Source organism: Manacus candei, unplaced genomic scaffold (assembly GCF_025592945.1).
Source record: "Manacus candei isolate 608988 ecotype Guabito, Panama unplaced genomic scaffold, ASM2559294v1 h1tg000007l, whole genome shotgun sequence".
Taxonomy (NCBI): Eukaryota; Metazoa; Chordata; class Aves; order Passeriformes; family Pipridae; genus Manacus; species Manacus candei.
Window position 1 is genome coordinate 808938 of NW_026138055.1, and position 122469 is coordinate 931406.

The 122469-nt window shown below is 43.8% G+C and overlaps 1 protein-coding gene and 1 non-coding gene across 4 annotated transcripts; both read right to left on the reverse strand.

Moving 5' to 3' along the window:
- Positions 1 to 59902: 59902 nt before the first annotated feature.
- Positions 59903 to 111213, reverse strand: HS1BP3 (HCLS1 binding protein 3). Of its 3 annotated transcripts, XR_007908204.1 has the most exons (9): positions 110829 to 111213; positions 105843 to 106008; positions 96445 to 96652; positions 94057 to 94273; positions 72113 to 72264; positions 71477 to 71612; positions 70599 to 70863; positions 69905 to 70050; positions 61600 to 61673 (listed from the first exon to the last, which is right to left on the reverse strand). XR_007908204.1 is itself a non-coding variant. In XM_051810523.1 (7 exons), exons 1-7 carry the CDS (start codon positions 110870 to 110872, stop codon positions 61451 to 61453), a joined length of 1146 nt encoding a protein of 381 aa, XP_051666483.1. In that variant the 5' UTR covers positions 110873 to 111206; the 3' UTR covers positions 59903 to 61450. The 3 variants fall into 3 exon arrangements, 1 of the variants encoding a protein (XP_051666483.1); XR_007908198.1 differs by having other exon boundaries at positions 69905 to 70863; XM_051810523.1 differs by lacking the exons at positions 69905 to 70050; positions 70599 to 70863 and having other exon boundaries at positions 59903 to 61673; positions 110829 to 111206.
- On the reverse strand, positions 111013 to 111094 carry TRNAS-AGA (transfer RNA serine (anticodon AGA)). The gene has a single exon. It is a non-coding gene; the product is annotated as a tRNA-Ser (tRNA).
- Positions 111214 to 122469: the final 11256 nt, after the last annotated feature.

Sequence of the window (122469 nt, forward strand, 5' to 3'; positions counted from 1 at the left end):
CTGAGGAAATATGTGTGGTTTTAAGGTGTCAGCAAAACCTATCATTGTGTTAGCAGGTGTTGCCTACAACTCCCTTCTCCCTCACAGGCTTCCCCTAAGCTGATTAACTATTTTAAACCAATGTTGCCTATCCCAGGATTTTATTATTTCATCATAACAGCTGGAGTATCCCTGGAAATCGAAATATCTCCCAGTCAGAAAGAGATGCTCTCCTGACCCTAGCCTCAGAGGGGATGGAGGGACAGGTGGCAGTGTGAGGTGGTTGAAGACACTCCACGGGAGTGCTGCAGAGTGGACTTAAATCCTTGGAGCACAGTGTCTGGGTCTACAAGTGCTCCTCATGTGCTCTCACCTGAGCTGCTCCCAAGCTGAGCTCTTTATGGAGAGAGTGCAATTGCACTTGGGTTTGGCTACTGAATACTCAGGGTTCTTGTGAAATCCCATGGCACCCAGGTCTTGACAGAGTCAAGAAGATGGATGTGTAACTCTTGCCTTAGCCCCAGGACCTGGAGCCTCCATGAGGGCTCCCAGACTCTGGAAAAAAGGCAGGAGTTAAAAATCCACTTGACTCTATCAATACCAGAGCATTGAGTCAGCTCCCATTTAGATACTGCAGAAACTCAGAAGCTAAAACACAAGTGGAGTTTAAATGACCCAGGTTGAGGCAGGATAAGAGGCTGAAGTTCTGGATCTAAAAATTCCCCACTTCTAGTGAACTTTGGATTGGATCTGCCCTTGTTAGAGTTGGTGCACTGCAGAGTATCCTTCAGCTAATGCCACAGCACCTCATCATGCCAAAGACCACACATGAGCCCTGTGGCTGAGTATTCTTCCTTTGCCTTGTGATGATGGGAGGGCTGCTGTCTGGATCCTGCCCAGCTAAGGATAAAGGTCCTGGCTGGGGCACATGCCCAAGCACTGGGAGGAGAAGCATCTCTCATAGGCTCTCATCCAACCTTTCAAAGCAGCAGGGCCAAGGGACTCATGTGAAACCTAAGCACTGAGTCAGCATTTAAAGGGCTTCAGTACTTAAATCATTGGCAGCCATTGTTTAAAGTAAAAAATTAATTGACCCTGCTAGCAGCTACCTGATGCACTCCACCAAAAATGTGCTGCTTGCCTTTTTTTGTTTTTGGTGGGTTATGTTACCTTCTTAGGTAAAAATTTAGGAAGAAAATGTCCACAAACAGCCTAATCCAGTAGAATGAAATGACAATTAGTGTATAGTCAGACAGCATGGGGCCTGTGCTTTTAATACAATTAATTTTCTCATGGTTTAATAAATTCATTACACTGGTGTAGTGGAGACTGAAGAAGCACAATAACGAAGTTTCTTTTGTTTTTAAATATATAACCATTCAGATCTTTAAAGGGAAATTTTGCCTCCTCTGAGGCCTTGCCTGCTGCATTATTGAAGTAAGGCACCTACCAAAATATGTTTCTTTTCTAACATGATATTTTTGGTTTTTTGTTTCACATATGCCTCACAAAACTAGACTGATTTGTAAAAAATGTAAATGAAATTACCTGGACCTTTAGATCCTGAAGTTCTCTGAAAACAAAAAGGAAATCTGCTTTACTGTGCCTCTGTGTGTCAGAAGAGCAGGGCTTTTGCAGGTGTTCACCACACCTTAAAGGAGTGAGGGAGACACTTGTATCCCTTGTACAAATGTGCTCCCCATTTTTCAGTACAGGATGATATGTCGAAGGGTTCAGAGGAGAGAGCAGGCAGTTTGGGCCAGAAACAACCAAATCACAAAAAATTTAGTCAGCATTAAGTTACAGTCATTATGAAAGAGAGGCAGGCAATTCTCACCTTCCCTCCCCTGGCTCTGGCTACTTGTTCCCATTAGGTTACGTGTGACACTTCAGGGCCCATGCAGTTGTACCATCAGGGAAAAGATCTGATCTCAGGGGAAAAGAAAAAAAAAGTTTCCTGCTGGTGGATTAGTTCCCTGAACTGACTTAGTGCACACTTTTTCTCTTTTGAATTCTTCTAGCATGAATCATTTTTTGGTGGCATGGATTTCTCTTCATTAGTCAATACTACATGGGCTTCTCTTCAGTAGTCAGTGCTGGCATGTCCAGCAAATAGCTCTTCCTTTTGTTTTGGAGCAGAATGGGAGTACCAAGGCAGAGAGGCAGAGTGACATTCCAGGGTCCCTGAGGACCAGTCTGTGCTTCTCAGCCTTGCACTGGGTATGAGAGATTGGCTCATTCTTAAGGGACTTGTAAAGACTTTGCAGAGTGAGCTGTTTAGAATATTCCTTGCCCACACAGTCCAAGTCCAATGTAACATCTGCAAAATTGATAAAAGCCTCTTTAAACCCAGCTTCTTGTGGCTGAGGCACAACCTCAGATGCCTCAGTGCTCATTTTAACTTGTTAACTCTGAACAGCTAATGAGCAAGGTGAGGGATGTGCCAGCAGCGGCAGCCAATGGATCCACACAACAACTGTATTTGTGACTCTCATGCTGAGGGTATTTATTCACACCTGCAGTGCTGGTGAGCGTGCAGGCTGCATGTTCCTTCTTTATGATGGTGACAACTTTGAACAGTGTCATCCCTTGACCACCTTGTTCTTCAAGGACTGATCTCAATGACAACTGGAGCACTGGTATTTATCTGGACTTGGCTGGGGCCTCATACGCAGTTTGGTCACTGCACTTGCAGAAGGAGAAGCTGGAGGTGCTTCAGAAGGGAGCAGCACAAATGATTTAAGGTCTAGAAGACAAGGTTTGTGGATTCAAAGGACTTCGGGAACATCAGTCTGGGGGACAGGTGACTGCCAGGGAAAGACAAGTGTTTGAAACAAGGCAAAAATGCCCTCAGAAAGGAAGGGAATAATCTGCCTCTGGGCCTGGAAGAGGGTTAGAGATTGTGAACATGAACTGCAGCAAAAGAATTTCTGTTAGAAATTATGAAAAACTTTCTCAGCCTAAAATAACGAAGCACAGAGTTGGATACCCAAGGCAAGCTGTGAAGTCTTCACACCACAGTCTTGTTTTTTTTAACCACAGAGTAGAGAAGCACCTATCAGGATTAGTTTCAATGCTGTCAAACCTGTCTTGGGGCAAGAGATCTACACAGTGACCTCTTGAATTCCCTTTCAGGCTGATTTTCTCTGATGCTATTAACCCATGGAACTTTGTCACAGAAAGCCATTTCTCTATGTCAAGTGAGATGCAGCCACAGGGTATTTCTGGGTGTGATGTGGCACCTTTGCAGTGGACAGCCGTGCTGCGGAGCTGCTCAAAGCAGGAATGCAGAGCTCACAGACACAGCATAAAAACACAAAGCTGGAATGTGAACAAGAGCCTTTAATTAATGGTGCAGCTCTTGAGAGGGATGTCCTGCAATTCCTAAGGACGGCAAATGGTCAAGACCTCAGTTTAAGTGCCTGATCTGAAAGGGGGAGGGAGGCTGTGTATTGATTTCTTCAGGGAAACAAGTTACGTGTGAGTTGTGCATTTCCCCTAAAGCTCAAAGCCATTGCAGACTCCCAAAGGACCATAAACTGTGTGCCTTGATGATTCATTTCTGTACAAAGAAGACTTGCTCCCTAACAAGACAGTGGAAACTTGTCCACCTCAAATGTGTACCCGAGCAGTCACCAGCAAATGCAGTTTTGCTCAGTAAACCTTGATCCATGATGCTTGTAACAGTTTTGTAACTCTAAAACCAAATGCATTATCTGCTATATGGCTTTTCTTATTTGGATTCCATGGAAATGCATACTCTTTATTGGGGTCCTGCACTTCATTTGCCATCTCTAGAGGGATAGATCCTGTCTAGGTAATTTGAAAAGAGCATGCCAGGAGTTTTCTCATTGTAAACGCATTAGGAGCTGAGATAAATCTTGGACAAGCCAAGCTCACAGCAAATGAAACATAGTAGGAACAATGCAAAGTTTTCGAGTCCCACAGAGGCAGTAGAGCTGACTCTTCTATTCAAATACACATGGAAAGACTCCCATCTCTACAGGTATACACAGAAAATGGGACCATTTTAGTTTGGTATCAGAAGACTCCCCAGCACAAAAATGATCTGGGTTTATATGCACATTTTTCAAGGGGCGCTAACCTGGCAGACAAAAAAGGGACATATGACAACCCTGAACTCTCAAAATCACACCAACTGCTTTCCCTCTGTGCTCAGTGATGCGCTGCCAATCTTCCTTCATTCTCACCTTGAGAGCCACAGCTGGTCCTGCACGTACAGCTGCTGCTACAGGCTCCGTGTTTCAATGAGCCCCTGCTTCACAGAGCAGCTTTAAAGAGGCCTTGGGTGAGCCTGGGTGTTTTGGGGTACCTCTGAGAATCAAAAGTAATAAAACTTCCCTTTATATCATCTGTCACACCATTTGATGTTAGCAATTGGTAGGAGAACTAGCCAAGCCCCAGTGGCATTTTCACCAAATAATTTTCACTAATATTTCTCTGGTTTTGAGGCAGTAAACAAAGCTGTTATATGGCAAAAAGTTGTGGGAAGAAAGGCCATATTTCCAACCAGCCAAGACCGACATCATCATTTCCAGGAATTTCTTCTATGCAGGGAACACAGAGCAGCCACTCTTTGGAAAGTCAACAGGGTTAAACTTGGTAGTTTTACACTACCATCTGGGTAAATGAATCTGGCAAAACCAAGGTGGCAGAAATCTCTGTCATTGAGACTAGAAGGGATGAGAGGTCAGAATAACTGTCTGGAGCTACAAACCACTGCTAACAGACTGTTCCCAGTTGAAATAGCTGGTCTGATGCTGTCTTTTCCAATGAAGATGTCTGTCATTCATTACTCACTTTGAGTGGGAGTATATACCTGACCAAAAGGCTACCCAAACCCAGTGCCTCCTATCTGTACCATACACTGCGGAATAAGACCGGGAAAGCCTTAGGAGCCATTCCTGAACTGCAGCATGCCATGGGAGCTCTTCCAGTTAGCAAAGGTGATATCAGAGTGCTCATCCTGAAAGGAAATCGCTGGATGCCGGGCAGGGAGCGGGTGCCGTGGGAGGATTGTGCCCACTGCAGGAGCAGGGTCTGGTTGCACATTCCTGAGCCCTGAGTCACGAGGGGCTGCCTGCTGACCCCTAACCCCACTCCAGCTCCAGGCACAATTTTCCTGCCCTGCTTCTGTGGGAGAGTGCCTTCTCAAAGAGGAGTGATGAAAAGCAACCACTGAAGTCTATAAAACACTACTTCTCTGAGGCGACACTGTGCTGGGAGGATTTGGTTGGAGGGGGCTCACAAAGGGGCTTTTCTCCTTTCTCCTCTGGTGTGGAGGGGTGGAGAGTGGCCCAAAAAGCTTGTTAATTTTGCAGGACATATGAATGGCATGATGCAGCGATGGCAGACATCTGCAGAGCATGCAATGAGAGGTTTCAATCCTCATAGTTTATCAGGGGCTAATGAATGATCAATAGATGATCACTAGCCAGATGCTCCACTAGCTGCTGGTCCTAGACAGGCAGCTTGGTATTTTGGAGGCTGCTACAAGCCCAAGAATGCCTCACTGAAATGTTTCTAGCAAAAGTTTCTGTGGGTAGAAAATGAGATGCAATGTTGACAGTAGCTTCATGCCAGCTCAATCCATATGTCTGATGTGACTGCTGGTTGCAGAGAGAATGCACACATGAAAGGAGTTTCCAGCCTCAACAAGGTGATGAAGGAAAGGCCAAGACCCAACTCCTGGCTGCAAATCCTGGGGCTATTTTTGTATCTTCCACCTAAGTTAAATGTTGTGACCTCCCCTGCAAAGTGAAATCCATCAGGAGGGGCTGGTCTAAAAAGTTGTGTACACTGAGCTGTGTGGGGTTTGCTTAATAGTCAGCAGACAGACCCAGACTTCCCAGGGATGATATAGTGTTTAGAGCACCCAGAGCTAGAGCACCCAGAGCCTTATCCCACAACCTCACTGATCACAGCAGATGCTACGGCACAGCAACACATAAGGCCAGGAGGGGAGGGATGCATTTCACCTAAATCTTGATGCCTACTCCATCTGAACTAGGAACCATAAATTCCCTTTCTGGTTCTTACACAGAAAAAGATACTTTTAAGATTCGGTTCATTTTCCAATAGAAGTGCAAAATGAGAGAAACAAATTGCTCTTGCAGAGCCCTGCAGCTGACCCCTGGGAGCAGAACAGGCCCATAAAAACATTGTCTATTTTCCTAGCTCTCATCTGAAAAACTTCTTGTTTTGGATATTCTTATTAAAATTAAAAAACAAACAAACAAACAAAACAAAACAAAACAAAACAAACAAAAAGGAAAAACACTCTTTTGCATTCTTGTTCAAACAAGTAGTAACGGAAGTAAAGAGAGCTGAAAATTACCAGATTAGCTGTCCTGCTTCAGGTATATGAGTAGTTAGTCTTGTATAAAAGGAGCAGATGTTGCTTATTTCTAAGCGACTCTGTCTGGGCTCAGGTGCAAATATAACATTGTGCAGTGATGGTGACAGGGAAGTGATAGCAGCAGGGCTGTATATGTGCAGGACGGTTAGATACCTGCTTAAAATGCTCCAGCAGCCTGCAATCCCAACTGACAGGTGAGTGAATTGGAGTAAAAAAGAAGAAAATTTAGATCGTGTTCTTCCAGAGAACGGGAGCTTTAGTCTTCATCCTTCCCTTACTGGCCTAAAAGGATGTAATTGTCTCAGAAGACAAGTAAACCATATTCCAGATGTCCAAAGTATTTTAGAAAGGATGTTTATGAACGACCTGGGAACTGAAGATAAACAGGCTGCAAAAAAATAAGCCCCAAGACACAATGGTGGAATTAACCTCTGCATACCAGAGGTCTGGGTATCCTGGGGAGCAGGCAAACAGGGGTGCACAGGCTTTGGAGTCAGCTTTAGATGCCTGTGAGTAGAGGTTCTACTTATAGGTAGTAACAAATTGCAGTGCTGCAGAGGATGAATGCAGATCTGCTGGAGAAGTGTCTTCTGCTATTGTCTGCTTACATGATCAATTATAACGAGAGAAAATTCTGTCCTCATCGCTCATGTCAAAAGGGGCAGCCAATCCATCTTGGTGTAGCAAACACTGCCACTAGAACAAAGGGAGGTTTTACTAGTCCTTCCTTTTGGACACACATAATTTATAAACCCGCATCAATATTTTTGCTGGAACAACACCCATGTGAAAGCAGCAATCACAATAAAAGAAATCCTCTTTACTCAGCTTCATATCCCCCCATCTAGCACATAAAACCTCTCTGCTCAAGATCAATAATACATGTTCTGAGCAGGCTGAGATCCAGCTTCCCCCTTCCGCAGACACATATTCCCGCAGGGAAAGGCCCAAAGACTCGAATTCCACTTCTGAACTATATTGCACACTCTGAAACTCGGTGAGTCTGGGCTCCGTGATAACCACAGAGGAGAGATACTCATGTCAAGGACACACTGCTAAATGTCCTTCCTGCCAGCCCGGATTAAGCAGTGTCAGCCCCAGCTGACTACACATATCACAGGTCTGTGCAGGAAAAGCCCAGAAACATCCACCTGCCCTTTTGGGGTGGATTTACTCCATCTGTTCAATGGCTCAGTTGGTGCCCAGTGTCCAGGGACAGAGCAGTAAATTGCGTCTACTTAAAAAATTGTCTCTGTCTCAAGAAGGTTTATGTAAATAAATAAATAAACTTATATAATATAATCTATTAAAAATATATAATATTAGAAATATGTCATTAAAAATAAAAACATTTATGTAACATAAATAAAGCTTAAATGAACTCACAACCATAAGGCAGTGTGTTTAAAACACACTGATAGCCAGGTGTCCTTCACTGGGACGCTACAGCTGAGTGATTGCTGAGACTTGGGGCAATTAGCCAGGCATGGATGAGGCTTCCATTTGGCTTTAGTCAAAATCTGCACTGCTATGGGTTATGTGCAAGGCACTCTGATGTGTGAGGGCTGAGGACTGGAAACAAACCCCTTCTATCACCTCTGGGGACCTCCCATCCTAGCCAAGCTCCCTGCATCAACCTGATCCCACCCTATTTCTCCTGCCAACCTCAGTCCCAACAGCTAATCTCCTCATTTGTTCTATTCTCCTACACTGGCCTTTGACATCTCCCTTCCTTATCCATTACTCACACTCAGCAACTGATATTTTGGATATGTGGATCAGGACTGGAGAGACTTCTTGCTTGACCTTGCCTAAGCCACCGAATTTCTTTGTATCAGTTTGTAAACTGCAAAATTGAGTCATAATCCCTGTACCAAATGGTGCATCATCTATTTAGGCTTCAGGGCAGGTCCTTAAATCTCTCTAGTATACAACTCGAGAACACAGTTTCCAAGTAACATGGAAGACCTGGGCCAAAGCTCTTTTCTTACTACATGTGGATGTACAAATCTCTGGGGTATGTACAAAACTTTGTGAACCTTGGTCTTAGCTGAGACCTATGCCAAGCAGTAATAATGATTGTACAAACCAGGAATCCCATGGAGATGTGTCAAAACATTCATCCTGCCCACCCATAAGCAACTTCTCTGGCTTATTCCCATGTTCTCCTGTTAGAAAAGGGTTAATATGACCTTTGTGTTCCAGACATGCTGATAGTAAGATCTAGTACATTTCAATATATATAAAAAAAATAAAGGTCAGGTAAAAATAAACTGGTGGAAATGCTTGGCACATGGCAAAGTACAATGGAATGACCCACTTGGGAAAACTGCATATTTGACCTCTTCAAAAACATATGAAAAATACTTCCCTGACTCATCAACTCTGTCTCATTTACCTGCTGTGTGCAGTTCTTCCCAGGCTAACAGGAGTCAGCTGGAATTTGGCTGCATTTGCAAAGCTGCTGCTGACAACTAACCTAATAACTCATCATTTCTGCCAGTGCCTTTATCTCATCCAGGAGAAACAATTTCACATTTAGCTGGAGTAAGGGCCTGTTGATTCAGAAAAGCCCAGTGTACCCAGTCTGTTTGTGCATTGCCAGTGGAAGGTCCCCTCAGTAAACATGCCACAGTGTCTGCAGTCTGCTCAGTGTTTACCCAGCCCATTTCTAGGGCTGTCCCCAGAGGAAGCACCGGGCATTATCATCAGTTGACACTAGTTAACTCTTCTGCTCAGTGCATCCCCACAAGAGATATTGCAAACACACACATATCAGCTGGCATTAAGCTGGAAAATAACTCAGGCCCCCATTACAAACCATGTCCAGCTGCATTCATGGTTTACTGTGGTTGCTACCTTGAGGTCAAAAGTTGAAATAAAAAAGTCTTCTTAGTACTGTATTTATAATGTTCTTATTGGCAATGAGCTAAGCTGGCTGGATCATTGAACTAATCCTTGTATTCACTGAGTGGAAACTCCAAAATGTTGACAAAGTGCTGCTATTTAATCTCCAGGAATGCTTTTTGTTCTAAACCAGAGGCGCCTAAGACATTACAAATGATACCAAGAGGCTTTGAGCTTATCACAGCATCCTGATGTTTGGAAGAGAGAAGATCCAAAGTGGAGCTGTTTGAAAATTTTTCACCTCCTGGTTTTTAACCATTGCATATCACCTTTTTGAAATAGAAGCTTTAATGGAAGTATTAGTTTTGGTGAAATACAGATTTGTAGCTCCACAGTAGGCTCAGTAGTCAGTCAACCCTGAATGAATACACTGTTCAGTCAGAAAACTAGCTATTGGGATCAGATCTCTATTTCTGTTATTCAGAGCAAAGATTAAGCTAGTTCAAGCAAGTGTTTCACTAACTACTAGCACAGGCTGTTTTGATCTGCCTTTCTCTTTTAAAATCTCAAAAAATATCACCAAACTGCAAATGATCCTCTTCTCCATACACTTGGCCTTCATCCGGATACCAGACAAGCCAAAGGATTCCCCTTTCCATCCAGGATGTCACTCAAGAGCAAGTTCCCACTGCCCAGGAAGGTGGCTTGGCAGGCTCCTCTCACAGGGCTGTCTTCTCCTCCTGCCTGGGTAGTGCTGAAGAGGATGGATGAAGAGGAAGGCCTAAGTACTGAAGCAGCAGAGGAGCAGCCTGGAGTGAGTCCATCCTGTCTGCAGGGAAATAATTTGCTTGGTTCATCAGTGGCTACCAACATCATCCCCCAGTTCAGGTCGCCAAGCAATCTGCCAAGTGATAGTTACCATTTCCTTGTGCTCAGAACCCAGGTGAGGCACCACTGCACAGTGCAGCAACCACCATCCTTTCCAGATTCATGAGCAACGTGCTTCTGATGGGATACACCATCCTAATAGCCATAGAATCATAGAATCAGCCGTGTTGGAAAGGACCTCGGAGATCATCGAGTCCAATCCTTGATCCACTACGCTATGGCAAACAGTGTTTTTGGGGATTCTGATCAAGGGCTGAGGTATCAAGAGGGAGCAGTGCTCAGACAGACTCACTGTGCTATCACCCAAGGAAGTACTCAAGCACCTGGCCAAGAGCACAAACTCACTTGTACGAAGGAAGCCCCAGCTGCATGTCTGCTCTGTCCCTGGCTTTGCTGAAACCAGCCAGAACAATTCAAATTTGGGGATTTCAGGTTCCTTGTGGGCTTCCATTTTCCTTCTCGTACTCAGTGTTGTGTGAAAACGAGTATCATTGTTTTGAGGAGCCTGTAAAACTGCCACTGGGGACCTGGTTGTCCTTGGAAACAGATTGTGATCTCTACATGTTTCCAAATGAACAAGAAATATCTGGAGACTGAACTGAATTTGTGGGACAGAAAGAAAAGCCACTGGCCCTGTGCTTTAAAGCTGCCAAGGAAGATTCAGTTCCATGAGAAAGTTAAGGAAAAAGCCTTTCTGATGAAACAAAGAAACCCAGCCAAGAACATTTGCAACCTCCCCAAAAGGATATGAGCTGCTTTGTAATTAAGTCCTTTCTGGATGCTTAAAGATGTGCAAAGTAAGAGGGTCCCTGGCATGACAGTAGCAATGCATTTTGTTTGGCAAAATGCCACCTTCAGCGTATTTCAGCTCATAAGTGATTATTTTCCCTGCAGGCGTCTTTGAGGCTCGATACAGCAGCCTTCAGCACACAGCAAAGGGGGCACCTTTCCTCTGAGCAGATTAGCAGCAGTTAGGAAGGAAACACAATGAGTTTGTTGAACAAATATTTTCAGCTCATGGCTGGTTTCTGGAACCTAAACAGTCCTCTGGAAGGGGAGCACAGCAAGGCTGGCTGTGTTTACAATCCAGATTTAAATATACTGACATACTGCCAGGTTTGCAGCCGCGTATCAGGCGAAGGTCAGCGAAAGCTCAAACTCCTTCTGACAGGTTATTTTGAGCTTAAATAAATTCAGATAAATCGTACAATGAGTTTATCTGTAGCTTTCAAAAGACTGACGTGCACCATAACAAGGCTGCAGGCTGTCAGCCAGCTGGTATAGGTGGTGGTCAGCACAGCTCACGACAGAGCTCTCTTATCAGAGTACAAGTACCTGTAATGAGTATCTTTCCCAAAGAGAGGAAGGTTCACAATAAGGAAAAGTGCTGGAATATTGATGATATTATTTACACTTGCAACATAAGGCCTGCGAGTGCTTCCAAGTTCTGTCCGAAGGAGCCCAAATATGGCCATATTTTCTCAAATTATTTTCTGTCAGTGGCTGGCAGAGCCTGCAGAGGAAATGGTGCTCTGCTCAGCCTCTGCATATGGTGATCAGACCCATTCAGCCCCACAACCCCATGTCTGCTCCTGCAGAGCACCAAGGTACTCTGCCTCTTCAAAGCCCATGCACAGAGCATGGCTGCACAGCTCAGCCATTTGCATGCTTTTCACTCAAAAAATGAAAGGACTCAATGCACCAAACCTACTTCCTGATAGTGGTGTGCAGTTTCAGTGGCATCAAAGAGGCCAGTGTTCAGTTTAGAGCTGTTTATGCTTCGGCCAACAACCACCTAGAGCCCCCCCTCCACCAAATTTACACACGCATGCAAGGAGCAAATCAGGTTTACAAGGAATTTGTTAAATTATAGTTCTGCATTATCGGGTTTATTAACTGAGATGACTACTCTAGTGTAGCAAATGATAACATTAATTATTCATCTTTTCACTCCCTCCTCTCTGCTTCTTCCATTTCGACCTGTGTCTTTCTTTGTCTCCTCGATTGCTTCAATATCAGCAACATAATCTTCCCCCTGTTTTGCAATCCTTTGTAATTAAAGTTTTACCATCATGACCTCATGAAAATCCTTCCACTGTGAGCAAAAGGAGTCAGTGATAACAGGGTTATATATTAAGCAGAGAGAAAATCTTCATTTACTTGTGTCTTAAGAATAACACTCATCAGAAGATAGGCAGACATCAGAACTGTTATTTATCAGAACTTCCCTTCTATTTAAGGGAAGCAACGATGAAGCAGTAGGAGTAAACTGGAGAAAAACCCAGCAAGGATCACACAACATCTGTTGCAGTAGAAGGCAGTGATGTTCAGCTCACTCATTTTTAATTTCTACTCGTTGATTTACAGACTTAATTTATACTGCCATTAATCAGGAGTAAGCTGTTGCTCTACAATTACATGACAGGATTACTATTTCTCCTGGGAATCAAAGGCTGCCTCCGCCTGCCCTGCAGAATAGACCTTGGTAAAATACCTGGGAACTTGGGCTGGAAGAGCAGGTGCAATGTCCAGCAGCACTGGTGCAGCACTTTGAATCATAGAACACTAGAATCTAAGTTTGGTAAAAGTCTCCTAAGACCGTTGAGTTCAACCATTAATCCAGCACCACCACGTTCACCACTGAGCCATATCCCCAAGTGCCACATCCACGCACATGCCTTTTGAACACTTCACCGCTTCCCTGGGCAGCGTGTTTCAAGGCTTAACCACTTCTCCAGTAATGAAATTTTTCAAAATATCTAATCTAAACCTCTCCTGGTCCAACTTGAGGACATTTCCTCTCATCCTGTCAAACTTGTGCCCTTGGTTTGGACACAAATCTTCCCATACAGAGAGGGAGTCCCGTTGGGATAGGAAATGAACTCCCACACCTCCTTGGACATTGCTTCCCCTCAGGAGGTGCGTCCTGCTTTTCCCCAAACCCCAACACTGGCATAGCAACAGCAATTCTCAAACCCATCTGCTTTTCTAGGCACTGACAGTGTTAGCTGCAATGAAGGCTGTCTCTCTTTGGAAGACATGCTTTGGTGTGGATTTTATAGTGTGGATTTTCACCATCCCTGGTACCTCTCATCAGATTAAGCCATGTTAAAGCATGTGCTTCTCAACACCAGAAAATTACCTGGAGAAAGCCCAACCTGCTGAGAAAGGTGTGAAAAAATTAATCCTTTTCCTCTAATGGGTTCAGAAAATGTCCTGAAGCTGTGGGATTAAAGAGGGGTGACCAAACAGTCCTGGCCTTGCCCATGAACAGCTGGGGTCACTCAGAGGCAACCAGCCTTTCAGAGGGGAAAACAGGCATCTTTTACAATGGCTGCCTTGGGCACTTAAATCTGATATCCATGTTCAGTCACATTTCCCACTGGGACAAAGAAACCACCCCAGAATGGTTCTAAAAATTACAGCTTTTTTCACATGTTGACATTTTGAAACAATAGAGTCAGAAAGCTGGGAGGGAATGTTCTTCTGAAGGTGAAATGTAAGACTGGCTAATCCAAACACCAGGCCCTATCATGAGGCTTTTTTAATGACTTAGCACTGTTCCTTTAAGTCAAACATGTTTCAGTTCACAGCACTAATAACAAATTGCATTGATGTTTAAAACTGTACCAGTCAGTGTAATTACTCCGTCATCCCTTGTGGCTAAGTCCTCCTCCTGACTCTTTATGAGCCATCCATAAATACAAAATGATTTATCCAAGTACCACCATGTTGTAAACTTGGTCACGTGGAACTGTTGATGAGGGACATCCGTAAAGTTTAATTATGCCATTGATCCTTGCTAAAATATTAACTTGAAGCTGGCAAAGGGTACTCCAATCACTTGAAATCAAATGAAAGTATAAAATGTCCTGTACTTTAAAGATGTGCAGCATGTACTTTTCAGGCGGTGATCTACAGGGAAAATCTTTCATTGCCTGCTATAAAGATAACCTCTTGTATTAGGATTTAATGTGAAGAGTTATAAAAATCAGGGCCAGAAAGGATCTATTAATTCACATCCTGTTTCTCTGCCAACATAAGTTTGTTCCAAAAAAATGTATTATTGAGTGTTATTGGTAGAGCAAAGCTTTCAAAAGGGCCGACTAATGGGAATTCCGTAACTCTCTTTGGACAATGTCCCTCAGGCTAATAGACCTCGGCTTTGGAAAAAGCAGATCTGGCATTTAATCTGCAGCTTCTCTTTTTCAGTTTCACCTCACTGCTTCCAGCTGTACCTGCTTGAATCAGCTTGAATTTTGGTTCTCCAATGCTGGTGTTACACAACCTCCAACACAGAGCCTTTCTCTGAACAGCCTAGATGCTTGGATCAGTTTTTCAAAGCAGGCTCAGAAATTCAGCCACAGCCATAATGGAGAAAAACAGGAACAGACTAGAAGATTCAGCCTTACAATTTTTCACTTATTTTTGTGGGAGTTATATAGTTGCCACCCAAAATTATCTTTGAAAACCTCAGCCTCTCAGGTTCTTCCTGTCATTCCACAGAGTGGCCATCCCTCCCAGCCTCTAACTTGATTTTCCTAAGTTTTTTTGACTCCCCTCCAGTGTTTAAGTATTTCTTTAACGTTACTGTCAATTCAATGACTAGGCCAGCTTCCAAATGACTTAATTTTGACTCTTAATGTATTGTGTAGTGTGCATAAGTACTTGTATGCACAGACATATATGTAGACAAATCCATACATCTACCAGCACAAACCCATGGGAGTGGTCTTGTTTGTGTCTACAAGCATGTTAAATTTCTTTGAACTGACATTTTATGGGGGGATCTCTTCAATTCCACAAAATGACTGGATTTTTTTTTCAACTGCAGAGTGTAGCAGACACTCAACAGGCTATGATGAAGTATCAAAATAGTAAGCCAACAACCCTGAAATGGTGATATTTCTGCCTGTTTTGCTTATGAAAAAGCCCCACAAAGTCAGACTGGCTCCTTGAAGCAGATCAGCTTTGCTTATGGTTAGTTGCTTTCCTTTAATATCAGTCTGTCTTCATTTGTAGGCTGTCTTGGAAGAGCCATGACTGTCTTAACAGTGAAAGAAACAGATTGGTTGGAGGAACACACAGAAATGATGAGCAGCACCCAAATGCTGACTCAGGTCTCACCTGATCCTGGGGGATAAGCTTTGTCTTTCAGTACAGATGACTCTATTACTTTGGAAAGCAGCAGAATAGTCAAAAAATCTCTAACAAATCAGGATTTTTTTTCTTTGGCTCAGGAGTTCACATCCCTACATAAAAACAGTAACACTTTAAATTGCAGATTTGTGTTCCTTTACCAACTACGAGAGGAGTGTCTGGATTCAAGGCAGCAAATCGTGTGGAGTGAAGTAACCTCCAGAGGTAGTTCAAAGCAACTTGAACTCAGAGTTGAGCTTGTCCATCTGAATACACAATTAATTTATCAGGTAGTCACAAACAAGGTCATAAGCTGTCATTTCTAATTCCTCTCTCATAGCACCATCAAATTTGATGACGTGTTCAGTGATGAACTTGATGCATCCCAGGCAGCTGGACAGCCAGCCAGCTGTGGTTCAGAGCTGAAAAGCACCTCTTCTCTCTGATGCAGCAACATGATCAACAGAGGTAAGTGCCACAGAAAACAACAAGACAAAAAATGGGAATTTGGTGCTCCTGAAGATTTATTGGGTGTGACGTGTATATGAAACTCAGCTGTAATAATTTTGCTATAGACTGCAACAGCACATCTGTGCTGTTGGGAGATTCCAATACTGCAGTAAAACATCACAGACATAATTCTGATCTATTTAGACTTGTATTCTTGAGTTTCACCTCAAGAGTTGCAATGATTTCCAGCAACCAGGGAGGATGCACTGCAAACATGAGCTGTTTGAATAAGTCCTCAGCAACTCCTGTTTTAATGACTTATTCATGAAAATAAATTGGCAGATGACAGGCCCCCCTCTCTGGAACAGAAAGGTTGCAACATTAATTAAACTTTTTAATTGCCATGGCCATCTCCTCCCACCCAGAGCAGACACTGAACAAACATAGAATGCCACTGCATCCTTCTTATGTAGAGACATGAAGCCATTTCAGAAAATCAATGACAATGATTAAGAGAACTCTCATCTCTTGCTCCTACCTACATTTTACTTTCCACACGAAGTGTATTGACTAAATGTCTCCTCCCAGAAGGTTATGTATACAGGCTTTCAACAGAGAGCACCAGCAAAGTTTCTTGTTAGAGGCAGGCAATATTGCTCAAATTCCTAGCAAGCACCTTCTTCTGCTTTTGCAGTACAAGTTCTGTGAGGTCTGGGCACTGTAGGAGCCTAGCAAGAGATATTCTGTCCACAGAGATCCTCTGTCAGACAAAAAGTGGTCAGGGATGAAGAAGTGATGGAAACTTCCTGCACAGAGAGCCAGGCAGTAGGAGGGGGCATATGACTCCTGGATGGAAACCCCGTGGTAGAGTCTCCCTTCATTATCCTGTAAGCAGAAAACTTCCTTCTCTGGGAGGTCAGGCCAGCCACTGTACCATCCCACAGCTCAGCCATTTCGGTGTTTGGGAGGCTGTGGCTGCGGTGTCTGAAAAGCAGCCATAAGAAAACCCCATCCAAATGTGTCAAACTCTTAAGAATTGTTGAAGGCTTGTTGGCCCAGCCTTCCCTGTCTACTCCAGCTGCTCTGCATTGTCCTGGTGATGTTCAGATCTGGTCTTGAGTCTCAGCATGATACAAAGCAGATGGAGCTCAGTGGTGAGTCTGGTTCCCAATACCCCACTGCTACAGAGCAACCTTCTTGAAGAGCTTTTTCCTTTTTTGCTTTAAATCACTAGTTGACACAGACTAGGAGCTTTTACCACCAGCAACAGTGCTGCCATATTACTCAAACATATTCTTTTAATATCTTAAAGAAGTTTTATTTATTCATGAAAGTTTTAGGCCCCCAAAGGCCTAGGGAGAGGTGTCACAAGAACTGCTGGTGAAATATGCTCCAGCAAGTGGCAGAACATGCCTATATCTTGTTTTCTTACATGGGTTTGAATCTATGTCAGGTCAAGTTAACCAGACCTTCACCTCCTCTCTTCATCACTCCAGTGAACACAGACCACTGTAGCTGTGCCTACTTACATGCAAGGCTCAGAAACCTGATCAGCTTATGACAGCTCCAGAGTTGCTGTGTACCAGCTGAGGCACAGTGACTGTGTTACTGTAATCCAAGTGTGCCTTTCCAGCCCATTCAGGGCCATCTTCAGTTCTGGTTTAGAATGTCTCCAAAGACTGAGGCTCCACAACTTCTCTGGACAACAAATTGTGGCAGCAAAGCAAAACTTGCTTTAATACAAGGTGTGTGCCACTTCAATCCCTTCCACCCCTGTGGACAGGGCAATGACTGCCACTCTGCTGCCCTCAGTGGAGGGGACAACTACTTCTGTGATGTAGACACACTGCTGAAGTAATCCGCTCAACAAATATGAAAGCTCTCACCCCCAGAGCCACCAAAGGATTTAGGAGCCTTTATACTTTTGAAATCCATCACGCCTAAAAGACCTTCACAGTTGTGGAGCCTGTTTGTAAAGCTCCAATCATTGTAGCCTGAACCTCCTATGTTCTTAAGTACATTTTTCCTTACAGTGGCCCAGGATATAGGAAAAAAAGACCAAATTGTCTGTCCCTGTCTGAGACACAGCAGGGACAGGGACAACAACTTGCTTCACCTGAGCCCCAGACCTGAAACATTGTCTCGTTTCCCTCTCTATTCCAGTATCATGTGGAACAAATTGGCAGCTTTAATGAAAGGGAAGTTAGGACATGCACATGGCTTCAAACTACAAATATTAGAAATGGATTCAAGCTCTTAGGTCCAAATATGCAAACTCTGCAGCTGGTGCCTAAGAGATGAGAGGGATTTGTAAATTGTGTCTCAAGAGACATCTCAGAGCTACTGACACTCCTACTGGAGGATTTGAATGGTGCTGCTGATTTTATCATCAGGTCATGACTAAATAACAGATAAAAACTAAACTATTCAATGTTTTGACTGTTGCATACGGGGGCTGAATGACTTGGCCAAAAGGCAAGTGTCTGAAAAAGCCCTGAAACAGAGCAGCTGCTGTACTTTTCTGCCTTTCCTCCTTCTCTTCCTCCTCCACAACAGTTGGGGCTTCTCAACTGCTCCCCAAATCCCTGAGACACATCTCCCACTGTGAGAGCACAGGAGGTACTGCAGGGCAAAATAATTCACTTTTGCTGCCTTTTGACATGTAAATACCCTTCTCCCACTTCTCTCATCACATGGATATATGTTTCCTATCCAACTGCAGGCTTCGTGTGCTGTATATAAACGGAATCATAGAATCAGAGAACAGTTTGGGTTGAAAGGGACTTTTTAACTCCTTTGTAATGAACAGGGACATCTTATGTCATGGAAACAGTGAGGGTGGGGTACAACACCTCTGGGCTACTTTAGAGAGAGGATATGTCCATGGAGGCATCCATAGAGGCTGGATGAGTTAGAGTTTGATTGTGCTGGACAACATATAGATGCAGTCCTGTTCAGACAAGGTCTGGGGACAGTTGATGGATAGGAATTGGATTACTCTGCAACAGAGACTTCTGTCTAGCAAAGGTAGGGCTCCTACCACAGATTTCTTAATTAGTTTTTGCATAACTGCTTACAAGTAGCCCAGAAACCTTCCACGATCTGTAGACCACAGTTTGAAAAGCAGTGGTTTAATGAACAAAACACTACTAGTAGTTGAGACAAGCAAGCATGGAAAAAGCAAAAAGAAGTAAATTAGCTGCTCAGAGTTATTAACCAGAGCAATTACCACAATTTCTTGCTTTCTCAGCTGTCCTCAGGTGGTATTTTATTACACAGGCTAGGAAACCTCTTTTTTTTAATTTACATTTCTTGATTTTTTACATCCTTTCGTTTCTAATAAAGTGTGTGAGGCCAAGTCTCTCAGGAAGCAACATGCTAATGCAGCAGTACAGGGGCAAGCACAGTGTTTGGCACTTGTGCCTATTGTAAGGCTGGTTTCCATTAGAGCCCTGCCTCATCTGATGTACACAGGGGTGTGGTCAATGAAAGAGCTTGATAAGGGTGGTAACAATTAGGCTAAACATCACTTCTGGTGGCCATTATTGTCAGACTTTCCTATAAATTACTTAGAGAGAGAAGAAGCTGGAATGGGGGCCCTTGTGGATCAGGGGGGTTAGTCTCTGCTGTCACAAGCCACCGTGTCACACGTATTTCCAGGTGTGTAACCATCACCTCCCAAACAAAGTTTCACTCTTTCCTCCAGTCTTCCTCCTGCACGGTTGCATCTGAAGCACTCTCCTCCAGAGATTAAAAAACTACTTTTTATTTCAAGCCCAAAGTTGTCTGTGGCTGGCTGGCATACATTTGCACTGGTGCTAACAGTCACCTATAGTTTACATGAGGGTTTTTTTTCTTTCTCTGGTGTTTATCTCCTTCATGTATTAATAGACAGCACAAGTAAAGCACAAGTGAATTGCTTCTTAGCTTTTGTTTTGTCAGACTAAACTGGCCAAATTAATTCAATTCCTTCTCACAGGACTGAAATGCTGTTCCCTTCAACATTTCTTTGCATGTCAAACAGTTGGGACTCTGGGCTTAGGGGAGGCCACGTTTAAACATTTTTTTATTTTCAGAAAAGGTTGTAAAGGAGCAACGGGATGCCTTCAGAAGCCTCTCTCCTTATGCGAGCTGTGGCTGTGTTTGCTGTCTCGTCCAAGAGTGCCGCAGAGATGCTCACATTTTGTGTTTGATCAGCACACTCTACAGCAAAACACTTCAATTTCTTAGGCCACATTTATGCCAAGCCAGTACAGTGAGCCAGGGCCTGGCAGCATGGCATGGCTCGAATCCATGACTCTCCTAATCTCCAAACCAGAGTGACCTCATCCCAACAGCATGTTGGAAGCAGTCCCTGGCCAGCGCTAATCCCCAAACCATGCCTGGGCATTGTCTAGCAGGGAGTTGGTTGGCCCCACTCAAACAGTGCCAGGAAGCACATAAACATTTATCCTCCATGATGGTCACAGGACAGTTCATAAACCTGCCCTGGCTCGATTTAATTAATTAGTGCAGAGGGAGCCTCAATGAATGACAGGGACTTTGAACTCTTTGCTCCAGGTCAGTTGTTCCAGCTCCCAAACCCAGCATGTTTTTCCTTTATGTTATTCCCAAATCACCAATGCCTCCCAACTGTGTATTGTCTGCAAATATCATTAGTTTTTCTTATTTTTGTTCCAGAAGAAAACTATCTAAAACTGGCTCCAAGGAATTTCACCCATTATGTCCCTCTGCTCCTATCATTTTCCTTTCAGAAGAACCTGTTGTGTTTGTTCTTGGCTGTTTCCTGACAGACCTTCAGCTCAAATACCAGTCCTTGCTTCTTCCAACACAAACAATAATTTCCCATGTGGCTCTTTTATCAAAAGTGTTGCTGAAGTCCAGACAGATTAGATCTAAACCATTTCCCTTGTCTAAAAAAGCCCATGGAGAACTTTGTTTGCTCTTTTTTTTTTTTTCTTTTCTTAACAAGTTAGTCTGACTCAAGTGACCTTGGTAAATCCTGGATTTATTTTTATCATATTTTTTCCTTTACTTCCATGTCTTCAGTCCTTCCTTCAAAATTAGTTTACATGTTATCCTAACATTCAAACAACATATCCATCCCTTTTCTCTGAATTCATGTGAATTCAGTCCCCAATCAGTCTATGTCAGTTATAAATTCCAGCCTCAGGAAGTCTGAAATTCTCCCTGCTACAAGAGCACCCTCAAGAAATGGGTTTATTTTAGGAAGTCTGTGGTAGGCAGAAAGAAAAGTCAAAGGTGGAGCTAAATCAGGCCTATTGGTGCTGAAGCTGCTCATTACCTCTGTGGAAAAGCCCCAAATTTCAGTGGGAGCAAATGAGCTGTGGAACATGTGCTCATGTGGCGTGGCAGTGCACATGCAAAACAGCAAGCACATGGCACAAGTGTTGCTCACTCACCGTGACTTTACCCTGCCCGTGTCAGTCTACAGCACTACAGTGCAGTGTGGGAACACTCAGCCCCATTTGTATTGAGCTAAAAGGTCCAGTTGAGGCAGAAAAAAATCACTTGTGGGCTAATCCCCTTTGTATTTAACATTTAGGCAAATGCTTCCTTGTTTCGCCCTGGGAGGTTTGCATCACATCCTGAGTCCTCAGCTGCTGTTCCTGCTTTGCTGACCAGTCTGGCCATGCTTTGCAGTCCCAATCCACACGCATCCCCCCCCATGCCAGACACCAACGGGTTTGCAAACATGGATGTGTGAGCACATGCAGGGCCAGCACTGACACTGCTTAGCAAAAAGCAGGAAAAAGGACAGTGCCAGACAATTCGATGTGAGTTTTCTGGGAGAGTCGTCTGGAAATAGTCTATTTGGTCAGGACCTGTGGTCCCTTTTCAAGGGATTTGGTTGCTGTACCTGGGGGTTCTGTGAAGTGCTGCAAAGGCTCCTGCTTGTTTTATTTCAAGTTCTCTTTACTCAGGTTTCACCTCCTTTGCTGGTAAACGTGTGTTACGACCCGCCCCAGGAAAAGAGAGGGGGGGGGGGGTAACTCAGGTTTTATCAAAAATTCCTTTGGGGTGGATTAAAGCGAAGCGACGCTAAATAATCGGTGTATGAAAATATATAAGATTTATTTCAACAGTTTTGTATCAACAGGTAAGTTAATAAGATTTATTTTAACAGTTTTGTATCAACAGATAGGTGAACATTCTTTTTGGGTGCTGTCATAATCAATAGGTAAACTAACACCTTTGGGTGCTGTCATAAGCTTTCTGGGGAGGAGAAAAATGCATAGGGGAGAGAAAGGCAGGATAAGAGCCAGGGAGAGTAAGGAAAAGAAAAGCTGAAAGTAGATAGATGTCCATAGTCACCGCCCACGGGGTCCAGCGATGCTTGATGGTCTTGATTCGCAGGCGGTGGGGGAGAAGAACTCCCGAATTCCCAAAGTCACCAGTAAGTTTATATGCTCTGGCGCCTCCCTGGCATGAGGGGTTGCCTCCCTTTTTTGGACTTAGTCCTCCAGAGGCACATTGTCTTTTCAGTTGTTGTTTGCCCAGCAGAGGTGTCAATAGGCAAGAGCCTGCAAGGTTGACTCCTCATGGGCTATCAGAGGTAACTAATCGCCCAGCAGGTGTGTCAAAAACCCAAGGTCAGTTGTTGTTTTCAGGACAGCGTAACTAATCGCCCAGCAGAGGTGTCAAAGCCCGAGGTCCGTTGTTGTTTTTTAGGAGGACTCCCCAGCAGGTGTGTCAAAGCCCGAGGTCAATTGTTGTTTTTTAGGAGGAACAGTCAAGAGCCCGCAAGCTCGGCTACTCCCCAGCAGGTGTGTCAAAAGCCCGAGAATGCATAAAACATCAACTATTTCAGTCTCTGACAACGTGTCCCTTAACCACCACCATTCCACAGCCTTTTTCTCTGTATATATATAAAAAAATATATATAATACGTGTACATATGCATACATACATATATATGTATACAAAATCAATTTATTTCAAGCAATCTCCTGTCTCCCTTTCTGCCCAGCCCAACACACACACACAACAGCAATGCAAAAATCCCAGCAGCTGCAGACAAGCTCCTTCCCCACAGTCTCCATCAGGCTCGGATCCAAAAGTCTGCTGGTCTTAATCTGGGACAAAGGAGCTCTTTCCCTATTTAGCTGGAGGGTAGCTATGGCAACATGGCACAAAGACATCTCAATAGCTGGCTAAGGCCAGACCAGCCCCCTGTCTAGCAGACAGACACTGTTTGCTGGTACTTTAACTCTGCTTTTCTTTGACAAAGGGGATGTTTATTACCAAAAACTGGGCCCCTGGCTCAGAATGTCCAGTAGCTAGAAGTGAAAGCAAGTGCTGCAACCCCCTCGACAAATGGGACATTTCAGGGGATGTCCATGAATAGGTCTTGCAGTGGATAATGAAAGAAGCAGCAGAGAGGGAGGGGAGGAAATGAATGAACCGAGATTGCAGCAGCTAAAGGGAAGCTCGATGCAGGAGATGAGGAAAGGGCATTCTGAGTTATGGTTTGTCTGTCTGGGAAAGTTGCACTGATACAGCTTTCCTTTTTGTCCCAAATGAGCTGCCTTGTGGCCACACACAAACTGTTTCACATGCTTTCATCCTGTCTTTCAATGGAAATGCTGCATTTTTTTTTCTGTGCAAGGGCTGTTTTCCTCCTTTGTATTGTAAAGACGAGGGTGCAGGTACAGCAAATCACTCTGTCTGGTACCTACCAGACTGCACATGTGGCCGTCGCTGTCTTTGGGGCTTATCAGAGGCACATTTAGTAAATCTTTTGGGACAAAATGCCTATGAACACCTCACATGTAGCACTGCACAAGGAAGGTCTTCTAAGGAACACCAGCACTGTCACAAAGGAGCTGCATTTTTGTGTCCCCACATAAAGCTCCACTTCTGCACTATCACCCCATGACATTTCATCTTCTCTCCTATTTTTAACTTCTGCAGCATTTTGGGGGATGTTCCTGGCAAAATTAGACACTGTTTTGACCTCTAGGCAGTGGTAGCACAAAATGCACTTGACCACTCTCTGCTCTTACCATAGCTCTAGCTGGAGTGATCCCAAACACACCAGTCCAGAAGACTAAAGGCAAAGGGTGGTGCAGATGCCTGCCTTCCTAGCCATATGGTATCAGATGCAGATGCCTAAACCAGTAAGCAATTCTTTCTTCTCCTTCTAGCCACTGGCAGCTTTTCTCCCTCCAAAATCCTACTGTGCCCTGGACTACAAAGCTGCCTTGGCTTCTACATGTGGGCTTGGTCATGCAGTGTGGGGACATGGCCATGACATGTGCCCTGTGGGGCCCTGTTGCCCTGACCTCATCCAGCATGTGCCTCAGGCAATCCCACACATTTATTTAGGAAAGCTTGGGGAATCTTCTGCTCCATCCTGCTCCAAAGTGTTGGCAGTGGTGGCAGAGGCACAGGCAGGCTTATTTCAGCAGCCATCGTTGCTGGCAGGTGGCATTAGGCTTGTGCTATCACTGCCAGTACACACAGACACTTTCCTCACCAATTAGTTTCCTTAAAAGCACCACGGAGGCTGCAGAGCCACCAGCCCCTGCACAGGGCCATCTGTCTGGCATTTCTGGCCCTGTCACCTCCTGATGACAAGTACCTCAAGAGTGGAAGGACAGCTGGTGCACAGCGGTCACTGCACTGACAGCGGGGATGTCCTTGGGCACTCTGCATGCTCCCTGCCTCCACCTGCTCTCCCTGGTCACACATGTTAATCATAAGCCCTGAAGGTGGGAGTTGGCTATGCTGCAGGATGAGCCTCACCTCCAGCTCAGCTGGAGGCTGGAAGCATCAGGCAGAGAGTCAGGGAGCTGCCACATGGCCCTCATGCCATGCCAAGGTGGGCAGATCAGCTGGCAACCAGCCTTTGCTGGTTATGTCTATGCACCAAGCAGCACATCCATGGCACGCAGAACCCTCTCTGCTCACTTGAAGGGGAGCTGGAGGCTTCAGAAGATGGCCATCACCTCACTAGGCCAGCAGTTCAACTCAGCCTCTTGCGGGTGTGAAGGTGATACACAGCTTGCTCCACACCACTGGGGAACCACACAGGGGTGCAGGAGGCACAAAACAGCCTGAACATGGTGTCAGCAAATAGCTCATGTATGTTTACTGCTGCAGAAGGCTGATGTAGCAGCAAGATGTTTGCAAGGGTATGACCATTCATCACTCAAAAATATGCTAATGTATTGGATTGGGTTGTTTATATTTCATCTATGCTCCTCTGTATTTCCATGTGTAGCATCTCGCTTTGAGCCCAGCAGACTGCAGCCTTATCTGAAGTAAGGAATCAAATTAACTCACTTAAAGTGGAAAGTTGGCTGCTGCAAAATGTCTAACACCTTGTTTGGTTCCACTTGGCTAGCAGCACTGGTTTTGGGACCAGTGAGGATGCTTGTATACACCCATGTGAAAGCTGCTGGCTCTCCTGCATCTCACAGTTGCTGTGCTGGTTCCCCAACTCTTTAATTACTGGTTCTCTGGGCCTGTCCTCTGCTGTACCCCAATAACTCAGGACGATCTGCTCCCATAGACCCATGCTTCAGCTTTCACCACAGCCTGCTTGAGCCATTTCGGAGTGCTAATGCCATTGCAAGCTATTCATTTGCTTTGCTGGATGAGGGTTGAGCATCCTGATGTGCCTCAGAGCTGGGGTGAAGTCAGGGAGAGGAAAGGGAGAAGGACACCTATGAGACCCACTGAGGCTGCCATGAACCAGTCTGTGGTTGTATGAGAGGCTGAAGTTCAGCATTGACTTCACCTCTTCTGTCTCCTAAACTTTCTGCTTTGCCCCAGGCATATTCCTGCCTGTCATATAGGTGAGGATATTTTTTTTCTGGACAGGGGCAACATACCTGTTATGTTTTTTCTCTTGCTCCATATGGGATCAGGACCTACATTTTTTGAGACCTTTGCCCAGCACCTTCAGCCACATTTGGTGCAGAGGCACCGAAGGTGCTAACTTCCAACAAACTCCATGATTGCAAAGCAGCATAAGTGAGGGAGAGCAACCTTCTGGAGAGAAAGACCATGGGAGTTTAAGGTTGAAGGCATACCAGAGGGCAGGATGGGGTCCAGGCTGCTGACTCACAGCACAGGTGTGTATGTGTGTGTTTGGGGTGTCTGGCATCCAGTGAGATCCTACAGCCATGCTGCATGAAGGAGGATGTGTACCCTTGCTGCAGGTGTCTGGTCTCTCGGGATGCCAGCACCTATGTCCACAATAATTATCCCAGGTGCCTGATGGGATGGCAAAGAGACACCTACATGCTGCTTTTTGAACGACCAAATGTGTTTCCCACCCCTTCCTGGCAGATAGGATTTCCAGCCTCCTGGAACCCCTCAGCTGAGCCTCCCAGGGTGCCCAGGGTGCCCAGGGACCGTGGACACTCACATTTTTAGCTTTATGCATCAGATACTCAAGTGATGACATCAGTGTGACTTTGTGCACTTGGGATGGGGGCTCACTCCCACCCTCCACATCCCTGCTGCTGAAGAAGCCCAGCACACTGGGGAAGTGAAGCCTTAAGCTGCAGCTCGCTCCCAGCTCAGGCACGTCTGGAGCACAGACCTTTTCCTTTCTGGTGGCCAGAAGAGGGGAAGGCTGCTCTTATCTAAAGGTCAGCAAGGAGACAGCTGACAAATACCGCTGTCTCCGGTCTGTCACTGTGCACATCACACAGATGCTGAAATAAGGCTGACTGGGGGTTGGCTGGGAGGGGTTGGAGGGGCTCTGATTTGTTCTAGAGAGAGATGCATTAGCTTGTGCTAAATCCTGAAGTTACAGCTTTTTCCTCTGCTGTTTAGATGAAAGAAGAGGGGAGAAGGAGGTCTGGAACTCGTAGCCCCAAATAACTTAATGGTCATGATCTGTATTTTGAAGCAAGATAATAAAAGACATCTTTTTATGATATTCATTTCAGAAGCCTTTACTCTTCAGCCAGGATTTTTCTGCCTGCTGGGAATGGCCTGATGGAAAAAGTTTTAAAACTTTCAGAAATCCTGTCTGAGACTTTTACTTTGTTCTCTACCTCTGAGGTTTATGTAGCATTTCAATGGCCTTATCTGTCAGACAGGACAATAAACATCAAGAAACTTCAGGTCACACAGGGACCCAGTTGCCAACTCAGAGCTCAGATGATCTCTCATAAGCCCCAGATGTTGCACCAGAGCAGTTTTAACACCAGAGTGTTCTGGAACGCCATGGAAAACTTATCTTTCAGATTTTGCCTTACTCCTGAAGGTGCCAAAACCCGATAGGAAGGACCAAATTGAGCATCCAACAGCAGGCCTTATGTTGGGCTGCTCATCACTGCTGCCACCTGCTGCAACATCTGATGGTGAGTTCTGGAAGAGATCTAGGGACCTTACACATATTTGGGAGAGCTGAGTCCTAAATTGGGATTTGAAGTAGCCTGCATGCCCAAGAAACACTAAAATGAGACATTGTCAGGAATTGTCTTTTAGGTATCAAAGATGGGCAGCATGATCACAAGGTAACTGTCAGCTATGCCAGCAACCCCCAGCACCCTGAGACAGCCAGGGAGGGCGGGGTCACACAAACAGGTTTGGGCATAAGGTGGACTGAGCCCAGCTAAATTCACATATCTAGGCACTTCATGAAGAAGTTCTGGTTCTTCAGGAAATCTGAGGTAAAATCCTGAGTTGCCCACACAGTGAAGGAACCTCCAAGACAGGCAGCATCTGTGGATATGTCTGCAGATCTGCAGGTCTAAGCTTGACTAAGACTGAACCCCCACGTCTGGACTTCTACACCTTTTACTGGGTTTTTCTCTCATCTCATTAGTCAGTTGGAGGCTAAATGCAGACCCTCTCAGCTCTCTTCCAGACATACCACTATAATAAGCTGTTCAGTTTTTAATGAAGCCAAGAGACTGCTTTTCTAAAGACCTTCTGAAAATCAATAGTGCTCTTTACAACGACACGACTTTACAATAGTAGGTCAATAAGGAAGGAAAATGCAAAGCCTCTAGGGGCAAGGCTGCCTTCTAGGGGCAAGGCTGCCTTCTTACCTGAACTGATGAATTTTACATGACAAATTTCAGTTACATGTATGAATGATTTGAGGAACATCACTTGTTCCTTAGAATTATTAAGTTGGTTGTTGTTAACAATTCATTATTCAGAGGTCAGAGACGGTTTAGTATTTTAGAATTTTACCACAAGAGTATTACTGGTCTGAATTTCTTATAACACTTCCTAAACTGTTGGGGTTTATTATTATTATTGTTATTATTATTATTATGCTTAAGAGTAAAAAACAATTACTGAATAGGAACCCTAAGGCATCCTTTAGGTAATGTGTTATTTAACCTGACTATCAATATTCAGACTTGTCATGTCTGAATAAGTAATCATCTGGAAAAAAAAAGTGAAACTGTCTGGTAAATTCATAGTAGTAATTAATCTTTTGGTTGATTGATTCAGAAATGCTTTTTTTGGGAATTCATATAAAAGTCTTACCACATATGTCTGCTTCCTTTGAAAGAAATGCCCAGGGTTTTTTGTAAATTTGGATACTTTCCCGAGCTGAAGTATGTATGTGTGAGGTGTCGTTCACTCTGGCCACCCTCTGCCAGGTGTAGGTAGGAAAAGCCAAGAGGAGAAGCACATTCGTGCTGCCAGTGTTTGGACACCTCTGCTAGAAGTGATTTCCTGCTGTTCCCCACACCTTTAACAGGGAGAGCTGGGAGCTGCTGATCAAGGATGCAGAAAGTCTGGATCTGCCTTCTGGTACCAGTGAGCCTCCCTTCTCCAGCCCTTCCCAATGTATCTCTGCAAGCTTTGGGATTTTCTCCACTGCTGCTATTGAACAGCCTTGGCAGCTCTTGGTGCCTTTGAGTCATCTGTGTTTACTTGGTCTGTCCCCAGTGTGGGGGGATGTGTGACCTTGGAAAAATAATCTGCTGGACCTCTCCCCATCCCACCCCCACTTCCCTTTGCACTCTTGGACAGATGCTGTCTGTACTTAATGCCTTGTCAATAACAAGAGGCTTGGAGTCTTCACAACCTATTTTTAGATTTATCTTGCAGACTTCCTTATTTTCCTGCATTTCTCTCTCTAGATATCTTATCATCAATTTAGGTAAAAGTCTGTCCTTCTGAGATATAAAAACAGAAAAACAATGGCCCAATAACTCTGTTATAACATTATTTTCAGTTTATATTTTCCCCTATATCATTCCTGAGAGGAAAAATCACTTCTCTGTTAGTGACATTAATCATAAGCTTTCATATCTTTTTGGTTAATCCTACTGTCCTGGGACACTGGCTCTTATTTTGTCATTTTTCTTTGTCTTCATTTTGTAACTTTATTCTAGTTTTATTCCCCTTTCACCTTTCTCCAAAGTTTTTAGGTAAAAATAGGTCTCACACACTCGTGGGTTACCCTGGAAACTGAAATGACAAGGCATTAGAAGCTGAATTGAAGGATAACACTGGATTTGGGTGCTTTGGATTTTTACCCAGTTGTAGCAGAGTGGGATCGATAGCCAGGAGCAAATCACTCAACAAATCCATCTTATTTCAGCTGTCTTTGAAATGGGAAGAATTTTTGCCAATTTCTTATTGCAGCTTGTTTCAAATACGACACTTTGGTCAGCCTTGGGTGAAGGGCACTGGAGAGGTCTCAACTGAAAATGTAGCCAGGCCCAGGTAAAACACTGTGCAGAGAAGAGACAGTGAGATGGGCGATGAGCAGGACCACGGGACCTCTCAGCAGAATGCCCAAAGGAAATCTATGTTAGCACAGCTCATGGGCACAGATGTGGCAGATACATCACAAGTCTTCACAGAGGCAATAATGAGATGAACAAAAGTAAAGTAAATTGGACCTTCTGGGGTACATTTGCTTTACACTGAAATAATCAGGTCCTCTTTTGATGACATTAATACGGAATTTTCTTACCTTAACACAAAACCCACAAAACAATTTAAAATTCAGCTGGTATCTTCATCTACTCCAAACTTTTAAAAAAGCAATGTTTTCTTTAAAAAGATCCCTGTTTGGGCCTTTGTTTTTTTTTTTTTACTGAACTTGAGACCAGGTTCCTAGAGATAAAATACTCACCATGGATGTGCAGCCACATCTGAGACAGGGATTAAGCATTGCAAGCCTTTCCACAGCACTACAGTAGGGCATAAAGAGGGAAGATAAAGGATTCTATATCCAGGAGAAATCACATTTATCTTGAAGTGACTAGCAAGAGTGAGAACAATACTCTGTATTTTATCCAGCAGCCATCCTTTCTCATCTCCTTTGCAAAATACTTTCAGTGACCAACTAGGCTGTGTTCCTGGAAAACCATATTAGAGATTAATTAGTGATGGATTTTTAGCAATAGTGTAGAAGATAGGCACAGGAGAAAAAGATCAGAGAGTTGAATTGAATTATTATACTTCCATAGGTTTTCAGATTGACTACTTTATGCTTTTGATTAAATTATTATAATTTATGTGCTTTACAAGTAGCAATCTTCTCCCAGAGATTATTGTCTCTTGACCCATCTCCATATCAAATTATTTCCATGGCAACAGTTTGAGTAATTTGAGAAACAAAATTATGAACTTCCATTACTATTGGGTTAAAAAACTAGCAGTACTTAAAAAAAAAATACAGCAGATTTTGGCTTTATAAAAGATAAAGTGTAGCATTTGAAGGAGTCACAGTTATATAAAGAGGAAATTCAAAGCTGATCTTTCATTATTTCTTTGTAGCAAAAATGTTATCTTCAAACAGGGTTATAAACATACCATTATCATTAGACCAAATAAATCTAATGTTTATCTGCATTTGAAAGTGTCTTTGAAGTAACAGGACATAAAAGATCCATTGCTTCTCCTGAGTCAGCAGACCAATAAATCAATGCATAATAACCATTATTTGGTATTTCCCTGCTATTTTCTCAGTGTTGAAATGTTGAAATTGGCTAAATGTTTTAAATGTAAGGCAGAAATTTATGAGATTAGATAAGCCATAAGGGACAGATGGCAATCACCTAAGGGTAAGTGAGGGATCAACTGAAGCATTGCTTGAAACATTAGCAATTGTCTTTGAGTGCCCAACAAGGGTGGAAGACAAGATCCTAACAGACTGGAGAATAGCAAACAATAGAAGGAAAGGAAGAAAGTTGTGAATGGAGAGAAAAAAGACCAGTCAGACTTGCTTTGGTACCTGGAAGATTCTGTATGAATTATTTACAGCTTTATAAGCACCAGCAGGATAAAAAGCAAATATATCAGAAGTAGATTTTTGAGAAACAAGTTACATGAGTCCAGCCTGACTCCTTTCTTTGACAGGATAAGTTGTCCCAAGAATCGGGAGAAAGCAGCTGATGTGTTGCATCTTGACTTCAGAAATGCTTTTGTTCTGGACAGATGACGTTTTTACACACAATCTAAGAGAGTGTGAAAGAGATTAAATCATGACAAGGTGGGTGCTGAACTGCTTGACATTTGATACCCAAAGGCGAGAAGTCAATAGTTCACTCCCTAGTGAATTTGCAGACTTTTTCTTTTTCACTTCGAGTTCAGATGATGGACTAAAGGATGCACTTTCATCTGTGGAGGGATAAAGCCTCTCAAGGGAAGTTTTCAAACCTACTTGAGGGATGCAGAAGGGCTCAGAGCAATCTGCAAGTCTGGGGAAAAGAACAACCAGCAAAGTTGAATGAAATAAATCATTATTGATCAAGCATGAACTCCTAGGCAATTGCACCAGCCAGCTGTGCTACAGCCTGAGGTGTCACATGTCCATCCCCAGCATCAGAGAGGGCTCCAGGCAGCTGGCCTAAGTGCCACCACCTCCATGAGGCCCAGGAACAGGCCCAGCCATGTCCTGGAGATGAGGAGCTGGAAGCTCAGATGTCCATCTCAAACTGGTCTTGATCTGTCATGGCCTCCTCTTCACTCTCATTCTGCTCCTTGAGCTCCTCCAGCTTGATCAGGAGATGAAGAGGAAATAAAATGTTGAATTTGGTAAGGGGAGTTCAAATGTGCAAATACAAAGGAGGCAGAAAAACAACACCCACTCTCCCCCCCCCCCCCCCCCGAAAACCCCAAACAAACCCACGAGTTTGTATTAGAAGAAGAAATGTTAAAAAAAGGGAAAATGCATTCTGGGTTGTATTGGTAATAACGTCACAGGCTGTGAGTTTGTGCTGCTCTTTGTTGATGAATCTTGGCCTTGTACACTAAATCTAGTTTAAAAAAGGTTGGCAACCACCCAGGATGGGTAGCTGTGACAGAGGTTTAAGAAATGTGAGTCTGGAGGATTGGCAGACAAGTTCCTCTGGAAGAGAGGACAGAGGGGAGTGTGCAATGGTCTCTCTGAAAGTGGCAGGCAGGACAGCAAGCAGCTTTTTCTGTCTCGCTGGTAGCACTAGGCAAAACATGTTTGATGGAAGCTGCCACAAACCACATTTGTATGAGATAGAAGGAATATATTTCTAACTGTAAAGTGGTGAAGCTGTGGAATGAGTGGCCTGGAGAGTTCCTGAACACCTTGCTCTGGGGATCATACAGAGCAGGTCAGACAAGTCTTCACTAGGGATGGTCTAGATATGCTTGTTCCTGCCTTGAAACTGGCTGAGAGGTAAGTGCTGTTACTGTCACCTGTGTTGGATGGTGCCTGCATGGGAGATCACCATGGGAAGGTACAGTTCTCCACTTCTGTTTGAAAGTTTTCTTCATACTCAGTGGAGGCTTTTCTATCCAACACTCAGATGACAGCAGAAGGGATCTGGAAGCAGAAGAGGTAGCAGGAGCATGTTTTAAACCCCAGGTTCACAGGCTTGCCCTGGTGAAGTCGTCTTAATGCAAACTCCCCGACTACACCATCAAAGAGCATCTGTGCCTCTCACAGCTCTTTAGAGCTCAACTCCTACACCCACAGTACATCATCCATCCTGGGCACCAGCCAGACTGATACCTCAAAAAACATAAAAAGGCCCTTTTAATTTTCCGAGCCGTTATTACCTACCTGCTTTGAGTGTATATTTATGTACTCATATGCTTTGATGTGCAGAGCCCAGAGGAAGAAAAGTAATGCCAGGAGCAGAGTTAAATTTACTTGAAGACTTCCTGGGGCATTTTTCAGGATTTGCCTGGGGTTTCATTAGCAAAAACACCTCCTTCACCCAGGCAGGCTCTAAGCCTCTAATCTGATCCCATCAATAAACTACAGACTCAGCTATCAAGAATCCTGTATCATGATGCTGTAATTGCTTATTCTTATGCATTTTTACACTTCCACTGTGCCCCTCGGGCAGAGCTACTGCTGAGGTGAGCAGACTTTCCTGCTGTAAGGTAATCAAGGCTTATGCAAAGGGATCTGCTGGGAACATGTGCCCTGTGTAATCCCTGATGTTAAGCGACAGAAAACAGGACTTCCTGCAGAGCCCATTTAATCCAGGCAGATGATATTCATTTTGGATGGTTTCTGTTTCTCAAATAAAAATGAGTCAAGGAGGAAATGTTTTATCAGGTTGTGGAGAAATCACTCTCTTCTACAACTTTTAGAAACAGGCACTGCCATATTCACAATGGATCTTTTCCTTCTAACATGTTTCTTCCTTTTTGTAAATTTTCAGGCTTGTCTAGGAACTCTTTTTAAATTCTAATCCTTTAATCTCAGTGTGATAGAGTCTTTCCTAAAAGCTAGCATTGGAAGTGCTCTTAAAAGTTGTTTGGAACGCACATAGGCTTTCAGAATTAAAGACTCATGCTTATGTCTTCTTCTCACTAATTTAGATCATGTTGTCTATGCAACGAGGCTACAGCCAGGACAGTTATACATGAATCAGGGAAGCTTATTCTAACCTAAAGTTATGTTAAACTTTCCTGTTTTGTGATAATAGGAAACTGAGGTCTAAATGCTTTTTTAGAGGAAAAAAAAAAATGAGTATGTGGCAGAAATGTGGACCAGATTGGTTTTAATAACAAGACCTTGAATTCATACATTATTTTGCACTCTTCAAGGTGCAGGAAATCCATTAATAGGCTACTTCCCATCGATAGCAGGATGCAGTTCTGGTTTCATCAAAGTTTGGTACTGGCTGAGTTCAACCAAAGCTCAATGGCTTTGAAAACTAAAATAACATTCTCCGGGGATGTGGCTGTCCTGGCTGCTGCCTGCTCTGGGTCAGCGTGTGCTTCTCTTTCCCACAGGGAGTTATTAGGGACAGTGTTCAGTGCCAGAATCTTGGGGAACAGGACACCTCCCACTCTGGGCTGCTCAGACACATAACTTCTTACCCAGCTGTTTCCTTGGCTAAGGAGATTAGGCACTTCAAAAAGGGCCTCTGGGAAGTAGTGGGTGCCTCTCACTGGGATGCACAAGCACCAGGATGTTTGCTGGTGGGAGTTCAGGCATTGCTCACAGGCCAACAGCATCAGTGGGCTTTGGTGCCCAGGCATGCACCTGCTGGTGGGACATTTGCCACTCCAGCCTGCTGCTGGAGGCTGATCATCTCATGAAAAGCCCATTTTCATTAAATAAAAAGAGCCTACTTCAGCCCAGGATCATTTTTTGATTCTCAGCAATGATTTTACCTTCATTGGATTAACTTCACAGCACAAAGCCTTGGATCTAGTCTTGACAGATGGACACTTTCACTGGACAGAAAACCAAGTTCAAGATGAATCAGCCTCTCCTGAGCTTGCAACTGAAGGACCAGCATGAAAACGAGAGAGCACCTGCCTCTCTCTTCCCTTCCACACTATTTTTAAAAGTCAACTGGCTGCCGAGGCATCAGCTACCACTGCAGACGTGGATATGTGGCACTCCCTAACATCAACCTCCGAGGCCATTACTGGGACTTGCTCCTGCCCAGTGCTGCAGTGCAAAGAAGGGTGACAGCCTGTTTCTCTCCCTGTCCCAGCTATCCCTTGTGTCCCTGTCCCTGCAGGCATGGCCACCTTGATGAGACTGTAAATCCCTGCTGCTCCCAGCATCAGCAGCAGGAATACCCCTGCCTCTCTACTCCAACCATGCTCAGCAAGGTTTGTCCAGTTCCTCCTGACCTTTAATTTTGTTCTCTCTTGCTACGAGGCTTGATCTCTTTAAGGGACGAAAGATTTCCAGGCCTTTCATATTTGTAGGCTTTAAAGTTCAGTGGTGATCCTTCCTTCCTCCTCATGTCTGAGTTCTGCCCTACTGGGATAAGAGGGAAAGCCTGTGCTTCGTTTGACTTTGGTCATCACCTCCTCATTTTTGAGGATAACAGTCTCATAAACAACATTAGATTCTTGTGTTTCAATTTTACAGGGAAGATTAGTTTTTGTGCTGCAACAGCTGAAGGCTGAAGGTAGAAGGTGTTCACAATCAATTCACCAATTTGAAATTGCTTTTACCCATCTTCCCTTTGTTTGCAATACTTACTTAGGTATATTAATAACTGAATAGAAATCAAACTGCTCTCAGACAGACTGGGACAGCAGTTCAATAACAACAAACTATTTAATTAAAAAGAGCTTAGTAAGATGAAAACACTTCAAAAACAGCTTAGAAGAAAAAGGGCAACAAAACTTTATCCACACCAATTGCAAACCGGAAATAATCAGCGTTTGCAGAGATAGTCATTTAATCACTTATTGAAAGGATTATTGTTCTACAAACCTCCGGGCAGGAGCTGTGTTGCTGTTGTGGGATCCAATCCCACCACAAGGGCTGATGCTGTAACTTCCCAGCACCACAAGCTCCACTCCCAGCGTGTGGTCTGCAAGCAAGGGGGACACGGGGGTCCTTCTTGGCATGAGAGGTGTCACACCTTCCTCCTGTGCCTCCCTGAGTCCAGAAAGTAAGATACCCAGGCCATTTAGCAGGGTGAGAGGCAGCCCTGCCACCTGCATTCATAAGCACTGTGTCTGGCACACCTAGTTCTGGGGATGAGTGGATTTCTGTCCACTGGGTTTTGGGACGATGCTTTGAGTTGAGAGGCCTTTCCCATAAATAGTCATGGTCAATTCAACCCTTCCAGACCATTTTTGGTAAATGGGATGCCAGGTTTCACATATTCTGAGGGGGTAACCGGAGCGTCACATGGGAAAATGCCAGGCACCCCTGTGTCTTTGTGCCACTTGTGCTGGTTTCAGCAGTGTCCATCTGGATTTAAATGGGAGCCTTTCAAAGGCAGAGTTTAAATGGAACATTTATGGCTGCTTTGTCCTGGAATGGTAAATGTCAGGGACTGTAAGTTCATTGCAGCAGCCTGGCTCAGCTGACGGGTTTTCTTTGTGCAGCCCAGATTTATGTGACCTCGTGTCCTGAGATCTTCTATCCGTGGCCAATGTTTGTGTGTCCCCTGGGACACGGAAAGGCAATACTGCAATGAGACTGTGCATCCGGAGGTGGCAGCTGGCTCTTTGAGGACTCTGACAGTGGGATTTTGGTCACTGATTTAGCTTCAGTGCTACCTAAAACTGCCTGTTGGGTGTTCTGTAAAGCTGCCTGAAGTAGAATCCTTCACAGTAATTAAATAAGTAGGTAAGGCACATTTTGGGACACATTTTATTTTCACACGAGATAACTGAGGTTAAACTGCAAATTGCCTTACCAGGAGAGACATCCCTGCTGTTGGCCAGTCTGCCCTTATCCCCACAGATCACAGAGAGACAGCACAACTCATTAAGGCAACAGGAAAAGGCTCTCAACCCCCAGCATTGACAAGGCAGGTGTTTTCTCATTCTTCTCTCTCCAAACTCAGGGAGTTGAAGGTCTCTATCATTCACAAGCCTAGAGCCTTGTCTCCCAACCTTATATCCCCATGGGAGTCATGGGGAGGTTTTTCACCTGAAATATCATCATACTGTTAGGGGTTAAAGCATTCCTGCATACAGGAGCTGTGGGTGCAGGTTTTGTGGAGTAGGGGCCAAAGGAAGAAAAGAAACAGGATTTTTTTCCCAAGTGAAAACTCTGACTGCTCTCATGCAGAAGATGAACAGTAGCTTTGCTGGTATGCTCCTGAACACAGACATTGCACTACAAACACTGCTGACAGCAACACACTTGTTTTGTGCCAAGCACGCACAGGTGGCTGCTGCTGAGGCCTTGGATGCAGGAGGACATGGAGCAGTGTCAGCAGCCAGGGTATTATGTGTCACCTGGACAAGTAGTCTGGTACCTACAACTCATTATTCTATGAATTTAAGCCCAAAACTCAGTGTAAATTGCACTTTAGTTTCATTAATGACATTCTACTTACACCTCTTCCCAGAGTTCTCACTTTTCCAAACTGGAAATTGTATTTCCAGTTATTAAAGCACCCATTTATATGCTTTCCCTTAGTGTAAATTACCTGTGAAATGAAGTTATTTAGCCAGTCTGGAATAATGCCGGCTGTTTGCTTACATCTCGGAGACTACAAGCAAGGATAACAGTGGTCTGTTCATCAGGTGCTGGCACTTCTGAAAATGGTTGGCAGTGTTTGCTCAGAAATTGGGAAGGGATCTAACGATCCAGAACTAATCTAATTTGCAAGGATATTTTACCTTAAATGCCACCTTGAACAAAATTACAATTCTGCAGAAGTATTTAGGAAGGTAGATGAGACTGAGAAAATGGAGACAAACAGAAAACAATATATATCTTAAGAAGGTCGAATTATGCTCTGGAAGTTATGGGCTCTGCCTTTGGATTCTATAGAGAGTCTGATAGTGTTCAGGTAACCAGCTATGACTGTATAACTATTTTTAGAACCCGATGTGTCAAGAGTGCTTCTTTCTGAGCATGAGTGTCAATTGCTCTTGAACCCAGTGTCTAATGGTGATGTGCTGAGAGCAAGGCCATCCTTTAGTTCTGCTGCTGTGTGATGTCAAAAAAGACTTGGTTTAACAGGTCCCTACTCAAAGTTTGAACAGTTCAAGATGTGGCAATGAGGCCCATTTGAAGGCAGCAGCATACTGGAAAAGTCACAGCAACAGCAGAAACTTATAGAAGGTAAAAAGGAATCAAAATAGAGGATAAAGCGTGTTGAAGTAGGGGGTTAGGCAAGGTGAAGCCACTGAAACTGCAGCCTGCCTGCTGAAAAGAGATTCAGTACTCTTAGAGAAGAAGGATTAGAGGAGTTATTTCTGTCACCGCTTTTTGAATTGGTTGCAAAGTAAGCTGTTACTTGCTTTCAGAAAGAAATGGGACTTGGCTGAACTCCTGTGGAGAATCAGGAGGGATGGAGCATAATAGAGGGGATATTGCAGCTTTGCTGAGACTCTCAGGCTACCAGGCACTGGGGTGACTGCAGATGCATGTCTGCTAACAGGTCTGCTTCACGTTGTCTTCAGAGAGGTGATACCCCAGTGTTGCAGCAGCACTGTGCTTCAGAAAGGGCTGTGTGACCAGACTGCTCCTTCAGCTCCTGGGCCCAGCTCTGCACAGTTCTTCCACAGATGTTGGGGAAGCCTAGTTCCCTCTCTGGCCTCAGCAATTCCCTGAGTGGGGTGTGATGATGCAGAGGAGGAAGGCTTCAGTACTCTCCTCCTACCTGACCTCTGCCAGGCGTGATGGCCCGGTCAGACTGTGTGTTGAGGTGGTGGTAATGATGGGGAGATCTCTGAGACAACTTTGACATCTCTCCAATCCCGGCTGGTGAGTCCAGTCACAGCAAGCAGCAGTACTTGGTGGTATCAGGACCTACCTCATATACCTAATTTTCTTTTTGTGGGGAGGAGTTAAAGGGGTTAGATGTTGAGTGTCATCAGAGTCACCAGTATCAGACCTCATCGCTGTGGGTCCAGGAACGGAGGAGGAAAATAGCAGGCAAAGGCCGAGAGGCAGCAATAATCAAAGAACCAAAGAATGGATATTCCAATGCCCATGCTATGGACAGGGACAACTTTCACTAGACCAGATTGCTCCGAGCTCCATCCAACCTTGAACACTTCCAGTGGCTGTGTCCTCACAGCTGCTTCTCTGATGGTCAGCAGAAGTCCTTGCTGATGTTCTGAGTGACAGCAGCCTCGTTGGGTTTCCATAAACTTCTGTCTAACTCTTAATTTCTGGATCTTTCACCAACCTATGTTTAATTCTTCATTGCCAGAGTAAGTGGAATGAGGGCTGACTTCTTTACATAGAACAGAGTTTCCTTATCTCTGGGACTCTTCTGATGATCAGGTTTTGATATTTCCCATAAGGGAGATATCATGGTCTGAGGGACACGCAGTTGCAGTGTAGGTGGGATGCCAAAGAGGTAGGCTGGGGGATTGAAAGCAGCTCTCTAGACAAGGGTGTGGGGGTACTGGTGGATGAAAAACTGGACATGAGCTGGTAATGTGCACTCAAAGCCTAGAAAGCCAACTGTATCCTGGGCTTCTCCAAAAGCAGTGTGGCCAGCAGGTCGAGGTTGCTGAGTCTCCCCATTCACTCTGCCCTCATGAGACCCCACTTGCAACACTACTTCCAATTCTGGGATCCCCAGCACCAGAAGGATGTGGACCTGTTGGAATGAGTTCAGAGGGGGTCATGAAGATGATCAAGGGGCTGGAGCACCTCTCCTATGAAGATAGGCCTGAGAGAGCTGTGGGTGTTCAGCCTGGAGAAGAAGAGGTTCTGGGGAGACCTTAAAGCAACCCTTCAGTACTTAAAGGGGTCTTATAAGAAAGATGGAGACATATTTTAGCAGACCCTATGTAGTCTGGAACAGGTTGCCCAGAGTGGTGATGTATGCCCCATCCTTGGAAACATTCAAGGTCGGGTTGGATGGGGCTCTGAGAAACCTGATCTAGTTGAAGATGTCCCCGGTCATTGCAGGAGGGTTGGCCTTCAGAGGTCCCTTCCATCCCAAACTATTCTACAGTTCTATGATTCTCTAGTCCTTCCTTTCCTCTTCTTGACTATATGCCTACAACATTTGAAGCGTGATTTGTCCTCCCAGTTTTGGATGGACAAGGTGGGAGTAAGACCAGTCTATGGTGTTATAAAGGCAATTTAACAAAGGTGGCCTATAAATCTCAAGTGCCCATGTGTGTCACTCAGGAAGGACCTGATGGCCATTTTACCTGCCCAGTATTGACTGCATCATGTTGGTGCAAGAACAGATAAGAAAGTAGGTGGTACTGTGGGTGAGAGTAGCACAGTTATCCCAAACCAGTTGCAAGTGAGGATCAACAAGGACTGGCAGTCCTGGGTGGCCTGGGTTCAGGTTTTCCTCATTTACACAGAATCAAATGTCACCTCTAGCTCACAGCTGAGTCTGGGCTGATTTTCATGTAATGTAGGCACAATACTGGGAGCCAGAGGAGGGTTGTGTGTTTGCTCAAACGACAGTGTGGACTCTGCTGCTGAGGAACAGTTAGCATTTAAACTCTTTGTCTCAGTATTTCAGAAAGAATCCGTTGTTGTGTTTCTTCCTCTTCCTAATTTAGATGGCTGGAGGGTGCTTAAGAACAGCTTATTGGTGTCCCTGCAGCTCACCAGCTCCAGTCTGCCCAGCATCCTGAGCTTTTGAGCTTCAGGCACTGGCATGAGTGTAAGATCTATCAATCACCACAGTTCTGCAGAAAACAAAGGAGATCTCAGCAGAGCAGGAGCCAAAGATGCCGGAAAAACAGTTGTTCCTTGTTGAAACATGTAGACTGCATCCATGCAAGGAGTCAAGACAGCCAAGAATAAAGCCTTGAGAAAGAGGAAGGATCTGCATTAATCTTCTTCTGATAAAGAGAGTGCCTGCTTTCTTACGAGCTGAAATTCAGCATTAATTAAATTACTCATCTTCCTCCAGAGAAAATAAATACACGGATACACAGTGTGGGATTTGAATGCAAGTTGTCAGACCATGGTGGCTTAAGCAAAGAGGTCTGTGATAACAGGCAGCCTCTCAATCCAGAATGAAGCTGTGGGTAACACAAACAGTGGAGAGCCACAGTGACCAAAACTATGTGAAAACCCCAGCTTTTCTCCTGCCCCTGGTCCTCTTGACTCCACAGAAATGCTGGGGGAGCTGGCAGGGTGCTGTTATAGTTGCTGCAAGGAGGGGTAGCTGCGAGGGAGACTCTCCAGCACGCGGGAGAGGGTGAAGCCAGTGAGCTGGGCTGCAGCATCAAGAGAAGGCTGACCACAGGGTCTGGTGGGCACTGAGTCTTCTGGGAATTCATCACTCTTGTTCTGGCTCTGAAGCTGGATTGATAAGATATTACCTTCACCAGAGGTCATCAAAATACCTCAATATGTGACTATCCTGCTGCTGTGGGTTAAGGATGGAGACACCATAACCCCCTGGGCAACCCGTGCCAGTCAATCTCACAGTGAAAAAGTGTTTCTTAATATTCAGAGAGAATCTTCTGTGTTTCAGTTTGTACCCATTGCCTCTTGTCCTGTCACTGGGCACCACCAAAAAGAACCTGGTTCTTACTTCTTTGCAGCCTACCTTAAGGTATTTATGTGCATTGACAAGATTCCCCTTGAACCTTCTCTACACACTGAAAAGTCCCAGCTCTCTTAGCATTTTCTCATAGGAGAGATACTCCAGACCTTTAATCTTTTTCATGAGCTTTTGTTGGAGTTTCTCCAGTATGTTCATGACTCTCTTGTACTGGGGAGCCTACAACTGGACCCAACACTTCAGTCGTGACCTCACAAGTTCTGAGTAGAGTGGAAGGATCTTGACCTGCTGGCAATACATTGCCTAATGCAGCCCATGGCTCCTGCTCAACTTAGTGTCAACTGGGACCCCCAGATCCTTTTCTGCCAAGCTGATTTCCAATGGAGTGGCCCCCAGCATATCTTGGTGCATGGGGCTGCCCCTCCCCAGGTGCAGGACTTCACAATTCTCCTTGTTGAACTTCATGAGGTTCCTGTTGGCCATTTCTCCAGCCTGTTGAGGTCTCTGGATGGCAGCATGACCCTCTGGCACATCAGCCTCTCCTCACAGCTTTGTGTCATCTGCAAACTTGATGAAGATACACACTTCCCCTTCATCCAGACCATTAATGAAGATGTCAAACGGGACTGGACCCAGTATAGACCCCGCAATGCCAGTCACTATCTTCCAACTAAACTTTGTGTCACCCACCCACAACCCTCTGGGTCCAGCCATTCAGCCAGTTCTCAATCCCCTTCACTGTCTGCTCAACTAACCCACACATCAATGGGGATCTAATGTAAGACAGTGCTGAAGTCCTCACAGATATCCAGGTAGAAACTATCCACTTCTCTTCACTCATCTCCAGGCCAGTCACTTCTTCATATGAGTTTGTCAAGTTGGTCAAGGATGGCTTCCCCTTAGTGAAACTGTGCTGACTGCTCCTGGTGACTTTCCTGTCATGCACGCACCTGGAAATGGTTTCCAGGGATAAAGTTGTGGCTGGACAGCCTGTTGTTCCTTGGGTCCCACTTCTTGTCCTTCCTGAAGGTAGGAGCAACATTTGGTTTTCTCCAGGCTTTGAGCACTTGCTCCTCCTATTTTATCAGAAAATATGTCAGTCCTTAAAATCTGCAGTAAAACAGCATCATCTCTGAAAAGACTGCACGTGAGAGAGGGTTTTTCTGGCCTGGTTGTACTGGCAAACACTTCAGAGATAAAGAGTGCCTCGAAAACCGGAGGATTAGTTTGACTCTAACCTTCTGTGTTTCAATTCCATCTATGGATTCACAAATAACATCTGGCATGCCTCTGCTTAGGCAATCTTGTGGGCTATAAAAAAGTTGTGAGTGCAAAGACAGGGAAACAGAAGTTCAAGTCCCTGTGGGCATCTCTCCCTAGCGATTCACTCCTGGCATGACATGGAGCTTGCAGCACTCTCAATGACTGGTCTGTGCTCAAGGGTCCCAGCTCTGCAGTGAACTGTGTCAACCATTCCCCACTTGGCAGAGGAAGTGCCTTAATACTCATCCACACAGCAAAGGAAGTAAGAACATCAACAACAAAAAGATAATTAGGGAAAGATATCCAATAGAGATGCAAATTAACCTCCCTCCACAAAGCCCTTTATAGATCCTGGGATTTTGTGTACTTATTACTTCTATTAAGTGTGACATATTTAAAGCTTTGCCAAAAGTGCTTTTTCACTCTTTCTCTCTGACCTCACTTAGCTAGTTCACGAACAACAAAGCAGATTAAAGGAGAGATAAAAACAATCTATTAAACACTTGGGACCACTGGAAAAAATGCCATGTATAAAATCTTCATGAAACACACAATATTTTAAGACATTTTATTTTGCTGAAGGTTTTGAACTATTAATTACCAGTAACATTCCAAAATTCAGTGTTTCTCCATCAACCACTCCCTTGCTTGCTAGGAGCTTAACCAGCTCCCTCCACACCACCCCTGCTGCTTCTCCTGTTTCCTCTTTGCATCCAAGCTTGTAGAAACCACTGTTTGACCTAGGTGGAAAAAAAATCCCTCATTTAAATGTACCTGGGCTCTAGGTCATGGCTCAGCAAAGTAGGGCTGTTTCTTGAAAGAGGACAGTGTGCTTGCCTAACGTGGAAGGTTCCTGGCAGGCCATCTCAGAGCCAGTGCAGTTTTTTGGTCTGCAATCCCAACATGCAAGGTGAGGCTCTGGGTTGTTAGGAGCTGGGTCAGTTACTGGGAAGCAGGTTTTGCAGAGTTGAAATGATGGGTTAAGCCCACAGGACAGCAGCTGATTTCTGACTGATTTCAAACAGGTAGCTGCAACCACTTCCCTCCACAGCCCATCTGTGGCTTTGGTCTCATCTCCAAAAATTGTCGTTTGTTGCTACAGGGCCCCTGGGTTTCAGCTGGAACACTTTGTCCTTATACACACCTGGCATCGGATGATGATTCTGGTGGTGCAGATCTCTGAGGAGGCAGTGCCACCACACGGTGCACCACCAGAGGGTGCACAGCAATCCCACGTGCCATCCCATGTGTCAGCTAGCTCTTTCCAGCTGCAATGGCTGGAGACCAACATCCTCAGAGGGCATGGAGTTACTGACACAGCTAAATGGCACAAGACCTTGGTGAGAACTTGGCCAGTGTAAGGCTCCAGGTGTATCCATGGCAGGACGTGGAGCTTGGCTGGATCCAGCATTGCTGGATGAGAGCAGAGACAACATCCTAAAATAGCCAGGGGCAATGATGAGAGCATGGGGAGCATCTTGAGGCATGGAAGGCATATTCTGCATGGTAGACGGTCAGACATGTTTGTTCCCATGTGTAGTGGTTGCCTGGACCAACATTTCAGCCTTCAGGAGATATGAGGCAATTCAGTGCAGCTGTGTCCTCTCTCACTGCAAGCTAAATGATGTCATACCTAACCTCTGCTGCCAGAGGCTCAGATCAGGCACTTGCTGCTGCTGAGGAGCTGTGTGATAACCTGCCAATCTGCAATCATGTGTCTGAGCCTCTTAATGGATGCAAATGAGGAGCAACTCCATAAAAGTCAACTACACTGGTGTAAAACATGGGCAACGAGCCTTCTGTGCACTTATCAGTGAGGCTGGGCCTGTTAGTCATGAATTACTCAAAACTGCACAGGAAAAAAAACAAATGCCTGGATGGCACTACTGAAACAACTGCTTCAAGCTAAGATTTATGGGAAATGGGCTGTGTAATGGGAAACAGCTCTTTCCTTCTGAATTCACATGCCACTACAGTTTACTATCTTCCACGTGTCCTTGCCAGTCATCTTTTGTCATGTTGAGCTTTTAGTAACATCCTTTGGGAAGTAATGGCATTAGGAATTTTTTAATTTAGAAAACATCTTCCTTGAAAAAAGCTCATCTAGCAAGAAAAAAAGGCAGTTCTGAGAACTACTGTACTCTTGCTTCATGTTGTGACTTCCAATAAATGCCCCCGCAAAACTGCAGTCCCAGTGCTTGGGTTGGACCCTTGGGAAAAGTCAACTGCACCAGCCCTGGGCTCCAGGCACCAGAAGGACTTTGCCTATGAAGCTGTTATGAGGTTCTTGTGAGTAGATCCCTTGGGGCACATTGGAGTGAAAAGACACTGAATAACCGGTGTATATGGCAGATTTATTTTAGAACAACTTCGTTGCAATGGAAAGGAGGTATGTAGCTGTTTTGGTTACTATCTGTAGAAATATAATAATATAAAAATATCATTTAAGAAAATATGTAAGCCCCCTAAATAAAAAGTTCTGTGGGTTAATATACATTCAGGTCCAGATGGGAATGCCCAGGTACCTCCCCTAGGGTGGGAGTTTTACACTGTCTGATGCAAGACTGTGGATCATACTCATCCACTGGTGGAAGGCCCCAGAAATGAGTCTGAGGGCACTTTGGGGGTCTTTGATGTTTTATAACCCCTTCTAAGACCTCACATCTGAGTAGCTGAGCCAGTTATGCCTTATCAGAAGGGATAAATACCTTCAGGCCGATGTGTGAATGTCCCAACACCACCCCAAGGGGGGAGTTTTACAGGTGAGCCTTACTGGGAGGGAAGACACTGGCTAGATAAACATCCCACGTCACAGGATCTGCTTCCTATTGGCCTTCTCCCTTATCTGGCTCAAAAAACAACTTGTTGCTAAACAAAAGGTTGGTTTGTTGTGGTCATCCTCCAGTGGTGGGTGTTCATCCCCTCTGCACCTGGGCTGTTCTTTTGCAGATCAGAGGTTTCACCATCACACACCAAAAAACTCCCCTCTTCCCTTTGGTTGGGAGGTGCAAACCTGACCTCAGCAAAGCACCTGCTGCTTTTGCAAATGGCTGATTGAGCCACTAACCCTTAACCTTTCAGTCTCTCACAGATGCTGAGGTGGTTGGTGGTCCCCAGCACACACTGGCCCTGATGGTGTCCCCAGGTCTGGGAGCCAGCTCACACCATGGACCACTTCTACAATAACATGATCCCCCTATGCCAACTGGTCTCAGTGCTGGAGGTCCTGCAGGGAATCTTCTGCCAGTAGGGTTGTAAGATGCTTTTTAATAAACACCTGAGCATGTCCTGGGCCAGCAGAGAAAGGATGTGAGTAGTCTGTGGCAAGAAGTTAGGCAGCACTGCTGGGGGCTGAGAAAGAGTGTTCCTCTCATGGCAGGAGGTACTTTCCACATGTCTGAGCCTTACAGTTCTGTGTCAGGCTTTCCTCAACAGAGGCTGAGATTTCACTATCCCAGGTGGGAGTCCTGGAGAATGTATTGTTGAAATGATGTTTCCTGGGAGAGGGCAACCAGACCTGCTAAAGAACATGGCCATGAAAAAGTGGCAGGAAGCACCAGCCAAAGCAGGAATGTTGAAGGAGAAAACTCTTCTGTACTGGTTCCTCCACCATATTAGGTGGTGACTAAGTGCTGCCATCCCCAGCACCAGCACCTCTGCAGGGACACCCAGTGCCATGGTCCCCACGATATGGCAGCAGTGGCATTTGCTCTCCCAGGGATGTACTGATGCACCCTGGCTGTTCACTGTTCCCCCAGCTCTGGGCTGATGTGTGGTCCAGGCCAGACATGGAGCCGAGGGTTTTGTAGCTTCAAGAGAGAACATGTTCATCTCAGCCTGACCTTTCTCTTTCAAATCCCAGTGGTAGAGGAGTTACTCAGATTAGGGACAAAATTGGCAGAACGCAGCAAAGATTTCTGAAAGGTTTCAGTATCAACAGAAATTTCAGCTTATTGAAGCAATTTCCTGAGTCTTTTAACCTAACTCTAAACCCAGCAGTTTTATTCTGAAGGGCAAGGAAACATTTGGAAACCTATTAGGCTCTCTACTGTTAGCTATTCCTATGGGAAAATGGAAGTTGGCCGTAGAAACAAATGAACAATAGTAATACCCTGCAAGTCATTCCCTGCCATTTTTATTGCATAACAGTACAGATCACACAAGTATTGTGTCTGTCCACGTGGAGGTGGGGGATATGGACTCTGGCATTCCCCCAGCCCCTGTAATGAGAAATATCTCAACACTCCCAAATACTTAAATTAAATTAAAAGTCAATTCTTCTATATGACATGAAGGCAATTCCAAATAATCACTTGACACACAAAAGCCCCAGAGCAGTAATCCCTTTAAGGTCAAAATATCTGTGGAAATGTTTTTCAAAAGCAGTCACAGGTTTTAGGTTCCCTTGACACTTCTGCTCCCATTTGCTGGATTTATTTTGTTGGGGGTGTCAGGCTGGTGTCAGAAGGGCAGTAGCCAAGTATTGGTGCAGCAGCTCATATTCACATGTGTTGAACTGGAGAGGGAAAGAAGGTCCTGGTGCCCACAGCACTGCATCACCTCCACAGCCACATGGCCAGGTCTGCCCCACAGACCACACCAGCAGCTGCTTGTCACTGATCGTGCTTAAAACGGAAGATGTGTGAGGAAGATGTGTCAAGACCTGTGTTTTATGCTCTAGGTTACTGGTTAGGCAGCTGCTGGGGGAAATGTGCACAGCTGTGCCTCCCTTAGGGGAGAGAGACCCATGCCTCCTTCCTAATAGGCAGATGCTCTAAGTGTCCAGCCAGCAGACACTTTGGACAAGGACACAATACGTTTTCCTTGTGAAAGGCGTTCTATTTTGTGTTCACTGGGAAAAAAGGGGGGTGAATGATGGGTACCACTTAGGAGTAGAGAGACCTGCTATCAACCCCCACTTCAGGGGATAGCTTGTGTAAAATTACACATCCTTCCTTTCATCTTAGAGGGGCACAAATCAGATACATACCCCCATGTCTATATTATGGAGACATGCTTATTTATGTGCACTCGATGGACTAGAGAACAACCACTCTTCCTATGCATACAAAAAAGATGAAATAATGCAAATTTGCTCCCTCATCACCATGTTCATGAGTAGGCTGTCCCCGAGCAGGTAATGACAGTGGCAGTCACTAAAACCAGGCAAATAAATAAGGAACTAGTGCTTGCTGTCACAGATGAGCAAGTTGCCAAAGCAATGCCTATGGCTTCCTAGTCCTAAAAGCCATGGGGAGAATCAGCTTGGATTATTGCTAACAGTGGTTCAGTCTTTTTATAGCAAAATTGAGCACTGCTATTTTCCACCTCTGTCTCTCCCATGGTGGCACTGTGTTGGTGTTCACAGCAGATTAATCATTAAAATCATTAATTAATTAATCATTATCTATCTCATTCCATATACAAAGAAAACACCCAGTCCTTAGAATCTGCATCCACTGGAACTAGCAAAGGAAACATGGGTGCATATACCTGAGTGCTTTGCCTTGGATGAAGTGTAAACTTTTGAAGTTCCCTACCTACTACTTCAGTTCACATCAGGGAAAGGTCTCATCCCACAGGTCAGCTGCAGGTACAATTCTCTTTCATTATTCCTGAAATATTTATCACTGAACCTTTCCAAAATACCCCGCTAATTCAATGGATTGCAGGAGACCAGAAGGTGTTTTTCTTCTCCAGTGTTCCCTCCCTCTGGGTTTTACAATATTCTTCACTTTGAGTTTGAAAGAAACTTGTAGTAAATATGAACTGTGCACAAGATCAGGGTGACAGCCCTCTGCAAAGGCTTTCCAATCACCTTCATGCAAGCCTGAAAAACTATAAAGCAACAAGAGCTTTCCACCACACAACTTGGATGTTTCTCCTCTGTGTGCCACTGCCTTATGACATCTCCGCTCCCAGACACACAGACACACTCTCCCCTTGCCTGGGGTAAAATGGTACAAGAGGAAACACATTTGGGTTTGGGTTCAACCCTGGCACAGCACTTTCATGATGGGCAATAATCTGCTGACATTATACCACACACTGGTCACCACATGATGGGCAAATATTTAAAGGCTTCACAGCCAGAGAATGTAATTTTTTTTTCTGCTGAGAAGTCTCAGAGCCCTCTGCTCTTCTCCTTAGGGAGGCCTCTCTTCACACGAGTCACCATTCTCGAGGAGATGATGCTTGGCTCCCTTCCTCCTCCCAAAGGGTGATTTAGATCTCTTAAAGAATCACCATAAAATGTACTAGCAGAAGTGGTTTTAATATAATGCTGTAAAAGTGCAACTTAACAAAATTTGATGGCAAGGTTCACTCTATTACTGCCCGGTACAATCATTTGAGCAATTGTTTAAAACTACCAAGGCACAAACTGAAGTTACCACGACAAAATCAAAGTAACCAAGTGTATTTGTGCTTAATTAGATGCTGCTATTTTTTGGCCTGTGGTTGGCCCAGCCACCGGTGAGAGTCTATTCTTTTCCTGCCAAGTTATGAGAAAACAAGCACTGATAAATGAGAACTTTGTCCTTGAAGGAAGCATCCTGTATAAACTATAATTAATTAGTACCTCACTATTGGCTGATGGCCCTTCAAGGGCATTTGAAGAAGAAAGTGAAGAGGAGGGTGATGAAGTAAGCCCCCAGACCCATTTAGCCCCGAGGTGCAGCACACAGGCATGGGGAAATTCCAGAGTACCCATGCATGTGCAGAAGAGATGCCACTTGCATAACGGAGGGAGAGACCAAAGGCCTCTAGCTGGGCAGTGCTGGCCACACCTGCCCAGGTAGACATCACCAATTAATTGTATAAAAAGCAGAGAGCTTGTGCTGGGAGTGGAAGCCAAGCTTCACATCAAAGGACAACGTTGCCTCTTGCAGGGATGCCTGCTATCTTGTGAGCCTGCTGACACTCCAAGAATGCAGCTTCTGCTCTGGGTAGTTCTAGGCATTCTGGGGTCGGTAAGATAACTTTGTAAGCAACATCTGAGTGAGAGGGGGAGTCGTACTGAGGGCTTATTTTCCTCCCCTTTCCTCTCTCTCGGGTTCTCGTTTTGTTGGCCACCTCTTGGTAATAAATATTGGTTTTGTTGAGCTTTCAACGGTGTACTGGTTTCAGTTTCAGCATCCTTCCCTGCTACACCAAGGCACAAATCAAAGTTACCATACTACAAGGTTATGTGTGACACCGGTCGCTCAGTGAAGATCTGCCATTGGTAAAATGTCCCTCCGCCTTGAGGATTAACCTTGAGAGGTGTCCCAGCTCGGGGGGAGATCACCACCATGCAGCCAGGCTGCCTGGCCAGGAGACCCCAAAGGTTTCCTTAAGCTGTCATATTGATGGCATAAAGTGGTGTGCTCATAGTCAAATTGCATATGATGGGAAAAGTATGCACGAGACTCCTTATATCCACAACCTTCTTTGTTCCTTGATAAATGTGTCTTGGAAAAGGCACTGGTTATTCATGTGTTAATGGCATGATCCATGTGCCAAGCTCATATGCATTGGTGCTCCCTGTGTCACTCTGCTCCTTTGTGGGTTTTCAGAGAACAGATTGAAATTAGAGTTCTCAGCCCAGTTGTGTCTCAGACCTTTTTCTCCTTTTCAGCCTGTACCAAACCACTGCTAGTTTGGTTAAGGAGTGCATCCATCACAGCAGCCATATCTCTCCAAGGATACAGTGGCACAGCCCAGATGAGGTCTGTAGTGGGGCAGAAAAAACCTTCCATTTTAACACCCCAAACTGAATTTCTATTGAAATAGGGCAGTATCTTTCTGAATGAACTTCTGGTTTCAGAATTTTAATTTTATTTTTAAAAGCTGTGGATGTCACAGACATCCATATATCTCATCCCTGTGTTTTGGTTCAAATTTAAAATTAAATTATAATTTTATATTTTTAGGGGGAAAATGATACTCCAGATGAAAACCTACTTGGATTGATTCTGGTTCTTTCTTGTATGTTTTTTCTTAGAAGCTTTTGTCAGTCTGTTTGAGATTCTGCCTTTGTGCAGTGATTTGAAACTGAGATTTCTGAGGTTTCTGAAACCTTCTTATTTCCCTACAAATAGACCCACCACCACAACACTTCCAGCTACAGTTCTCTCAGGATTAACATGTACGAATCAATTTTTTTAAAGAGTCCCTGTGAAAATGCACTTTTGCCACGAGGCCAGCCCATGGCAGAGAGGGACAGACCTCTGTTCACCCATGGAAGATGGCCCTTCATGGCTTGAGAGGAGACAAGTCCCACATGGGACAAGCCACCCCCTCTCCACTTCCCCTGGGCTGGCTGACATGAACTGCCTCACGTTCCCGCTGCCCATGCCTGTTTTGGCTGCCTTGTCTGATAACAAATGACCCAAAGCACATGTGCAGAACCAGGGCCAAAATAACTCTCATGGCATGATTCCAGCGGGTCCCAGCCTGGAATAGCCTCCCAGCAGCTGGTGGGCGGCAGCAGCTGCCTCCTCCACTTACAGCTCCAGGGAGACCCAGCATGACTTTTGGGGATAAGGGCTCCTGGGGCAGGATCCCTTTCACCTAAGTTTAGATGCTTACAGCCTGCAGCTGAGGCACTTCCAGAGGGCATGTCACTTGACCCCAGGTTAGGTGGAGGTCAGATGAAGCAGCCTGGAAACACCAGTTGTTTCACTGACTATAAAAGGGTTCTCAGTTGCCACTTCTGGGATAGGATACACCATCCTTGAGGTTCGGTCCTTTGCCTAAGAGCAGATGTCCAATATCTGCTTCGTCTGCAGCTGCTGACCCCCAAAGTCTTCCTTGTCCCCAGCTTCAGGCTAATCACTTGTCAGGTGCCACAGTTCCTTCAGAGCAGGACACTGGCAGTTGAGAGATGTGCTTGCAGGGCAAGTCTTGCTCAGCCTTCTCCTGCACTGGGCTTTGGGAGGAGACATATGTCCAGTATTCAGTTTTTTTTTTAAAAAAATTGGTTTTTCTTTCTTTTTTCCTTTTATCATACAGATAAATTTGGGAAAGTTTAGGCTTTATTTGTCTACTTCTAATTAATAAACAAAAGGCACAACTCTTGAAATTCAAGTGATTCCCAAATGCTTCTTTCAAGATATGAGACCATAAAGCCTTCTCATCCACACAGTTTTGAGAAAAAATATACAGGCTAAAGAACTTTCTACAACTTCTTCATCGAAAGAGTACTGAACTGTTTGAGCTGAAACTTTCTTAGTATCTCTGCAGGAGCCAAATAATGGAGTATGTGAAATGTTATCCTGTACAATTAAAACCTGGCAAAGTTTAAGGAGCTAAAATCAGGAAAAAGAAACATAAAGGAAATGGCTACACATATTTGTCTGCAGCAGGAATAACTTGCCACTTAATACTAATAACCATCATGTTCATATTGGTTTAACCAGGTGCCAAATGGGATTATTGTCTCATTTGCAATTTGTAATCAATAGGGAAAGAACAGCAGGAAGTCTCCAACGATTAGCAACAACTCAGATCCCAGGAAACTATGCTTTTATTCATACTCCAAAATCTCACTTCTCACTCTGCCTGCAAGCACCCTGCCCCCCCAACACGTAACAAGGTGCAGTGATGGCAGAAAACCTGCTGTCACAGTGACCCAAAAGCTTCTGGGTTCAATCCCTGCCCTTGCTTTCCCTTTTAGAGAAGTGCACAGTCACACTCCTACGCAATGGCTCGTTAGTCAGCATTTCCTCACGCTGTGAGAATTTCCATAACTGTGTTTCTAAGGAGCAGGGCTGTCGTCAGCGTGGTGCTTTCAAGCTACAACTGAACCCTCCGCTCAGCCATTTCCATTTCAGGCATGGCTACACCCCTGCCTGTGCTGGAGGGGCAGCAGCTTTTCTCTGCTTTGTTCAGAGAGCAGCCTGGGAAACTGAAAAACCTAAAAAATAAAAAATAAAAAAAAAAGGCCTGTCCCATATTTATATCCAGTACCTATTTTTCTAAGAAACCACAAAGTCTATAGTCTTAATCCTGGGGAAAGCCACAGAGGCAGTTTTCTAGTGTTTATGCCTCTCAAGGCATCTGTGGGTTTTGCTGTGACAAGTTGACTATGATTTAAAAAGAAGTTTCTCTAAAAAGTTTTGTCCCACAGTGTTCTGGCACAAATCTAGTAAATGCTTTATTCACTCCAATTCTGAGCACTCTGTGGTGACTTAACGGTGACTGGAGGCTGAAGGGGAAGAGAAGGGTGATTTTTGAAGGAATTTCCAATTTGGGCTTATTTTGTTGACATAATAAAGGAAACACTTAGGCCTTTCCTCTTTTATTTTTAAAAGTCAGTCATTTCCTTCTTATATGTTATCAGGAAAAAATAGGAGGAAACCCATATTCTCACACCCTTAGTATTGGGAAAACTCATTAGCAGACCTAACAAACATTGTTTTTATCTCAAATATTGTTCAAATATTGTTTGTCATTTTAAAATGAAACAGAAATTCAACTGGAAAAGAAATTAAAACTCGTAATACCAAAATAGATCTTCTTTCCTCTCTTTCATCTGTTGCAAAGTCACCAGCTTACTGGCTATCCAGCAGCCAAAGCATCTTCATGAATTTCTAACAAAGCAGGAAAAGCAGGCAAAAATTTTTTAGAGGAAGAATATTTCGAGTCATCCTTATGCACATCACAAAAATTCGAAAACAAATCTGAAAATCCCTTACTCAAAAGATTGCCTGGTTTATATTTTTAGTTCAGCCTTGAGGTTCATGGCCAAGATAGGAAACCAGACAAAACTTTTGCTGGCTCTGCTACAAGTCCCTCTTTAACTGTGGGAAGATTAATGAACCTCTGATTTTTCCATGTTCTCATATGTACTATATACATACATATTATCAGACAGAGAGAAACACGGAGCCTATAAATGACTCCAAAGTCTTAAATCCCAGTCTCTACTGAAGTGTCTAAAATAACTGAATGTTGTTTTCATGAAATGGTTGTTACTAAAATAGCCACAGGAAAGAAAAGGGGGGCAGCAGACAGTGCATCCCCTGGGCAGGAACATGGTGCTGTGCTCCCTCTGTCACCCTTTGGTCACCCTTACCCAGCATCTTTTGAAATGTCCCTGCCAAACAGCACAGTCTTCACAGCAAGGCAAGACAGCAGACAACAGTGATACCTACTATCCCAGGATCTCTTACTGGATCTCTTACTGCTGTCCTGTGAAACTCTCTGTGTGGATCTCTGGAAGAATTAAATGGAATTCGTTATTGAAACATGGCTCAAGAAAAACTTTTTTTTTCCCACTAAACTCTCAGTTTTTCTCTTTTTCCTCTTATCATATGGCTGAAGCATAGAAACACTATGATTTTCTTTTACAAAGCTGGCAAATCTGCAGGCCAAATTGGAAAAAGAAAAATTAAAAAAAAAAAGAAAAAAGAAAAGAAAAATATTAGCAACTGGAATGGAAAAAAGCTGTGGTAAATGAAGACACTACAGATTTCATCCACAGTAATTACAGGATGAGCCACTGCAGGCCAGTACTTTGAAGGGGAAGGCAGTCAATCTGCTAATTACTGCATAAACGGAAATGGGTCAGCTCATGGCTACTCTACAAAGCCAGTCCTCATGGACAAACTTGCAAATACCAGACTGGAGCTGGTACATCTAGCAAGTGCAACATTATTCAGGACAGCCTTTGCTTGTCAGCCAAAAGCACACCTCTGGGCAGAGCCATCCTGACCCCCTGACACCCCATCCAGCCTGGCTCTGTGGTGCCAGCTGGAAACAGGAGAAAGCAACAACATCTCATAGTGACCCCCAGTGACTACTTTTTTTGAACCAGGCTTGGGATTGAGTCTCCTGTCTTGTTACTTAAGGAAATCTTTATTTCTTCTAACTTTTTCCCTGGCGCAGTGCCCAAAGTACTCACCCAGGGGGGGAGAAATGTGAGCCTTTTGCCTTTCACAGCCACAGGGACTTTTGAACTCCATTTCCCATTTCTCCAGGAAATATGAAACAAGGCAGTGCCAAAATCATACATTACCTTCCCAGCCAAAACTGGAAAGAAACGAGATTTCTAAAAGAAGAAAAAGGGATTTTATAGCAAGTAGGACATCTACTTGGGAGTAGGAGGTGTGGGAATTTGTTTTGTCTCCTGCCATCTCCACACAATACAATTTTTTTCCTTTAGTTGAGCCAACGTTTGCTTAATACAAAACTTATGAACAACCTGGAGAGCAGAGATGGATGAGCAGAGATCAAAGCTGTTATAGGAAGGGGACTTGGCTGGGTATTGTAAAACCCATTCCAGTACCTGCTGACCAGGGAACTAGGTAGCTTTGATTCTCAACATTCAAGGTAAAGAAATGTTTGATTTTATTCACAGTAAGAACTTGTTAACATCCCCAGACATTACCAAATGGACTATTTCTTCTGAGGTAAAATCAGTGTCCTTAAATTATTATTGCCAACAGAGTAATCTGAGGATTTTGTGATCTCTAACACAAATTCGCTGGGTGAACTTAAGAAGCAGATAAATTAGCAGAGAAGTAAGAAAAGTGCTCAGTAAATACCTCAGGAATTTTGTAATTTTATTTTGTTTGCTTATATGTTCACCTGAAAACCCCTGGAGCTCCTCTCGCCAAAGAACCACTAAATCAATTGTTGATTTCAGCCTCACAGTCGTAATATTTCAGGGGAAGTGAAAGGCTCTGGAGCTGTGTGTATAAATCAGGCAGATGCCTTCTTTCATTCTGTCCTGTCACTCCTGTTTCTCAGTGGTGCTCTCCAAGTTGATCACGCTTGACAGTGGTGTCACATCCTATTCCTTTGCCTTCTCTCTCCAGCATCAGCATCACCAGGCTTCTACTGATCTGCATGGGATTCTGACAGCTTAGATTGACTGCATGATCCTCCCAGCAGCCACAGGAAACAACCCTTCGATGACATCAATGGCATATAAACATTGTCCTCAGCAGAAAATACCTAAATCATATTCTGACTGTACTTAATGAGTTCAAGGAGAGACTGGTTTGCACCTTTTTTTTACCAAAACCCAACAAAATGATGGCTTTCATACATGGTTGTGATTTGTCAGGGTGACTGGAAGTCCCCCATTGAGAGGCCACACTGACCACAATGCTTCCCCACAGCTTTAACCTCCAGACCTCCAATGCTTCCCCACAGCTCCAGACCTCCAAATCCGACAGTATGACTCCTCGGTACTGGTTAATAAAAACAATATATCTGGGTAACAAATTACAGTGCCTGTTGATGCAGCAGGGGCCAGTGGGCTGTTAGGTCTTTCTGTATTTGGTGATGACTTCAAACTCCGAGGTTCCTCAGCACCTCACTGAAAAAGATCATGACGTAGCAGCAGATGGTGTTTAGGGGTTATTCCACTGCAATTTGCTGGGTGTTGTGATGATGCCATTTGTTGCCTGGTTACCTTTGGTAAATCTCCTCCATCTGACATCCTAGGCAATTTGCAGTATCTACTAACCTTATCATTCAGGGTGGGATCATAGAATCACACAACAGTTTAGGTTGTAAGGGACCCTAAAATCATTTCGTCCCAACCTTCCTGACATGGGCAAAGACACCTCCCACTATACCTGGTTGCTCAAAGCCTTGAACACTGCCAGGGATGGGGCATCCACAGCTTCTCTGGGCAACCTGTTCCAGTGCCTCACCACCCCCACAGTAAAGAATTTCTTCCTAATATCTAATCTCAACTCTCTTTCAGTTTGAAGCCATTTCCCCTTATCCTGTCACGACAGCTCAAGCCCCTTTCTGGCTTCCTTGTAGGCCTCCGTCGCATATTGGAATGTTGGTATGAGGTCTTCACGCAACCTTCTCTTCTTCAGGTTGATCAGCCCCCACTTTCTCAGTCTGTCTTCATAGGAGAAGTGCTCTAGTCCTCTTATCAACTTCATGGCCTCCTCTGGACTTGCTCCAACAGTTCCACGTACTTCTTATGTTGGAGACACCACAACTGTAAGCAGTATTCCAGGTGGGGTCTCAGAGCAGAGGATCTGGATCTGGAAGAGCATGTAAGAATGGTTGAAATCTCCCTCTGATATCATCAGGACTTTTACTGCTCACTACATGTCAAAAGTGAGTTTTGAAAAAGGTATATATTGCAAATCAAAATTTCCACTGACTTCAGGAATCCTTCCTGAGTAAGTAGGAGAAACGGCTTTGTTGTTACAAGGATCTTATGGAGGATGCCGGGAAGCAGGATGATAAAGCACTGACGTTCTTTCAGTCACCAAATTCTTCCTGAGTAACTCATTTGGTGTGAGCTTTGGGTTAGCCCAGAACAGAATTCCTCACAACAGCCCAAAGCAGATCACTATAGAGAAATATCATAATACTTACTTGTTGAGTATTCTCCTTGTTCCCAGCAACTTGAAGCTCAAGGACTTCCCAAGCTCTAAGTGGCATAACCACTGATTGATTTCTCTTCCATGAGTCTAACCTTGAGTCTGTATAAATATTAAGTATCCATAACATTTTGGTATGAATAAAACTTAGTCCTTAAATATCTATGACTAATCAATCCTTTAAGCATCTTCATTGACTTCTGAACTCCCGCAGCAGCACTTAATTTGACTATTAATTTAATTTACCGCCTTTCACTGCTTGTATTTTAACTCAAAGCAGTGCACATGATTTTCCCATCACTTGAATTCTTCATTAGGTTCAATGCATGACATGAAATACCAGTATGCAGGAGGCCATAAAGGAAGATCAGTTATATGGTGAGGCCTGAAAAAATTGGGTCAGAAGGGTTTAAAGATGAATCAAGGAAGGAATGGGTGCACCACAGAAAGCAACTGAGTGACTTTATTCAGTGCTGTTGTTCATGTTGAGATGAAAAGTTATCATATAGATATAAGAAGAATATAGATAAAAACTCACAGTAAAAGCCTTCTCTCCTCTTGACTTACAAAGGTTTAAACTCACAAATGTGTGATCACACTGATCGATATGAAATGTGGTTGATGCATACACACACACAGATTCGAGAATCCTTGGTGACATTAGTTACAGTCATGTTTTTAAGTGAAATATCAGTGCTTTCTGGTACTCTATATCAAATCTAAAAACCTCAGGGTTTGCCCATTCGCGGTAGGTAATGCCATGAGCGTGCTGGATTTTCATGACCTTAAATCACAGGCTGACTTATGTATTCTGCTGTAGCAAGCTCAGCTTCTCTGCAGAAGCTAACATCTGGGCAAAACTTAGCAGAAATATCAGTTTCAATTAATATATTTTTTTTAGAACTCAACCCAAATTGCCACTGACAGAACTAGGCCTTAGGTGCTACGTGGGAATTAGCTTTCCTAAAAATTCAGCAACTGAACAGACCTGAGCAGATGACCCACAAGCCATCTGTGAAATACTCAGCTTGGTGAAGTAATTTGTTTAACTGTGACCTGAATAATGAAGTATACAGTGTTATTTGTCAATTAGTGCTGTACCACATATCAAGCAAAGGTTATGCAAAACAAGAAGCTGCTTGTAAAGCAATAGAGATACCTCTTATGAGTGCTAATCACTAAAACCCCCATCTTTTCAAATCTTCTGATGAGCTGTATTACTAATGTTGGAAGGTGATGCCTGTCAGCCAAGAACAACATTAGAGACCATAATTGAATTTCAAGAGTTGTCAAGAGCAGGCTAATCAAATAGCTGCTACTAGAAGTGATATATGAAAGAAAGAAAAAAAGAAAGTTCTAGTCTGGTAGGATGCAAAGTATGTTGTATGGCTTCCCTATGGCATTTCAAATAATATGTTCAATTTCTCTGGGCTACATTTGTCTGACATTCTTCTCTTGTATAATAATGATTCATTATATATAATTTATTCAAGGATTGTAACTCACCTCTAAGTGCTCACAAATATTACTGCAGCTAGATATTTGCATTGTAAAACAAATGCATAACACCAGGGTTTATGAAGGATCCTTTTATATTAGTTCCCTGACAGGAATGATAGATCTTTGGAAGCAAAACATTGACCTTAAAATAATCTTAAAAATTTAGCACAGGAAGCAATTAACAGCTCTTTCTTCCCTCTGTTTAGGTAATTTGAAATTTTTAGGAAGGCCCTGGTGGCAAAGTATTCCTTGGCCATTTAGAATGGATACAACTGTAAGGCTGTTACATCAGTACTACCAGGAATGTTCCTACGATTATGAGGGTAATATAAAATACACACCCTCCCACTGCTCCGCAAAAGCATGAGCCATTTCAGAGTGGAGCTTTAGAGGTGGTGGAAGGCAGACAGAGGACAGTGCTCTGAGTGAAACAGTGAAAGAAAAACAGTCCCAGCTGGAACAAAGGCTGTGCCTTGTGTCACTGCACTGAGCGGTTTTAATGACAGTGTGTGGGATATTGGCATCCTTTACTGCCCCTGGTATACTGGTATGTGGATATGTAATAATTCTTCAAAAAACAGAGGAGAAATCCAGTGCAAGAGGACAATATTCATCCAGGGCACATCAGGTCGTGAGAAGCTGATACCACAGTGGTGTCCTGACCCCTCTTGCTGCCACCCTCACTAGACATTGTTGTTCTGCCTGGAAAAGAGACTGAAAGGAATATACTTTTCTCTCTTTCTGTGGTGATGAGAATTAGAGGTAACAAGATTAGCTGCAGGAAGGAACAGTTACGTCAAACAGTAGCAAACCATTTCTAATAGGATGGCAAAGAACTGTAATGGCACACCCAGGGAGGCTATGACATCTCCAGTGCTGCTCTCTAGACAGGCAAACTTTTAAGAGCAGGTTAAAAAAATGTCTATGAGAGACAGTACCAGCATAATTACTGCCACTGGAGGAATAATTCGGTGTCCATGTTCAGGTGTATCTCCAGCCTAACTGTGCTCAGCCACCATGTCCTGCTCTGGCACCTACCTATTCTTCCAGTTGTGGCCTCACATCAGAAACACATTATCCCAGCCAGTAAGACCTGCTACCAGCAGGACACAGGACAGATGTTCCCACTCAGGACAGGATAGTGGACAAACTGGTCTCCCAGGGTGCTGCCAGCTCTGTTCTTCATTGATTTCTCTAATGCACTTCAAGAAATCTTAATCCTTTTCCCTTGTTGATCCCCCGCAGAGGCTGAAGATCTGCACTCAAGGTCACTGATCATTAATGGCCTGCAGTGTGGTGGTTTTAGCAGTGTTCAGGCTGTGTGATGGGCTGTAGGCCAAAAATACAGGAATGCAAGCAGTGTCCCCACATAAAATGGAGATGATGATTCCTCAGCCCTCAGTTAAATATACAGTGGCTGTTCATGACAGCAGGTACTGCAACAGGAAGGCTGCCCTGAATTAATTTATCCTGCCTGCTGCTCCCTGCCTGCTCTCTGGCAAGTCATTTATTTTCTTCCCACTGCTTCTGTTCTCCTTTTGCAGGCTAGGATAAATAGGATTCCTAATTGCACCAGGACACTGTGGGAACAGACAGGATCAGGTACTACCTTTGCCCATACATAGTTCTACTTTTAACTGCTCTCAAAGGAAATGTGAGTGCAGCTACACTCTTGGTTTCATACCTATTTACACTTTAATACCATGTAACACTCCTCATGGGTTAAATGGAATCCATCCTTTAACTCTGATTTGTTGCTAATGTACAACTGAGAGAACAACAACAATAACACCTGTGGGTTACCAAAATGCTTTATTAAAGTAAAACATAATAGACATAGACAAAAGCCAATGGTTACATTTTATCTGTCCCATCAAACCAAAATACCTTCATAATATTTTCCATTGGCTTAAAAAGGAAATACTAATAGAAATAATTTCATTATTAAAAATATATATAATTATTAATTCTATTAATTCTGCTCTGTATTAGAAAGGTAAATATTGGGATAGTGATATGGCTTAAACATATTAAAATTTTCCCTCTGAGAAGCTGGTCTTCACCTCTGGCTAGACCACACATGGAGCAAGTTCAGGAATCTCTTTCTGCATGATGGCAGATATCAACCCACATTAGATGCAAATTCAGTATGTTCAACCAGAGCAGCTGAGCCAGACAAGAAGAGGGGTAGTCTGTGATGCCTATTCTACCATGGTTTTCTTTTCCTGCATATTAGAAGTTCTTCAGTATATTTTCTTTTTATTATTTTTCCTCTGGATAATCCCAAGTTTGTCCTCCCTCTTTTTCTCCATTGCATAGTAAGGAATGGACTGCTGTTTTATCACAAAAACTCATTTTACCTTAGTAGAATCAAGCACCATGGCTGGTTCTTTAAGTTCTGGGTAAAACTGAAGGAATAGGAGAGAAACAGTGACTCCAGAGAGCAATTCAGAGTTCTTCCATTAAGACACCTGCACTGAATCACTTCCTGGAGAAATCTCTGTCTCTCCGCTAACTACAGTGTAAGCCCAGGAAGACTTGGCTGGAAAAAATTAGCCCTTGTGAATCTGGAGTTCACAGGAGTCCTACAGCATCCAACATCCCACGTACTGCAAGCTCTGTATATGTCTGGAGCTGTGCTCTTACCCACCTTCAGTCATTTGCAGTTCTACCCAGGAGTCAGAGATGCACAGTCTGGTGTTCACAGGCCTAAAGTTCTCTTACAGGTTGGCATTTGTGCAGCAACTAAGGCAGCAGGTAGTCAGGCTTAGCTGGGATTTCAGTGCTTCTCTGAAATACTGAGGAACTATTACCTATACTCAACAGTTCCTGTTATAAATTACTGACATACCAGTCAGGCAAGAAAAGGCTGCTACAAAAATGCACTGGAGAAAAGAAAAATGGCCTTTCCAGTGAGCTGAAATATGCTGTCTAAAAATTACAGGAACAGCATCCTATCCTGCTTCAGACCGTTTGTTGGACACTATTCACAGCTGCCATATGTACACCATTCTTACCATTTTCAATCAACCGGCCAAAACTGTAATATGTTGAAACTAAAACAGCAGTAGACAATCTGTAGTGCTACTTCCTTGTCCACATTCCCTGCAAACCCTTGAAAAACTAAGGCAACATTATACCACAGCTGCACTGTTTTGAAAATCTCATGTTGAGGTTCTTCTACTCAAACTTGCTGCTCTCTATGTCCTGGGACACAAATAAGCACTGCAACAGTAAAAACACCTGGTCAGCTTTTCCTTCTGTCACTAGAGCTCACCATGAGTTAGGGCCAAGAAGGCATCATTAGATTTTAAAAATACCTATGTTCAAAAAAGACTGGTATCTTCGTTGTTCATATTTTCCTGGATATACTGGAGAATGTCCACTTCATTCATTGTCTGAATCCTGCTTTCATTTGGCTTTGCCAGTGAAGATGAATTGGTGCTCCTGGGGGCAACTGCTGGCTTCTGAGACAGTGGTGGTTTTGGTGGTACCTTGGGTTTTGGTTTAGAGGTAACTTCCAAGAGTTTCTCAAAATCATCTGCAACTCTGGAACGAAAAGCAAATGTTACTAAAATCTTGGGAATTTTTGAATTGCTTTTTGTTTTGTAAGAAAATGCAATCTTTCAAAATATAACTTTCTGCAGGAAAGAATCTACTTTGATGAATCTACTTTCTCTTTCCACAGAACTTTCCATAAGAACTGTCTTTTATAATGTGGCTTCTCAGTTCATTGTTCAAGTTAATTAATTTTACAGCATGTTTTCAAATGTCTAAATTAAAAGCAATTTGCAATTATCAAATGAAAGAGAACTTTATTTTAGTTTCGGAAACAAACGTTTTTAATTTGTGACAGGATGATTTGCTTCCCATACATTTTCATGGGAAACTAAAATTTTTCACATTCAGCTCTGATTCCTCTTCATTGCCATCACCCAAAACTGAGACCATGCTCAGTCATGAGAGAGTGGAAATGGATTTAAAAATATCGTGTTCACATTTGCTTCCGGGAAACTGAAGAAGTTTTGCAATCTGTGACCATATACAACAACTCTTTTTTTGTGACAATTTCCCTCTATTTCCTAGTGAAATAAGCCAGAGCACTTCAAACAGTTCAGGATATTTTCTACCTGCATTGTTTGACCTTATCAGAGATGCAGCAGGCTGTGTATGCCAAACTCTGTTCCCACATGAGCTGTTAAAGATTTTGAGAGAGCCTCTATAATAGACTGTCTTGTAACTCCAAGGGCTGTCTGCCTTTGAAAAGTGAATATATGGAGGAAAAGAAAAGAAGGTTGCTCTCCAGCAGCTCCACTCACTGGAACAGGATAACACATAGGAGTCTAAGGAAGACGCCTTTTAATTTCCCCTTCCACATACCCCATAGGTAGGCAGTCCCTGGAGCATGAATGAGTCATTTCACATCAGGTATTTTTTGGTTCTTCCACTCTTTGCCTTTTGTAATTAGAATCATAGAATCATAGAATATCCTGAGTTAGAACAGATCCACAAGGATCACTGAGTCCAACTCTTAGCCCTGCACAGGACACCCCAATAGTCACACCATGTGCCTGAGAGCATTGTCCAAAACGCATCTTGAACTCTGTGAGGCTTGGAGTTGTGACTACTGCCCTGGGGAGCCTGTTCCAGTGCTCAACCACCCTCTAGGGGAAGAACCTTTTCCTGATATCCAGTTAATATCTTCCTCACTACCAGGCAATGAGGTCATCTTAGGGGAGGTATTACCTATATCCCTGTGAAACCACTGGGATAACTTCTGTTGACTAAAAGGGACACTGATTCCTCCCTTTCTCTCTTTATTTGCCAGTAGTCTTAGAAGAAATACTGTAAATGCCTCTGCCACATGGCAGAACAATTGGTAGGGCTTTCTGCAGACAATTAAAGCAAAGCTGAGCTTTTCCATAATTTGGGAAGCAACTGATGAGGGCAACTGTCCAGGACCATGAGGAACATGATCAACAGAAGAAGCAACCTCACAGAGACACTTCATCCTCCATCTCCAGTGAATATTGTTTGAATGTAAAAACCACAGGTACTTCAAGAGCTCCAGACCCCTCAGCTAAGGATCCCACTATTACTAAGACAAACTGCATGATTTCAAGGGTTTCTTTTTTGTGTTGACTCTCATTAAAAGCTGTGAGAAACTTACAACTGTTCTGCCCAGGCTGAGACAAACTACACTCACCATGAATTGGCCATAAAGTCAACATGGTTCAGCCCAAATTTTCTGCTGTACAGACATTCAGAACCTTTTAAGGAAAAGACATTCCTGAAGTCAGACAGGTCTTTCTGTGACTCCCAAAAGGAATCTAAAAAGAATCAGTTTTAACCAAGGCTACTCTTTTAAAATTAATTGCCTGAACACTGATATCTAAAACTGGGAAATATCTAAACAGATCAACTGATGGACAGAGTAGTCCACTGCCCCAGAGCTCCGCACCTTGAACTCTACCTGTGATATTCCAGCAGGCAGCTCCTCAAATTTCATCCTCCAAATAACTCTAGAGATTATATTTTCCTTTATTTAGATAAGATTTCTGATGTCTTTTAGTTTTCATGATTCCCTGTGAGTGACACATCCCACTTAACCTACAAAACACACTCTATGTATTTCTGAATTTCTCATCTACGTAGAAGAAATTAATTTCATTTAAGACCAGGCCTTTCTGTTTGCTGCAAACTCTGATATCCCAGAGATATCATACCTGTGATCACATTGCCAAGACATGTTCTTGTTCTCTTTGGTCTGTAATAAACAAAACATGTCAGGGCTGGTATTTCTGCAGTCTCACTAACTGATCTGATGCCTCCTTTCCTGGCATAAACAAATACTGAATGAATCAGTGTCCATGTCACAAAGTTCCCGTCATAAATAACAGAAACCATAATAACCAGAGAACAACACACAATATACATAGAGACCCTATGGAGGAAGCATGATTTTGAAGTAAGTGCACTGCCCAGAAGGAGCAGCAGTAAATCCAGCTCATTACCTGATCAGATGGTACAGATTCCTGAATTCTCTACTCCTGTGTGGCTCTATACTAATTTCTGTGCTAACCACAGCAACAAACTACTCAACAAGCCAAAAGTACCCTCAAAAGGTCCAGTCCAGTAGGTTATTGGGTTTTTTAGGAAGTGGGGGGTTGGTACAGTGCTTTGAAGCCAAAGATTCTGCAGGGGATGATTTTTCAAAGTCTGGAATCTGTTCATGTAATTTCCTTTGTCCTGGATTTTTTCAAGACTTGGGTTAGACAGAAGTCTCTCACAGACAATACAGATAATATGTGGTCTTTGTCTCAAAACCTGCTTTTCAGTGCTGCAGTGGCAGGCAAACTGTTTGATCCACTGCTGTTTGATCATGTGAGACACAACTGTCTTTGCAAAACTAAAGAGGTAAAATGCAAAATGCCTCAGGCAGAGATAGAAACAAGGACTACTATTTCTTGAGAAGCAAATGAGTTGTTACAGTGCATAACTACTACCATATTTAACTCCAGGCCAGGAGGAGGAAGAAAAAATCAAGCAACTATTCTGAAACAAGATTAAAGGAAGAACCTTCCCATTCCCATCTTTTTATAGACCACCAGGCACACAATCCGTGTAATTAATCATTCTTTAATTAGTCTCTCTCATTTTCTGTAATGGAAAAGCAGTGGCACATTGTTTAAAATTCCTGCCATACTGTTGTGCTGATTCACAGACTCTATTGGTGCAAATTCTCTTTGTTTCCAGACACAGAAAGCAATCAAAACCCTTACTGAAGAAAGGCTGTCACAAAGCCCTACAAAATGACTGATGGCATGTGGTCTTCAGGAGAGCAAACGAGTTCTGACTTGGAGACGACACAGTCGCCATCCAAACATCAACATTTTAGATGCCACTTCTCTGAACTCTGTCCTGTCTCTTTGGACAAAATCTTTGGGACAGGAATGACTATGTGCATGTACAGCATGATGGGAACAGTGTACTCTGCTTGCTGGGAATGCTCTAATGAGAAGAATCAGTAATGAAAGCGAGAGACAAAGACTCCCATAATTTCCTAAAGTATCCAAAAAGGCTCATGCTTGAAGCTCTGTTGCGCAACTAATAGCAGTTCTTGCAGAACAGACTTTTATCTTTCCCTATCTTATTATCTTTATTTTGTCTGGTGTTAATTACACGCACAAGAGATACCTTAGTGAAGCCTTGGGGAGTGGTGTAATATCACATCTATAACTTTAGAAAAGATTTGGACCCATAAATAGACAGGAGGCTTCAAAGTATCTCTGAACCATCACTGCTACCATGGTCACTGGAGACAGTGTGGTGTCTAGCAGGGCCCAGGGAAACACACAGGCTGGAGTTAACCACAGGAATGCCAAGCACTGGGGGCCATGTAGAAGGTATCTCCCTTTCTGCTTCAGCTTTCCCCTGCAATCCACTATAGGTAAATTCATAGTGGTATTTTAACCAGGACCAGGAAATATGTCTGGATACTAGAACGTGCAAATTTGTACTGCTGAAATGCTACGAGAACCACTGGCACAGCTTTAGTCTGGGACAGATCTGCCCTCCTCCAAAAAACTCTCCGGCACAACTCGGAGCTGGTGCAGGACAGGGACCATTCCCAGGAGGCAGTTGTATACACTCACCTTGTTCTGAAGCTGGAGAGAGTCCCAACAGCATGGATGCAGACCCTGGTGCTGCCCGGCCAAGAGCCAGAGAATGGGCTCATTAGCACAGGTAAGTCCTACACACATATGCTCACAAGCCCTCTGAGGAAAACAGCCTGCTGGTTACATCAGGCTCACCCAGGAAATGAGACAAGTCAATTTTTCCAGTCTGAAGAAGTTCAAACCTCTGTCTCCTGCTTCTCTAGAAAGTTCCCTGATCACCAGACAAAGGTGCAGCTGGGGCATGGGAAAGCAGGCAGCTTTTGCCCCCTGAGCTGACAATGTCAAAAATGCAAACAGCCAGGGGCAAGATCCTTGAAATGTGGTGAGTCTCAAGTCCAGCAAAAACATTTCTTGCTGCACTAGGAGAGGTCAGGACTTCAGGCCACCTCTCTGCATTATTCTGTACAACCTATACATGTTCCTAAGGGTAGGGCAAGGATTAATGCTTCCTGTCTGGTAAAAGCCTTTTTATTCTGTTAGCCAAGTTTATTTTTATAGGTGTTCCAGTGTTTGTAAATAGCAACCCTAAACATCACATGAAGAATTAAATGAAGAAAGTAAATGCTTGAAAACCATCACAGAAGAATGTATTTGTTTATTGTAACCTAAATCAAAGATCTTTCCCCACAGTTAGGTCACAGCAAGCGAGAGAAACTGCCCTGGAGTGGTCAGGAGCTTTCTGACTCAGTTACTGCAATCTCCTCTACCACCTGCCCATTGCTCAAACAACCCTTTGCCCAAAGGATCTATATTAAAACCCTCTGGAGTTTCTCAAAGCTCTTTTTCCAACTATGGTGCTGTTCTCATACCCCCAGAATGAGGCAAAAGTGCTGGTGATGGTGCCCCACATGACTTCTGGCTAGTCTGAAGATGTAAGTATTGTTCTCTGAATTCAGTATCTGCTAATGCCTGCTCAAAGATGATCACACAAACTTTTTCTGCCTCAGAGGTGGCAACGGCTCCTTGGCAAACCGGAAGCTGATAAACCTCTAGTCACACAATCACAGAATCTTCTGAGTTGGAAGGGACCCACAAGGGACCAGTCCAAATCTTCAGTCAACAGCCCACATGGAAATCAAGCCCATGACCTTGGCATGATTAACACTATGCTCTAATCAACAGAGATAACTTCAGGGTTTGTATGGACTGAATGGTTAGAAATGGGCAGTGTTAGGATGTGGTTTCACAAACAGTTTCAGCCTCTAACACTGCAATGCTCCTGAAAGGGTCATCAGTGTAATCCTAAGAAAGAACACACCAGGTCTGCCATCTCAGGGCAAAAAACTGGGATCCTGCTGCTAACACATTTTTAAGCACTGGAAAAAGACAAATGTTGTGCTGACAGCTGCTTCCTTCCATCTCAGCTCCCTATTCATTATCAAAGGTGAAGCTAATTAAATCTCTCCTAAAAAGCTGCTCAGACAACTGCGATAATTACTTCAGGCTAGGATGTGCGATAATTTATGTAATTCTGTGGGCCCACAGAGCTGCTGCAACATTCACAGGATCAATTCTAGCATTGGTTTTCCAAAAAAACCTGATCCATCACACCAGACAGGCATGATTCAGATTAATGAGGTAGAAGAGCGCATGCCTGCAGGGCTATGATCTCACTGGCATAATGGAGACATGGTGGGAAGGCTCCTGTGACTGGAGTGTTGGATTGGAAGGATATAGGCTCTTTAAGGACAGGCAGGGGACACAAGGAGGGACTGTCATCCCCTATGTCAATGACTACCTGGAGTGCATAGAGCTCAGCCTGGGGATGGATGAGGAGCCATCTAGGAACTTATGGGGCAGGATTAAAGCAAGGGCAGGGACGGGTGACATTATAGTGGGAGTCTGCTACAGGCCACCTGGTCAGGAAGACTGAGGGGGTAAGGTCCTCTATAGACAGCATCAGACTCATGTTCACAAACCTTGGTCCTCAAAGAGGACTTCAACCACTCCAATATTTGTTGGAAGGACAACCAGCAGGCCATAAGCAATCTAGAAGGTTCCTGGAACGTGTTGAGGCCAAATTACTTCTCCAAGTGATAGAGAAGCCAACAAGGAGAGGTGCTATGCTGGACTTTATTCTCACCAACAAGGAGGGGCTGGTGGAGAATATGACACTCAAGGGCAGCCTTGGCTGCAGTGACCATGAAATGGTGAAGTCTCTTAGGGCAGTGAAGAGGGTGCACAGCAAGCTCAGTACCCCGGATTTCAGGAAAGCAGTCTTTGGCCTCTTCAGGGACCTGCTTAGTAGAGTACCATGGGATAAAGCCCTGGAGGGAAGAGGGGCCCAAGAAAGCTGGTTAATATTCAAGGATAACTTTCTCCAAGCTCAGAGCAACACACTCCAGCAAAGAGAAATCAGGCAAAACCATCTGGTTGCCTACCCCTCTCTTTCTCAAAGCACATCCTATGAAGGAAGAGTAAGACATGATCCTGTTTTTCTGAAGGCAACGCAAGGGGACTTGACCTTGCTGGTTCCTACCACAGGAATTATCTCTTTTCCACAGGTTCTGGAAGGACATGAAGTATAGACAGACACCTTACTGATGTATTATGGCAGACCTAGTGGTAGGAAACAGTGCCTGCATCTACTAAGCCAGTGGTTAGGGTGAGGTAGCTCAGCAAGATTTCCCATCACCATCACTTAATATCTGTCAGTAGGCCAAGAAATTAGTAACCAGTAAAAGGCTGGTCAATGGACAGGAAGAGGGAAGATATTTGTTTGAACGGACATGGCTATTTTTCCATAAAAAGAAACCCTCCATTACATTAACAGAGAAACTGGTTCTTCTCTATGCTTGTTAATGTAAAGTAGGTGATTCTATTTAAAACAGTAGTTCTCATTTCATATGAGCAGGTATTTAGAGAGAGCAGAGTCTTCAGTTTGCAATGAGAATATTTATCATATTCTCTTCTCCCTCATGTTGTGACAAGTACAGCCCACGTACATTTTGCAGACTCGTTTGTCTCCCTAACAGTCTCTGCCTCAAGATTTACAGTCACTGCTGAGGATACACTGCTGTGCTGACAGTGCTGTGGTGCTACTGCTGCTACAACCACTCAGGTACCATAAAGATCACGAAAGATTTGGCAGCTCCCGTGTTCTGCTCTGAACAATATCTTTTCCCCATCTCCCCTTTGGAAGAAGAAGGTTCTGCCTTCCTCTGCCTTGGGCAGTGCTCTCCTAACTCTGCCCATGATTCACAGTGAGTCAGACACTTCTCAGATCTACCACATGCACATGAACAGACTCTGTAGTACATGTGAATGTTCACTACATGAGTGAGGAGCTCCCACATCTGCATCATTCAGCTAATCCACTGGTGAACACGTCCAGGTTTTTGACCTGGACAGACCTGTTGGAGCATCATAGCTCAGGATGGTCTTGGATCTTAACAAAATGTGTCCAGGCAAACTTTCTGTGTGGTATAACAGAGTATGTCCAACAGACCCAGATGTTTCTGTTTTCCTCTAGCAGGTCATACAGCTCGAGCCCACTGAAGGAATGGGTTGTCACAGCTCCTAATTTGATCTGAGGGCTGGGGAGACATTTCTTCAGTCCCCTTTGGGAGAGTACTTGTCAAGACCTTCAGGGCAAAGGCAAGACTTATTCTTAGGCTTCAAAATATGCTCAAACCCCCATGCTGGGGAGATTGCAGGGTTCAGCTCAAGTTGAACATTTCCTTTCACCACAAAGGGTCACTGCCTGGAAAAGAGACTGTGGCACTGCCCTGCAAGAATATGTAAACACCAGTCCAGTGGTAAGGGAATGGGGGAGATAATTCAAATGCTTCCCCTAAATTTATGAGACCTGACAGTTCTGCTGAGGCTGAACAGAAAAAAAATGCAATGTGTTCAACCACTCGAGAAAGTTTAGATGTGGGGTTTCAGGTGACTGCAAAGAATTGACATAGAGGCGAGGTGAAGTGTTGGTCAGGTGAAAAGAGCACTGCCACTCCTCCCGTCCCATTAACAGCACTTTCTCCTTGAGCCCCAACTGCTCTGCATTAAGTCCACCAGCTCTCTATGATGTGCAGATAACACCATGAACTGGGGTTACTAGGGGAATTCCAGAGGGTGTTAGGCACCTGAACAGATCCTGACCTATCTGCCTGTACCTCTTGCGCAGCCAGGAGTTGCCTCTGGATTCCCATAGCAACTTTCCCATTGGACCACTGGCATGATTTTCTGCTTCATTACGTGCATTCACTTCCAATTGGATCTTGATGACTCGTCAACTGTTGAAAGCACTGGGACAAATCGAGGATAAAGAAAACTACTGGAATTTAAAAGAAATGTAATCTTTTCCCATGGGTTTCCACACCCATCTGGGTGTGCTGCTGTCACTGATGACCCAAAATGATTTAAAACCATGGTCTATTGCTCTCAGAGCAGACTTCAGAGACCCTTCTCTGCCACAGAGGAAAAGAACATACATAATCCAAAACACATTAACATGACAGAAGGAATGGCTCTCTCTAGAGGATGAAAATGCAAGGAGTGCATTGGAACAGGCACTTCTAGCTGTATGAACACTCTGGATCAAGTGCTGTGTGCTGAGATTGCTAAAGCAAACATGAAAATATAGCAAGCACATATGTGTCTGCTCCCAGTATACCACTGCACCAAATCAGGTCATGTCCTGCCCCATCAGCTTCTATAAACATCAGGTGGGCTGTCAGAATATAATGCAAGATGGCACCCAACCCAATTTAACCTTTGTTTAAAGTAAGCCAGGTATTGTTGTTAAGGCAGACAGCACTTCTGCATGCATAGAAAGCAATAGCTGCAAAATTACCTGCTTCAGGAGTGGTTGGAAACCACACACAGCTTCTCTCTCCTGGGCTTAGTACCTGCTGTGGAAGTAATACATCCTAACAGGAGCTGGCTGGCACGAATTAGCACTGGAAGCAGGCTGGCCTCATCATTCAGATGCCAGCCTAAGATCCAGAAGGCATGAATTTGACTCATTACTGCAGCACAGATTCCCTGGTGATGCTGGTCTCTCCAAGCACTCGTTCCCTGCTTGATCTCTTGAGGATTATCAGTGCAGGCAAACTAGTCTTGTGAGAGAGATGTCAGGGATAAAACACATTATGTGCTGTTACAGTGCTACACTATCAAGGGGGAAGCAATATATTATTCCCTCCTATAATTCTGAGCTCCAGTCCTTTCCACTAGATTAAAAATTAAATGCAGGGTGATAAAGATTTTAATGAGAATCCTTTACTGCTGTGGAGGTATGCATAGGATTCCTCCTGGAAACATGCACAGAGGTCTGTGAACCATCAGCAGAAAACCCTTCTTCCTGTGGCAAGAGCCCCTGATTTCACCTCCCTGAAGCTGAACTGTTCTGTCTCTGGGCTTTGTTCCTCACTTCTCAAAATGGAGGTCAGGTTCCCTGTGGATCATTTGCAGAAAGCAGAAGTGTCATGCTAGAAAACAAGAACTAGATATCATGCCTGGGGCCTTCAAGTCATTTCCTTTGGAGTCAGAGAATAACACCTTGCACCTTACTTTTGTCAGAGAGTCTTCCTACTTTCCTTTTTAATGTGTTTGATTTCCAAACTCCATGACACACGTCTTACATTTCACTTGTCAGTACAAGTATTGATTCACAGTTTGCATTTAAGCTTTTCCCTCATTCACCCCACATGACAGATTTAAGATGAGTACCTCAGCAGTTCCTCAGTGTCCTCCTCGGGACCCCTGCTCAGCACATACTTGCTGTTCTCACAGGCATCTGGCAGCAGCAGTGAGTCACCCAGTCTCACCACCCCACCAAGGTCTGGATCTTCAAATAATTTCAGATCTAGAAAGGGGAACCAGAAAATGCTGTAGTTAGATCACACAATGTAACACGATGCTTGCACTAACACTAGCTAGTAAATGTGCCTACTGGGCAAAAAAACCAGATCATGTAGACAATTATGTTTTTAACAAAGACTTCCAATCCACAAAGTGCAGTGATAATCTGCACTCTCAGGACTTGGTAAATCTGCTTTTTCCTTGCACTCAGCAGTAGGTCACATTACTCTTGTTAGAGTGGCATGAGTGACTGTGGGACAGACAGCTCCTACACAGACCTTAATATCCCAGTTCAAAATGTCTACAGTAAACATCTATGGGACCTGTATAGGTCTTATTCTTTCTGAATGATTCTAAATGATTCTGCTCAGCTGAAGATTCACCTTAACATTCCCAAGTCATTATTTAGCTTGTATATTCTATACCACCATAATTTAAAAGCTCTATTATACACATTTTTTAGATAAAATAATCTGTGCATTTACAAATATAGAACAGATTTACTCTCTTTCATCTTCTTTCTGGGACCAACTGATGAGAAATCTTCTTCTGGACCAAAGAGTCCTTCATCCGGATCCACTTCCTCTTCAAAAAGGGTTAATTTGGGTTTCTCTTCCTTGGTTGGAGGAGCAGGTGCCTTTTTTGCTTTTTTAGTTCTAAAACACAAGAGGAAAAGGAAGTCAGCTCCAATTCTTCATTTAACAAGGAAGATTTATGTTTAGAAAGTCTCCTACACTGAAAATGCATGGCAGGAGGCTACGAAAGGTCCATAGAAAGGTGCACAGACATCTCTTAGTCACTGGCAGGAATGGGATACTGAGCTGGAGGGACTGTTGTCTGATGTACTGTACATATGCCTATGTTGTGTATTCCTCAGAACTGTCAAGGAGCCCAGTGGGAATGGGAAGAGCAGGGCTAACAATGCTGTACTGTGCAAACTGCCACTCAAAACCATTTATTTTAAGCAGTAATACTCCTCCCACAGAAAGTTTAAAATAAGAAAGAAGGCCAGTTTCAGCAACACTGTCCTAGATGGACAGAAAGGGATGGCTTGAAAAACAAAGTGCAGGTTGGTCCATTGCATGATCCCTTTGGACAGGATTTAAAAAATCTCTTTGGCTCCATTTCCCCACCAGTTCCTGCTGCTGTTTCTGATTGCTGCATACTTCCTTCATAAAGGTGTTAGACACTCCCCTCATACCCTCAGGAGATGTACTATGAGACTACACCACCTTTAAGCTAAAGCAAGCAGGAACTGGAAGAGACTTGGTGGACAGGCTGCTATTAGCAGAATTTACAAATGTCACCCATACTTTCTTGAACCAAAGACAGGATTAACTTCCTCTAAATTTAGTCCTCTAAAAATCTGACAGTGAGACAAAGTTAATTTTTAGGTTTCTTCTCTACTCAGTGGACAGAGACACACATCTCCATAGGGCAATGAATCCCACCTATTTTTAACACTGGATATCTGGATACAATAAATCTCTGAGGATCTCCTCCTCTCCCCACACTCTGGAGAAAGAAGCTAAAACCTAGTTTGGATAAAAGGCCTCATTTGCACATGGTTTAAACAAGGGGAGTTGAATGCCCTTCCAAGAGCTGAGTGAAAAGTTCATGCTGCTTACTTCCACACCCAGGACTCATGTTCCACTGGCTGAAACTACAAGGCCACTCTCACAAGAAAGCAACTTGAGCTATGAGCAAACCCCAATCTGTTCCTAAGCCCCCACCCTCCTTATGCTCAAGGGTGTAAAAAAGAAATTTTAGAGAACGGGACAAAACCTTTGGGTGAAAAGTCCAATTCAAACTAAGCTGAAAGAGAAGCATTCCTTAGGACAGCATGTCCTTCCTAAGTAATTGCCACATTTCAGAGACCCTCAGAACCTTACTCTCAGCAGTCTTGGCCTTGCAATTTCTCAGGTAGACCCTTCGAGGCCTCTTACAATAGAAGATCTGATCTTCTAAGTGTATAGAGTAGGTCAGGTTTCAGCCTAAAGCAAATCCAATTATCAGCACTTATCATGCCACAGTCATCAAAAACTAAGAGCAAGGTCAAAAGATTACACATACATTCCAATTATATTAAAGAATCTTGTAAAATCCTCTTCCGATTACAGCTGCACACAAAAGAGTGGAGTCCAGTTACTTTCAGTTATTTTCAAAAGTTTATTATCAACAAGAACTCATGGATGATACTACCTTGCTACCACCACTTTGTCTCAACAATGGCAAATGCAGCCCTTTGGAGGCCCAAGAACAGGCCCCATGGAGAACTTAAACATGGTTTTATTTGGAAATATACCCTATTTGATATAGTAAAGGTATCTGCAGTTGTCAGCAACTAGTTTGTTGTACTATTTATGACATAAACCTTCCTTTTAAAGCAGAAGAAACTTCCATTTTTTTTTTATTTTGCATTCATATTCATTATGGATATGCCTTGAGCGACTTCTGAATTTGAGCTACTTTTGAAAGCTCAGCTCCAAGGAACTGCTTCAGACTGAAGCATTTGTAAAAGACCCTTCTTCCAAAATCTGTCAAAATCTAAAGGTATAATATGTACAAATCAGACAGCTTTCACTCAGGATTTCTACACGCACTCAAATTCTTTGCTTTATTAACTGTGGTAAGGAATCTATCACTCAAATGAATCTTAGTATTAAAATAAAAGGTAAAAAATGAGAGTCATTATATATAACCACAAAATCAGAAGAACAATAAGACTGAGTCTTTCAGAGCTGACAAACTGACTAAAAATAGAATTATTAGACACAAATAAATCCAACCTACCGGGGAAGAAGCAACCTTTATTTGCATAAGTCAAGCCTCATAAAGTAGTCTTTGAGAGGTGAATGACAAAATAAATGTGGATTTGCCAACCTACAGAATGCCAGAAGTCTTTGACAAGATCCCTTGTCCATTCAGAGGGTTACAACAGCTCCCTTGATGCATAGGAACCTGTTACGCCACAGATACTTATATCCATGAGCCAGTACATTTCCAAGCAACTCCACCCCAGTGAAGTTAAGGAGTTTACTAGCAGTCAGCTGAAGTATTTGCAGTAAAGTTTACCAGTGTGGTGGGAAATACCAAAGAAAGGGAAGAGAACCATAAAGACTGTCATAAAGAACAGCATGTAAAACAAAAATAATTGAACTGAAAGGTCCTAGTAACAACCCTCTGTTTAGTCCAACCACCAAACCAGCCCACTGACATGGGCTCACTTTCTGTTTTGCCAGGAGACTCCACCGGCAGAAACGGCACAGGGCCAAAACCCCAGGGCTTGACCTGCTACTGGTAGGAACATAAGGAAGTTGTTTTTGTGCCTTCAAGTTGTTTCCCCTCACTACCCTCCTAAGGAAGTCACAGCTGGACTGCCAAGTAATTCCAGCATATCCATACAGGGACTCTGTTGAGGTCAGGCTCTAACTGGGAAACAGGATTCCCACGGTTCTGTATTTAGCTGTGCCAGTCCAGACTGTGCACTGCTGAGCAGAGGTCAGTGGATGAGAATGGGTGTGTTAAGAAGTTTCAGAGCCTGTCTGAGTTCTGGTTTCAGAATCAGCTGCAGCTGGCTTGAGTGTGCATCTGCCTGCCCTCTCATTCCCCCCTCTACATATTCCTGCTACCTCCCCATAAGCATGGACTTAGCTGGAGCTGAGCTGATTGTGAAGCCACACGCTGGTGGCCCTTCAGAGGAGAACCTGCAAGGACATTTAATTTGATGATCATGATGTGCCAGGGTGCAGTAAACTTGTGCAGGGATGCAGAAATGAAGCAACATTTGGTTTTCCAAAGTATTACTGTACTCAAGCCCTGCACTTCATTAGAACTTTCCTCATACGTCACGCTCACAACCTTGGGATCTGACATTTTGAAACTACCAGCATCCAGCTGGTGGGAGATGACCCGTGTCATTGCTATTTTTTTGTTGCTGAAACAAGTGAACCTTTGGAACATCACTCTAGTGAATTATTAAAAATATCAACAAACACCAAACCAGCCCTAAAGAAGATGTATCCTTTATTCAGTGAAACCACTTACCCAGTTGAGCCAATTGAAAGAACTGTGAGAATCACAGGAATAACACTGCTGTCTCCTGCTCTGACTCTTCCACTGGCTTCCTAACTGACATGGACCAAAACTGGATGGTCAAAAATCAGAGTATATGAATCCAACTAGTCAGTCTGCTGGCCCACTTGAAAGTCCAGCTGAGATTCCTGGCTCCCAAATGATTCTCAAATCACCCAAGAAAATGCCAACAAAACCCTGCATGCAAAGACACTTTCAAACCTAACCTGTTTTGTGAGCACAATTCTCTTGTTATTGTTTACCAAACACAATGTAGGTCACTCATTTGGCAGCCTCCAGGTCTCACTGGCACTGCAATCATGTAAATATGCTTTCTGGTCAGCTGCAGAAAACAGCAATGAGGATGACTAAGACACTCCAAAGTCAGAAGATTCTCAGAACTGTATGTGTGATGGCTGTATTATGAAACACTGGATCTCCAGATCTAACACGTGGTGACACGAGGCTTAAATCACAGAGTATTGTGCTCTCTACAGAGGAGTCCCTAACCCATGATCACTGCTGGGTTAAAACAGTGAGTGTTGTTATCAGAGTATGTATAATCTCAGCATATCGACAAAAATTTACAGAATTTATTGTTCTGAAAATGTGACTATCTCTTTTTTGTAGAAATAAAATTATGCTCCAGGAAAGAAATGTTACAGTAATATATTAAAAAAAAAAAAAGACTTATTCAGAACATACATACTCCTATTTTAAGTATCCATGGGATTTTACACGGGAAGAGATCTCTAACATAAATGGACACCCCAACTCCTACAAATCTACAGAACAAAAGAACAAAAGAACTACAGCTAAAATAGCAGCAGTACTAGCACATCTTATTGAAAATCATTTCTGAAAAACAAAGAACCTATACACTAGTTCCTGCAGAAAACAAAATGTCAGCTGCTGCTTTTTTTTCATTCAACAGTGCTCATTTTCCAAAGCTGCTTGATAATAACAGACAGGACAAAAGGGGTCATTCTCATCCACTTTGGGCAAGGGATGCCCAATAGAAATTCTAAGCCCGTCAGCTCAGCACAGCCTGACTGCTGAGCATTAAGCAACCATGACAAGTGTTGGCCACAGGGATACTTTACCTCACACAGTAATCCTTTTCTTGTGGACATCACAGTAACATACAGTATTTTAAATGCCTCTGGTATATTCCAAAATAAGATAGTGCATAATAGATGGGATAAATCTCCTATTAGAAATCATCTGGAAGAAAAGCATTCAGTTGCAGGCAAAGTTTCTCTGCTGCAGCCCCAAGATTAGGTCAGTCTTGGACTACTGTTCCAGCAGAGCAACAGATGGAAAGAAAGCCTGAAGGAACAGATTTTCAAGAGTTCAGGTCCCATCTAGGGACCTGCTTTTGTGGAGAGATTTTTCTGAAGGGCTCAGCACTGAAGAGTACCTCTCCTTCCTAAATGAAGCCAAGCTGGTTTTGTAATCTGTCCTTAAGCTTTCTGATTACATTAATTTTCAATTTAATTTGAAAACAGATGAGAAGACCACAGATGGACTTTTGTTTATACACAGCTCATTAGCAATAATCATAATACAGAAACATTTCCTAAAATGTTTTCAACTAAATAACTAATAAAGCACACAGGCACTCGTATGGCTGGCAAGGGAACTAGGGTTACAGAGTAGATTACAAAGAAAGAAAATTAACATAAAGGAAATTTATAATTTTCCTCTGATTTTCTAGACTAAACCAGAACACGAGACTTGCTGAAATAAGGACAACAAAAGACAAGTTTCAAAACACAATCATGTCTGAATGAAACCACAGTGGTCCAGAACAAGACAGGCATCATAAAGTTGCCAATAATGATGTGAAAGAGCCAAAAATGCTCACTAGAATTTGGGGTTTCATCTGCAAAGCAGCAGAATGGTACTTTCAGGGTTTCTGCAACAGTGAATTTTTTCTTATCCTAATACTCATGGTAATGATGCACATTTTCAAATATGCAATACCAGATAGCACATACCAAGGTGTTTAGAAAAAACTGGCCAGGTATCTTGGACTACCGTAGATATAACAACTCAACACATTTGAGAACTCCAGGAAGGTTACAGAGGAATAAAAATGAAGCCATTTCAGAAATCAGAAAAGTTAGAAAATCAGAAAAGTAAAGAAGCACAGGCTGGTGAGCATTGCCTTGGTGCTTGGTAAGATTATAGAAAGTCAGATAATCAGATGTAATCAGCAAGTAATTAAAAGAGCATTCATTATTAAAATCTGGCTGGAATCATGCTGCTATTTTCTTTTCATGAGCCTACAGTAATGGCATCTTACCCCAGGACTGACACAGCAATCATGAAGTTCCCACTGTTTCCTTCCAAAGCAGAAGCAGGACGATGGAAGCTCCTATCCTCCAGGAGCTGCAAGCAGGGATCTCACTGTACCATTGCAGGGATCTGCTTCTCTACAGAGAGATCTTGAGCTACCTCTGCATTAACTTGGACACACACATGCCTCAAGGAAGAAGGGATGAAACCAGAACACTTTTTTTTGTTTTCATAATTTATTTGGTAGGACAAGGAAGAGAAAATATTGTCTTTCTGTTCAGTCTATGAATTAGTAGAAGAGCTACAATTCTGCCCAATTCTACTCTATTTCTCCTTTTCATGCCTCCTCAATAATTTTCCCAAATTTTTGGCCAGCATCAGATATTTTCTTGCTCCACCTCCAGAATCTGCAGTGCTGCCTTATCCTCTAGACTGCTAATTGGGCCTCCTTGTCATCTTCAGTGCTCTTCTTCACATTATGCACCTCTTACCTTCTAGACCTCTGTTCTGGACTCTTTCTGCTTTAACCCTAAAGATTACTGTCATGGTCAAACTATGCTTTTGAAAAAGACCACAGGCAGTAACTGAAGGAGAAACAGGAAGCTTCAAAGGGAAAGTGGGAAAATGCAGATGGGAGGGTAAGTTAAAAAAAAAAGTATAAAATCAGCAGAGGTAACAGTAGGCAAGTTAGCAAAGCAAGAGAAAGGGAAGAGGTTGAAACTGATAAAAAAAAATAACCAGCTATAACCGCCAACCACTGAAAATAAACAACATTTACTAGTCAGTTAAAAAAAAAAAAAGACAAAATTCATGTCAAATCTTAAATAAATGCAAAATCTTTCTGGAGAAAGGAAGCTTTATCGAAAAAAATGATGTTGAACAGTTTGAATCTAAAAAATTCTGCAAGAAATTATTCCTTAATTTATTTCCTTTAATGTCATTATTCAAACTAATGGAGTTACTTTCAAGAATAGGCCCTAGCTTTATGTTCTAACCCTATAAAAATTACAGTCTAAGAAAGAAAATCCATTCTCTTACACTAATTACTGATTGTTACAGGTCTGTAGCTCCAAAACCAAAAACTTCTATAGCGAGTACTGTTTCATGCCGGTAAAGTGATGCCTACACGCAGTATAACTCAGCAATAAAATGTGCCACATGACAAGAATTTAAATGTAATGAAATCAACCTGCCAACATCGTGCCTTTATGAGACATTCTTCACAAAATATCCTGAGCAGCTTCAAAACCCAAGTCAACCAAGCTGAAACAAAGAGGGTGTGAAAAAACTCGCCAGTGAGCATGTTAACTGTCACATGCACAACAGATTCAGGACCAAACTCCAGAAAAGAAGGCCTCACAAAGAAGGAATTGAAGGTACTGAAAGTATCCACTGTTGTGGTAAGAATTCTTACAGCTAACCAAGTAAAAGCAAAAAACAGCAACCATTTTGGAGAAGCGATTGGTTTCTTCAACACTGAACCACACACACGTGTGAACATACCACCTTCTTGTTACTGAACATGAGAATACCTGATGACTCATTTTCAGAAGTGTTGGATGCACCTCTGAGTCACAGAACTCTAGTGTCACAAAATGGCTTGGGTTGGAAGAAGCCTTAAAGATCACCTAGTCCAACCCCTCTGCTGTGGGCAGGGACACTTTTCACTAGACCAGGTCACTCAGAGCCACATCCAACCTGTCTTTGAACACTTCAAGGGATGGGGCAGCCACAATCTCTCTGGGCAACCTGTGCCAGTGTCTCACCACCCTTATTGTACTTACATCTCATCTAAATCTATCCTCTTTCAGCCTAAAACTGAAAGTTTTAAAGTTGTCCTCTCACTACAGGCCTTGGTAAAGCCAAGTCAGCAGGACCTGCAAGTGTTTGGTGCCTCCTCCCAAGGACAGGCAGCCTGACTGTTCCACATCTACTTCACACAGTTTTAACTTTGTGTTACCTAATCTTCAGCTCCTCACAACAGAATGCCATCATAGCCAGTGGCATCTCCTGCCACCTATGTTTGACAGCCCCTTGGCCTCACGTTGTGCTCCTCAGGAGGAGACTATTTCCCCTGCAGTGCTGCCTCACCTGAATTCCCTCCTCACTGCATCCTAAAGTAGAATGGGTACAGGAGCCCAGGCACAACTCTAATTTTCATCTGTCTGTGAACAGAAAAGCCTCAAAGAGATAACAGAACAAGAAAGGATGCTTGCATCAAAATAGCCTGGCCTTTCTAATCCCAGATACTCTGTATAAAACTCAGTCTGAAGGGTGCCTTTCCTTTTTTTTGCCTGGTACCTGCAGAGATTGACCCTCAACCTACAGAAAACCGCTAGCAACTTGCACATGATGTTCCAGTCTAAAATTCTGCCTGACATACCTGTCACACCACATCTAGAGAGCTTATGAAAAGCCTGAGAAGGGCTGGTTACCAAGGCAGTGAGCAGATTCCAGCAGTAGCCAAGCAGGATTTGGAAGTAGGGGCAGATTGCTTCCAAAGCACAGGGTCTTGACTGCCTGAGGAGGGACCATAGGGCTGAGCCTGGCTCCCTCACTCACATCTTGCTGTTCACAGAGGTCACTTTTTCCTCTTGACTATGTCATGGGTAAAACAAACCTATCACCACAACTCAGAGATGGCTCTACAGGAACTACAATAGAGAAGGACACAGTGAGACATTTTCAGAGTTAAATGACACCGCTGTTGCAGACACAGCGCCCTGCTCCTGCTGCTGCCTCTCCTGATGATCATGAGATCAAATCCTCTTCCATAAAAAGAGAACACAGCTTTCCTGCCTAGAGGTTTCATGTGCTGATTTTGTTTTTTAAACAGAGGTAAGATAAAATTGCTCTGGGTGAAATATTCCCCAGGCCATGGATATACCTACTGCACGAAGCAACACCACTTGTGATGTTGCAGACACTGCTGGAGGTCAGACTGTAGGAACAGCCACACCAGGGAGCACCACAGACAACAAACTCTCCCTCCTAAGCAAGACACTGAGGCTCTGCAGTGGCAGCTTTTCTGCTGCAAGCAGAAAAACAGATGACGTAATTCTGCATTTTTTAAACTGGACTCCTGTTTATGTTTTTATCACTAACTGGCCTGACTTCACAGCTCAGAAGCTTCTGCAACATAAGTGATTTCAGGGGCTGAGCACTGAGCTCAGTGTGTCTAACAGCTGGTTGTCAGGATGAAGGGAAGGTCCTGCTGGGGAAGCACCAGGAGCCCTTTGTGGAGCACAGTGGGGCCAGGCACTGAATTACAGAAACCTGCTAAATGCAAGCAAACCACAACACGTGATTAAAAGAGGAAGAAATAAGTAGTGTGCACAAGTGCACAAGTATTCTGCCTTGTGCATGAGGTCCAGTGCAGTGTAGGTGTTATTTGGCAGACATGATAATATTCTAAAATCATAACCAAAATCATTCCCCTCCTATTGGCAAAAAACCCCTCAGAGCTCAGCTCAGTCAGAGTGACACTTGCTATTCCCACAGCACTCTAAAGAGATGGTAGATGGATGATCTCAGCAAGGCCTCCAACTAGCATCTCATATCCCCAGAGAATTATGACTAGACATAAGTGACACAAGCCTGTAGATCCACACATCTGATTCACTGCAGACCCTCCTCCTCACTCCTGCTCAGCCACCTGATGATCTGCTACTGCCCACTGGCCCCTTGGGGCTGGTTCCATTAAAAATACAGACAATTCCTGTGCTGCAAGGGATGCTGCAGGGAAAATGGATCAGGGACCATAGCCTGTGGTAGAAATGCTGGTATACATCTCAGGCTCTCGCACACCAGATGACACGAGAAGTCAGGCTTGCATGGCGGCAAAAAGCACCAAGTGTGCAGTGCTCTGAGCTCCTTCCAGGTTTAGCTGCTGTTGACTCACAGTGTGAGCCTCAGCCAGTAATTTGATCCTTTCGGTCAGTTTGCTGACTCAAAACTCCTAAATGCACTCAAAGAACATTCAAGTTATGCCATTTTACAACAGTGAAGAGTCTTGTGCCATCTAGTAAGTTGGAGGCACGCGAGAAATTACCTGAGGTTTGGTAAGGGGGATCTTTGGCTGAATACACAGAAGGGGGAGCAGAAACCATATCACTGATCTGCATCAGGAGAGGGACTCGTGGAAAAGTGCTGAAATGATGCTGATGACAGCAGGGGAGTAACAATTACAAATAACTGCACGATGTTTTAAGCTTTTACTCCCTGGTGTTACAGTGGGTATGGCAGCGTTGGAGAAAGAATGATGAGTTCAGACAGAAAACAGACCCAGGCACTTCAGGATTTGGATCCATAAGGCAGAATGCTACAGCAACCTTTCACGTGCCACACAGCTGGGACAGAGAACCAACACTACAGGGTCAATGTGGTCATAATGTCCCCCTGTGCTGCTGAGGGGAAGGAGGCAGAGAAAATGGAGAGTGAAGTTGAGCCCAGGAAGAAGGGAATGGTGGGGGGAAGGTGTTTTATAATTCAATTTTATTTCTTATTATCCTACTCTAATTTGATTGATAATATATTCAATTCATTTCCCCAAGTGGAGTCTGTTTTGCTCATAACAGTCACTGGTGAGTGATCTCTCCCTGCCCTTATCTTGACCCATGAGTCTTTCATTATAATTTCTCTTCCCTGCCTAGCTGAGGAGGGCAGTGATAGAGCAGCTTTGGTGGGCAGCTGGTGTCCAGCCAGGGTTAACCCACTACACCTGCCTGTGGTCTCTCCAAGGAAGGGAAGGGTTTTGAGGCTGCTCACCTTCCCATGACTGGCAGAATTCCACAGCAGAGGAGCCATGAGCACAGGAGGCAGCACACCCCCCCCCCCCGCTGAACAAGAGAGCTGGGGCAGGACTGTATCCATACTATAAAACACTTGGCCTTGGTCTTCCCTTCCTCTATGTGATGTTCTCGAATTATTATTTATTCTGTATCCGATTTTCGGCTCAAGTGCTTAGAATGACATGAGGGCTGTGCTAGAGCTCTGCAAAGTCACAGCCCGAAACAGTGCTTATGACATGCTTTGGGCACAGAACAACGGCACATGGGGGTGTTTGAAGAAGCAAAGGTTGGTGAGATACTGCCAGAGGACTGTATATGGAGGCAAGTTTGATGCAGTCTTCTCTATGTCACCTTCTGGAAGTGGTCCTTGAGAAAGGCCCCTCCAAGGAAGAACCGATAAACAAAGAGCTGAAAGGAGACTGTGCTTTGCCATGTTGTCCATTTGGCTGCAGGGTTTAAGGACACCTTGGCATCCTTCAGTATCCATCAGTAGCACAGAACAGCACCGTGACTGCATCCCTCCTGTGAGCAATGGTGCTGTGCTGCCAACAGCTGGGAAATACCTGGCAGACCAAGGATGTTCCTCCATGAGAGTAAGGGATACAACAGGCTGGGTAACATCTCCCACCACCTCCCAAGGGCAACTAAAACAATGCTTGTTGCCAACAAACCACTATGTTTGCCAACAGACCCCAAACACCTCACAATCCTTCAGAATTCATTCTCTCTGCACCTCTGCACGTCAGGGCATGCCAGTACTGTTCTTTTACAGATCAGGAATAAAATGAGGTCCTGAAAACCAGAAGTGAGCTATCTGCAGCCTAAGCAGGATGTCTTTGAAATGAAGAATTGAAAACTAATTCTTCTGAGGCCTTGGCCAGCAGTTCTGGACCACATGCTTCTCCTTCCCATTTCAGCATCCCACACTGTGTGGCACTGCCCTTGTCTCTTGGCAGCACCACTGAGCAAATAAAAACGAATAAACAAAAAGTGAGGTCAGGGTTTGCAGTAACAACCCCTGAGGGAGGAAGAGAGGGTTAGCCCTCAGGAGCCTCCTGAAAATGCACTTGGATTTTTTCATATTACAGGACAGTAGGGGCCACAGCTCTGTCATTCATAGCCAGGAAAAGTAAGATGGATGACTTGGGAACAAGCTTCCAGGACAAGAGTGTTATACACAACAACAGCCTATGCTGGCAGATAACACATCACATAGATGAAAAATGAGATGTCTGTTGCAAATGGGTCTAGATAATGTTATAAGTTGGTTTTGAGAGCATGACACTATGTTTTGTGTTTAATGAAGCCTTGAAGTATGCCTCAGATACTATCACAGACAAAAAGCAATAAAGGAAGAAGAAAGCTTGGAAGTCTTCCATCCAAGCCACTCCAATCCATCTGTGCCTTGTGCCAATAAGCAGCAGTTATTACAGAAAATCGTGGTTCAGAGAGCAGACCTCAGAAAACAGCCTATACTAGCAAAAACCCAAGTCAAGACCTTTTCCAAGCCACCACAGCTCACACCCTCATGGCTGAACTCTGTTACAGTTCAAAAGAGGCAGGCTGCACCCATCCAGTCCTGGGTGAGCTCCTGAGCTGTGTCATCATCCAAAAGAGTGCCAGCTGAGAGGAACCACAGCAGCCAGCTCCACTCTTGCTGCAAAATGCCCTTGGTGGTTTATGATCACAGAGCATCCTCAAGTGCCAGGCATACACTCATCACTGCCTGCATCAAGACAAGCCTCATTACAGTATCCCAATGGCTTCAATCCTGACCCCTAAACATGCACTTTCTTCAGGCTGCCCTGTTGGCAACAAAAAGCCAACACATATACCAGCAAACAAATTTAGTCAGAGCTTGTGCTGAGATGACGGCACACAGTAACTGCCCTGTGAGTTTCTAGCATGCTTCCTGGCATGAACTTGGCCCAGGCTAATCACTGCTTTCCCAAATGATGCCTGGACATAGTTTAGGGATCATTACAAGCTTAGGGCCTTTCCTGTTTTGGACATGGCCAACTCGCTCTAAGGAGCAGAAGGATTTAGCTGTTGGACAGAAGTTACTTTATTCTAGTTGGCAAAAGCAACACTACAGTTCCTGTGTGCTTTTATTTACTAGTTTAGCCACAGTCAAATCACCTACCAACGCTGTGTATTTTACTGTGATGACAATCTTAGCCCCCTTATGATCTGGACATAACTGGGCATCTCAGGCAATATGGCAAGAAAGGTTTCAAGTCTTTCCAAAATTTATAGAAGGTACTGAAAATGAAAAGCATTTCTTTCACTTCAATGACAGCTATCTGAATGCCACATTTTTGTGCAAAGAAATGAAGAATTTCTTTTCCCCAGGCAGATCTACAAAATTAGTTTTATTCCTTTTACCAAAGGGATAAGGGAGAGATCCAACCTTTTAGTACTGTGATATGACCCAAGAAATTCAAGTGCAAAATGAAGAGCTGCTGAGTCCCAGATGTGTGTCTGTCCTTAGGGACATTCCTCCTTTAACTGGCACTTCAGATGACTCCAGACCTGGCCAACTGCTGCAAGGGCAGTAGGAAGAAATGTGATCCCCAGGTGTGTCAATTAGTACTGGTCTACAGTTACAATGGCTAATTCATGCATTTTTGGCAAAGTTTTACAGATTGCTTCCAAAAATGGTTTTCCAAAAGCTGATTCTTTGATCCTTTGAAACAAAGACAGAAGTGTCTGCAGCAGACCCATGGGGAAAAGGGAACAATGATTTTATTAAGTCTGCTGAATTAGGAACCTGACAGCATCAGATGAAAGGAAAAGCAAGTCTCCCATCTCAATTTAAACTGAGCACACATTCACCCTACAGACAGCTTCTTCTATGGCAAACAATTCTGTTATACTTGGTGAACAGAAAAGCAATAGGGCAGCTCTGAATCCATCCCTCATTAGCAGTCTGCCTCATCTAGGAGCAGTTCCCTGCATCTGTCGATTAAAGATTCCCCCTCGGTGCCTTGGTGAAAGGAGCAGGCTCATCGATGAGGTAATGCTTTTCTATGCTAATTAAGGATTTGAGTCATCCTATTATTGTAAAGTCCATGAAACAAAACATGTTTAAATCTGCCCAATTATATCATGTACAATCCTCTTCCAAAGCAGAGGTAAAAAAAGACACACTTCTGATTCTGTGTAGTCATAAATTTATCCTGCGGCCCTTCTAAAGGATCTCCTGCCTCCTACGAACCTGTCTCACTTAAGTAAGGACTTGCTGAATATGCCTGGAGAACGGCTCCTGCGTGCCTTCAGTGCTGCTTAGTTCTGCTACAAATGCCTGCACATCGCTGTCAAACAGGATGGGGAAACCAAAAGCTGAGAGTTCACTCAGAGGACTATGGGAATTATTTGAAAGCTGGTGCCAGCTAGTGGCAATGGTATTTCATTCCAGTTCCCTGATATTACTTCGCTCTACAGTTCTTCTATATACATAAAAGTGTGTGGTAAGTTTTACTGCTTTAGTACATTGTAAACAATGAAACAGGTCTGTTAAAAATTCTGTGAAATCTTCCTTAAAAGCAGACTATCTACTTTAGCAATCTAGTCAAATTCCAGACTGGGTATTTATGTTGATGCAATTCCCTCTACGTTCCCAGTTGAATTAAGTGTTCTTCACTTACAGTCTGATGCTGCAATGAGGTGTTGCACTAAGCTTTAGGTCCTTGCTGCATTTTACCCCAGGTGTAGTTACATTTGTGTTCTGCTTGAAAACACCACCGGATGGTACACACAGCTGTAACACTACACAGATTGGAGAGCTATTTTCAGCCCTTTGGGTTTAGGATGATGGCATAAACACAAATTAACTATTTATAAAACCCATTAAAGTATATTCTGTGTTCTAATCAGAAAGAAAATGAAGCACATTAAAATAATTACTTAAACTCCTTCCCAAAGGATCCTTGTGTTCCAGCTGTGTATGTACTGGAATCGCTCAAGCCAGTCATGACAGAAACTTACCACTGAAGTATAAGCCAGGCAATTGCTTAAAAACCTGGGGAAATAATGACTGCATAATCTCATGGGACCAAAAATCCAACGCTAGACAGGAAAATATGAAAGTAGATAAGGACAATGCTGGCACAGGGAAGGACTCTCACAAGTTTTCCTTAGGTCAGGGAAATACTATTTCCAGAATACAAGAAAACACAGAGCAGACAACTTTAGATCTCTAAGTTATGTATCCACTCCTCTCCAAACCTCTCCCACAGTGTGAGTTGCCTAGCTCTGATCCCAAGGTACAGTTCTTTCTGATAGCCAGAAGCAGACATAACAGCAATCACCTGTCCAATCGCTCTCTTGAAGGAGTGGTTATGGATATAACACATGGCAACTACAAGCCCAGGAGTACCAGAACACCTCAGTTTTCCTGACTGCACTTCCATTCAGTTGACTCTCCCAAAGAACAGCAATGAGAGAAGAGGACCAAGTCCTTCACACATCCAACTTGATTCACATGGCTGGAAAGTGCAGCTAGGAAAGGTTCTCAGTTCCACCCCTCGCAGTTACACAGGCCTTAGTAGAGTTCTTCCTAGAGAACAGGTTTATTCTAGTCAGAAGACAACACAGTATGAATATGGATTATTCTGTGAGATCCAGCAGCTAAACATACTTTCATTTTCCAAGGTTTTCTTTCAATCACCCTCAACCTTTCATCTGTGAGGTGACAGCAAGACTTCCATTAAAGAAACACACTGGAAGCTGTGCTCAGGAGATGGGATTGGCAGTATAAGAGAAAGGAAAGCCCACTGCATGGGAAAACGCCACTCACAAAGCACCTATAAATATAAAAAAGTTCAGGAGAGAGAAACTGGAGGGACTGAACTCCTGCAAGGAGAGCATCTCTGCCATCCTGCTTTACTCTCTAGCCACTCAGTTAAAACACCTTCAAGAAGAGGCTACAAGGTTGCCCCTGAAAAGGGTTGAGAGCAGGCAATTTATGAAAAATAAGTGAGGCTTATCCTTTAACTGGGAGAGTAATAAAGACTTCTTTGCTGTCTTTTCTTCTTTCTCCTCACTTTGACAGGGAAGAACACCATACCAGACTATGTCCTTGGTTTTCAGAAGAATTTCAAATGGCAGTAGAGGACCAGCGGAGTTGTTTACTGGGATTTTGTGAGTTGCCAATCTGACAGCAGCTGGATTGGAATTGCAACAAATACTTGTGTCACTTGGCAAAGTGATGGTTGAGCATGCCTTGCAACCTAAGCTTGTGACCCAACAACCAACAGAAAATAAAGATCTGCCTGTTCAAATCTCTGAAGGCTTCACAGCTGTGAGTGCGCATACCCACACTGCGAGGAAAACAAAGCTCTTTATTCTCTCATCCGTTGTTTAAATGATCTGAATTAAAGAAAAATAACCTGTATCTTTTCTCTTCTCTGATGTTTTGACACCTTCACACTCTCTCAGCTGATCTAGGCAAACAGACTAGCGTTTCCACTGCTGTGTATGAATCCTACTGGATTCAGAGGGGAAGTCACACACATACCTGGCTAGACCAAAAGGCAGCTGTGAATTTGTGAGTGGCTGAGGAGTAGGAGGATGCCTGAGGAGCGGCAGAACTACAACCCTGCCAACCAAGGACCAGAAGGCACAGCAGCTGAACAGACATTTTTTCAAGTTTCCTCCAGACCATCTGTCCAGCAGACAGCAGCTGTGCCATGACACCACACTCCAGCCTGCAGAAATTCTCTGCCTTGGAGGTGAAAATCCACCAGCAAGTACATTGCCCTCACCTATTACAGCTTTGGGCACTGCATCAACAAAACCCCTTGGAAAGATGCTAAACATAGGACTCCCCTTAAGCTGATTTCTGCCTCTTCATCAGCCACTCTCAGTGGCCCAAGGCTCCTGGCAGAGGAAGCAGGATCAAATGTTGCCATTCATTTCTTCCCCAAGACAAAAGGCTGAGGCCATCTTGGCTCTTTTGCCATGACAGGGAAGAAAAGGTAAGGGAAGGGAGTACTGGGATGAATGGTCAAACTATAGCCTGGCTACCATTAAGGGGCTGGGAAACACGAAGGTGTAGGATACAACCAGGAACAACTGCTGGCTTGTGTGCCAACCCACCTCCTCCTGCAGCTTGCCTGGCTCTGCACGGCTCTGGCAAGGCCAGGGCTGGCTCCTGGCTGCTCATTCCCTGCCAATCTGCTGCTCAGAGCCATCACCAATTTCATCTGCAGCCAGAAAAGGCCCTGAGTCCTTTAATAATCTCCTTACCAACTAAACCCAGCAATGGGAAACCTCTGGCACTGGAGGTGCTTGAGCTTGACCCCAGCTACAACCAGCTACAAGGCTTTTAAAAACCTTTGGCAGAAGGCCCCCAAAAGGTCAGCCCTCACCAGCCCCATCCTTTCCTAACTATTGTCAGGACTTAGCTGTATCTGCATTTAAACACAACAGATGCAAAGCTTCAACCCACCCACGTGTCTGTCTGTATTCCTCAGGAAAGGCACAAATTTGGATGGGAGAAGCCATGAGGGGAAATCCTCTGAACAATAGCAAAGGCAGAGAGTTGAGACAGAAACTCCCCAAGACTCATGAGGAGACAGAAAAACTCTTGCCTGGGGAATACCCACCTTTGGACCCTGTGCAGTCTGCCAGGAAAAACCTAAGGCTCAGGAAACATATGCTGTCACTGGAAGATTTAGAGAGGCAAAGGAAAAAGGACGGAAGGGAGGAACCATGTGGGGAGGAGAGGTTCCTGCAAGGGCTCTGGAGGGCTGAAGAAGACAAGAAAGGAAAGCACCGGAAAAGGTGGGTTCTCCCAAAATGGTGAACAAATATTACCTCAGAAGTTAATTGCAGCTGAAGAAATGCATGCACTGAAAGGGCTGCTGCATGTTTTAACCCATGAGGCAGTCACAGTCCTTCTGCAAAATTGTTGCTGCTTTGTCCAGAGGAGCTGGTTCACAGCCATTTTAATCAGCTGCTGTCTGAGGTTTATCGGAGTAAACTGAATACAAATACTAAGTTGAGTTGTTTTAACTACACAGTGAGAGGAGAGAGATAAAGCTAAAGCTAAAGTTCTTGGTTTCAACCTATAAACAATAAAACTCTGTATTTCATCCACAGTGGAAGAAGACAAAACCAAATTCAGTTGCTGTGATGTGTTTTTTAAATTGCTTTAAGATTCAGACCAGAAATGCTAACTTGATCCTGCTTGGATCAAGTAAAAAAATCCACAACTGGATGCCTGAATTCCCTACATAAAGCAAAACTTTAGGGAACCTTGAGGGCAGACTGGGGCAAACACAGTGGCAGGCAGAGGAGCTCTGTGGGCAGAGGAGCTCAGGGCCATACAGTCTTTTCTAGTAATTCCTTCACACCCCGGGCCTGAGCATAGGAGCTCAGTTCAAGAGTTCAGCTGTTCAGTTTTTGGTACCCACCCTGGCACGGGACAACCTGTCTTCTCCTAAGCTATCCTAATCACAGCCCAGGAGGCAGCACAGGCCAGTAGCCATTTCCAGTGGGGCATTCTGGATGTAGCAATCCACATTTGGAGAATGTAATGGTATAGACACAGCCAGACATTGCTCAGTCAGGCTCAGCCAGGGCACCCTGGCACAGCTGAGCTGACTTAGCATTGGTGCTGCTCTGGATTCCTGTTTCACATAGCAATCCTCACTCCCTGCCAATCTCCCCTCAAACCACTGGCAAATTACGCCTATTCCCACTGCAGAATTTTCAGCAGTACCATCAAGACCACACTGGCTGCAGGTGAACAGCTCATCCAACCTGTGGCTGTCTTCCTTGCCTTGCCCTTCAGAGCATTAGCCTCTTTCAGATCTAGTGCTCTTGCTTCATTCATCCCTAAAGGCATTCCAGTTGGAGAACCCCCTGCAGTTGTGACTAGACTCGCAGTACTACTTTGCAATTTATGAGGAAAATCTTTTAAAACACAGCAGTGTTAAAAGACCTCTAAAAATCCAGATGTATTGCCAAAGCAGCATGGTAGCCTACCAAGGACTTAAAAATATGTATATGCAAATGTTGAGATAGATGGATTTAAAGAAGAGCGATAAAGAGTGGTGAAAAAGATAAGTCACTATACCTAACATTGTCCCTACAATATGGAGTTAAATATATATATATGATTTCCTACTTGTAAAGGGAATTAGAACATTTTAACAGAAATATTATAATGTTTGTGATTTACCAGAAAATAAAATGAAAAAAAAAAAGATACTCACTTTAAAAAAAAAAAAAGAAGTTTGCTATGAGAGCTGATCTTTTCTACAAAGGTCCAGGAGAACTTGCAGAGTAACTGGTAACAATACATTGGAATGATAATACTCCAAACTATCAAGAAAGTCAGAGGATGAAGAAGAGAAAACATATTTCAAATGATTTTCAACACTGAACCCCACAAATGTAACATAATTTTGAGTAACCTTTATTCTAAGAAGAACTAGGCCTGGGATAAAAAATATTAAGGAGAAGGGGTGTTAAAAGCTAAAAACTTAACTACAAGCATGTATTATGGTTTTTGATATGTTCCTGATTTGGACAAGAAAAAATCCAGTCTTTCTGTTGTGAAGAATCCCAAGATCCCCTTGCTAACACAGAAAGAAAGCTTTGAGGAATGAGAATCATAGAGCAAAGAAACACAAAGTTTGTAGATCATCATTAATACCTACAAAAGCTGAAGAGCTGAACTGGCAAGTGAGTTGCCCACCTGACATCAAAGAGCAACTCAGACAGCCTTGAATGCGAGGCAGAGCATCAGCACAACTGGGATGTCTCCTCCAGGCAAAAGGAACCAGGCCATTATGAGCTTCCACCTGGATGATCACCAGCAATACAAAAACAGAAAATAAAGGCCCTAGCTTAGCATTTTACCCCTAAGGCCAGTATATTTAACTGGATATCAGGTGGTTCAGCAGCACAGCAGCAGCGCTGGGCTAAATCCAAGTCACAGCCTTCTGGCCCAGGAGGAGAAGTTGTTATCAAATGAAGCGTGCTGACAACATATGGAAGCCTGTGCTACTGGAGCAGTTTCATCCTCATCCAGAAAGCAAAAAACCTACAAGATCATGCCAAACACATGATTCAATTTAGGTCTGAGCTCTGCTGCTCACAGCACTCTGGCCACCAATACTGTATGGGATGGACTGGCTTGTTTCAGTGCTGACTTTACATCTTTTCAAAGGTTTTCAGAGAGAAAAGGCACATGGATTTTTTTTTTCTTTTTTATCCTGGATTTAATAGGCATTAGAGAGCAGTTTACTACTAAACACATTAATCTGTGTCATCTCCTGTTTTATTCATTTCCATCCCAAAGTAACTTCAAGCACATCTGAAGCACTCAAGCTGTGAGGCCTGCAGCTCCCTCTTCAAAGTATGTAAGCACATAACACTTTAACAGGCATAGAACACAGCCTAAAATGGTCCTCCAAGAACTGCCCATCCCCTGACAACTAAGCTCCTGTCTTTGGTCTCTTACCTAGAGACCTACTTCTAGATGGCACAGAGCTGGGACACAGTGCTTATGTACAGTCTGATCTCCATTGATGTCAGCTGAAAATAACTTCCATGGAAGCAGGGTGAGCTACATGAGAACAGAGACAATGTAAGATCAGATCCAGGATTCTCATTTCCACTTTCACGTTTCTGCCTCAACACTGTACATGTGAGATTTACAAAAATAATAATAAATACATATGCAGATTTCTTTTCTAGATAGCCAACCAGTGGTTCAGAGTAAAAAACATCTGACTGAAGAACATGTCATCCTGCAGCTCTGTCCCAGTGAAGATCATACTTCTTATACAAATTAAGTTATTTTGATTCAGTAAGAATTCTGTTCTCGAAAGGAATGGAAGCAATAAACTAAATGAGGATTAAATACCAGATCCTGTCATCCTTCAATGCATTAAAAGACCAAAATAATCAAGATTTTCAAATAGTATGTCAAACTGTTCAGAGCAGAAAAGCAAACTTCTTGCTTGTTTTGGCATAGCAAGTTCTTTATAGCTTCTACTTGTTTTAAGTTGGAAAATACAACATTGCATTTGCTAAACCAATAGATCATTTTCCTATCCAAAAAAGGACAGCTTCTTTTGTAAACTTACCAACTAAGGACCATTTTATGGGAAGTACTGCTTTATCTAACTTCTCCCTGTAAATAGTTATTTAAATTTTTAAACTCTTCTTCAACAAAAGAATGATTTTGATGCTGAGTAATTAAGCACATTTTGTCAAAAGAATAATATTAGAAGTTTTCTGGTGATATGTAAATTACTAAATACTTCAAGTAAAAAGGCTTAGAGCCTAGAGTGAATGATCCCCTGGAAATGATTCAATGTAATTGGGAAACACCAAGAGTGGGCTCTGGCTTGTTATTATCAGTTACTGCCTATTGCTATGAAGAAGCACTTTGACAGCACTCTCTGGATCCAAGACAAAGAACATTCAGTAGTGGCTCGTGGCTGAAACAGTTCAGTTGAGTCAGTCAGTGCTTACTGAAGATCAAGAACAGCTAAGCCTTCTCTACTTGGACATCTAAAGCCTGAGGCACCCTAAAAAAAGTTGTCAGTACTCATGATCCCAGCCGCCGAGAAACTAAATTTGCTTCCAGGCTTCAGTAGAAATGGTTTAGGAATTCAGTGAGAAAATCCATCTTGAAGTGAAGAAAATAACTGTCTGAAAATTACTGGAGAGGTAAAACAACCCGGATACTAATATCAGGAAGCTTTGATTCAATTACTGTTTCTTAAGCTGTTATTGCTTATGCCTTAGTGGCATTAAGAATGTGACACCTTCAGACAAGGGAATAAAGAAAGAAATGCCTATTTGTGAATATTATTACTGAAATGTTAGGTCTTTTGGTCTTTAAGATGCTCTAACTTTACCTCCTTGTAGACACAACTGAGCTCAAAAGCAGTTTCAGGCACTGTAAACACCAGTGTACTCCAGAACAGCACATCCACTGGATGCTGATGCGCTGATGCTTTGTGGTAGAGCCCTGCAGTGCCTAATAAAGTGTCTCCTGTAGTTGGGATTGTAATCAAGGCATTCAGAATGTCCCAGTCACTTGGATTTCCTGAAGAATGCACTGAAGAACAATTACAAAGTCTCTTCCCTCTACCAAGGCACTTCCTTTGCAAACTGCAGAGGCCTCTCCTCCTCTGTGAAATTCAGCTGAAAGTGGTCAATGTGATAAAATGTTGGGATCAGGGGACAGTGACACAGAACAGCCTTACTTAGAAAACTAGGCTAAAATCTAAATAAAAAAGGCACTAGCAGCCATACCTGATTATACCAAGGGGGTCTAGAACTTCTTCTTCCTCCTCTTCCTCTTCCTTTTCTTCCCCCTTTTTGACATTCTGCACTGATAAAAGCTGCGAGATTAAGTCAGGTGTCTTCTCCTCTTTGAAAAAATCCATCACCTCATTTTCTTCATCTTCTTTATCCTTGTCATCAGGCACGTTTTTACCCTTGAAGTCAATGGCACTGGAAGATTTTGTTCCTGCAAGACATAATAACAGATGCAAAACTGAGTACACAGGATAACCACTAGTTTATTTAATACCTTGCACCTGCTCTTGATGGTTTTGTTTGAGGAATGAAGGACATGATCAGCTTTTGTGAAACTCTTTCAACATTCCCACTGTTCCCTTTATCCACTGTGTGTCATGTGTCCGATCTGTTTACTGATTTAAAGTAGTTAAGTAGATAAAGACAGAGGAAATGAACCTTTATCTGAGACACAGCAGTGCATGTCAAATTTGCTTATTTATGTTCCCTCTATATCCAACACAAACAATAGATTTTCCATGTGGTTATTCATCCCATCCAAATAAAGTCTTATGAGAAGTTTCTCTCTGAAGTGCCTTTTTCTCTCCACTGGCTACACAGGGGCTGTAAATACTCTGCTTAGATGTAGATAACCAACTTCCACATAGCTAGTTGAGATGAAATCCACTTTTTGACATTTATTTAATTCATTTGGGCCAAAATTAGAGTAGTGGACAGCATGAAAAAGTTTCCACAGCAGCTCTTCAATTTACACTCAAAAATGACGCCTGAAGTTCTAACACCCTTCAGAATGCAAGATCCATCCAACTGAGCAAATTCACGCAACTGAAACATGAAACTAAGTCTTCTCACCATACTTGTCATATGCAGAGCCCAGGAGAACGAGGAGAAAAAACTGTTCCTTGCTGTCAAGTCTCTGGATGTCCAGGAAGTAATTTAAAATAATGAGACTAGGTAAAAAAAAGGCTAGTGAAAACTATGATGGATAAAGTTAATGGTTTCATCCTTTTGACTTTTCAACTAACATGGCATGGGAAATTCATCTCACCCAGCTTTTCATGTCTGCATCTGCCAAATCACCCAGGGCAGACTTCACTGACTCAGTGTGGGTGTCCACGCTCATCATGTGGTCTTATGCTCCCCTTATAGGCAAGAGAGCACTGGGCAGGGTAGGCAGTGAATGTTAGGATGCTGCTTATCTTATCCCCACAGTTATGTGTTTTACCACATTGATTTTCCCTAAATATCCCTGACTATATCAACCAAGTCTCCAGAAAAGCGTACACAAGTAGCCTGAGGACCTGCAGTGTACGTACTGAATTCCACCTGCTTTGGTAGGGTGGCACTTAGACTATTCTAAGGCAGAGTTTGATGAATGGGTCACATTACCTGCACCCAATCTCTCCAGATATAAAGACAGTCCAGTCCAGTTTACCTGTAGACATGTGCACCACAGTTAGGTTAATCAGCATGCCAAGATCAATCAACATGAATTCCGAATTCTCTGTGCAAGGGGTCTACTTTCAAAAGAACACTGGCAGAGGAAAATAACCAAACCCAAACAAAAACCACACCAAAACCTTATTAGCAAAAGGATTTTACCCAGTATTACACAGCTTTGCCCCCCTTGACTTTAGGAAGCTGCCAGTTTCACAGAACTTCTAATGAGGCCACACCTGACACTTTTGCAAAATGGGCTGTTCACACTTGTTAGCACCTTGCAATTTCACTTTCTTAAAACTAACACTCCACTAAGAATCCTGCACAGCACTGGGCTGGAGTATTCCCTGCTCAGCAGCTTTCAGCTGAATTAGAAGCAGAGAGCCCATATGTTCCATTCATTCTGTGACTCCCTTCTATCCCCAAGGGACATAAGAAAGAAACTATATGAATCACTGGAAAAGGTAACAAGACAAAAAAAACCAAAACAACAGAGGGCCAGAGAATGTGTTTAGCTAATAAAGAATCTGTCTTTTATTTAAATCTTTCTCAGAGTCAATAATTTGCATGAAAAACAGAAAAAACATGAAAGAGTTGCTCACTAAGGGAGACCTGTCCCTTTAGTGTCCATCTCTCCACTGACAATATATGATTATTTAGCCTTCTGGAGTTACATGTTCTGATTCACAGCAGGAAATCAGAGACAGGACAGCACAGTGCTTGCTTTGAAGGTATCTATCAACACCTCAGAATGAGGCATGTGTCCAAACAGAGGAGGGGAAAACACTGGCGAAGATGTCTATGCAGCACTGTAAATGATGCACATGAGGATATTTTCCATGACAGCCTCTATTCTGGCATTCTCTAGTTTTTGACTACCTGAGACAAATGCCTTCATCAAGCACATTCATGGGAGAGGGGACACTCACATCTTTTAGTTACCTAAAAATTCCAGTAACTCAGGACTCGTTGCTAGATCCGCGTCTTTCGAGATGGATTTCATGATATCATTGAACATAGCTCTTCGTTCACAGATGTCAGATTCCCCCACGAAGAGAACTTTTCTAGGCAAGAGTGGAAGAGAAGCCTGTGGATATCGTGCTGTCAGCCTCTGGTAGAGCTCCTCTATCTCGCTGTACTTCTTGGAAACCTGCAATGAAATGTGCTGCCTGGGTATGTTTCTGTACAGGGGAGACAGGAGCAGCAAAGCAGCAGTTTAAGTGCTGTGAAACATTAACCATGGAAACTGAAGTGGAAAAACATGTATTAGCAAGGAGCTTTCCATACAGCCCAGCCAAAGCCTGTTATGTACCCAGTGAATCCTCAAGCATTGTTGCTGGTCTTCTAGTTCTGTTATTAAGATCTACTGCCTAATGGAATGGGAGTTCATTGCCAGATACCTAGCATCCATTTGTCTGACTCATCAATGAAATACTGGAGGGGTCACTGCTCCAGATACTTTTCTACCATCAGAAATCCTTGTCCACTAAAAGTGATGCTCAGTCCTGAGAGATAGGAAGAAAAGCCCTGCCAGATAAGTATGTGATGGAGAAAGCTACCTGAACCTTTCCACCATTAAGCCAGATGTCCCATTTCTCATTCCTTGTGGCTACAGTGCCCTTTGGCTGTTTAGGCCTAAAAAACTGGCACATAACACAGAAACCTAAGGGAAAAGACCTTAGCTGATCCCTGACTATCCAGTTTATCCATGAGAAAATAAAACCCAACAACTTGGCCACGGCCTACAGGTTCTCATACAAGGAGAAGATGCCAACAGCGAATGGAGTCATTCCTCCTGCACACAAAGACAGGAAGCCTGAGGAGAAATAAGGCTCAAGATACTACAAGGAAAGCAACAACTATGGGAATGTTGGGTTAGAAAAGGTGTGGCTACTATGTCACATTAGGTTTTAAATTCAGTACCTTAAAAAAAACAATACACAAAACTCACACACAAACAAAACACTATCTCTAAGTGATGTTACAGATGCAAAGGAGACTGACTCTCATGTTGTGTGGTATTACACAAATAATATATTCATCAAGGCCTTCTATGCTCCCATAATCTATGAATGTGTTTTAATGAATACCGAGATGAAAATAAACAATCCAAAAACCTAGTGTTAGTAGAGTACATACAGCCCAGGTCCTCTACTAGGGCCCAGCTCTTACTCTCCTGTAACACGTTGGTGAACTCTAGTGAAGTGAATCCTCATTAATACTGCAATTTGTGCAGTATTGCATATACTGAGATGGATATAGAGAGACTCAAGCACCACATTTTGGGATGGCAGAAGGCAGAGTTCTTCCACCAGATGATAAAAGAAAGTGATAAAAGAAAGTCAACCTAACAAAAAGAACAAAAGTAGAAGGGAAATTAATTATAGATTAATGCAGAATCCCTAAACTGCATCTATGCCAGCAAACTAAATAGGAGCAGGCATATTCTCAGGCACTGGAACCTGAGAGTGTCTACTAGAAACCTTAATAGTGTCTACGGGAACCTGACGACGCCTGGAATAGTTTAAAGGTAGCACTCCCCCAGATAACTTGTCAGCCCAAGGTTTGGCCTGGTGCAGGGACTCCACAGGAGCCAGTTTGGGTGCTGACACCCCCTGCAGATGGGTCAGAGTTTCATACCACAGATGAGCCAGACTGTGAGAGCTGCCCTCCAGGCCAGAGAACAGGCCCTGACATTACCAGACACATCTCGACTAGCTTACTAAATCAGATATAGGCATAAAGAGCAATAACCACCTCAGCTTTCACACTTCCCTGCCTTTCACAGTAATTATCAACCAAGATGGCTGATTTGAAAAGCGTTTGTGTTTCAGCTGTACAACGTTCACTGTGGGTTCAGTGTCCAGCCACCAAAGGCAGGCAGCCCTGTAACAAAGACCTGAAGGAGAAAACCCAACTCGAGCCCTCAGGAGAATGAAAAACAAGTATTTTAGACTTGTCTCCTGAAAGCAGTGAAGGTGTCAGTACCACTGTGGTCCACATGCAGGATCTGAAACACAATTCACCAGCCAAGCACTAAAGTGAGGGCAATAGAGGATTTTCCAGAATACAGTAATCCTCTCTTCAAAGGATACCCCAAAAAGAGTGAGGAAAGCAATTCCAGAATTCTGAACTTTTGTAGTTTGCTAGGTCCCAGTAGCACTCTGAAGAGGGTATGACAGCAGAGCCTCTCCCAACAATACCACATAAGCACAAATGTAAGGGCAGTGAAGAATTTACTAGCACTTTTTCAGAAGAATAAACACTATTACCCTCCACCCAGGAAAAAAAATTGAGTCAGATTTGTGAAAAACATTTAATGTCTAATTAATTTCAATAATAAATACCAAATTAATGTCTGAAAGTATTACAAGACAGGAGCCAATCAAGATTATGCCAAAAGTTTTAAAATACTCTTAGCACTAAGCTGAGATACACAAACTTATTTCTTTCCCCACTTAATTTTCATTCCTTCTCTATTAAACTCTGTAAATTATTCATAAATCTCAATTTATGTCTAATTACACCACTGAACGTAAAGCAAATGCACACCCTAATTGAGCCTTTGTGGGTCTGCGTGGGCTTTGAACAACACCAGCAGCCGTACACACGACACAGCATACCAAGTGTGACAGCACTATACCCAAAGCATACTAATGTGCTTCCCCAAAGCCTGCACCACACCATGCAGGCCAATATCCAGCAGTGCCGGGATGCCCTCTGCTGGAATAACCCACAGTACCAGTGAGATGTCAAAACTCCAGCCGAAACCATTCCCCACTTACCTAAGCCCAGTGCTGGCCCCTGCAAGCCCTGCCAGCTGAGGCTCCTTGCCTGCTGCTCCTGTGCCTCAAACCGCGGCAGCCACTGGCTCCTCAACACCTTTGCTCAACACTGCTGTCAGCTTTTCCTTGGGTTTGGTGCTGGAAATGCAACAGTAAGGCTGGCTGAGCCCAACAACCTCAGACTGACGCATTTAGAATCACAGAATAATTTTGGTCCTAAAGATCATCTAGTTCCATGGGCAGGGACACCTTCCACTAGACCAGGTTGCTCAGAGCCCCATCCAGCCTGGCCTTGAACACTTCCAAAAATGGGGCATTCACAGCTTCTCTGGGCAACCTGTGCCAGTGCCTCACCACCTTCACAGTAAAGATCTTTTTCCTTTTATCTAATCTAAACCTTCCCTCCTTCAGCTTAAGTTCATTCCCCCTTGTCCTATCACTCCAAGCCCTTGCAGAAGTCCCTCTCCAGCTCTCTTGTAGCCCCCTTAGGTACTGGAAGGGGCTCTAAGGTGTCCCCAGAACCTTCTCTTCTCCAGGCTGAACAATTCCAGCTCTCTCAGCCTCTGTCCACAAGAGAGGTGTCCCAGCCCTACAACCACTTTCGTACCATCCTCTGGATCTGATCCAACAGCTCTTTCCTGTCCTCAGGACCCCAGGCCCAGATGCAGCAGCACAGAGGCAATGCAGGGGCCTTCTGAAGTGCTGGCCAAGTTCCATGGGGTGTATTTTCTCAGGTCAAGTCCCACATATCACCCAGAGCATTCTCACACCTTTCCAGTCAGGCACCACTGCTCTGCCGTGACAATTTTGTACCCTTTGAATTTGACATCCTCTGCCAATTTTACAGGAGAAAGGCATATCAGCACGTAAACAAAATCAAATCTTGCTTTTTCTGGTTATCACTCACAACCCTTTGAAAATAGTTGATGGATCATATGGCCCAAAATGTCAGGATAAAAATAAACATTGCTCTAAACCCCATTTTATCAATCCAATTAAGTAAACAAAGTCCCATTTGATTAATATTAAAATATTTTCCTTCTGTTGCCTGTAAATCCTTCAAGTTATGATCCTGCAGTTATCCTGCCCCCCTCCATGCCTCTAACTGAACTCTGTGAACACTGTGGAGCTAAACCTCCACCACCTGTAAGTCAGCCTGAATGTATACACTTCAAGGAGTTCTGTCAAGTCACAGTATCAAAGGCTCAATCTACTTCACTTCAAAAGAGTTAATCATGCAAATACAGCAAAGCATGTGCCTATTTGCCAGGTCAAGACCCTATTTGCCTGTAACAATTAACATCCAACACAGAATTTAAAGAGAGACAGCGATGGGCTGAATATTTCTTTTTTTTCACCAGGAACAAATAAAGTTGAATGTGATCAAATATAGCTGGAAGGTTAAGAAAACCACCAAGAAGTTCAAAGTGAAAGCCTGAATTTTGCTGCTAATCCCTCAAATCTCATGCATGTGCCTTGTCCCCCTTCTTCACAAGAACCTCATGCATGAAAGTACACACACCGGAACGCCTGTAGGATACGAGCCCAGGACTCTCAGTTGTGCGTAGAATTTGATCCCACTCAGTATTAATGGGATTTCATGTGCCCTTTCCCTTCAAAGCTCCTTTTAATGCCCCATTTCTGACCTCAAGCTTTTCTTCATAAGCTTTGTATCTACTGCAAAAGTTTCAACAAAACGGAGATTTCAGAGCTAACTCGAACCCTTTGCCAGCCAATGCAACCCAGCCAAGAGCACTCTTGATTTTACAGTATGTCATGAAAAACATGACTATTGTGACATTCTTTTTACAAAGCCCACTTCTTAACACTGTCAGAAAATGGAGATCCAGCAACACTATCCTTTAAAACAACCACTAGCTTTGGGTACAGGAATCAAAAGCGTCCCTTCTCCCAGACAGCACAACCCAAGCTTTCACTTGGACACTCCCAATTCAAGCCATACCAGAATTAATGTTGCTTGGTGACCCCATGGGTATGCATTACAGTAGATTTTAATTACATGACCACATGCTGTTCTCCCCATCTGTTTTGCCCAGCAGAAGAGCAAGCACTCAAATATTTCTTTTTAATCAACATGAATTCTTAATGGCTCCTGAACCCATCACTACGCTGAGCACTGATTTTTTTTTCAACCCCTCTCACATCACAGAGATTATAAAGTGAAGGAATTTATCTTCACAACACACCTGTATGGTCAGGAAAGAGCAACTCCAATGCACAGATTTTGAGGCCCACAAAGAGAAGGCCAACATATGCAAACAGGCAATGATGAAAATATAGATGAATACACACCCACATACTTATACTCCCTCATTTTATGAGAAGGAGACAGTTCTATAGCAAATGCCTTCCTAAATTATGCTGTGCCTGTCAAACACTGGTAGTTATTTGTTCAGCTTTGAAAAAGAAAGAACTTGACTAACAAATGTAACTTGTAAAAAAGCATCAATTAAACTGGGTGCAGATAGAAAGAGAAGGCACTGAAGGTTGGGTGGATATTTAATAAGGTTGGGAAGACAGAAGTTAATTGCTAAAAAAGGTAAGATGTGGCTAGAAGAAATGTATGCAAGAAAAACAAAACCTTTTCTTCTTCTCACAGAAAATTGCAGATCCATAGGTAGTAATTAAATATCACCCTGGCAGCAGTACCAAAGAGAAAACAAATTTCCCTCTTTTGATGGGGCAAGAGTATTCTGACCTTTGAAAGAAATGTAGTTGACTTTTCCTTCAATTACCAATTATAACCTCAAGGTTAAGCAGTTCTACAACTCATTTGCCCTATTTTACAATTAGCATTCTTTAAAATTAAAAGATCTCTCCAGTTTCTAAGAATTTAGATCGTAAAGTCATCACAAAAGCTAATTTCTTCTTCCGTTAATGTTTCACAAACGTTTCCATTAGAAATGCTATGGTACTGATTTTGCATAGTCACATAAAGGCTAGAGAACAGGGAACTCTGGATTGTTTAGACCCACAAGTCTAGTAAAGGCTCCACAGGTCAAATCTGCAATATCTATTTGATGTTCCTCTGGTTTTGGTCATAGGCCCTTAATATATCTCGATCTTGACAGGATGAGAGGACATAGCTTCAAGCTGCACCAGAGGAGGTCCAGGTTGCACATCAGAAGGAATTTGTTTATGAAAAGGGTTGTTAAACATTGGAATAGACTGTCCACAGGGAGGTGGTGGAGTCACCATCCCTGGAGGTGTTCAAGAAATGACTGGATGAGGCACTTACTGACCAAGTGGTGATTGGTCAAAGGTTGGACTCGATGACCTCAGAGGTCTTTTCCAGCCTAAATGATTCTGCGATTCGATCCAGTGTGGCCCAAACAGCACACCACAGACCACAGCTAGCTTAGAGGGCGCTTGTGCCTTGCTCACCATCATTTTCCAGGGAAAACAGACGCGCTCTTGGAGCAGCAAACGCGGGTCCGCCCCTCGCTGCTGCCACCTGGCGCCGGACAGGGAGCGAGGCCGGCACTGCCACAGGGAAGGGAGAACGGTCGGACAGGGAAAATCCACTCACCTGATGCTTCAGGGGGAGGCAGAAGGGGAGGAGGAGCTCTCAAAACACAGACCTGGCTCCCGAGGTGACCAAAATTGGACTAACGTATGCAGAGCCAGTGAAAATCCTACCACGCCTGCCTGTCGTCTCTAACCTACCTGCCACCTCAGCACCGTGAGGCTCCTTCCTCTAACCTTTCATATTTAGCAGCTTCAACAAAAGCAAAAAAAACAACAAAGTCACCTCTCCCATCCTGCTCCAGAGCGCACACACAGTAGTTTCTTTTTGCTCCTTCAGGTGTCTCATCTCACTCTGCTTTCTGATATAAATTTGATATGTTAGATCTGCTGCCCAATGTAACCTCATTCTTCTCTACTGTTCTCCAGCCCCCTGGTTCTCTTACGCTTCACCTGCAAGTCCCTGGGAAAGGGTGGTGGTTCTTGTTTGTCCTGGTACAGCATCCAGCAGAGCAGATAATCACTGCAGACACTGTGGGTGCAACTCACCTCTCCTGGAAGCACAGAGTTGAGACTTGTCTCCAGCTTAAGCAAACTGCCTACATGCAGGAGGTGCCCCAGCCCTCATGACAGACAGTCCCTACATTTTGGCAATATGTCACTGAAATTCAACTCACCTGAATACAGGCAGCTAGTGCTACCTTGGATGATGCCCTGTACCTCACCTCACTCTGTTCCAGGGCAGTGCTAGTGCCTTTATTCCCCCTGTCACACCTGCCAGCCCTGTGCACATACCTCAGATAATTTAGAGTTTCTCAAATGGTACCAGCCATGTATTTTATGCAAAGTGGGTTCCTCCACACCACAGATGCTCAGTTACATTCTTCCCAATAGCACTGCCCTGACTGAGATGGGAGTTTAGAAATCCACCAAATGCAGACACCTAATCATAGAGAGCGGATTTTTCTGCCTAGAGACAGGCATCCCATGGCATCCAAGGGGCTTGTGTGGGGCAGGCAAATAACACACAAGATCTATGGGAGACCCACAACCTTCTGAAGTTCAGGTGGAAAATCCCAGGGCAGCTTTGACTGCACACATGATTTGTGTGCAACTCTACTGACCCTTAAGCATTTCAGCCTGGAGTTGAAGCCCCCTGATGCAGCTGTCTAAAATGTAGATGCTTTCCCTTTATGGTCAAAGAAGAGAGACATTTCCAGAGGATGAGTCACCTCATTCCCCTTCTCCCCACTGACCATAAAAGCAAGGACAGTCTCAGATTAAAATATCCAACTTAGAGAGATAAGTTAGGACAGGTGAATCCCCCTGTTCCTTCCAGTAATACATACAGATAAAACTCATTGGAATGAATTGATGCAAAGCATCCATCCTCCAACCTCCCAGCTCATGGTTTTAAATTACTCTCACAAAACAAACTGTATAATATATCAGATTCAGTCAGCTGAAAAAAATGTAACTGCTGAGATAAATGTTATTCCTGCCAGGTTCCACCAGTTTTCTTCTTCACGAAGAATGAAATATCAGGAGGTCTAACCAGAGGAAAAATCAGGAAGGTTCATTTCACTTGAGTGCTAAAAATCCTCCTAGAGAGAGCAGATATGGGAACAGACAATTCCAGCAAGCAGGGGGGCCACAGTAGAAAGTTTGTTTATCCTCTTTATAGACAATCTGATTTTATCAACTTATTCTTAAGTTAAGTAAAATGAATTTAGATGACAATAGCCCAGTTTAACACCTCTGGATTAGTCAGATCCTTTTTTGCACAGAGCTGTTTGGGAATATTACATAACATAAACAGGTATTGCTGCATAAAAAAAAGCAACTGCACATCCCCTTCTCCCATCTGCCCATGTCTGGCCTTTCCCCTGTCTTAAAACAAACTTTAATGGGGCTGTGCAACTCACAGGCTCAAGAAATATGTGTAACTCTGTACTGAATAACAACCCCCCAAACACCCATTTTTAGCCAGGACCAGTTCCTCAGCTGACGTTATGGAACAGCCACATGACACTGGCACACAAAAGGAAACACTGAGGGAGTGAGAACAAGCAGTCAGGGACCAGGAGGGAGAACAGAACAGACTCTTACGCCAGCACTGCTGCTCTTACCATAAAGTTATATATAGCATAAGGTGTGGAATAAATGAATGAGCTCTCCTTATCATGCCTCTCTTTACAACACTGACAGATGTTTATCTGCAAATCATACTGTGTAAATAACCATTTATCAACTATCTTCTATGGAGTGTGAGTTACACTACAGGTAATGGTCCACCAGGTAACCACACACTCACATCACTGTGACATTACAGTTACTGCCAAAACAATTGAAAAGAGCACATGTTCACAGCATGCAGCAGAATGGGTCCCTTTATAGTTAATGGACAGAGAAATGCACTTCTTGGGAGTGGTTCAGCAGGCTGCTAAAGAAGATCAAATAAAACATACCCTAAATGCACCTTTTTCCATCAACTTAATAGACAGTCCCAGGTGAAACAGCTCAAGTGGATGTGCATATGTTACAGATGAGATTAATTTCACCTGGTTTAAGTCACGTGCTGTGTTTTCAAACCTCTACTCTGCAGGTATAATGACAAAGACAATCCAACTCAATAACGTTTTATACGGATGCTTCCTTGTAAAACTCTCTTATTAAGGATTTTAAAAGCCATGCCAAGGCTAATATATCCATTCAAATAAGCTATTATATATTTATTTCAAGTTTATGTACCAAGTCCAAGAGCTTGGAAGAAGACAATTTTGTAGCAGGACTTATAAAAAGCTTAATTAGTTTCTATTTGTTGACCCATAATGCCAAATGCCTTTAAGGCAACAACAGTCATTATTGCTTTGAGCTCCTGGAATAAAGAGTTCAACCAATACATGTAGAATACTCCTATTGCAGAAATAATACAGACTGTGTTGTGCTACCAAGGACCTTGACCCAGAGAGGCTGTGATTGATGATAAAGTATCTGCTACATCAGGACAAAAATAATCAAAGCTGATTAAGAAAGTGGTCACCAACACAGCTCTGATTAAATACTTACCATAAACTGAACTACATCTTCAGGCTTGTGCTTTGCTGATTTGAAGGCAGCCAGTCGTGTGACGACGACGATGTGATACTCCACATGGCCAGACATCATCTTCCCACGGATTTCCTGGTACTCTGGCACTGACAAATCCAGCCCCGTGTGCGTATTCTGAATTTGCCTAAGGGAAGAAAACACACGCAGAGTTCAGGCATTGGCACAAAGACTTTTAACTGACCCTCTCCAAGGATCCAGTTCAAAGCACAAGAAAGTCAGTGCAAAGACTCCCACTGCAACAGGACATCAGACAGACTCTGCCCCAACACTGCTCCTACTCTGCATCAGGACAAATTTAGACATGGCTTGCTTCCTATCCATGACTTTCCATCCCAAAGCACCTGCCACTGGCCACTGCAGGCAAAATGTCAGAAGCACAGCATTTCTGCAAAGAGAAGATGTGGATTTCTTCAGAACAGGACTTCACTCACAGGAGTAGAAAATGCTCTTACTCAGCAGGGCAGGTAAGAAGATCCCATGATCTCTCATCACAGTTTGTTTTGAGGCAAAGGTCTCTTCATCACAAGTCATGCCAAGCCCTATCCAACTCTCCTCTGTCTAAGGACATTCCCAGGAATGGCAGCAACAATAAGCTAAAAGGGGCCACAAAAGGAAGAAGGAGCTTGCTGGAGCACAGGAACAACTTGAGGTTTGTGAAGAGGCAACAAGGGAACTAGATAAAAGCCTGGAACACAAAGGAAGCTGCTGGAGCAGACTGATGGGCCAACCATAGTTTCCATCTGCGAAGGTCATTGAGGAAAATTAGACAAACATCTATCAGGACTGAGCAAGTTAAAGGAGGACATGATCCCTTGGAGCTGCCTTCTGGTTTTGACTGCCTGACATAGTCTTGTTGCCAAACACCTAAGGGTGCAGCAGCTAAAACATCTCAGCTTTCCCACAGAAAATCTTACTGGAAACAAAACTACCTGTCCTTTCATACCCAGTTAAATAGACAATCACAGCATTAACCTCTGAATGTTGCCAACGGTCAGAGCCACCCAGAAAGTTAGAACATCTCCTTTTGGGAGGAAAATGCAACAGGGGAGCTGCTGCAGCAGTTTACTCAATGCATTTTCTTCTCCTGCCAGCTTCAGACCCACGGAACCAGGGTGTCACCTTTCCCTAGATTCCCATCTGAGGAATTATTTATGGTATTTTTGTAAGAGGAATGCCAGAACTGTATTATATTTCTCACTCATCAGGAGTAAGACCAAGCAGTTGCTGTTGGGGCACAAAACAGTGCTTCCCATGTGTGAATGCTTTTTAGTGAAATCAGAAGGGATCATTTAAAAAAACCCACAAACTAGAATCATTAAACATTTTTTCTGCCTTTTTTAACCTTAACTATATGGGGAATATCAAGTCCCATCTTCCATAGACTTCTGTTGATTGCAGAGGTGTCTTATGGAATTTACTTCTTTCTTTAGCAAGTTTAGATTCCTTAACACAGGCACCTTTCACCTAAGGATGCATGATGCATAGAACTTAAAATATAGTTTCAAGAGGTTTAAACAATCTAGTTTCAAATAAAGTTTCAAAAAACTCCTCTCATCATGTTAAAACTTGACCAGTTCTTTTGAAACTTGAGCTTTCCCAAGAAGACAACCTCTGAATCTCCAATGCAAAACTTTAATAAAAAGCACTTTAAGGAGAGTATCTTGAGAGTTCTTGATAAATAGGACAACAACCAACAAGGGTACAGTCCCAAATTTTGTACCCAATCCTCTCTGCAAGACATGTTTAAAACATTAGGACTTTAACAACAGCTCTACCATCGCCATCATTTTATAGTATTTACCTCAATGCTATTCTGTCTGCTCTGATTCTGTTCTCATTTTCTGCCAAAATGCTGACTCAAAGGGCACCTGCCAGTAAAATCAGCTGGATATGGAGTTTTTTAGAATAGACCTGCAGCAGAGGAAATGCTCTCCAGATGTGTAGTCACTCAGAAGTTGTGCCTGCAGCTTAGGCAGCAAAAGGGTTTGTCAGCTGGTACTCAGGAATAACACAGGGAAGAGCTCGAGTCACCAGTCCTGGAGATATTTAAAGGTCATGTAGATGTGGCACTTGGGGACGTGGTTTAGTAGTGGACGAGGCAGTGCTGGGTTAATGGATGGACTTGATGATCTTAAAGGTCTTTTCCAAACTAAATGACTATGATTCTACTTCTGTTAACACAGAGTATAAATAGCAAATTAACCTGTTTTTCTCCTGATGTAAATAAAACAAGTAACCAGCAGTGAACCATCCTCCCTGAGTGGTTCTCACTCAGCTGAAAACATACAGATATTCCGAGATGACACAACAACTTCACCTTAAAAGGTGTTGCCTCAGAGAGCCCTAAAATGTCACAAACCTAATAAGTACTTTATCTATACCCCGGGGGTTTTCTTTTAAAGTTGTTAAAAGTCTGACATAAAGTGACTGTAATGGGAAGCAATTAGAGGGAGGGGCAATAGCTACATTTTTGTTTGTTTGCTTTAGGCCTTGTGATCACTTTCATTACCATCTCTTACAGGAAACCCTCCCCTATTACCTCTTCAACAGCAACAGGATTTTTTTAAAATATAAAAATGATTCTAAACAGAAATCAACAGGGAGGCTGTGACAGACAGAGTGTACTCTCCAAAGTGGTAACTGGTTTTTGTAATGCCTTCATTTCAAAATAAGCAGCCTCAGTGTTTTAATTCATTAAATACTGCTATTATTGTTCAAACAGAAGCAGCACCTGCAAATCCCAAGACAGAGCATAGTTTCATTGCATTTTCCACATCAAACACAATTATTTTTACACTTGTTCCTTTAAAAAAAAGCAACAAAAGGAGAAAGCTGGTTGTTTAAATTGGACATACAGGTTTATTGCTTCTACTCCTTATTTAAATCTAGCTTGTTTATCCCCAAGTTGCACTTCTGTCTACAATACCGATGGTTCAGGGGAGACCTGGGCACATGGCTAACCTTCCTAAGACAAAATCACTTCACCTGAATACAAGGAGACCATTCACATCAGTAACACTGTGCTTGCACAATCAGATCATGAGGGGCTGGCAAGGGACAGAGGAAGTGGAACTCATGTAAGGGTCAGCTGAACAGAGCAGCTTCCACAGCTCACGGAAGAGACAGTTTTTCATTCCTGTCTTTTGATTTGCATGTAATAATTAAATTGTACTTTAATTAATCTCCTTTCTGCGCTGAAAGGCTAAGATGGGGAGTGGGGAATACCCACTGCAGGTAGGAAGGCAAAGTAAAAGATAAAGTGCTAAGACCAGAGAAACTTTATTCCAACGTCTGTGCACCCAGGAGAGTGGACTCTGCACTTCCTGCCTCGATACAGTCAGCCTTGCCAGCAGCACCCAGCTCCAACAACCTCTGCCTTAAGGGGGCCAAAACATGGTGTTCCAGGTCATAACCAAAGGGAAAAAACTTGTACAGCTAGTCTATTCATTAAGTGAAGGCAAAATATCTGACACAAATTACCCCCAAACATTTTATTCCTCTGTATAGTCTAAGTACAAGTATATAGATTACAGGCTCCCCAGGGCAGTGTTCACCAAGCCTGTCTGAGTTCAAGAAGTGTTTGGACATTTTCAGGCACATGGTGTGATTCTTGAGGTGTCCTGCACAGAGCCAGGAGTTGGATTCAATGATCCTGATGGGTCTCTTCCAACTCAGCATATTCTAAGATTCTATGATTTTTATTACCACAGCAACTAGGAGTCCCATTCTCAAAACCAGTATGTATAAAGAGTGGAAAAGGTCACAACTGTAGAGCTATTTTACCTCACAAGATAAAAAAAAAATATGTTTATTTGCTGAAGTCTTAATCCCACACATACATATATATCTCTGAAAGTATTCCAGTATCAATGGGACAATTTGCAAGTGTGTCTTTTACAGTCTACAGACTGTAAAACGAGTCCAGGTGTTCAGATTTCCATTTCCAAGGCTAAACCTAATATCAAGTCATTCCTACAAAATATCTATTAGTCAAGTCAGATACATTTGAAGGTTCAAGGCCACGGCTCCAAAGGAAGCCAAATATTAAGGGATTAATATAACAGCTTTGAAGTTAATGAGACTGAAATAACTGTTATTTATGTCCTAGGAGATAAGGACTTTGCTGAATCAACACTTCTTCTCGTGACTCATCTGACAGGAAACTGCTTTCATGTGGTTTCAAATATTTTGTGGGGATAAAAGAAAAAAAGAAAGAGAGAGATCTCTATCATTTTTCTATAAAGATTGCCAGAAGCATTTTCTTCTTGAGGCATTTCTCACAAGGGTTCCTTTATCACATCTAGGAAAACCTAGGTTTTAAAAGTTTAATGCAACGGAAAACAGCGCCTCTGCACCCACCTGGGGCGGGTTTACAAGAAGGTGGGAAAAGAGAAAAAATCCATTTAGCCCATCACTGGGCTTCCAGCCAGAGGGGCTCCCGGTGGGCACGGGGATAAGGATGCAGGGCACGGCAGCGGGGAATGGACATCAGGCAAACCACTGATGAAGCCAAAGCTTCGGGATAAATTGTAATTCCTTCTGACCCACCTCAGAATCACGACAAGGAAAAGGCGTTTCCGCGGGGCGGGAGCACAGGCTGCGTCAGCGTGGAAAGGAAGCGACCCCAAGTTATCCCAGGAGGAAAGGGCCAGGGAGGGATCTCTCCCGGCTGTGAAACGCCAGAAAACTCGGGGATCCGCACGTATCCCAAATGTCCCGGGGCAAACCCACGCAGCAGCCACCCGGCTTCCCCTCAGCGCCGCCAACCCGCGCTCCTTCCCTTCCTTCCCTCCCTCCCTCCGCTTTCCCGGGACGGCTCCGCCACCAGCGCAGCGGAGGCACAGCTGGCCCGGCAGGGGCATCCCCAGCATCGCCAGGGGCATCCCCAGCACCATCCCCAGCCCCGCGGGGCCGATCCGGGTGGCGGGGCCGGTGTCCCGGTACCTGGTGGTGACCAGCACGGCGGGCGCCGGGCCGCGCTGCTCCATGGCCGCGGGAGGAGGTCCCGCCTCCCTTCCCGGGGCCGGCCCTGCCGGATATCGGGCGGCGGCGGCGGCTCCGGTGCAAAGCGAGCGGGGGGAGGGAGGAAAATGTCCGGAACGCGGAGAAAAAAGTAGCGGCCCTGGCTCGTAGTCGGCAGGATTCGAACCTGCGCGGGGAGACCCCAATGGATTTCTAGTCCATCGCCTTAACCACTCGGCCACGACTACACCGACGGGCGGAGTGTTTTCCACGGAAACCCCACTAACTCATCCTCTTCCCCACGGGACCAAAACATCCCCCGAGCTTCGGTGCCTCTCCGCGCTCTCCTCTTCCTCCTCCTCCTCACTGGAAACAGCTCGCGCGCGTCTCTACCTTAAAACAGTGGGCACGGCACTGCTCCAGGGCCCTGGCCTTACCCAGCCCCATCCCGAGGCAGCGCCAGCCGGGAGCAGGACACGGCCACACACCTCGGCTGTGTGCTCCGAAATTTATTTTGGGAAGGAAGAAAGAAGCAGCTGGTCCCCCTCACGGCACCCGCGGCCAGTCTGGGCAGACCCGGTTGGTTTGCAGGTTTCTGAGCTCTCGGTTATCCCAGCGCTTTCTCTGCACTGGTGCCCAGGGCTTCTGCAGGGAAGCAGCGGTGGGGGGGGGGAGGGAGGGAGGGCTGCTTTCTGCAGTTTTGAGTTATAGAGTCGTTATGGTTGGAACGGACCTCTAAGATCATCGAATTCAACCCTTAACCCAGCCACCATGCTCACCACTACACGGTATCCCCAAGTGCCACATCCACGGGTTTTTTGAGCACCTCAGGGACAGCAATTCCACCACTTTCCCAGGCAGCCTGTTCCAATGCCTGACCACCCTTTCAGTGAATAAATTTTTTTAAATACTCAGTCTAAACCTCCCTTGGTGCAATCCGAGGCCATTTCCTCTCCTTTCACTTGGGACAAGCAACCGACCTGCAAATGTCGATAAGGTCCCCCCTGAGCCTCCTCCGATCTAAACACCTCAGCTCCCTGAGCTGCTCCTCATCACACTGTGTTCCAGACCCTTCACCAGCTCCGTTGCCTTCTCTGGACAGAAGATTCCCACTAATATGCAAGGGATTATTAGAAAAGCAACAGAAACCAGACTCTGAGACTGCATCAATGCAGCCAAACGAGGTCTGCACACCAGTGGGTGTGCAACATGGTCCAGGGGTGTCCCCAGAGAGGAGCAGCATCTGAAAGAAGACCGAGTGAGTGGATTAGGACTTTTCACCCCTGGAAGGAACAGCTAGAGGAGTTTAGGATGGGATGGAAATCTGTAAAAATAAAGAGAGGTCCAAAGTGGCATACATAGAACAGTCTTTTTTGATGCTTGTCGTGAAACAAGAAATCTGGAGCATGGAACTCAAAACAAAAAGGAGAAACTTCATAGGTGAGCTCCTTTTTTAAATCCCAGTTGTTGTCTCTCCCTGCCACTAAAAACCTTTTGTTAAGCAGAGTGTAAACACCATCCCCCAGCTGCAGCCTTTCTGGCACAGGAGTCCTGGTTGCCAGAAGTGCTACAAGCCACCAGAAGGTGTTTTTGGAAGGTGAATTGTTCTCATGTGGCCTCTGACGGGTTGAACAGCTCTGGGCCAGAGCTCCTGAAAGCACTGGTATATCATGAATAGTTTTATGTCTAAATGAATTGCTTTTCTAATGGCATTTTTATCCCCATTTGGCTTCCTGGATAATCCAATTTATTCAGATAGTAACAAGGAGTAAGCAGCTGGCAGTTAGCTGCCTGAGACAGCAAAAATAGAGCAGGACCTGAGCCATGAGTTCCCACTGAGGCTTGTCATGCTCACTGAGCACTGTCCTTCCAAATATTGCCAAGTGCCTGTGAAGATGCTTCAAAACCTGAGGCTTTTCTCCCTAAACAGAAGTGTTTGCCTGGCCCCTGTATGCTGCCCCTCTTTGTCCTGGAGAGGTTGTGTGCACTATATCAGTATACTCATGAAGAAGTCCAAGGGCTACCTGTTTATCTGATTTCCTAAGAACTCTTATCCTATATGGGATTTTTATAACTCCACAGCCTGTATCATTGTAATAAATGAATAAAACAAATGCTTCAGTGGTGCAAAACTCTGAGGTTGTGGAAATAATCAGCTGACTTTCCTGTGAGGTTAGGGCAGGGTCTCTCATCAGATGGTGACTGTGAAGAGTGAATCTCAGCATAAAAGGTGCACGTAAATCAAACCTGACAGGAGAAGACTGTAATGTGCCGATAGAGCTGCCTGCTGGAGCTGAGCAACAATCTTTCCTTTTTCAGAAACAACTTCCCAGAATACTTGCAGTTTCATTCTCATGTTACTTTGGATGCAACGGACAAAAGTTCTTCCACTGAATCCTATTTTTTCTTTTTTTTTGTTGCAGAAATGAGCCCATCGATGAGCATTGGCCAGACCCTACACCTTGGCCATCAGTCACGGTGGCACTGGGACTTGTTTAGTGTTGCTGGTTGTCAGCTGGAAACCTGCAGGGGAAGGCTTATGGGAGAATGTGCAGAGAATCTAAGAAGCAATACCACTGAAAGTCATCACTAATAGAATTATGATTTCCTACCAATACTTGGTAGGAAATCAGCTGCTCCTCTCACCTTCGTGGGTCTCCTTTGCCTCAGTTTAGTTGTGTATGAGTGAAGGAAAGATGAGTAAACTCTCTGAAGTTTCAGGGCTATTTTCTTTGGATTTTTTTTGCTTTTTTCCTTCCTCTTAACTCTCCAGTGCTGACTCGTTTAGTAGGTTGCTTCATTTATTTTTATTCATTCATTTTCCTTTTTTTTTTCTCCCCCCTCCTCCCCACCCCCTTTCTTTCTGGACCCTCAACAAACTGAATCAACATACTTGTGCAGTCAGTATTCAGCAGCCTAACGTGCATAGCTGCAGCACCTCTGTAACAAAACTGTTAATGAATTTGCACGGAATAACTGCCCACATACAAACCCATGTTCTTTTGCTGCAGGTATGTGTGGTACTGTGGTAGAACCTCAGTGGTTTCTGACTAGATGAGGCGAGGTCAAAGATGACCAAGTGAAAGAAGATGCTCAAAGGAAAGGAGGCAGTCGGATTTCAGTCAAAGGCCTCTAGAAAGTAAAGGGAAAGCATGAATAGGAGACAAGTAATTAAGCTTAATTGAAGGAGTTGAAGGAGTTTTATTTGTGTTCAGGATGTCTGAGCATTGGGAAGTGTCCATATAAGAGGAGCTCTGATGAAAGGCCATCATCCTGTGTTATGACCCGCCCCAGAAAAAGGGGAGGGGGGCAACCCAGGTTCTTATCAATAATTCCCTTGGGGTGGATTAGAGTGAAACTAGACTGAATAATCGGTGTTTGAAAACATATATAGGTAGGGTTTATTTTAAACATATATAGGTAGGGTACATTTTAACAATTTTGTTTCAACAGGTATGTTAGCATTTTGGGTGTTGTCATCTATATCATCTATAGCAATATGGCATAGGGATAACCTCTGGGGGGGAAAATTCATAAGGGAGAGAAAGGAAAGACAGGATAAGGGTAAGGGAGAGTAAGAGAGAGAAAAGCTGAGAGTGGAAAGATGTCCATAGTCACCGCCCACGGGGTCCAGCGATGACACTTGGTAGTTGCCGCTTCCATGTCTGTCAGTTGAAGTGGTGGCCTTGATCTGCTGGGGGTGAAGGAGGGAAGCCCCCACACTCCAAGAAGTTATGAGTTATTATACCCATGGTTATTGTCACGGGCCGTGCCTTGAGCCTCCAACCTCTCCCTGGGCCTGTGCAGAGTTTCTCTGTCTGACCTGGTTCCCGCCTTTCAAGATTGGCAGAGGGGGGGATGGGCTTTGATGGGCCGTCAGAGGTAAAATGCAGAAGCCCTGCAGAAGCCTCAAAAGTCCCTTGGCAACTCTAGAATGCATAAATCATTAACCATTTCAGTCTCTGACATCCTGGCAACTTAAGATAATAGCTCCCACAACACAGAGGTAATGGAGAAGTCAGACTTTTAAGGAGAGATGCATATAACCTCTGTAGCTGGCGTAAGTATTTCATGAGTCAAGTGACTGTTTCTGGTTTTAATATGACCATCATAAAAATCTTTTAGCTGTCACTTCACAGAAATAAAAGGAAAATGCAATGAGTTAGTCTCAGAATTCAAAACTCAGATCTCATGATTTTCGAGCACCTTTTGGACATTTGGGTTCAGTAGTATAGTTCTGCTTATCTGGGAGCAGATATGGTCTGTCCCCTGAGCTGACTTCCATAATAACCTTCTTGTGACACTGAAGTAGTTTGCTTCCGCTATATCCAGTGGGTTATCACTTTGTGCTATGAAACAAGAGCTATTTTCCCTCAGAGTGTTTATGTTCAGCACTAGCAGGGCTCTCAGAGCAGAGGACTCCTGGAGGCTCACTGGTAAATGAGTTGATATAATTTTCCCTCACTTCCTTATAAAATCCCACGACCAGTGTTTCTACTGTCCTTCCACAGTACCTCTGTGCTCTTCTACCCACTGACTGCACATGCAGGAACAGGTCCTTCAGGTGTTTCCTTCAACACAAGGAGAAGCACTGAAAAGCTGCCTAAATGGGAAGGGACTGGGATGTTACCTGTGAGTCAGCTCTTACCAGACAAGGTGTGTATCCTCTGCCACCCTGCACTGCTCCTGCATCAAACCTCTGCCCTGCAGCCTCACGGATCAGGAAGACTCAGCTTTGAACTGCCCTCCCAAACCCTGCACCAGACACTCAGCACAGGCCCGTGGTGTACGGATATTACAGACCCAATGCCTGACACCCAGGTGAGGGTGACTGAAGCTCAGAGAGAGCCTCATCAGCTGTGTTCACCTCTGGACTTGCTTTTCTGTCCACTAGAGAGCACTCCAGTACAACCTATAGAACAGGGATGGGCTGCTGGTGCTGACTGCAGTCCTCAGCTGTGTCTCACTCTGCTGGTTTTGGCGGGGGTAAAGTTAATTTTCTTCCTAGTAGCTAGAAAACCATGACACTCACCTTTTGGGAGTCAATGCCCAGCTCCTGTCTGGCACCGTTCACTTGCACACCCAATCCCACTAACTCCATTCTAACCCTCAGCTCATGCTCAAAACCTGACTCTGGGACCAGATACGCTGGGATTTGCTACAGAGCTGACGTCAGTCAGTGATATGACCACATTTTCAGTCAAGACTGATGTTTGTATTTATTTTTGATACAGTTTTACGCCCAATAGCTAAACTTTCACTGACACATAGCTCAGAGAAGTTTTCTCAACCACCTTCCTCAGCATGAAGAGGGTTGTAGGGGACCAAGTGGAAGTAGAATAAAAAAGGGGGAGAAGAAAGAAATGAAAAAGATTGGAAATCAGCAGCCTACAGCTCCTATTGTCTGTGAGCTCTCTCAGCATTAGCACAGCACTTTTCTGCCAGAGAGTAGACAATTCTGTATCCACCAGCCTGTGGCAGGACAGACAAGAAAATACAGATAGACATGATGGAGATGCAGCAACCACCCCCCTCCTCAGAAAGGGGCACAAACACATTTGCTCTCCTAGACCAGATGTGGCTCAAAAGCTCTCCCCTTGGCCCTCCTTATGGTAACCTAAAAAGCATGTGAAAGAATTTTGCAAGGACTGGGGCAAGCCCTGATGGTCTGGGGGCTGGCAGGTGACTGCAGAGCTTGTGATCTGACAGCTGTTGGGTATCCAGGTCCTCTGCAGGGCTTATGCTCTGATGCCTGTGAAATAGCTGACAACCAGGTCCTGACCTCCTTGGGGAACAGCTTGATGTCAAATTGGGGAACTGTTTGGTGAGCAGGCAAAGGGAAGCACTGTCAGTGAGGAGTGTGTTGGAAGGCAGTTGTAGTGGAGATCCCAGACCTGAGAGGTAAAGGGGATGGTCCTCCCTCTCCTTCAGCCCCGACGGGGACATGGAAAAAGTAGGTTTACACCAGGTAGCCTTTCACCACCTGTAGTGGAGGACTGCCTACCATCCATCTTCTGCAGGCACTGAGGTCCCACAAAGGGTTAAAGTGAAGAAGGAGAACCTCTCAAAGCCTGTTAAAATATGGAGTGATTTGTGGCTGGGGTCTGTTCATTCTGTCCATGCAAACGGACTGCAGCCCTGCAGTTTAATCCCTCCCTGTTCCTCACAGGGGCACGGGGGGACGAGGGGTCTCTGTCAGGGTCAAGGTGTGACCCCATGAACTCATCCCAGGGTCACGTCTGTCTCCTGTACACTGAGCAGGGACCAGCTCTTGCAGCACTGTGTCCCTACCTGGGTGTGATTCTTGGCAGCTCGTGGATTCGCTTTTCATCTCCCCCAAAGCAGAAGGAGAACAACAGTGAGTTTATAAGCCCAGGGGGTATTGTCCACCAATTTTTGAATCCCTGGCAGAGGACTCCGCCTGTAATCATGACAGGATGAGGGGAAATCAGAGCCCTGCTTAGAGTATAGTAAATAAAATGAGAGGGGAAAGGCAAGGGCAGAGGAATATATTTAAAAACAAAATAAATCAGCTATGGAAACACAGTTTAAAAGCTGAACATGAAACTTTTTTTCAGCCTTGATTCATATGGGGAGAAATACAATATCATTTCATTACTGAAAAAGGCTGCACTAGGATTCCAGTGAGATGACCACTCACTTATCACTCCTAACACTCTTTTCAGATGACAATTACAAAACCCAGATGTGAACCACTAGGAGATTTTATATTAGGACTGGGCTTCTCAGTGAGTTTCAAAGGTAGCCAAAATGGTAGATTTAAAGTTCACTCTTGTTATATGATGTGGTAAGTTTGTTGATAGCTTGTCAGGACAGTCTTTTAATCTAGGCACCTCCTAAACTCAGTATGGATTTATTCTGGGGAGAAGGGAGGAGAGTTATATAGCTGTTATTCATTATGCCTCATGCTTTCCTCCCCCCTTTAAACATTTAACCTGTAATATGATGAGCCACATGTCAGGAATAATCTAGTAGAAACCATAGGTAATCCCTGCTGAAAGATAAACCTGGCTCTTGACCTGCTGCAGCCCTGGAATTCAAATTCCACCTCTCTTAAGTTTGGGGACCCTAGGTAAATCGTGGATGAATTTCATCATAGCCAGTGAGGAAGAAAAGATGAGATTTCCTGGTTTGCCCCAGTTTAATAAAACCAAGCCTTAAAGTACAGAAAATTGTCTATATTATTCAAAAATCATATCTACAGTAAATAGGTAGAGTAGAATCTTTTTTTCCCCCAAAGGAGCCATAGATTTTGGGTAGTTGACTCTTTACATAGGTTCAATGAAAAGCGTTTCCCCAGATCCAGAAAAGGTGAAGGAACAGTCAACAAATTTCCAGGTAGACTCCCAAATATGCTGCCAAGTTTTTCAAGTCCATCTTCACCACACGCCTGACCAAAGCTGTTGTCCAAGTACTTTGCCTTGATTTCCCTCACTCCCACCAAATAAGCTCTGGAGGTGTTCATGTCCATACTAAGTTATTTGGTTGGAGATGAGCAAGAGCCCAAGGCCTGCCTGGCTTTGGTGCTGGCTCCTGGTTGCTCATTAGCTGCATGAAGCATAGAGGTGACTCCTTTTATGAAGCCTCCTGCCTGCAGGAGTAAAGGCTGAGACTCATGGAGACCCAGACTTCTCTGCTGAACTACCCACCACAGCACAGTGCGAGCCAGTCAGGTTAGAGCTGGCCAGATTTTTTTCCTGGATTTCTTTATAAAATTAGGAAACCTTTCTGGGACATTGTTGGAACAATTCTTCCATTTTTATGAGTGATGCTGGACCTGACTGACATTCTCTCAAATGGAAAAATTTCAACTCTCTGAATTAGCAAAAAACTCAGAAGGGACTGGGAGGAGGGATGGTGTTTTTATTCATCATCTCTTCCTAAATAGAAAGTGTATGCAATTGCTCTGTCTGTTGCTCCATGTATCTACCAGTCTAGCTGTCTGCTCCCCACTTAATAACGTTGCAACAACCCAATGACCAATTTTAATCAAATACAACAGAAAAGAAGATGGCTGGACAACTTTCAGCTCCTCCAATTATTGCAAAAACCTGGCAGCTCAATAGGTGAGAGGCCTGGATTTGTGTCCCTCTAAGGGAAAGGCTGAGGCATAGACTTAAGCAGATACCTGTTTGATTTGGCTCACCAGTAAGCCAGTCACTTCTGGTGTACCTCCAGTGTGTGATGGAAATAAAAGGGAAGTAAAATGCAGGGGTTTTGGTAAACTGAGTTGCATTAGTTCTGCTGCACTCTTTTCAGTGCAAGATAACTGGTTTGGCAGATGCCATGAGAGAGATTGCAATCGCCCAACCATTTCTTCGTGACAGTAAGCCAGGATAGAGCTGCCCAGTTGTGCAGGGAGTTCTGTAAGTGTGCATCTGTCTCATAGCACAACCAGTACAACCCATCTCGTCAAACAATCATTCATACACAGCTGTAGTAGGAAGATGAATATCTTTCCAGGTCAATGCTGTTTCTTCCAGTAGCAGAGTTTTGCTCACAGGCGTTTTACAACAAGCATTTTAAGTCAAATGCTCTGATTCTTGCTTAGAAAGTGGCTGGCAGTCAGACTCTGGGTTTCACCAGGCCGTGAGCACAGGTTTCTACATCCGTGTTTTTTAATGAAGATATTAGTATTGCATTTGTAAAGATGTTATAAAGCAGTAACAATTTGCCTACCCAGCTTCACAGAGAGATATCATTCTTGCTTAAAATTAGATTTTTGGCCTCCTCAAAGTCTTGCTCTGTGCTGGTCTGGTAGACTGGCTTTGTAGTCAATGGAGAAGAGGAAAATTTCGGGGAGCACTGGGATCTGCTTCAGGTGCTCACTTAAAGATTTGTGCCCTAAAAGGGCTTACTTTTTCTCCAGTGGCTATAGGGGAATGGTAACAACCAGCTTAGGTGCTCAGGTCTCAATTCAACCATTCAGCTGTGGTTTAGTGCCCTAGAAGAGACCTTGGTGTATCCCACATGGCCTCCAACTGCTGCCCTAGAGGGTTTCAGGTCTTGTACTGGTCTTGTGCTATGTCTACATGTCCAGACGGGTGTCTTGGATCTCTGTTACATCCCAATTTGCAGTGTCTATGTGTAGAAAACAGAATGAGGCCTAAATGGTTGAAATTCATGACCTTAGAAGCAGGTGTTCGTGCTGTCATGTGCATTAAATAAATAATATATATATTGTAGTAACAGAAAATCAATTCAGTGCAATCTTTGGAGTCCAAAGAGTGGTACAGCTGATGCATGTCTAACAAATTTCACATTCTAGATCAAGTGAAATGAATCCACTCTAAATTCTTCCTTATCACACTCCTCCAAAACAGTAACTACTAAAATAGCGCTATAAGGGTGTTGGAGGTTTTATAGAAATGAGTGATTGTCTTTCAGAAAGACAGAGGAAAATACATCCCTAGAGACAGATGTAGCCATTTATGGTACAATGGTGTAGCAACACTTTGGATATTTTTCTCATGAGTCAAGTTCTCAGCTTTCCAAAATGCAGGAAGAAGCAACCACCACCTGGTGAGAAAAACAATCAGCCTGAGGAGAATGGAAATGAAGTCTCCTTGGGAGACCACATTTTTCTGTCTGGTCCTACAACCAGCTGTATCCATTCCCACTTCATATGACTGGTGCCTCTGCTGAAATCAGTCACTCGGGCGTTCAAATCCACAATTACAAAACCAGAATGGTAATTTCTACCCAAACATTACCCAGTCAGGGGAGTTGGTCTGGGCTGTGATGAGCTGGGGAGGGGAATGGGAAATGCAGGACTTGTGGAAAAACTAATTGCAGGGAAGGTACTTTTCCTTCCTGAGACTCCATCAAGAACATCCGTGTGCAAGGTTGGAAATACACCTCTACTATTTCCTTAATCCTTTTCCCAAGCTGCCCTCAAGAGCAGGCAGGGACCTGTTACTACAGAGAGGGGAAAACTAAGATGTGAAGGACTGTGGCTGTCCCAAGCTCCCACCCAGTGCTGGCTTAGGTCTATCCCCAGGATAGCGCTCCTTATTGCTCTTGCTGCCAAATTCTCAGCTCCCCACCAAATACCAAAGGGCTGGACCTTTCTTTCTCCAAGAAAAACCACTGTTTCTTGGCTAGCTAAGGTTCACCCCAAACATGCTGGAGTAAGCTTTTGAAGTAAAGAAGGCAAGGCTGCAGACAATCTTGACCATGAGCTAGGTTTCCTACACACAAGCCCATCAGGTAACTTGCCCTGGTCTTCAGGGTCTCCAGCGTTCCATTTACACAAGTAAATTAAATAATGCCAGGGAGCCACTGAGTGTTCCTACAAACATTTAATTTACCTGTGTAGATGCAGCCTAAGAATCTAGCTTTAGTTGCACAATTATATCTACCTGGACAGCTCATAGGGCTCAGCCTGGAGTGATGAAACAAGGAGCTGCCAACCCCTGTGAGGATCACTGGGTGACCAGTGGCTTCCAGGCCACCTGCTGTCAGCTGAGGATGAGCTGCCTGCTCTGGGATGAGCCCATCACACAAGAGATGCCAACCAGTCTGGAGCACTATGGCACAGGTAGGACATGATTTGGGGAAGGGGAGGAGATGGCACTTTTCCCCCCTGTGCTGTGGGGCTCGGCAGCATCCTTAGGTGAAAAGATGAGCCTAAATCCCTGCCATGCTCTGTTGTCCTGTGTGTCCCCCTGGTCTCCTTCCTCCTATATTTAATGATGATGGAAAATGGATTGTGGGCACCCAGCAAGCCAGCAGCAATGGGAAAGGAAGGGAAGGAGCTGGAAATGAAGGAGGAGAAACAAGGAATACTCGCTTTTATCAAAGCTGAACTTGGTTCTGCAAGAAGCTGGCATCCCGAACACAGCTCCAGCCTGAAGGAGGAAAGGACAGAGAGGCTCAGCCAGGGGCTGGCATGGGCTTGCGATCCCTCTGGGATGAAGCTGGCTGATCACTGTGCTACATTTTCCCCAAAATTTAAACTGTTCAGCTACCACAACTCTTTTCTCTGAACTAGCAGCACAAGCCCTATTTCTGCTCCTGGGATTGTGGCTTTTCATGAAAAAGCCAGAGGAACTGCAAAACTTGGAATAGTGGAGGAATAAATACCTAAATTCAGGGACTGTGGTACAAGGTGACCATAATTGTGGTTGTTATTAGGAGCTGGACTCAATGATCCATGTGGGTCCCTTCCAACTCTGGATATTCTATGGTTGTTCAATCATTATTGAGTATTTACATTCACAACCTGTCTTACACATACTGTGTCCACAAGCCATCACTGTACAGAGGAAAAAAACATGGAGAAGATTTAGAGGAAAAAACTGTGGAGAAGATTCAGAACTGGGTTCACTTGCAGTTTCCACATTGCTAAATCATCAAGGAGCAGGACAATCTTTCACAGTCCTTGTGCCTTTGGTTCTTATAAAAACTGTCAGCCCAGACAGAATCTGCACTGCAGGACGAGGCCCTGCAGAGAGGACAGAGGCAGAATTTAACATCTCCTTGTTCCAAGTGCAAAGTGCTTATTAGAAAACCAACAGGTGACCACTGGACCATGATTTTTTTCATGCAGGAGTCAGTCATATTAAATAATTTTCAGCTGCACTTTTCTTCTGTACACAGA

Bases quoted from the DNA above. Each gene is read 5' to 3' on its own strand.
- HS1BP3 (XM_051810523.1), bottom strand. From the start codon at position 110,872: ATGGAGCAGCGCGGCCCGGCGCCCGCCGTGCTGGTCACCACCAG. The intron at 71,613-72,112 runs GTAAATCTGTTC...TCCCCTTTCTAG, and splicing joins CAGAAAGAAGATGAAAGAGA to ATCTGAAATTATTTGAAGAT. The intron at 61,674-71,476 runs GTACTCATCTTA...TTTTCGTTCCAG, and splicing joins GACACTGAGGAACTGCTGAG to AGTTGCAGATGATTTTGAGA.